Here is a 135295-nt window from a genome sequence, read left to right as displayed (position 1 = left end):
AGCAATCAGATAGAAGAGGGCACATGCAGGGTGCAGAGAGCCTCACATAAACCTGATTACAGATTCCTCCATGTCCCTCCTTGCCGTTGCTGCTTTAACCTCCAACTTGGAGGCTGCTTGGGATTCCAGCTGCTTGGTGAAGTGAATGAGCATGGGCACTCAGCAGAAAGGAAGGAGTAAAATTCAAGCTAACTAATCTAATTCAAGCTAACTAGATCTAATCCCATTGCATCAGGAGTGTCTGAATCGGCTCAGCCAGGTGGTTGTGGAGGATCCCGGGTTACTTCCTCATAGGAATCAAATTGGGCAAAAAGTAAAGGTAACAGCAGGATTTTAATCTTTCCCAGTGGGTGGATGAAGCCTGGACTAAGGCAGAGAGAACATTCAGATGCCTTCCTGGAGACTTCTACACACTGCCATTCCACTGCACGCATCTCTGCAAGACCTTTCACCCCCTCCAGCCTCTTCTCCTGCATCCTGTTTCAGTCCTGTTACGTTGTCTTGTTTGTAAGTAGGGAAATGAATCTGCTGCAATTGCTTACGTTTTGCCCATCACTAAAAAGAAGTGCCCTGGAACAAACCCCAGATGCTCAGCACTGACCTTAGAGCATGTGTGCCCAAGTGAAAGGGAAAGAAATCCCTCAATTAACACCCCTAAGCTGTAGGAGCTAGAAAAGGACTTGGGTCCCATTCCAGCTCTGCTGACTCCTTTGGTGTTGTACTGTGCTGCATCACCCCTAGGCTGGGATATGCAACTCCTCTCCTACTACACTCCTTCTACAACTGAGGCCCATGCTCTCCCCCTTCTCCCTCCCCTCCCATGTTGGACAGTGCTGTGTTTATTTTGGTATTAACTAAAAAAGCCTCTTTTCTGCTGGCTGCTTGGTTGAATGAGACAGAAAGAGATGAAGAGAGGAGAGCACCCGGGTTAAAGAGGGGGCAGTGGGTCTCCTAGCCCTAAGCATCATCCAGATATCCCGGGCTGCTGTGCCACACCGGCATCTTGAGAGATTTGAGGCAATCTCAAGGGGCAATCAGGCTTCTCCAGCTTTCACCAAAATCAGGAGGATTCTGCCCACTTCCTAGAACATTCCTGGAACTGAGGATTGCAGAGGTGCAGTTCTCCAAAGCCGTCACGTTCCATGTGGAAAGCTGCCACGGTGTTGAGCTCAGGCTGCGCTCCGCTCAGAGCCCAGGACTGCTTCCAAGCTCTTGGCACCTTCCCCACTCCACTCGTTTGAATCTGCTGGAGTCAGCCTAAGCACTTCTCCCTCAGTGCCGGGGAGAAAACACAGAACTCCTGCTCTATTTATTCCAATGGGCCACTGCAACATGGAAAACCGGCTGCAAGTGGTGCACAGCACAGCCCTGGGAAGCTCAGGTAGAGAAGAGCCTGTTGTGGGCTCAAGCCACAAGTAGTGCCACCTTCAGTCTCACTGCACAAGCTCTGCAGAGGTGCACACCATGCCCTGGCTCTTCCTGATCCATCCTGACTTCAGTTTAAGATAACCCTGGCTGTCATAATTCACAAGAGGAGAACACGTGCATTGGGAATTTGAGTAATGTGGCAAATGTAAATCTCAGCCTGACACACGGAGATGTGCTCTGCTCTTCAGCTGCTCTATCAACATACTTGTACATATGCAAGTGGTAGGAAATGGGTTCTGGGCCAGGCTGGGCTGCAGAAGGGCTCGTTGCATCTATCCAGTGTCACAAGCCACCAAAGAGATACTCCAGGGTCAACCTCTCACTTCCTTTGCCACTTCCACATCTCTCATATCACTGCATTGGATTCCAGCTTCCACTGGAGCAGGCCCTGGCAAGCGGTTCACACTCAGCCACAGCACTGTCTCCTTTTCTTTCCTTAAGCAGCTGATGGGAAAGTTCCAGCTCTGGCTCTAGGTACTGCTGCCAACCCTGCCTCTAAGGCAGCAAGAAGCTTTACCAGCCAGTGATAACAGAAGCACGGCCCTGGGCAGGAGCAGAGCGTACAACATAACCTGACAAGTGCAGCTACCCTTCGAGCAAAGGAGGCTTTAGAAGAACGTGAGGGAATAGGGGCCCATGAAAACCACCTGATGAAGCAGTTCAATTGCCTTCATTCACAGAGTAAAAGCTTAGAAGAGACAAAACACACTGGGATTCATATCTCTCTGCTTTATTAGAGTGTTTGATATGGTTCATAGCCTCGGAGAGAAACCAGAGACGTATCGAGCTGCTGTAAGACGGATGCTAAAGAAACGAAGAGTGAACACAGAGCAATTGTGAATGGGTCAGCGTGGTGCCAGGAGAGGGAGTGGGGACAATCAGCCTGCTGGAGGGATCAGAGGATCTCCAGAGGTTCAGGTTTATGTGTGATAGAACAAGCAAAACCCAGTTGGGTTTAGTGCCTGCCTTGGAAATGTCCCAGGAATCTCTGGTTTCCTGCAAGCTGCAAACCAAACAAACCACTCTCAGGGTATTTAGCCTCTGCCTTCAGACAGAACCAAGCCACAAGGGAGCTTGAATTTGCAGAGGGTTTCCATAGCCCAAGAAGCCGCATTTCTGCTCAAAGCTTAGGCCAGCTTTGGGACTATTTATTCTGATGGGAATTATCTATTCCTGCTGACAGACTCAGTGATTCCCTAGAAGGAAGGGCTGGAATCAAACTCAGGCTGACCCGTGGAGGCGGTACCAAGAACACAAGAAAAACACAACCTCCCCCTGCATCCAGCACAGCTGAGGCATGCCAGAGGAATGGATGATGCTGGAGTCCAGGAAAACCAGGCAGTCATGCCCAATGACCAGGAATCTCCCTAGAAAAATGAAATATGGAATCTTCCTCCTATAGAACAACCTACCAGCTGTGTGGCCAGGGCTATCAGAAACCACCAGGTGATAACCAGCCATGAGCACTGCTTGGCTCTTCATTTACCCTGGAATCTCTAAAACACTGTCTTAGAAGTCGCACTTGTGATCTCTTAACAGGACTGGTATTGTAGTGGTATGATTTGGGGAATGGGGATAAGATCATCTCTGTAAGGCTGGATTCCACTTGGTTATTCTGTGACTGTGGCCCTTCTAATCTCACAGGTTCTGGTGTCAGCTGGCTCACAATGCAGTGAACAGGCATTGGGTTTGCTCTCAAGCTGATGGTCCCTGCAGCTCCTGATGTTACGTTTTCCCTATGAAAAGTCACTTTTCCAAACTTCTCCTGCCTGTGATCCGAGCTGTGCACGTCTGCATATCCCAAAGGTATTTGAGCCACATGACATTGCACATCTGCAAATGTACTTTGTCTGGCACTGTCAGCCACAGCACAACCCATCTGCTATTGGCTTTGAGCCACCAATGGGGTTTTGGTGTCTCACGCCATGATACTGGCATTATCCATCATGTAAACCAGAGTGCTGTGCACCCTTCTGAATTCTTAATGTCCATTGGAGAGTTTCCTTTGCATCAATTCTAATGGCTTTGTTAAACACAGAGTCATAGAGTGGTTAGGGTTGGAAAGGACCTTAAGCAGTCACCGTGTCTAAGGTTCAAGCCATCACTTACTTTTCCTGCCATCATCCTTTAGAGTCTCCAGACTGCAGCTCTGGCCACTCTTCCATCCATTGCCTCTCCTGACCTCGAGCACTGCTCTAAGCTGCTTCTAATTGAACAGAGTTGTGTTTAATTCAGCAGTCTCTTAGCTCCTGACAGGGCTGCTGCAGTCAATATCCAGGCTGCAGCTCATCTTCATCACGTTACACGGGTCACTTCACCCCCTAACGACCTGTTTCCAGCCAGAAAGCATCCACCCGGCTCCAAGCCAGCTGCAGCGGGGGAGGCTGCAGGGTACCTTGTCCAGCCAAGCCTCTGAGATGAGGAAACGGTGCTCCCAAGAGGCTCGGCTGAGACACACCTTCAGGAATGTATGGGCAAGACTAAGTCATGGTGCATGATACCCCTTAGCAAAGGGCTCATGAAGGAGAGTCTTGGCTCACACTTAAGGCACTTTTCCAAAGCATTGGTCACTGACACTCCCATCAACACATATTCAGAGTGGAAAATCTGCCCAACACATAAACCACCGCTGCATCCCCTCTCTGTGTTTGTTGTTCTGTTGTTCTGCTTTGGCCTAAGCCTTAAATAACCTCCTGCAGTGAGAGAAGCTTTTATTCAGCTTCTCCTACACACGGAGACCCCCCTGGAGTGCAGATCTTTCAGGAGGGATAACTCACATTGGACAAACTTGTTTGGGAAAGAAAGGAAAAGCTCCACCAGGAAACTCTGAAAGGCAATTACAACCCACACACAGATGGACACACACTCTGAACCTCCAGGCTGGGGCGAAATAAAGCCATTCTGGGAGCAGCACTGGCACTTCCCTCGGTGTCTTCAGTGAAAGCACAGTTTTGTTTAAACCCAGTAAAAAAAGGGGGAAAGAACCCAAACCCAACCCCAAAAAGACCTAAAAACCCAAGAGTTACAGGGACACAAAAATGAGCACACCGAAATCCACCAAGATCCTCCTACTGATGGTGACTAGATGCCCCAGAGAAGGTGCAACGAGGGGCATGAAATGGGATGTCTCCTCAGTGCCTCACCCACTATAGCTCTAGAAAGAGTTAAATCCTCGCCCACTATAGCTCTAGGAAGAATTAAAACCATTCCTGACACTTGGAATCTGTAGGTTACACTATTTCCTTAGTAAAATGAGAAACAGCCACATCCCAGTCATGTTTTCAGAGCAGCCACCTCTAAATTCACTAACAGATGCAATCAAAAACTGCTCAGAAACTCTTCTCCACAGTCTCTGCTAAGGGATGGCTACCAACGGTGAAAAGGAACTCAACACAAATTCATCACTGGCACCACTCTGAATCCAACCAGATCCTCACTCACATATAGAAGGTTGCAGCAGCTTGTAACCACAAAGAACCACCCCAGCTCCACGACACTCTAAACTAAAGAGATTGAACGATGCCTCGTGCATGTCCCCACCGCAAGAAAAACATCTGGTTCCGATGCAGTGGGAGATATCCTACAATCTGATGGGCTTTGGAAGATTAGAAGGATAATAGAAGACATTTGCAGTTTGTGATTTTCCTGAAACTTTACAGTTTAGTTCCATGAAGCCCAAAAGGAAGGGGTTGAATGTAAGTATGAATGTGTGCTGTGTGCAAGAAAATTGGGCTGAGTAAAGAGCACTAAGGAAGCACAGAAAAGCAGGGATAATTGCCATATCCCTCATCAGCTGGAAAGCCCTGCGTAGTCTGGACCTTTCTGACACAGCCATCAGCTTTGTCCAAGGTTTCTGCCCAAGGAGAGGTGAGCTCGAATGTCACCCCATGGCTTGGAAATGGTAAGAGTTCATGGAACACAAAGTGAAGCACCAAAGGCTGGAGACTTGCCACCCATCTGTGCAAGTTGTCAGTCCCTAACCACAGCAGGAAACATGCAGCCTCTACTTGGAGAGGTCCTGGCAACCTCCACCCCGCTCATTCCCCAGCTGACTCTCGAGCACCCGCATCCCACATCTCCTGTCCTCCCAGATGTGATCACAGGCATCAAACCTAAGAAAACACGACTCCCCTTCTGAGAACTCTAGAAAGGGCTCCATAGGGAACCACTGACTCGCTAACTGCAAGGCATGATCACCCCAGATCCCTGCCCAAACCACAAGCTGGAGGAGGACACAGCTCACTGGATCCTGGATCGCAGTGATCCCACAGACCTGCAGTGCTTGTGGACAGGCAAAACTTGCCTGTGAGGGCTTCCAGCTCCCTTTGGAAGACGGGTGATGGCATACAGAGAGAAGATCCTTACCATCCTTAGGGCTCTTTGGACTCTTTGTGCACCTCACAATGATCTTAAGGGTCTTTTCCAACCTAAATGATTCTGTGAATCTCCTCATCTTAGAAGAGAAAGAAGCAGGAATAGAGGAGCTATCAATGAAGAGGTAGGTGGTGAAGAGAGAGCAGATCATGGACAGACACGTTCGAGCAGACAAAGCCCAGTTTTGAGGCCAGGCCACCCATAGCTGGACCTGGCTGGACTGAGCTGACGCACAGAGACACGTGAGAGGAGCAGAGCCAGTCCTGCAGCCATGCCCAACTGAGGCTCCATTAGAGAAGGGATCATACTTCAGCTCAGAGTATGTCCAGACTGAAGCTGGGTGTTGCCAGCTCTTCCTCTGCTGAACCACTTTCCAGTGACATCTGTGCAGGTGAAGTGGGTCCTAAACAGCCTTGCTCATTCTCTGGTGGAACATTCCATGTTCTTCCCATCCATTTTCCCTATTTTTCTGCCTTTTAATGAGTAGATGAGCTAATTTCTGCACAGGAAGGAAAAGCCTGGGTGGAAACCCTGCATCAGAGGCTGCTGAACAGAGCAGTGGCGTCATTCTGCTGGTGCTGGACACCAGTCTGACTTCATGGAGCTGTCCATGTGATGGAGAAGACGCTGGCAGTGCACTCGTAATTCCTGTTTCAGTATCAAAACCAGATTAAACAAGCCAAGTCTTGTGGCATCCATGAACTTAATCTTGGGAAGGCTGCAGAGTTCTCCCAGTGCCCCAGGCCAGGGAGAGTCTGAGGAGCCCAGTCTACAACCCCAAAAGGAGCAGAGCCCCAGGACATCCATCCCCCATCGAGGCTGGGGCAATGGGGCCTTCTGTTTCCACGTGCTGGGTTCAATTCCGAGAGGAAAGTATGCTCCTAAAGCCACACAGCCCTTCTGCTCCTTTTGGGCCTGGACCAAAAATGCACCTCCCTTCCCCCTGCATTTCCCCCCGACACACCTTTCCTTCCACTGGAACATAACCCCCAATAAGATGTTGGCCTGACATGAAAGGCAAATGTATAAATATTTTTAAAAAGAGCAGAATTCCTGCCTCTCTCACAGTTTGCTCCAGCTAATAGCTTTCAGATGTCTCACATACTTCATTCATTCAGCCCCATTCAGTCTCCTAGGAGCCCCCGCTGTATTTATTAAACACAGCAATTGTGGAATGTTCTGCACTTACAGAATAAAACACACCATTCCCCCCCCCATCATCACCCCCCCCCAAAAAAAAAAGGAAGTGTAATTAGAAAGCTTTGTGAGTGACCTAAAACTGTCATTCTGGTTCCCATCCCAGTGCCCACTCCAGCGTCCTGCCGGTCCCAAACGCTGTGCCACAGTTTAACCCTTCCTGGTCCATTCCAGCCCCCAAGGACACCCTCTTTTGTGGTTTTCCCCCTCAGCAGGACCACTTTCTGCCTCTCCAGAGCACCTCTGTTTCACTGTGTTATTATTAAGTGTGTACTTTTAGACCCTTGGCTCCCAACTACATCTTGTCTCTGCAGCCTCAGTAACTCTTCCCACTGCTCGATGTGAGAGTCAAGCCCTGAAATCCTGCAGGATGCCAGTGCTAATTTCAGCAGCAAAGAGCTGGAGAACACGAGATCTTTCCTAGAGGGATTCAAATGGAAGCAGACATAATACAAGAGCCATTTTTCATTACAATGCTGGCAGTAAGAGCAGAGGAGGATGTCTGGACTAGAAGCATTGTAGAGGCAATAGGTGGAGTTTGTTCCAGCAGAAGCAACCTGCCAGCATTGGGTGACTGGTCAGAACAATTTGCTGGAGTCTGGCGTGGTCCCAGCCCTTCTTTGGGGAGAGACACATGAAAAGCAGATCTTCCAGGGTATATGAGGCCCTGAGTCTGGGCTGGGAAGATCTGGCAGGAGCCAGTAGCACAGAAATGGCCTTTGCTTAAGGCCACGTCCAGCCTGTGTGATGGATGCATTTCTGTTGAGGTCTTGAGTGCACTAATAGGACTTAACAGCCCCCAACCAGCCCCACCTGGGGCCCCTGGGCCAGAAGCTTCATTTCAGCTCAGTCCTGCCTGAGTTATGTCCAAGATGAGCCTGTCCCCAGCAATGTTGCTGCTGCTCTGGACTCTGGCTACCACCTCCATGTGGGCCCCGGTGGGTGCAGACCCTGCCTGCAGAGCTGTGTCATCCTTCTCACCTACCAGCTCCCGGTCCCGTAGGGATTAACCAGCCCTCTCCCAGGCAATTTGGAAGTGCAGAGGAGGCAGCCTGAATGGGTAATGCAGGAACCAGGGCATGGAAAAGCTGGCGTCTAATAGGGAGCGTGCCTGGGAAGGAGCAAAGCACTGGGATGAGACTCACCAGACCTGGGAAGGCATCAGCAGAGACAAGGGGCTGCAGGCACAGCACTAGGAAAGACTCATGGCTACACAGCTTCTGGCTCTTGGTGTCTCCATACCCAAAGAGGACTTTGCCACGCCACCAGCAGGACCTGGGGAAGGCAACGTGTACAGCAGGGTTTAGGAGAGTTGTGATCTCCCTGGTCTGCAAGCTGCAGCCAGTGAATGTCCTTGCAGAACTGTCCCTCTTTGTGTGACCAGAGGAGACTTCTTCGCCCCCTTTGCCGTCGCTCAGACCACCACATGCTGTGCCACTGCTCTGGGCTTTTCCTTCCCTCCATGGCAGCAGTAACAGCCAAGCCCCAGGCAAACACATCATGGGAAAAGTGAGCTCTCCCAAAGGTGTCAGGGTTCATTTTTCACCCTGTTTTGGCTGAGGAGCCCCACACCCATGGAGGAACCCCCGCGGTTCATGGGAGCTGCACTGCTGTCACTGTTTCCACATTACGGGTCTCTGCCCGCTTCAAAGACCCCAGAGTAAGTCTTGTCCCAGACGCGTTCCCAAGGGAGTCGCTGGTTTAGAGTCAGGAGCTTTGGTTCTTAGTCCCACTGCAGGAGGTTACACAGGAATAGATGAATAGGGGTGTGCTGGAAAATGCACCAAGTGCCCTGAGAGTCGCTTCAGAGCAATCTTTATGCTTCGCTACAGCCCTGTGTGCAAAGCACATCTGCCACAGCTCTCGGCTTGGGCAGGGTAACTCCTTGCTCTGACCGCTTCCAGGCCATCCCCATCTTTGCCATTTTTTCTCGCCTTCCAATTGTACAGGAGGCAAAACAGCCCTGGGAGTCCTGGTGTCGGCAGTACTGCTAACGTTATGGCCTGCTTCCTGTCCTGGTGGCATCAGAGCAGCAAACCCCCGTTTCAACTCAGCCAGCCCCCTTCCCATCATCTTGGAGTGTTCCTTTCCCTACATTTCACATAACTGTAAGTCAGATCTCGTGTAGTCACCAACAAGGAAGGCTTGAAGAGCATAAGGAAGCCATGGAATGCAGCATCGCACTGAGATCCCTGTGTGACAAGGATGGAAATAGGCAGCTTGTTGCAGGGAAGCAGCAGCAGGAGTCAGGGAGACATTCTTGGGGCAAAGAGATGGCCTGGAGATGCACCAAGGCAGCATCGTGGGGCTCAGAAGTATTTTCCTCTGGAGAGTGGGTGAGGCAGGAGAGCAGAGGCTGGCTCTTTGCAGCTCAAACCAGAGCAGAGAAGATGCTGCAGACAGGGTCCTTTCTGAAGTCAGCTCCCCACGGACCCCCTTATTTAGCAGTCTCTCCTCCGACACTGAGACAACAACTGTGTGTAAGGAAAAGGGTTCCAAGAGGTTCTGAGCTTCCAAAAGCTTTAGGGATTGGAGCTGAGATTCAAGGATCCGGAACAGGAATCCATGGTCCATCTTGAATTGCTCACTAGTACTTCAGTGTCACTCATCTATGTGCTCATGGCATATATACAGATTTTCTGGAGAGGTGCCCAGCTCATGAGCTCAAACCAGTGCCCCAGTCCAAGCATCTGAACACGTACTGGAAAAAACCCTTCGGAAGATTCCTGCCCATTCCTGAAACTTGGTGCCTTTGGGACAGCAATACTCCCCATCCCACTGTGGGTTTCCAGCCTTTTCTGTGAGGCTGGGTAAGCATCTGCTGGTGATTAAGGGTTTGTCATTTGGAAAGAGCTGACAATTACCCCTAATTATTCCAAGTAGGTCAGGTTCTTCAGCACAAGTTTATGTGATGACTGTTGGCTGGAACTTGGGCTTCCAAACCCCAGTGGTCAGTGGAGAGCTGAGTCCACCTCTGCTCTCTCGCATCCAGGGAACGAATTCCTCCCATAAATAACAGGTCCCACAGGCCCTGACCTGCGCATCCCCGACCTCCTGAGCTGAGTTCGAGCCTGCTTTTGTACAAACCCTGTGGGTCCTTTGGAGTTTACCTGTAGTGAGACCAGATGCCAGGCGGTGGGACCTGACAGAGGAACAAGGAGCACACCCTTCCTCATCCGTGCCTAAATACCTGGGGAGCTAACACGGAGCCTGGGCAGTCAGGACAGCGGGTTTCCACCTGATTTGCTGAATGACTCCGTGTATTGGGTCTGGCTGGGATGGAGCTCCCACTCTGTGTTTGTAGAGGGTCCCCCCGGCTGTTTCAGTCCCGCAGGGTTTTCCTGGCAGGCTGTGCTTTGCTGACTGCTCAGCTTCCCTTTGCTTTCGAGGCAGTTTATGTGAGGCATTTCTGCTGTGCTTGACGAGTTACAAGAGAGGTGGTGTCTAAGGTGGTGTCTTCAGAAGCTCTGCACACTGCCCTGGTAACAGCAGAGCGGGTCATAGAATCATAGAATGGGTTGGGTTGGAAAGGACCTTAAGATCATCCAGTTCCAACCCCCTGCCATGGGCAGGGACACCTCACACTAAACCAGGGCACCCAAGGCTCTGTCCAACCTGGCCTTGAACACCGCCAGGGATGGAGCATTCACAACCTCCCTGGGCAACCCATTCCAGTGCCTCACCACCCTCTCAGTAAAGAATTTCTTCCTTAGATCCAATCTCAACTTCCCCTGTTTAAGTCTGAACCCATCACCCCTTGTCCTGTCACTACAGTCCCTGATGAAGAGTCCATCCCCAGCATCCTTGTAGCCCCCTTCAGATACTGGAAGCTGCTCTGAGGTCTCCACGCAGCTTCTCTTCTCCAGGCTGAACAGCCCCAACTTTCTCAGCCTGTCTCCATACAGGAGGTGCTCCAGCCCCTGATCATCCTCGTGGCCTCCTCTGGACTTGTTCCAACAGTTCCATGTCCTTTTTATGCTGAGGACACCAGAACTGCACACAATGCTCCAGGTGAGGTCTCACAAGAGCAGAGGGGCAAGATCACCTCCTTCGACCTGCTGCTCACGTTGCTCTTGATGCAGCCCAGGATACGGTTGCTTTCTGGGTCTGGGTCTCCAGAACCAGACCAGGCAGTGGAGGGAATTTCCAGGATGCTGGAGGAATTTCAAAGGCAGTTTTCTCGTCAAACTTTCCATGTCAAAATTCCCAGCTTGCTTGGAAATGTCCTTTGGGGCCTCCAGGGCAAGGTGAGGGTGTGAAGACTGCAGGTTTAACCCCATATGGGCAAAGGATACCTCATTCCTTTATCTCAGGGACTCCTGGTATCTGTTGTCCTGGATGGGCTCTAATTCCCCCTGAGCTGGGAACTTCTCTTTACATGAGCAGCCACCATCAACAGGGGTTGGACCAGGTGACCTTGAAAGGTCCCTTTCAAGCCAAACTATTCGATGATCCTATGAACAGTTCTACTTCACCAGTCCCACAGGGGCCTTGGCAAGCTGCGTGGGTGCCCCCCTTGTCCTGGGGAAAGAGCTGCACAGCAGGAGGAGGGAACGCTTGCTTGCGGAGTGTGATGAGTGTGATGCTGATTATCCTGCTTGACTGGAAAGCTTCTGCTCCATCTCCCTTCCAGACATGAGCAAAGTTCTTCCCAGAAGGGGTATGGCCATTGACTGACAACAGTGACCCTATGCCTATTCCCTTTGAGAGCTGTGGCAGCCCCAGGGAAGCACATAAGGAGCTCCTTAGCTACTTAATTCCCTCAAAAGTCCAGCCAGTGATGCCATCAGGCACAACCACATGAACCAGCCCAGCACAGGTATCTCCTATCCACATCCCGGGCAGCTTTCACACAGGTTTATGGCAGTGCTGTCTACAGAGAGGGCTCCTTTGAAGCCAGGAGCAAGTCACACAGACCCCACCACGGAGCACACAGTTAATGAGGCAGTTAAAATGGTACAAACACAACTGGAAAATATGCTGCACTGAAAGGCCAATATATTCAAATTCCTTCTCCCTAATTACATGTGATTGCTTTTTGGCAAGCGCTCAACCTGCCAGAGCAGTGAGGTTTTACAAACATTCACATAGGCATTAGATCATTGTTTGAATGAGTTATTGGCAGCCCAAATCTGAAGTAAAAACATAGTTTAAAGAAGACCATATTGAACAGGGTGAAGCTGTCTGCTTTCATGTCTCCTGATTGTCTCTGGACACCCAAGAGCCTCCCTAGCTTCATGTCACTCACATCACAACAGCATTCATGGGTATGGATGTCATGCTTTTGGGGTGTTCTGACACATACTTGTCACTTGTGCGAAAAACAGGCCACAGATGGGTTCCTTTGCCCTTATTGTAGAGTAGAAATCACAGAATCACAGCGTGGCTGAGGTTGGAAAACACCGCCTTGGTCATCCAGTGCAAGGTCCCTGCTCCAGCAGGGTCACCTGGAGCACACTGCTCGGGGGGCTACAGCGTTCAGCTCCCTAGTACTGCACTGGTAGGTCAAGCCCAGCCAGTTCTGGTGCCTGGGGTTATTCCTGCACTTGCCTTTGTAGCATCTCAAATGGCTCCTCTCTGCCCATCTCTCCAGGCAGTGCAAACCCTCCTGAATGCCAGCACAGCACCCAGGAGGATCAGCCACTCCTCCCCGTTTTGGATTGCCAGAAGGCAGGTTTGAAATGGATGTGGTGTTCGGGGAGGACACTGCGCACACCAGTACTTGCGGGGGCTCAAGGCAGAAGTGGCTGTGGGCAGTGGCTGTAGGCACACGCTGATCTCCACCAATCTGCCCATGAACGCTCGCATTACACCAGTGTACAACCACAGGAACACTGCAGGGCTCTCCCTAGTCCTAAATACAACACCACCCGTGTCCTCCAGCATCACTCTCCACTTAGAGGAGGAAGGGGATGCCTTATGGGAAACATCACTGAACATTTTGCCCCTGCACCGCTCAGGAGGCAAAAGCCTGTTTTGGGGGTGAATCTGTGCTCCACACACCCCAATGGTGCAGAGCTTGGCTGCTGGATGAAAACACCCTGAGCTCTGGCAGCCAACCAGCCCGGAGCACTGCACGGTGCGGCTTCCACCCCAGAGCCCGTGCAGGACACCCTTGCCTTACATGTGCTTCCTAAATTAGGTCTCCTGAGACCCACTTTGGCTTTTTAAGAGGGGCGTGAGGTTGTTAGTGACCAACAGTATCCATTAAACAGGAATCAGCAGCTTTTATTAGACTTGGAAGTGTTGTAAAAGGAAAAGGGGGGGATACAACATCAGGACCCCACTCACCTCCCCAGCAGAGCCCCTCTGCCTGGCACAGAGGGGTTTTCACTCGGGCGCTCTGGCAGGTTACTGGACTTGTTCAGTTACCCACTGCTGCTAAGTCACAGCGAGCCCCACACTAAACACAGGAGCCTTGTGAAGGTGCAAGAAGACAGAGACAAAGTTCGGAAGGGGCAGCTCCCCAGTAGGCCCCTTCTCCTGAGGCCAAAGGGAAAGCAAAGCCCAAGCTGGAAAGGATCTGTCTGAGGCCTGCCAAGCTCTCCACCCAGGAAAGTCAGGGTATGCAGGCTCCTTTCTTACCAAATCAGAGCTTGAGCTCCACACTCCCTGTCTGCCACCAGCTGGGCTGCTCGCAGGCAAAACCCCAGCTAAATCCCACTACAACACAGCAGCAAAACAGCCACGGTGACCCCAGTGAGTGCCACCATGCAGGTCCCCTCCACGACACACTCAGAGATAAGCTATACCTGTCGGAAAAGGATCTCGCAAGCTTTGGTCCATGGATTCATGGACCAAGAGGGCTGCTCCTGTAGTTGTGTGAGTTCTGGTGTTCGCAGAGTGCTACTGCTCCAGCCACGGAGGTGCCATAGCCAAGCACACCCCAACTGCCTCAGGTCACGGGCCTGTATTCCTGAAGCTCCAGTTCCATAAAGCAGCATATCTCAGTTGCAGAACATGTAAATGATGGAAAAGCATCTGTAAGAGTTTTGAGAGCTGCCAGGTGACAAGAAAACAGGCCCTGCCAAGGACATTTTGAAATCAAAATCCAAATTCAAAGATTTCTTATTAATAACGTATGAAAACAAGCAAAAAACTACACAGGAACCACCCTGTCAAAGCTCTGCTGCGTTTGCCACCGCATTTGAGCAAGCATGTCGAATTTATGTGTTTTGAACTGATTTTAGTGTGTTGCAAGCAATGGCTTTATTAAGAGCTGAATCAACAAAAAAGCTTCAAGATCTTTCTGAATATTAACTCGTGCCCCTCCAGCATCCTGCGAGTCATTATCATCATCCTACAGAGATGGAAAATGCAGCAGAGCTGGTTTCCTTCCTAAGGTCATACACTGCGATGGAGCCAAGGGGAAAAATAATTGGTCCTGGGTTTTCAGTATGAAGCAGCTCTGCCTCCCTGAAACAAGTAATACAATACCTTTGTTTTCTTCTCAAACAGCAGAATCCACAAAACGCAAAGAAAAGCAGGAGGTGGGCTTTTGTCCCCATATGTATAATCAATTCTTGCCATCTCAAGACCTTGTGAACACACATTCCAAACCCACCCACGTTACTGAGCCGTCAGCCGCTCTGAACTGCACCGATTTCCCACCCCAGCGACCCGCTTTGACTCCCAGCACCACAAAGGCCGCTTGGCTTCTACAACGGCACCAGGAAAGCCCAGGTGTCCAGCCCAGCCCGTTTGGGGTCTCTTTGAGCGCGCGTTGGATCACCAAATAGACACACAATGGCCGATTGTCAGCGTGAGGCCAAAGGGAGCTGACACTTTCCCAGGGAAAAATGCCTTTGCTGTGTGTTTGGAAGGTTACACAGCTGTAAGTCAGACCCAGAAGGAGCTGCAGCCCTGGAGGGATGCTCGCCTCAAACACACGTGTCCTATGGAAGGAAGCTCTCCTCCGGGCGGACGTACCATTAACTCCTGCTGCGGGGAGCCCATTCCTGCGGCTGGAAGTGTTTGACAGCCCCCACCTGCCGCTCGCTTGTCCTGCAGATAACTCCTGTCTCATTTCTGACCCAGGGCCTGGCCTGGCCCCTGTTTGTTTTCTCCTTTTATAAGGAACAGGCTCTCCTCCGCGCTCATCAGTGCTGGGAACAGCGGCGCCCAGACCCGCGCTGCGGGCAGCAGCCGCTCGAGCGGGAGAGCCGGGGCCGGGTCCAAGGCGCTGTCAGTATTCCCGGGAAAACTCCTCTCCACCCGCTCCCAACCGTGCCATCAGCTGGAGCGAGGTGGAATTGCACTGCATGCAACGGACGGGCTCCTGCCCGATCACCCTGTAAGGACACGGAAGGCTTTGGGGGGGCAGAAGGGCACTGCCCAGGTCCCTCCATAGGTGCCGTTCAAAGAGGGCAGCAGCGAAGGTTGCGGAGGGCAGCAGGGCTCTGTGCTGCCTCTGGCGAGCATGGAAAAGGATCCAGGGAATTCCGAAGGGAAGCCGGGCTCCTTGTCCCGCTCTGAGGGACGCGGGACCATGCCCGTGCCCTGGTCAAAGCCAGGCAGCAGCAGAACCGCTTGAGCATCCCGCGACAGGGCTGTGATGGGGCGGGTGTTTGAGGGGCTCTGTGCTTCCTCTGCCACCCCATCCTCATCCTCACCCTCACCCTCATCAGAGCCACCCGTTGGGCTCTACACGAGCACAGCCAAGACCAAATGGGCTTCAGCTGCCCCTCAGAGGAGGATGGAGCCAGGAGGGTCTCCGCTCCCGAGGAACAAGGGATGGGACAAGAGGAAACGGCCCCAAGCTGCACTAGGTTTAGATGGAGATTGGGAACACATCCGAGGGCAAGGGGCTGAGCAAAGGGCCCAGGTAAAACCGACGGGAACCTGAGGGAACAAGGGGCGAGACGGTGCTGGGGGGGCGCCCGGAGCAGCGCTGCGGTTGCGCCCTGAGGACAGCGGGGGGCGCTGTGCTGCGCACACGGCGCGGCGGGGCTGCCGCACTGGAGGGGGAAGGCGGAAGGGAGCGGCGGGCATCACGGCTCGCGTGTGCGAGCAGCGCCGCCTGCCGGTGGGAGGCCATCGAGACCGACGGGACCACGGTTCGAGACCGCGCTGCGCTCTCCAGAGACAGCCCCCCCCCCCTCCCCCCGGGGCCTTTTGGGGCCTCTCAGCGGCAAAGGGAGCGTGCCCAGGGGTGGAGAACATCACAGAGCAGGCTGGGGATCAGAGCTTCAGGTGTGTTTATTGCCTGGGTCTGGCTCGTCCTGGCGATGTCCACATCGATGAACCACAGACGTCGTGGTTCCGTTCCTGGTGCTTGCAGGCCAGGGCTGAGGCGCTGTTGGTGACAACTGCTTCGTGCTTCCTTTGGACCTGATTGAGACTGAGAAGACCAAAGAGACAAAAGAAACATCAAATAAGCAGGAACCCCCCCAAACGGATGGGGAAAAGGGGACAGAGCACGGCATGGGGTCCCTGGCGGGACGAGGGATGGGGACGCTGGCCCTGTCCCCCCGTCACGGCTCCATCCAGGGCATCCCTGAGGCGGGCGCGCTCCAGGCACTTTGCTCCCCGGAGTCGGTGAAGTCCTTGGCAGCCACTTGGATGTGGAGCAGGGCTCCGGGGCGCAGGCCCGACAGCGTGAGGGATGTCTGCTTGTACGGACCGACCTGGGGGTACCATGGAGTGAGGGGCACCAGGGTATGGCCTTGCTCAGGGGCAGCCCTCGGCTGTGCCTCAGTTTCCCCACCGGGAGGGCTGGGCAGTACCATTGCGGTGACGGAGCCGTCCTCCTGCGCGTAGCGGATGCGATACCTCAGCGGGAAGTACTCCGGGAAGGGCCAGGACCCCGGTGGGCTCCACTCCAGCAGCAGCTTCTGGGTCTCCCCAGGGATGGGTGAGACCCGCAGGTCCTCAGGGGGATCCGGCTTTACTGATGGAGCAGGGAGATAATGAAGGGGTGAGGGATCCGGCATGGAGGTGCTGAGTCCGTCAGCCCCATCGGCTGAGCTGTGAAATCATAGAACCATAAGATCATGGAATGGTTTGGGTTGGAAGGGACCTTAAAGCTCCTCCAGCTCCAACCCCTGCCACGGGCAGGGACCCCTTCCACTGGAGCAGCTTGCTCCAAGCCCCTGTGTCCAACCTGGCCTTGAACACCGCCAGGAATAGGACGTCTCCAATCTTGGCTGTGGAAGTGACCTGAGACCCAGCAAATCATTGCAGTGATGCTTCCCCATCCCAAGTAAAGGAGCAAACCAGAGGGGAAAGGCCCAAAGGAAGCCCCAGGGCTGAGTCAGACCCAGACGCCCTGCTCAGAGGCGGAGGGTGAAGCACAAGGGTCTGGTCGCAGCAGCACTCACTGATGCTCTCCAGCAGGAAGGGCAGGCTGGAGGAGGCAGCACCCAGGGCGTTCACGGCCGTCACGTTCACCACGTAGGGGATGAGGGAGAAAACCTGCACGTTCCCAAAGGAGCAGCTCCGTGGCCCCGTGCGGATGCACTCACCCACCTCTGTGTCCCCCCCAGTGCCGTGCCTGGGGGGCAAAGGGGGGCGCTGGGTGAGGCCCCATGTACAACACAGGCTATGGGGGGGCTTGTCCAGTGCTCGGAGCCTCCCACTCACCTGTACGTGGCCACGAAGTCGGTGTCGAGCAGCGGCTCAGGCGCCAGGGCCCAGGAGCAGTTCACTGCCTGCGGGTAGCTGATGGCCCAGCACTGGAGCGCAGGCGGAGCGGGGGGGTCTGCGGCAGGGGACAGCCACAGTCACCCCCTGCCACCCTCCCCAGCGGGGAGCAGGGGTGCAGTGGGGCCGGGGTCACTCACAGCCCAGCCGCAGGCACACGGTGCCCCAGGTCTCGCCGGTGCCGGGGTGGTGGCAGCTGTAGTGGCCCTCGTGGGCCAGGCTGGCATTGGGCAGCACCAGCCCCGGTGCAGGATGCGCTCCCAGGACAGTGTCCCCCCGGTGCCACTCAGCCGTGGCCCCCGCTGCAGCCAGGCACGGCAGCAGCACCTCGGAGCCCAGGGTGCTGTAGTGCACCCAGCAGCGGCCTAGGGACATGCAGTGGTCCCCATAAGGGGGCCAAGGGGATGTGCCACAGCGATGGGATGGGGTGATGCTGGGTCGGGAAGGGTCTATGCTCTGTTCCCAGCACACCAGTGCCCCTCCCTCCCCACTGCCCCCAGCCTCCTTGGTCCCCGTATCTCCCCAGACCCCCCAGTATCCCTGCTCCTCCACCAGCAGTCCCCCCCATGCCTCTGCCCTCAGTCCCCTCATGCCCTCAGTCCCTCCAGTGTTCCTATGGCTCTAGCCTTAGGTGCCCTGTAATCGTGTCCCCACGGCCCTCAGTGCCCCTGTACCTCCATCCCTGCTCCCTCCATCTCCATCCCCAGCCCTCCCGGTCTGCCCAGTGCTGTTGTCTCCAGTCCCCACACATCCTCCCATACCTCCATTCCAGACCCCTAGCCCCTCTATTGCCAGTCCCCGAGGTCCCCCATGCCTCCATCCCAGCTGCCCCAGCCCCTCCATCCCCTGTGCCCCCATACCTCTGTCCCCATTGTCCCCATCCCCAGTGCTGCCTGTTGTGCTGTTGTAGGGCATGGTGCAGGCGGGGGCCACAAGAGCCATCACCCAAAGCCACCTCATGTCAAGGAGACTCAGCAGAGCTGCCCAGTTCCAGCAGGGACCTGTGGGGACAGGCAGGACGGTCAAACCGCAGGGCAGGGGACAGCAGGGACACCACGGCCACAGAGACATTGCCCTAAAGCCAGGGGTTCAGACCCATCTCCAGGCCACCCCGCAGTGCCATGCCTCAGTTTGCCCTCTGGCCGTGCTGCATTCCCTGGGGACAGGGGATGGTTTCTCCCTGCAGTGGCTGGATCCCACTGCCGGGAAGGCAGAGATTGGAGCGACAGCCCCCGTGTGACCAGGGTGTCCTATAGGGTCCATCAGCCACCCCTGCAGCCCTATGCCCAGAATTGGGGGTTTGGGTCCCTCCATATCACAACCAGGGAAGGGGCCAGTGCACTCGGGTGGCCCCCAGCTCCCCAGGCCACTGGGGAGGGACTGTCCCTCACAGAGACCCCCAGACCCGGCCTGGGGACTGAGCTCCCCGCTGCGACCAGCCCAGCACCAAGGGACAGATCCTGCCCCTGTCACTGCCTCGCTTTCCCCTTATCATGGCCAAGGGGCTCCCCGCGGTGCCCCCAGCCAGGCGCTGTGGGGCCACCCCTATCCCCAGCCCCGGTCGCACTCACCGCAGCGGGACCAGGCACCCGGAGCAGAGGATCTGGCAGCGCCGCAGCGGGAAGCCGTGGTCCCGGCCGGCCTCAGCCCACTTCCTTGTGCAGGAAACCCTGTCCCCAAGGGGGGACCCGCTGCCAAGGGTGGCCCCACAGGAGCCCCCGTGCATGAGGCTGCTGCTCCTGGGGCCCAGACCCACAGGAAAGGGGTTTGGGTTCTGCTCAAGACAGCTTCAACCCTTCCCATTTCCCCACCCTGCTGCCTTCATGGGGACATGCGGGCTGGAGCAGATGATGGCACCCGTCCCCCACTGTCCCCCATAGCCCCCAGTACCCTCATCCCCCCCCGAGACAAGCTGTCCCATTGGTGTGAGTATAAATACTTTATTGCTGCTGTGCAGGGCTGTGTGTGGGGCCGCAGGGGGTGCACAGGGACCCAGGACTGGGGGGTGTGGGGGGTGTGGGTACCACGGTGCTGCCAGGAGAAGCAAAGGGGCACAGAGAGTGCTGTCATGAGCCTGTCCATGTCACTGGCTGTGCCACCATCCCCTCAGCAGCTCATCTGTCCTGCTCCTGCAGCCGCTGCATCCTCAGGATCTGGCACAGGAGTCTCTGCACGTCCTCGTCCATGTGGCCCTGGGGTGGAAGGGACATTGGTGAGGACATCAAGGAGTCCGTGAGGAATGAGCCTCACAGGGAAGAACTTCTTCCTTACCTCTAACCTGAACTTCCCCTGTTTCAGTCTGAACCCATCACCCCTTATCCTATCACTCCAGTCCCTGAGGAAGAGCCCCTCTCCAGCATCCTTGTAGCCCCCTTCAGACACTGGAAGCTGCTCTGAGGTCTCCACGCAGCTTCTCTTCTCCTGGGGCTGATCAGCCCCAATGTCCTCAGCCTCTCACGTCCCCAGTGCCCCCACAGCCACGTCCCCATCTCACCTGCACAGCGTAGAGCAGGTGGCTCCTGTACAGGGTCACCACTTTGCTGTGTCGCGTTTCTGTCTCCTGCAGGAGGGCAACGGGCTGTGAGCGTGGGGTTGGCAAAGCCCAGAACCCATCAAGCAATGGCCACAGGACCTCTGGTACCCACCAGCAGCTTCTCCTCCAGCGCACGGATCCTGGCCTGGAGTGCAGCAGCATTGGGGGGTGACTTTGGTGCTCCCTGGGACTCGGGGAGGACGTTGAGGGCTTCCTTCAGTCTGAAGACCTCTTTTGAGAGCTCTGTGATCTGCAGGACACACAGGGGTTGCAGGCAGCGCTCAGACCCAGCCCTGGGGGCCACCATAGCTGTGACCACAGCACCACCGGGTGGCCCCGGGCAGAGCCAGCGCCTTCCCAGCAGTTCCCTCTGCCCCTGTTTCAGTCTTGGCTTTGAGAGGAAAAAAGGGGAACAGCAGGGAAAGGGGCAAGTCCACACGGAGGGGTGTGTGTGCCCATGTGCGTGCTTATGTGTGCAAACATGCATCTACGTGCAGGCACAAGCGTGCAAGCATGTGCAGTTGTGTGAACACATGTATGCACACATAAGCACCTACATGCACGTGTGTGTACGTGCACACATCTGTGTGCGTGTGTGTGCATGTTTGTGAGTGCATTTCCCCTGCAACCTGAGCAGTTCCTGAGCCATGATTTGAATCACAGAATGAATCAGACTCGTTCAGGTTGAAAAGGACCTTAAAAGCTCCTCCAGCTCCAACCCCTGCCACGGGCAGGGACCCCTTCCACTGGAGCAGCTTGCTCCAAGCCCCTGTGTCCAACCTGGCCTTGAACACTGCCAGGGATGGGGCAGCCACAGCTTCTCTGGGCACCCTGGGCCAGCGCCTCAGCACCCTCACAGGGAAGAGCTTCTGCCTAAGAGCTCATCTCGGTCTCCCCTCTGGCAGGTTAAAGCCATTCCCCTTGGTCTGTCCCTACATCACTTGTCCAAATCCCCTCTCCAGTTCCCGTCCACCCATCCCTACCTTCCTATCCCTGTCCCTGACCAGCCGGGCTGAGTCCTCAGCGTGACCATGGAGCTCCCGCAGCTTCCGTGCCTCATCCTGCGCCTCCGCCAGCTGCTTCTGCGCGGTGCCCAGGCGCTCCTCGGCCGCCTGCCGCTCGCTCTTCATGAACAGCGCCTGCCGCTGCACCCGGAACACCTCCTCGCACGTCTTCTCGTGCCGCCGGCTCAGCTCCGCCAGGCGCTGCTCCAGCGCTGCCACCTCCGCCCGCAGCCCGGCCTGCGCCGCCTCGTGCTGTCCCCGCGGCACCGCGTCCGCCAGCTCGGCCTCCAGCCGCGCAGCCTCGCGCCCCTTGGCCTCGGCGGCTGCCTCCAGCTGGGCCGCGCGCTCCCGCAGCGCCCGCGCCTGCTCCTCCAGCGCGGCAGTGACCCGGGCGTGCTCGGCCCGCGGCACGGAGCCCTCCTCCTGCGCACGCCGCAGCCGTGCCAGCGCCTCCTCGTGCTCCCGACGCCCCACGGGCCGCGCGGCCAACTGCTCCCGCAGCGAGCCCAGCTCCACGTCCCGCTGGCCCAGCGTCTCCCGCAGCTGCCCCAGCTGAGCCGTCACCTCCTCGTGCTGCCGCACCAGCTCCACCACGCGCCGCTCCAGCGCCCCTGGCTCGGGGCCGCCCGCCGCCTGCCAGTCCCGTGCCTTGGCCTCCAGCTCCCGCCGCAGAGCCTCCGCCTCGGCCTCAGCGCGGCTGCAGCGCTCCAGCAGAGCCTCCTTCTCCCTCGATGCCTCCTCCAGCGAGGCTGTCACCTCCACGGCCTCTTTGCCGGCCTCCAGACGCGCCTGCAGCTCCTTCACCTGCTGCTCCCGCTCCTCCAGCGCCGCCTGCGCCTGTCGCAGGGCTGCCCGGGCCTCCACCAGCTCAGCACCAGCCAAGGAGGAAGAGGAGGAGGAGGAGGGCTGTGGGTCGCCCAGTGCCGCCTTGCACTTGCCACAGGTCCAGGCTGGCTCCTTGGCAGGGCGCTGTGCTGCTGCACTCCCTTCCATGACCTGTTCCGGGGCTCCGGGCTGCCCCTCCGGCTGCCCCCCAGCTTCATCCCTCGCAGACAAGCCCCCACACTGCGCCCGCACCCGCTCCAGCTCCCGCTGCAGGGCCCTGTATTGGCTGATGGGCACGAAGTCCCCCAGTGTGGACGTGTCGCTCTCGTCCCGCTCGTAGTTCTCCAGCACCTGCAAAGGAGATGGTGAGGCCACCAGGGCCCAGAGGACAGGCACAGGGAGGGACAGGCGGACAGACAGGAACTTGCCTGTATTTTCTCCCTCAGCTCCTTGTTCTGCACAGTGAGGGACTGGACCTGCCCCTGCAGCGTGGCCAGCAGCTCCTCGGCCGAGGGACTCAGTGTCTTCTTGGAGAGCAGCAGCTCTGCCCCTGCAGGGTACAGGGGCTCTGGTGCTGTTCCCACCATGGCCCCACGCCCCACTGCAGGGTGTCACCCTCCCAAGGGCCACCCCGTACCTGGGAATTCAAGCGGGTCTCCCTCCTCATCCTGCAGCGTCTCAATGTCGTAGCTTGTGTTCTCCTTCTCATTCTGCGGGTGCAGAGTGGTGGTCAGCCCCCAACACCCCAAGCTCCTGGTGCTGCCAGTGTCTACTCACACCCACCTCCAGCGAGGACAAGCGGCTCTGCAGAGCCTCCACCTCCTTGCCCAGCCGCTCCTTCTCACCATCCCGCGCCGCCAGCCGCTGCTCCAGCTCCTGGATCTGTGGGGCCAGGCACAGGGGTAGGGTCCCCTTCGCTCCCACCAGAGTCCCAAAAGCATCCACAGCACAAGGACCCCGTGGACAGCCATCTCTTCCATGGCCTCACCTGCTTCTCCATGGAGCGCAGGGAGCTCTCATCCAGCTCTGCCCGCTAGCAGGACACAGAGGGAAAACAGGAAGGCATTAATGCTGCCCCCATCCCTCCCATCCCCTCCAGTCCCTAGGGACACGCTGGTCTCTCCCCACAACCCTGCAGCTCGCTGGTACCTCCCGTCTCTGCTTTTCCTGCTGCTCCAGGCCCCGGATCTTCTGCAGGAACTGGGCCCGCTCCTGCCGCAGCCGCACAATCTCCTCGTAGGCGTCCCGGTCCTCCTGCAGGCACGTGGCTGCCGAGCCCCCATGCCCAGCCCTGACACCCCCTCCTGCCCATCCTCACCGGGATCCTCACCATGTGCACACCATGCTCCAAGGGGTGCAGGGAGCTTTTGGACACCAGAGGGAGAAGGAAAGGCTCTGGCACAGACCCCCCCAGTGCCAGCTCAGGCCCCCAGGTGAGGGGTGTTTTGGACCCATGGTGTGGATAGAAAGGGGCTGATAGACAAAACAGGGGACTGGGATCTGGGGTGCTGCACCCCAGGAGCAGGGATGAAGCCCCTGTTGCAGCTCAGGCCAACCCATGAGCATCACCTCCACTGCACAGGGGGGGTGAAGCTGGGGAACTTTACCCAAACTGGCCATGGTTTGGCTACCCTGCACTGGGGATGGCTGTGGAGCTAAGGGGGACCCCCCTCACCTGGCTGGGGGTGCTCAAGGGGGGCAGAGGGGCTTTCCTCTTCCTTGGGGTGCTGCTCTTCTCCCTCACGGATGACTGGCTGGGCGAAGACGCCTGTGGAGACACCAGGACAGAGGGGACATCACACTTCAAGTGACTCCCTCCTTCCTGACCCACTGCCACCTCGGAGAGCCCCAGGGCTCCAGGGGACCCCCACTCTAGAGGGGGGCAGCCGCGCAGGCCCTTACCTGGGATGTCTGCTCAGCTGACTCCTCCTCTGTGGGGCAGAGTGGGAGGAAAGGGAAATTGGGGCAGTTGAAGGGCAGGCAGAGCTTGTGTGGGTGCAGGGGCACCCCTGTGTGTGCTCATACAAGGGTGGGCACTTAGGGGACACACAGACGCGCACAGGGGAACACGTGTGCATACAAGGGGCACACACAAATATGGGATACATGGATGTGTAATTGCAGGGACGCACACACGTGCAGACACAGGGAGACACATGCACCCAGACATGCACATGCAGACACACATAGAAACACACATGCACTTACACCCCCATGCTTGCAAACACATGTGAACATGCATGTGGAAGCATGTGCAGACACCGAGACAGGCAACAGAGGCTCAGCACCACCTCGCTGCCCTGGGTTGGAGACAGCAAGGGGAAAGGCACCCCCAGAGTGTGGCAAAAGGGGACATGTGCCCCCCAGCCTTGCTCAGCCCTGGCAGTGTGGGTCAGACAGCCTGATCCCAAAGGGTAGGAGCATCCCATGGGTCCAGCCCTGCGGACAAGGAGCAGGGTGGCATGGCTGCCTTACCACTGGCCCAGGACCGGCGCTGAGCAGCCTCCTGCAGGAAGTGCTGGATGAGGGCATTGCCTGTGGCCAGGCTGTAGTGAGCAGCATCGTGACCTGTGGAGTCCACCACAGCCACCCAGGCACCAGCGTTCACCAGCACCTCCACGGTCTCCACACTGCCATTCTCACAGGCCAGCATCAAAGCTGTCCTGAGCACAGTGGTGAGAGCAGATGTGAGGGGACCATTCCCTCCATCTCCCCATCTGCTCCCAGTCCCACCAGTGCAGACTCACCTCCCCTGCAGGTCCCGGCTGTTGACGGCAGCGCCGCGGTGCAGCAGGTACCGACACAGCTCTGAGTGGCTCATCTTGGCTGCCAGGATCAGCGGTGTGGAGCCATCCTGGGTTCAGGAAGGATACACAGACAAGGTTCAGATCCCCCCATAGGGGGAAACTGTTATCTTCTGTCTTCCATGTGCCACTTCAGGGCGTGTTTTCATGCCAAGTACTGCTGCTGTTCCCCCTGCAGTTCAGAGGCAGCCCCAGCCTGGCCCCCTGCTGCTCTGCACAGCACTGCAGGGTGAGGAGCAGCGGGATCTCACCTTGTCCTTGATGTTCAAGGGAGCCTTGAAATCGCAGAGGATCTCGGAGCAGGAGATGCAGCCACTGAATGCTGGGGAGAGGACAGAGGCTGAGCACTCTGCCTGCACGGGGACAGGAGCAGGACAGGGCTGGTACTGTCCCCACTCACCTGCATGGTGCAGCGCTGTTCGGCCACTGCCATCAGCCACGTCCACAGGGCAGGAGGCCTGAGGGAGAGAGCCTGGGTTACAGGAGAACAGGGGACAGACAGACAGACTCCCTGGCATGGTGGAGGACCGGACAGAGCTGGGAACCACCATGCCAACCAGTAGCACTGGTGAGGGAAGGGAGCCCAAGGACATAAGGACACCACGCTGGCACAGCATCCTCTCTTGCAGCACCATGCTCCCAGCCCCGGTACCTGCAGGAGCTTGCTGACACACTGCGGGTGGCCATGCTTGGATGCCAGATGCAGGGCAGTGTGACCTGGGGAGAGGGACAGACAGACAGCTCAGGGAACAGACAATGGTAGAGAGGACTGACTGGGTGACAGAGAGATGGGCACACAGGAGGATCTGCTAGACTAGGGCTGAATAGGAAGGGAACATCCCGTGGGCACCATCGGTCAGCGCTTTGGTCCCCCAAAGAAAGATGGGACAATTTACAGGTGAAGCCATCACCTCTGTCCCCTCTGCTCTGCCAGCAGAGCAGGACCAACCAGGGAGCACTGGTGGCCCTGGGTGGAATGTGGCATTAGCCAGAGGCAGGTGGTGGCCATGCCCTCACCTGAGCTATCCTTGGTCATGGCATCCACGCCATGGGCCAGCATGGCCTCGAGGCAGTCCACGTTCCCCCGCATGGCAGCCAGGTGGAACCTGCAGCAAGAACAGCAGCTGTAGGACTCGTGTCCCTGGTACCAGCCATGTCCCCAGCCCCATGTCCCTGGTGTGCTGGGGATGAGGGTCAGCACTTACGCGGATTTACCCTCTGAGTCCAGCTTGGTGGGGACCAGGCCCTTGCGGACAAGGAGGGACGTCACCCTCCCGGCATCATTGTAGTCCACAGCTTGCAGGAGCTTCTCATCGTTCTTGGTCCAGTCCTGGCTCTGCAATGAAGCCCAGAGAAGGCTGTGATGGGTTGTGCCACCCCCAGGATGCTGGGCTGGGCTCAGGTGCCTGTCCCCATCCCCATCCCTGCTATCTTCCACCCATCCCTATCCCCTGGAGTGCTGTGGTGCCTGACCCCCAGGTTTAGCTGGGATGAGGATCTCCTTCAGCCTCTGCTCCAGTTCATAGCTCCTAGAACAGGACATTTACAGCCCTGGTTTAGCTGTGGCTGGAGCAGACTATGACCAGCAAGGGCTTGGGAAGGAGCCAACACTGCCTGCAGGTTTGCCCCTGCCATCCCAGCGATCCCGGTGCTAAACACAGCCAGCACCATGAGGCGCCTGAGCCCCATCCCTGCCTGGGTCTCCACACTGAGCCCATTCCCAGCCCTGCTTTGCTCCATGCTAAGAAGAGGACCAAGCTAGGGCAAGCGCAGTTGATAGCGAGAGCAGATCCCCTGGGATGGCTCCAGTCTGCCTGGGATATACAAGGCACAGCACTGTGTGCCCACTCGGGCAGGGATGGAGCTGCATGGGGGCTTGCTGACAGCGATCCCACGTATCCCAGTGCCAAGGGAGCGACCCAGGAAGCCCGGGATTCATCCCGCAGCCCATGACGACAAAGTGAGCTCGCTGCGGCCGCGGTAGCAGGAAATGGATGTCACCTTCGGGAGCTGCTTCCATCCTGCCCCTCACCAGCGTGATGCCAGCACCAGGCAGGGGACCTGCACCCCTGTGCACACCCGGAGGCCCTGCAAGCCCCTCCAGCCCTTCGGAGCCAGGGGACTCCGGCATAAACCAGCCTCCCAGGGTTACTGGACAAACTGGGAGGGTAGTGCCTGCCCTCATACATTGTCATACAAGGACAAAGCAGGTTGGAAAGGACGCAGCTGAGCTCCGGGACCGGGATGGAGGTGGAGGGAGCCCGGCGGGGTGGGGGTGACACGGCTTACCCGGGAGGACGTGACCGGAGGGGACAGGAGATGGAGGACGGGGACGTACCGCGAAGGAGGCGGCGGCACAGAGGCAGATCTGCTTCATGGTGCTGAGGAGCAGGCGGCGGGCGGCCATGCACCCCTTGCCCCCCGCCTGGGCGAGGGCAGGCTGCGGCTCCAGGCCGGGGCCCCCAGCGCCCAGCTCGGATCAGCATCGCTGCCCGGCAGGGGCCGGCTCCTGCCGCAGTGGGAGCCGGGATCCGCCTCCCTCCATCCCCCTGTCCCTCCTTCTTCCCCTCCTTCCTTCCCTCCCTCCCTTCTCGGCATCCAGAGCTCCAGCCATCACCGCATCCCTACAGGGAGCAGGTACCAAGGTCCCAGCCACGGACCAGCACCCATACTGGTCCCAGTTAAAGTGGGAAGGGTTTCGGGGGGGGGGAGGAGGGCACCTTTCCCACCCCATGCTCAAGCAGAGGCAGCAGTGCACCCCAAAACAAGGGCATAAGCATCCTCCTGACACCCAGATCCTGCTCCCCGAGGAGGGGGACACGGGACCCCCGGCCCGGGGGGGCACAGACCAACCTCCCACCACAGCCCCACGGCCACGGAGGGCAGGACCCTGCCTGTGTCTCAGGGGTTCAGCAAACTCCCCCCTCAAGGAGGGAAACCCAAGATGCAAAGGGTCCCTGGGCAATTGTCCTGGAGGAACCCCAGGGGCAGCAGGAGCCTCTCGACCCTTCCCACTTGCAGAAGTGTCCGGGGGAAACTGAGGCACAGAGCACCCCGAGCAGGACAGGCCCAACCTGCCTCTATGTGTCCTCAGTGTCCACCCAGCACGCTGGAGACAGCACTGTCCCCCTCTGCCCGGTGTGGAGGAAGGTGAGAGCCTGCGGCCCCAGGCCAGGTCCTGAATAATAGAGGAGCATGGACACACTGGTTCCAGGGGGTGAGGCACTGGAAAGCTGGCAGCGTCCCCAAGCAGGGGACAGGGAGGGGACCTGGGACCCGCTTCCCTCTCCCTGCTGCTGCCTTTGTCCCTTTGCTCCGCCCCTGGGTGCACCCTTGGGTACACGGGGAGCTCGATCCCACCACTCAAAGCGGCAGCGCCGACCTCCATGGGGCCGCTGTCCCCATGGCGAGCACCCGCCCCACATCCCAGAGCGGGTCAGCACGTCCCTGCTACGGGGGGCATCCCGAGGAAGGTCCCCGGGTCCTCACATCCCTGTGACCCCCAGGGGCAGGTCCCCGTGTCCCCAGGGGTGCCACTCACGTCCGCCTTCTTGAACCTGGCCTTCAGGCTCTTCATGGCAGCTCCAGCCCTGGGAACGGGTCCGGGCCGCGCTCGAGGCTCTCTCCTCTGCCGATCCCAGCCCAGGACCCCCCAGTCCCGTCCCCGCTGCTGTCACCCGGCAGCCGCAGCGCCCAGCGAGGGGGGGCCCCGGGCCCTGGGGTTGGGTTACAGCCCGGCTGCGGTTACAACCGGGCAGCGGGGGGGAACACGGGGAGGGGGCCAAGCCCCGTGTGAGCTCCATGAGCGCCTGAACACCCACAGACTGGGGGCGAGGGGCCATGGCTCGGCTGGGACAGGCCGGGAGGGACCCTGGGGGGGATGAGGGCAGCGGGGTCGGCCTCCACCGCCCTCTCAGGGGTCTGCGGGTGCAGGAAGGGGGGGCACGGCTGAGGCCATGGGGTGTCCACCCCCTGCCCGGCACCCCTGCCCTGGCACCCCCTGCCCTCGCCTGGCACCGCTTGCCCTCACCTTGCCTTGCCTTACAGACCCCCCCATCCCTGCCCTTGCAGCCCCATCCCGCTCCCCCCGCACTGGGGCTGGGATAAGGCTCGGGGGGACACAGCCAAGACCGGTCATAGCGAGGTGACCCCCTCCAACAACCCCGCGCCCTCCCTCTTGCCCGACACAAACATGGCGGCGGCGGCTCCTCCGCTTCGGCCGTGTCTCCGCATGCGCCGTGCCCCGCGCGGCCCTGCTGCGCGCTTCCGCTCGCGCTCGGTGCTGGCAACAATGGTCGGTGCGGCGGCGGCGCCGGGCCATGGCGGTGAACTACGCGGCCGGGCTCTCGCCTTACTCGGACAAGGGCAAGTGCGGGCTCCCCGAGGTGAGCGCCGAGCGGCGGCACCCCCCGGGGGACGCGGGGCCTGCAGCGGCCGCTGGCATTTCCATGGCAACCCTGGCCCCGGCCCCCTGTGGGGAGCCCAGAGCGAGGGACCCCTTTGTGTGTCCGCAGCCCCACGGCTCCCTCCGTGTTGGTCTCCAGCACCAGGGGCCTTGTCCCAAGCCCCTCTCCAGGTTTCCTGCAGCCCCTTTAGGCACTGGAGCTGCTCTAAGGGCTCCCCTTCAGGAGCCTTCTCTTCCCCAGGCTGAAGATGCTCTTTCTGCTTAAATGCTTTTGTCAGTAAGGTGGATAAGAAGGAATTGTGGCTTGCTCTGTGTGTGAAGGATCTGTCCCTGTTCTTTCCATTCCCGTGGTGTTTGTCTCCTCTGCTCAGATCTTTGACCCTCCGGAGGAGCTGGAGAGGAAGGTTCGGGAGCTGGCGGACTTGATCCGGAGCTCTTCCAATGTGGTGTTCCACACCGGGGCTGGAATCAGCACTGCCTCAGGGATCCCCGACTTCAGGTAAGGGCAGGAGGCGAGGGGTTGGGAGGCTCCTGTAAAGCTCTGGATGTTGCCCCAGCCGGAACAACTCCGGGTTTTAGCAACCCTTTGATGTTAGGCTGTGCCCATAGAATCATTGAATCCCAGCCTGCTTTGGGTTGAAGGGACCTTAAAGCTCATCCAGTTCCAACCACTGCACTGACAGGGACCCCTTCCACTGGAGCAGCTTGCTCCAAGCCCCTGTGTCCAACCTGGCCTTGAACACTGCCAGGGATGGGGCAGCCACAGCTCCTCTGGGCACCCTGTGCCAGCGCCTCAGCACCCTCATAGGAAGAGCTTCTGCCTTAGATCTAACCTGAACTTCCCCTGTTTCAGTGTGAACCCATCACCCCTTGTCCTGTCACTACAGTCCCTGATGAAGAGCCCCTCTCCAGCATCCTTGTAGCCCCCTTCAGACACTGGAAGCTGCTCTGAGGTCTCCACGCAGCTTCTCTTCTCCAGGCTGAACAGCCCCGATGTTCTCAGCCTGGCTCCATAGGGGAGGTGCCCCAGCCCCTGATCACCCCCATGGCCACCCTCCATGTGCTGTGCTTCCCTCAATAACCAAATCCCTGGTGACCACATTCATTCAGTAGTGCCTTCCTCCTCCATTAACTGGGCACATGGTGCATTTCCAGCTGTCCTCTCAGATCCCGAGCAATCCGTTCTCACTCTTTCTGTCCCCACTGCTGTAGGGGGCCCAATGGTGTCTGGACTATGGAAGAGAAGGGGCTCTCCCCAAAATTTGATACCACCTTTGAGAGTGCCAGACCCTCCAAGACTCACATGGCTCTGCTGGGGCTGCAGAGGGTCGGCATCCTGAAATTCCTGGTCAGCCAGAACGTGGATGGCCTTCACGTGCGCTCCGGATTCCCAAGGTATTGCCTCTCCCACCCTGTCTCCAGGTTCCTTATCCCTTTCCCTGAGCTGCCACGTGGCTGTTCTTTGCTGCCTGATAAGCAACAGCCTCATGTGCAAGTGTTTGGTGCTGGGGCTTGATTTCCAAGGCTGGCTTGGAAGCTGTGTCTGATGTGAGGAGCACATGGAAGAAGGACATAAACCAGCTTGAACTGAAGAGAGGTTATGGCAGTAATGCAGAGGGTGGTGAAATGAAACCAGCCTCGGCTGATGCTCTCTAGATGGACACCCAGAAGCCATTTGTTGGTCACAGTGTTGGGCTGCCGCATGTTGTCACCCACCAGCTGCCTGGCAGGAGCTGTCGGTGCCACTGGGAGCATGGCCTGGGGAAGGACACGTTGGCTTCAGGCAGGGCACATGCTCCTGGGAGGTGAGCTCAGAGCACAGGGGCCTTTCCACTGCCTCTGTACCCATCCAGAGGGGTGGAGGGACTGCAGGGAGGATGAAACTGCTGCTGCTGGTTGCAGAGCCACGTGGTGCCCTGTTTGACCAGCGCTGTCTCACACAGCACTGGATCTTGAGCTACTTTTACACTTAGCTTAGATTGAATTTCTTGAGAGAAAATAAAGACAGCGCCACCCCACAGATGAAACCAAGGCGCTTACAGAGCATTTTGCCTCTCAATACATTTGCAAAACTGCAAGGGCAGCAAGAAGCAGAGAGTCCCACAGTTGTGACCGGTCTGATGTACCTGTGGTGAGGTCAGGGACCCTGTGTGGCCCTGTTCCCTCTGCAGGGAGCTGCAGCATGTGGAGCGAGGGTACAGCGTCTGCTCCCCGTGTGGTGGGGACTGAGCTACGTTTAGTCATGGCTGTTTCAGAGGTGTCCTCAAAGGAACCCACCTCTCCGTTAGTGCTCATGGCAACAAAGGCTCTTCAGCCCGTTATAAAAGCCATTTCCAGCACTTAAGGCCAGCAAGCGATTGTCTTGTGAGGCAAAGTGCTTGGAGCTGCCTGGAAAGGGAAGGGAAGAGCAGCTGAATTCAAGTCATAAAATAAAATGGAGTTGGGATGAGAACAAGGAGTGTGAATGGAACCTTGGAGAGGATGCGTCTCATGATCATCTTCAGCCATCGATGGCTGAGCTGCTTCCCAGGGGGAAATTCCAGTTATTAAAAGCCCTCAGTCCTGGTCCCTGCTCCTTGCACCACATTTGGCTTTTGAAACTAAACAACCATGGGAAAAAGAATAGGAAATAAGAACTAGAACTCAGCCGTGCTCCCTGCAGCTCATTGCCGCTGGCGCCTGCTGGTTTAGCACAGCTCTTCCACACAAGTAGAGCATGTGCTTAAGTAAGTGCTGCTGAACTGAGGCCAAAATGGGAAATCAAGTCAGTCCTGTCTCCATCCACCCTGAAGGAGGTTCCCAGTCACCATGGGGCTCGCAGGAACACAGGGAGAGCGTGGCCTTGTTTTCCTCTGGCTTCTACATTGAGCTCAAGGGGAGTTTTAGTCAAAACAAGCAGCGAAAGAGCCATGCGAGGACAGGCAGGAACAGCAGGAGCTGGGAAGAGCAAAGCTCCAGGTTCCCACTGGGTGCAGAGATTTGGGGCTGGATCAGAACAGGGGCTGGAATTGGTGCTGCAGATGGAAGTATTTAAAATGAAAAGGCTGGGCCATGCTGTCCTTCCTCTCACTCCCAGTTGTGGTGGCCATGACACAGAACTGCTCCCAGGCCGTGGTGGAGGGAGCCCCAGAGGTGCAGGGTCTTGGGGAGGAGGGGCTTGGGCAGCTTGCCCTGTTGTCCCAGGGCTCTCCCAGCTCACCTCTGGTGTTTCTCCTGCAGGGACAAGCTGGCTGAGCTCCACGGGAACATGTTTGTGGAAGAGTGTGTGAAGTGTGGCAAGTACGTGAGCCCCGAGCCGGGCGGTGGGAGCTTTGTTGGTGTCCCCAGGGAATGATGGAGGCGCTGGACACATAATGGGGTTGTCGCCTGGCAGGTCTGAAGCTCAGTTTGGGGTGGGGGGGCATAGGCAGATCTGTCCATCTGAATCCTAAACCCCATCAGATGATGGGGAAATGAACACTCTGGGAATTCTCTGGTGCCTGGGACGCCTTTGGCAAATCCTGCTCCTTGTGGCAAGGCAGGCTGCCTGCAGCAGGGGCTGTGTCTGCCAGCAAGAGAGAGCAGAGCAGAGGAGGTTGCTGCAGGCTGGTTTGTAGCAGACTGGTGCTGTTGGTCGGACCTGCCGTCAGCAGCACCAGGATAGAGCCACGGGTGGAGATCAATGAAGGACTGAGGTGCTGCAGCCACTGCCTGTGGCTCTGAGCTGTCCTCACAGCGCATGGGGTGAGGTGTGAGCTGTGCCATGATGCTGGGTGAGTGTTTCACAGTGGGTGCCACCTATTCCTGACCAGCCCCTGTCTTGCAGGCAGTACGTGCGGGACGCCGTGGTGGGCAGCATGGGGCTGAAGCCTACGGGCAGGCTCTGCAGCGTCACCAAAGCCCGGGGGCTGCGGGCCTGCAGGTGCGTCTGTGGGGACATGGGACGGGGACAATGCCCTGCTGTGGGATGGCAGCTTGCGAGCCTCTTCCCATCCAGCAGCATGCACTGCCCTGGAGCTGCTTGCTTCCATAGGGAAATGGTTCCAGCTCTGCAGCTGGAGGTACCCTGAGGTGATCTGGCATCCAGACACGTTCCACGTGCCCCTTGTGCTTCCTCACCCAGGCTGGCCAGGCCCAGCACAGCTGCTTTTCCCATCCAGGGGTGGGTGCAGAGCTGGGGACTCAGGGCCATGGGGCAGAGCTCTGCTGGCTCCAGTCTGATACTGGGGAGTGAAAGGCTCATCCCAGCTCTCAACAGGACCTGGGCCGCTGTCCTGTCTCCCGGGGCACTTCTGCTGCTGTTCCTGCTTGGCAGGGCACACCACTAAGGCCACTGTGTGTGTTTTCTAGAGGGAAGTTAAGAGACACCATTCTGGACTGGGAAGATTCCCTGCCCGACCGTGACCTCACGCTGGCAGATGAAGCCTGCAGGTACCGTGCTGGGGCTCCCCACACTGCAGGAGGCTGCCTGGGCTCTGCCTGCAGCACTCTGTCCATGAGCTGACCAGTCTGGCTTTGCCCATCTGCACCTCACAGCCCTGAGGCTGCTCCCCACAGCACAGCAACACCCCGTCCTGCCCCAGAGAGTTGCCAAGAGAAACCACTGCAGACTCCTTGCACCATGGCTGGGAAGCTTGTAGAGTGCACACTGGAGCAGGGTAGGAGAAGCAGCCTGCAGACAGCCACGGCTCTCTCTGCCCTGGATGTTTTGTCTCCTCCCTGCAGGAAAGCTGATCTCTCCATCACTCTGGGGACCTCTCTGCAGATCAAACCGAGCGGCAACCTCCCACTGATCACGAAGAAGAGAGGAGGGAAGCTCGTCATTGTCAACCTACAGGCAACCAAACACGTGAGTGAGAGCGTCCTGGCCGCTGGCCGGCTCCTTTCCCCTCGAGTCACTTGTTCCAGTCCCGTCACAGGGTGCCTGGGCAGAAGAGTGGCCTCACTTAGCAGGCAAACAGGCTGAGCTTCCCTGGTTGGAGGGTTTAAACCTGCATTAAACCCATGGAAATGTGTAGAAATCCTGACATATCCTCTGGTGAATTCCAGCCTGATGAAATAACCTCACGCATGTGCCCATACCACAGGGCAGTTGGGTTCCTGTTCAGCCCTGGTTTGGTGCTCTAACTGTCCAAAGTGTTTGAATTCCCAGAGCTGGGAGTTTCTGGGGTGTTGCTGGAGCTCCCTTGTCCCTGTCCTCTGTCCTGGGCTCACAGCCAGGCTCTGTGTCCATATCCCCATCTCAGCTGCATTCTGAAGTGCACCCTGGTAATGTGGTTTAGGGAGCGGTGCCAGACGGGTCAGTTCATGTTCCACCAGGGATGATTCCTTGGGAACGGGAGCCCCGGAGCCTGCATGCAGCTGAGCTGTCACCAAGGCCCTGTCCCTGAGCACTCCCAGGGAGCTCCATCCCTGGCAGCATTCAAGGCCAGGTTGGACAGAGCCTTGGTCAACATGGTCTAGTGTGAGGCATCCCTGCCCATGACAGGGGATTGGAACTGGATGATCTTAAGGTCCTTTCCAACCCAACCCATTCTATGATGCTTCTGTTCTTGCCCATGGTATGGATTTTGGACTTGATGGTCTTTAAAGGTCTCTTCCAACCAAAACCATTCTGTGGTTCTAACGTCCCCTTGCTTGCCCCAGGACAAACAGGCCGACCTCCGCATCCACGCTTACGTCGATGATGTGATGACAAAGCTGATGAAACACTTGGGGCTGGAGGTGCCGGAGTGGACGGGGCCGGTGGTGGTGGAACATGCAGAGCTCTTCAAGCCCGAGCAGCTCTGCAGGTTTGAGGCCGGGGCTCAAGGGCTGTGCAAGGAGGAGCCGCTCTCCCAGCACAACGGCACGGGCAGGCTGAGCCCTGACCTTGGGACCACACTGGTAGAACGCCGCGACAGCCTGAAGCAGGAGTGTCCCAGCCCAGACATGGGGCCAACAAGGGTGAAGAAGATGAAGGTAGAGCCTCTTGTCACCTGACCCAGACTGTTCCTTGCCTGTCCAGACGCTCTGTGCCACTTTTCCTACCGACTTTTTTTAATACCCTGAAACACTGTCCCTTTTTTTATGTAAGTACATAAAGAACACTCAGATCATGACTCGGGGCAGCTGCGCCTGCGGGCCCAGGTAGGGCACTTGAGACATACCGAGCCCCTTGTTCCTCCTGTGCAAGGAGGTGGTTGTGGGGCACCCCTCAGACCTCAGGGGGTTGAGGGACAGGGTGCTAGGGCAGCTGATGCCACCCCGAATGAAGCCAGGGCTGGGCAGTGGGTGCCTGGTCCTGCTGCCTCTGGCCGTGCCCACAGCTCTGGTGCAGCATCTGGCACGGCCCGGCCGTAGGCCATGGCTCTGCTGTGCCCTATTGCCTCGTGGCAGCCAGGCTTGAGGTGTCCCCATCCCAGGGGTCCTGGAAACCTTGTGGCTCCTCCCATGTTCAGTTAAAGCAGGTGCATTTTTTTCCAAAATATCTTGTATTTAGAGATGAAAATAAAGCTTAAAAAAAACCAAACCAAAACCAACCAGTTGCAACATTGTCCAGCCCAGGGTCCCTGCAGCTCCTGCTGCATGGGAGGCTGGAGCCAACCCTCCCCTCCCAGTAAGGCCACTGGGAACCATCTCATTTTCCCAGTTCACAGATACAAGCAAAGCCAAGCATGTCCAGCATCCACCCGTGCCCAGGGGCAGATCCTAAAGGGGTCACCCCAAGGTGCCACCCTGCACCACCCCACTGTGTTCCCCATGGTCCCTGGGTGCTGCCTAAAGCTCCTCGGCCGGCTCCAGCACCGTGGGCCTGCTGTGCTCAGCCTGACTCCAAGCCAGCGGTGCCAGGCCATGGTGCACTGCGGTGCTATCCTCTGACACAGGGACACTTTGGTCCCCATCCCTGTGGCTCAGCCCCTCGGAGGGAAGTGGCTGTGTGTCGTTATGGGGAGGCACTTTGTCCAGGCGTGGGTTGAACGTGTGCCCACCAAAGACTTCGTGCAGGGTCTTGCCCAGGCGTTGTGACCACAGCGGCTCCGGAGGCTTCTCGTCCCCAGCCTGGGCCTGTGTATAAGCCACGCGGGAGGCGGCTGCATTGTGCAGGGACCTGGAGAACACTGAGTGTGCAGGAGGGTGAAGGAATGCTCCAGTGCGCTGGCACCCTGGCACAGCCTCAGCACAGCCCCGATGCAGCCCCAGCACTCACCTCGCACGGGTCTGAAGTCACCGTCTGCCTCAGCCCTATTGGGGGCAAAGGGGCTCATGGAGGGGAAGATGATGAGAGTGAAGGAAAGCAGCAGGACCTGGGGGTAGAAGGGGATGTCACCATGCACAGCCCTGGAAGGAGGCACTTTCTGCGGCATGGCTGCCAGGGACGGGCCAGGAAGCAGAACCAGGTCTGCATCCTGGTTCCTCCTGGTGTGTGTGCCCCTGCCAGTACATCCATCCATCTCTCCCTCCATGTGTTCTGTCCATCCATCCTTTCCTCCATCGGTCCCTCCTTCTATCCGTCCCTCCACCTCTTCCTCCACCTGTCCGTGCATCCATCCATCCCCATATGCCTCCATCCCTTCATCTATCCACCTGCCCTTGGAACACCCATCCCTCTGCCCTAGTCCATGTCCACCCCTCTCCATCCCCTTGGCTCTGAGTGTCCCTCCCTCCAAGTGAGGAGGCAGTGGGGGGTTTTGAGGGCTCCACACACCACAACGCAGGTTCCCGTCTGCGCTGCCTTGTTGCTCGACTGCACCACGAGGGCCTGGAGCTTCTTCAGCTGCTCCAGGAGCGACCTGGGGACAGATAGAGCCCATAAGCACCTCCCAGCCTCTCCTGCCCCCAGCAGGTCTGGCCGGGGGGTGGGGGGTGTCCAGCCCTGTCCCACCCCTCCTGCCCTAGGAACACCTACGAGTTCTGCTTCTCAAGGTGCAGGACCTTCCTCTGCAGCTCCTGGTTCTGGGCTGTGCACGCTGACATCCTGGGGGACAGGGAGAGGAGGACAGGGTCGGGGGGGGCTGGCAGCAGGCCCTTCACTGGGCAGCCAGGTGCACCCCCCCGGCCATTGGGGTGCCCAGAGCAGTTCGGGTCCGTACCGGCTCTCCAGCCCATCGATATATTCCTTCTTCTTCTTGCGGCTCTCCTGAGCCGACTGCTTGTTCCTGATCTTCCGACGGATCTTCTTCAGCACACGCTCCTCGTACTGGGGGAGGCAGAGGGGTCAGGAATGCTGGGGCTGGGACCCTCCACCCCGCACCTTTCCCAGGCACGGTGGGACCCACCTTGGTGAGGGGCAGCTGTGTGGGCAAGGACAACCCCTCCTTTGCCAGCAGCTTCTTCTCGTCCTCCGTCAGCACCAGCTCCTGGAACTGGCCCTGGTTCTGCCTCAGCAGGGAGCTGTGTGCCGGTGGCTGCTGCAGTGCCACAGATGAGTGACACCTTGGGTGGAGGTCCCACGCCTCACTCCAGGGACCACGGGGGGGGGACCATGGTGCAGGATCATGGTCCAGGAAGGCACAGGGATGGGACCATGGCGTGAGAAAGGGGACAAGTGTGGGGAAGGGGAGAGATGAGGACAGGACCAGGGAGGGGATTGTGGTCCAGTGAGGAACAAGGCCGGGGACAAGAGGGATGAGAACACAGTAGAGGGGACTCACGGCATCATTGCTGCTCGAGAGCAGCAGGTCCTTGACAGTGAGGGTGCAGGATGCAGGTGGGGAGACCACAGGCAGGTCCTGCTTCTCCTCCAGGAAGAAGCCAGGGTGCCACATGTCTGGTGAGGGGAGAGCAGAGGCTGTCAGCTGTCCTGTGTCCCCCTCTGTCTCGAGTGCAGGACTCATATCCCAGTCATGGCCCCACAGCTACCACGACTTGCTGTCACCTATCAATTCAGTGGCCCTGGCCTCTGTCCCCCCTCAGACTGTCCCTCTGGTCCTGCCCCAGCCCCCCCCAGACAACCAGCTCAGCTCAGCACCCCCAGCCCCCCAACCCTCCCTGTTCTCCCCAGTCTACCCATTTAATGCCAGTTCCCAAGCTCTCTCCACTCCCTCCAGTTCTCTCTCGCCTACCCAGTTCCCTCCAGTCTCCCCAGCTGCCCTAATTTCCTGATTATCCCCATGAAACCCCAGCTCCCTCACCCCCCTCAGGTCCCCAGTCTCCCCAGTGACTCCCAGTATCCCCAGCCCCTTTCGCCTGGTCTCTTCCCTGTGGCTCACCGAGGTCGATGGAGACTTCAGGCTGCAGGACCCCAGTCCCCCCCGGGATGGGCACAGCTCCACAGGGATTGGTGTAGGGGTACAGGACCTCATTGGGACCCCCGTCACAGCACCCAGGGGGGCTGTCGAGCTGGTCAGAGGGGGGGTCCTCGAAGACCCCGCTGTCACTGGTAGCTGGGGACCAGCTGGGAGAGCCGGATGCCGAGTCCCCGGAGCCCAGAATGGAGCTGAGGAAGTCCTCACTGTCCTGGGCACGCTGTGGGGACACAGCCACCCATCACCATGGGATGCCCATCACCATGGGGTGCCCACAGGAGCTGCCTGTGCCGTGGGGTGGTCCCAGCTCCCAGACAAGGTGTGGGGATGGGGCTTTCCTGCCAGACCCAGGGGTGAGGTGGGGATGGGCCCCCCAGGCCGGGGTCTCACCCTGTCCTCATGCCAGGTGCCTGGTGGTCTCCCAAGTTCCACACTGCGGAGGATCCCATCCTGGCGGTCGAAGAGGAGGTCCAGCAGGTCGAGGCTGCCCACGCCAGAGGCCATGGCTGCAGGGCGGCAGGGTCAGGTCCCTAACCCAGGCCCCATGATTGCCCCCCTGCCTTCCCTCTGCCCCCCAAGTTGCACAACCCCAGGGACACCCTGAATCGTGGTGCTGATGCGAGGGAGCAGGGAGCATGTTTGGGCATGGGAACACGTGTGTGGGACCATGGGGAGATCTATCTACATGTGTAACTCTGTGTGACCACCTGGATGCGTGCATGGCTAGATGTGCACGTGTGTGCAGAGCTATGTGTCTACGCAGCCACACGACCATGCAATGACATGAGCATGTGAACACACGTATGGGTGGGCACCTGTATGTGAGCACATGTGGGCACATCTGGCAAAGCCCTACATGCACGTGTGCACGAGGGACAGCACAGGTGTGCAGGAGCTCAAGGGTATGGCAGTGTCTCCCCATCACCGCCTTCCAGCAGCTGAAACTCCCAAATCCTGGGGGTTTTCCCCCAAGAGACCCACAGATCCAGGGGCTCCCCACAGGCACCCACCTGCCCCAGCCCCACTTAGCCCCCCAAGTGCAGGAACAGGATGAGCACCCATCCAGCCCAGTCTCATGTATGCTCTAAGATCAGGTTAATCATTCTTGGTGGCAAGTGGAGGGGGAGGAGACTGCTGCCATCACTCGCCCTGAGGAGGGGACTGGGCCCTGCTTTGCCATTGCGGCCCCAGGACTCAGAGAAACCCAAGAAGCCAACTCACCAGTTGCCCAACCCACAGATCAGTCAACTGACAACCCAAATAACCAAGCAACTGCCCAAACAGCTGCCCAACTGACCAACTGGCTGACCTGCCAAACCAATTAACCACTCAAGAAACAGGCCAAACGGTCAACTGTTGTTCAACTGACAGTCAACTGTCTGATCGGTCAACCAACCCACCACCCAACTACCTGACCCACCACTCAACCCAACTGCCCATCCCACTATACCCGACCGCCCAACTGCCCTCCCCAACCTACTAAGCACTGACTCAAGCATTCTTCAAGCCCAGTTTGGGGACAGTTGTCATTACCATGATGTTTGCTTGGTGAAGCTTTACTGCACCCTGCCTTTCATCCTCAGTCCTTCCAATGAGCCATGATGGCCCCATGGGACCATCAGGTAGGCAGACACCACTGAATGCTGTCAGATAGGACATACCTATGTGCGAGGTTCCGCTCCCACCGGCTCGTCCTGTCTTCTCAACACCCTCAGCGCACAGGGGAGCCAGCTACACCAAGGACGGATACCTCCACCTCCTCCTCCTCTGTGGTGCCGTGACCCAAGTGGCAAAGTTTAAACTCCAACAGCACAGAAATAACATCCCAGATTGCAAAATCCCCTGTCACTGATTGGGGACAAGGTGAGCAATGGCAGGGGACGGCCCTGCTGCGCTCCTGTCACTCATTAGCCAAATGTTTTTGTCCTCCTGCACAACACAGGGCAGCAGGGGTGGGCGAAGTCCGAGCGCTGGGATTGCCCATGAACTTTCACCCATTTTGGGGCTAATTTCCCTTTTTTCAGGCCAGTGTCCCAGTTAATCACATTTATAGGTGCTGGGAACAACATCCGGTGAAGACATTAACTTAGATTCTACCACTTGTGGCTTACACCACCACAAACCTTGGTCCCTGTGACCAGCACTAACCTGGGGCTCTGCTGCCTGTAACCCTCTGTGCCTCAGTTTCCCCTATCTGGGGCAGAATACACTGTGGTTCGTTGACCACTGCATTCATCCCCTGGTGAGGGCATCGGCCAAACGTGTGTCACCCACAGCACCCTCACACTGGATCCCATGGGATCCACAAGCAGGGAGGGGCCGGGTGAGTAACGCGGCCTGTGCCCGGGGACTATTGCCTCATGCCCTGCTATCACCTGCCCGGTGCCCTCTGCCCGGGGCGGCAGCGGGGAAGGCCGCTGCCCTCGCTGGCGGCCGCTCCCTGCTTTATGGCCCGGCAGCGGAGATCGGAACGCCTGGAACCGAGCAAAGGGCGCCCGCCCGGCCGGCGCCATGGTCCCGCGGGCCCTGCAGCATCAATGGGGCAGAAGGCAGCGGCTGGGCAGGGGAGGCAGGGGCTAGAGGGAGTCTCCCATTAATTACTAATTAGGCTGTTAATTACACAGAAGGCGATGACCGACCCCCGCCTCAGCACAGGAAGAACCGCGCCGCCTCGCACCGCCCTCCCTCCATGGCACCGCCCTCTCCCCTCAGCGAGCTCTCGCGAGACTTCGCAGCCCCTCCTCGTTCCCCGCGGGCTCTCAGGCCGCGCCCCCGATAGGCTCCGCCCACCGTGGCCACGCCCCCGCGCGCCCCCGGTAGGCCCCGCAGGCGCGGCGCGGCCCGGCCATGCTGGCCAAGAGGAAGCCGGTGCTGCCGGCCCTCAACATCGCCCCCAGCGCCGCCGAGGGCCCGAGCCCCGACGGCTCCGCAGAGTGAGTGAGTGGTGGTGGGGCCCGACCGGCCTGCGCTGAGATCGGGGCGGGGGACGGGCTGGGGGGGCAGGCACCGGGCCTGGGTGGCTGTGGGAGCCGGGACATGGTGGTCCCGGTGCTAGGGTGACTGTGAGGGCCTAGGGGGAGCGGGAAGGCCGGCACATGGCGGTCACTGGGGCTGGGGGCACTGGCTGGGGTAGGGAGGCTGGATGGGGCCAACCTCCTGTGTGCCTGAGGTGTGCTGGGGGGTCAGGCTGGGGGTTAGAGGGGTCGGGGGCAGGTAGGGCGGGATGGGCAGGGGTTGGAGGCTGGTCTGGTGCCCGGGTTTGGTGGGGGAAGGTCTGGGGGCTGTGGGGTCCGGGCCTTGGCACGCAGGCTGGAGCTGGGAGGAGGACCAAGGCTTATGGGTGTAAGATTTGGGCCAGTAATGAGGGCTCTATGAGCAGGACGTGTGGGGCAAACAGTGGTGGAGAGGGGGGCACAGGCAGTGCTAGGGAGAGGCAAAGCATCGCCTGGGGGTGCTGTGTGGAAAGGGTGGGTTGAGACCTCCCTCAAAATCACCCTGGGTGCAGGGGACAAAGGGGTGAGCAGCAAATGGGAGGGAGCAGCTGGAGCCTGGAGCTCAGCAGCAGGTGCTGGGGGAGCACAGATGCCCCTTTGTGCCCGGCAGCAGCGGGTTTGGGGGTGTAACGGAGCAGGGGCTTGCTGGGCACTCCTTGTGTTTCTCAGTGAAACCCAAGCTGCGCTGCCCGTGTCGGGAGAGGGAGAGGTTCCTGGTGCTGCCGTTCCCTCCAGGCTGAGCTCTGCTGCCTCTTTAAGGGTTGAAGGATTTTCCTGCTCCTTGGCTTTCCCAAAAGAGCTCCTCTCCAGAGGAGATGTGTGTGGTGGGCACCATGGGTCTTGCTGTCTGAGGGACCCTGCCAGCACCAGAGCTGAGTTCTGCCCCTCTCCAGAGCTTTGCTTTAATCTTGTTGCTGAGTATGCATCAGAGGATGGTTTTCAGTTATTTCCCTCCACTTCCCTAATAAAACCAATCCCTGTTTCTATGGCACTGCCCTCACTGTCCCCTGACCATTCCTCCTGTCTCCTCCTGCCCTCTCCAGGGCGAACCTGGTGGACCTTCAGAAGAAGCTCGAGGAATTGGAGCTGGATGAGCAGCAGAAGAAGCGCCTGGAAGCTTTCCTCACGCAGAAAGCCAAAGTGGGCGAGCTGAAGGACGATGACTTTGAGAGGATCTCTGAACTGGGGGCTGGCAATGGCGGTGTGGTCACCAAAGTGCAGCACAAACCCTCAGGGCTCATTATGGCACGGAAGGTAAGGAGGGAATGGGTGGAGTGGGCTGTGACATTCTGCTCAAGGGCATCCAGCTTCGATTGGGGTCTCTGGGCAGTGACCTGGCTGCATCCTAACACCTCCCTGCCCACCTCGCCTGGGTTGGGAATGTGGTCCTGGCTGCCTCCAACTGTATTCCACCACCCACTTAACACGGTCCCGAGGTAGTTCCAAGCAGCCCTGACAGTGGCTCCTCTCAGACATGGGTTTATATGTGACGACATCCACTGTGGTTCCCTGTACCAGAAGTCTAGGAGGTGCTTTGCCTGTTAGAAAAGGCAGAGCTGGGTGTGAACAGTCCAACTGCTCATCTGTGGGACAGCTTCCATGAAAGCCTTTGGTCTCTCCTGCTATTGGGGTGGTTTAGTGCATCTCTGTGAGCAAATCCACTTCTCTAGGTGGCTTCATTCGGAGCTGAGCTCTCGAAGCCTTCCAGGGTGGTTGATTTGGGAATGCTGGGTGTCACGGGGTGGTTTTGAGATTGTTGGGAGCTCCGTGTTCCTAACTGGAGCAAAGGCAGGCTGCAGCACTGCTGTCCTTCCTGCAGAGACCAACAGTGGTCGGTCTGTGGGAAGGACAGACATCCCTGGGTTAGGTGACCCAGAGCTCACAATAACAGTGGCTCCTTTTCTGACCTGCTTTGTATTTCCTAGCCTTTGGCTTCCCTACCCACAGCTGCATTAACTGACTTTGTATGTGGAGCCCGAAGAGTAAAGCAACTGCTCTTTCATGTGCATAATCTTCACAGGTTTTTGTACCCTCTGTGGTTTCCTTGATACTGGAGCACCTCTTCTTACACCATCTACAGAGCTGATGGAAATGCTCCTGTGTGCTGAGTCAGACCTACAACAGACTTGAGACTTGTCTTTCCGCTCGGTACCTGTCACTGTGTTACATGCTTGGCACTTGCTTCAGTCACTAAGAGACTGCCCAGGGCTCAGCCTCTCCCCTTACCCTTAGAGTTAGTCTGCAAGTGGTGTAAAGTCTATGCCAAAGCAGAGCTTCCCTTGAAGACTTTGTTTCATTCCAGTGCTCGGGACTTGCTCGTATGGTTCCTGGAAGTTTGGCTGTTCCACCTTGAGTGTTTTCTTCTTTCTTGGCAGCTGATTCATTTAGAAATCAAACCAGCCATCAGGAACCAGATCATCCGAGAGCTGCAGGTGCTGCATGAGTGCAATTCCCCGTACATCGTGGGTTTCTATGGAGCCTTCTACAGCGACGGAGAGATCTCCATCTGCATGGAGCACATGGTGAGTCCCTGTTCCTGCTCTGCAAACTGCTGCTCTCTGGTCTGGTGTGAATTGCATCTCCCCGAGACTTGAAATTGCAGACAGTTGGGTGAATTGCAGGTGAAGTGGGTTTAGGGTGCTGGCAGCTGCCATGGTCCTTCCTCTGGCCACAGCAAAGGGCACTGCTCCTGGTAGGAGCTGCACACGCCTGAGTAGGCATTAAACTGACAGAGATCCACCTTTGTGAAGCAGAAGCAAAGGTTTGGGGTTGGCCAAATGGAAATGTTGTAAACAAGAGCTTGCTGGGAAGCACAATGTGCATCTTCTGTTGTCTCTGGCCGAAAACAGTGGTGTTGCTCCTCCAGATCAGTGCTGACAGCATCGTCCTTAGCACTGATGGAAAAGAAGCTAAGAACTAATAGCAAGAAGTAAAGCTGATAGAAGGTAGCATTAAAATAGTTTTCAGTGAGAAGTTTGATCTCCGATCACCAGATATCTATCTTTTTGTTGTCAGAGGAGCATGCTCAATGCTGAGTCTTGATGCTGAGCTGGGATGCTCTGTCCTGCTTATACCCACTCACCCTCCCTGGGCATGCCTGCCTGTACCTCCAGGTGCTGTGTTTTACTGCCAGGGATTGGTGTGTTGGTAACTTTAATGTTCTTCATTTTAGGATGGTGGCTCTTTGGATCAAGTGTTGAAAGAAGCTAAAAGAATTCCCGAGGAGATCTTGGGGAAAGTCAGTATAGCGGTGAGTTCCAGTGGCTCTTCAGGCTTCCAGGAAGGATTTGCTGGGCATGGTTTGGGAATAATGCTTGTGTTGCCTTAGGAGGGTTTCTTCGTTTCCCCATATGCATGTTCCCATGTGATCTGGGGCAAGAGGCTGTGGTGTATGCGGGAGGGGAGGGGAAAGGCATATTCCCAACCACCCCCTGTAGCTCTGACTCCTTGTGTTGCACTGACTGGTGTTGACTTCTCCTGGAGAAGATCTGGGAGAAGCTTTTTTTGGGCTTTGGTTAACCTGAAGGGAGAGCCCTTCCCTTGCCAGCTCTGATCTCGTCCTGTCTTTGGTTTCCCTCTAGGTTCTAAGAGGCTTGGCATATCTGAGAGAGAAGCACCAAATCATGCACAGAGGTGAGAGGAGGAACCTAAAAATAACTGCCTGCAGTACAAGAGCCCTGTATTCTACCCAAAGTCGTGTTTACGCTCTTCTCTCTCGCTGTTGGCAGATGTGAAGCCTTCCAACATCCTGGTTAACTCTCGAGGAGAGATCAAGCTGTGTGATTTTGGGGTCAGCGGTCAGCTCATTGACTCTATGGCAAACTCTTTTGTGGGAACTCGGTCCTATATGTCTGTAAGTTCCTTCCAGCTTCTGGCTGGTTTTTTTTCCACAATCTGGGTTCAGCTCAGCTCTTACAGAATCACACTGAAGTGTCTCATTCACTCACGGTTTTACTCTACGTTTGCATCTGGACTGCCCTGTTCCTTGTTCATGTTAGGGTGCTTTGAGGCACTGTCCTGTGCTGAAGAATCATAGACTCATGGAATGGTTTGGGTTGGAAGGGACCTTAAAGCTCACCCAGCTCCAACCCCTGCCACAGGCAGGGACACCTTCCACTAGAGCAGCTTGGTCCAAGCCCCTGTGTCCAACCTGGCCTTGAACACTGCCAGGGATGGGGCAGCCACAGCTTCTCTGGGCACCCTGGGCCAGCGCCTCAGCACCCTCACAGGGAAGAGCTTCTGCCTAAGAGCTCATCTCAGTCTCCCCTCGGGCAGGTTAAAGCCATTCCCCTTGGCCTGTCCCTACAGGCCCTTGTCCCAAGCCCCTCCCCAGGTTTCCTGCAGCCCCTTTAGGCACTGGAGCTGCTCTCAGGTCTCCCCTTCAGGAGCCTTCTCTTCTCCAGGCTGACCCAGCCCAGCTCTCTCAGCCTGGCTCCAGAGCAGAGCTGCTCCAGCCCTCGCAGCATCTCCGTGGCCTCCTCTGGATTCACTCCAACAGCCACATTCCTCTTATGTCAGGGACTACAGAGCTGGACACAGGCCTGCAGAGGGGGGGGTGTCTCCCCAGAAACAAACACCTCCATGTTCTCTTGTCCTGTCAGCTCCAGGCGGTGCCCGCCTGGCAGTGGTGCCTGTGGAAATGCAGAGACTTGCAGGGAAAGGCATTTCAGATCCTACAAACACTTCTGTAGTTCATTTGGCAAGTGTTTGTGGGTTCACAACCATCTTTCCGTGCGCAAAGCTCTGCCCAAAACACTGAGTGTGGAGGGGACACAATGCTGGGACATTCCCACCACCTCATCCTACCTCCTCCCTGCACTGTGGCCAGGAAGGAGTAGTGGGTTATTAGGGAAGCCTTCAGACTCCTCTTCTGTGTCTAGGGCTGAGCTGCTCTCGTATTTTGGGAATGGTTATTCAAGTACAGTTATAGTTAGACAGTGGCTATTTAATATCTCCTTTGCACTCAGCCACTGGCTCTGCCCAGCTGACTTGAAGCTGCCACTATGGGTGGCTTGCATTGATTTATATATATATAATTTTTTATTTATATATATATAAATATATTTATATATATATATTTATATATATTTAATTCTTTAGTGGTAAGACCCTAGAGTGGATTTTCTGTTCCTCAAGTTCCTCCTGGGTATTAACTGGAATAAGCAGTGAAAAACCCATCTTGATAATAAATTGAAGGGCCTGTAGGGACAGGACAAGGGGGAATGGCTTTAACCTGCCAGAGGGGAGACTGGGATGAGCTCTTAGGCAGAAGCTCTTCCCTGGGAGGGTGCTGAGGCGCTGGCCCAGGGTGCCCAGAGAAGCTGTGGCTGCCCCATCCCTGGCAGTGTTCAAGGCCAGGTTGGACACAGGGGCTTGGAGCAAGCTGCTCCAGTGGAAGGGGTCCCTGCCCGTGGCAGGGGTTGGAACTGGATGAGCTTTAAGGTGCCTTCCAACCCAAACAGTCCCGTGATGCTATGATGCAGAGTTTCATCTATTTCATTCCAGTTCATGCTATTTATGACTTTGCACCTGGATGCTGTGAGTCAGTGTGTGTTTCTGTGGTCTTTCCTTCCAGCCCGAGCGGTTGCAGGGCACCCACTACTCGGTCCAGTCTGACATCTGGAGCATGGGACTGTCGTTAGTGGAGCTGTCTATCGGAAGGTACCCAATCCCCCCGCCAGACTCCAAGGAACTGGAAGCAATATTTGGCCGTCCTGTGGTGGACGGGGCAGAGGGAGACTCTCACAGCATCTCGCCGCGAGCCAGGCCCCCAGGACGCCCCGTCAGTGGTAGGGGCTGTCGTATGCATTGAACAACGCACAGACATGGGGGCAAATGGGTTGGGTGTTGTTTGGCGTGGTTGGGTTGGCCAAAGGCTGCTTTGGATGAGGTTGTGGTGGGGAGACGTATCCAGGGAGGCCCCTCTCTTCAGAGCAGATGGAGCCATGTTGATGCTCTACCAGCATCAATTCTACTACAGGGGGTTTCTAAGTCCTAACGAGTGCAGTTGAGAGTCTGGTCTTGCATCATGAGATGGAGATTGCTCTCAGGATGCTGTCAAGGAATGGATTTGAAGTGCCATCCAGGGTCTGTTAAGGTTCTGAAGAGCTCAGTTTATCTGCCTACCTTTAGAGGTCTGTGTCTTACAAAGAGGCTAAAGCCATACAGCAAAGCATCCTGTGCTGGGGATGGGAAGTGGAGCCCTGGGAGGCGATGCTGTGAGGGACACTGTCAGAACTTCTGCTGCTCCTCAGGCTTTGCCCATGCTGCCAACAGGTTCCTTTCAAGCTAGAGGCAGCTTTTGGGGAAGAGCTTTGCAGGGAGCTCTCACAGAGGTATCCAACCAGCATGGGAGCTGAGGGAGGCTGTTCTTGAGCCGTTTGCTTGGAAGCAGAAGGCTCTGGAAGCGCTGCCAGCCTGCTACAGCAGATGGTTTGGTGCTCTCCAAATGCTCCAAGCTGGGATGTAAATCTGGGCTATAGGAATGGGGAAGGAAATCGGAAATCTTGGAATGCAGTTTGGTTTTCTCTTCCACTACAAGTCTGTTCCCAAGTGGGTTGCCTCTGCCTCTCCCAATAGAAATCCCACTGCACACGTGTTTTTCACCCAAGATGAAGCCCTTGGCTGTCCCCAAGCAGCCTCTCACCACTGTTTTTGTCATCTTAACCACACAGGGCATGGGATGGACAGCCGGCCTGCCATGGCCATCTTTGAACTGCTGGATTATATAGTTAATGAGGTGGGTATTTCCTTACCATCAGCTCTGCTGGGCTTCCCTGAGGCACCTGGGTGTCATCTCCACTCTGCTGGGTCAGGCTGGGCTCCGAAGCCTTTGCTTGAACAGGGGCTTTTCAATAGGGAGCCCCTCTGAGCTGCACGGGTGTCACAGAATCGTAGAATGGTTTGGGTTGGAAAGGACCTTAAGATCATCCAGTTCCAACCCTCTGCCAGGGGCAGGGACACCTCACCCTCGACCCTGTCCTTTCCTTCTCTGTTCCCTCTTCCCATCTCTCTGTATTGCAAAAGCATCTCTGGGTGCTTTTGCAAGTGGGAAGAGCAGCTTCCCTTGTCAGGGTGATCGGAGTTAACCCCCAGTTACTGTTTCTGGATCAGCTTCATCCTCTGTAGGTGTTGCGAGAGCTGGGATTTGCGAGGTTGGATCTGGAATTGTGTCGCTGCAACTTGGGTTTTCCAGCTTTGGCAGGGATTCAGTGTGGGGTCCCCCCAGCTGCACACTGAGCTGGGGAGCAGTTTGCTGCTGGGGTAGGAAATGATGGGGAGCAGCGAGGAGGAGGAGAGCTGGAGAGCACAGCTTCCCTGCAGCTCCAGCAGAGCGAGGTGCCACTCTGGTTTTTGACCCATTAACACACTGAAGACCCTTCTCCTTTTCTCCTCAGCCACCTCCCAAGCTGCCCAATGGAGTTTTCACACAGGACTTCCAGGAGTTTGTAAATAAATGGTAAGGATTTCTCCTGGGGGCTGATGTGGCGACCCGTAGGTGCTGCCTGGCAGCTCTGCAGGCCACTGCTCCACCCAGAACTTAGGGGCAACACGATGTTCTCCTGCTCTGTAGGTGATCTGCCTGGCTGCAGTGATCCCGCATTGTGCTGGGAACTCCAGCCTTGGGAAGGGCTGGAATAAAAGCAGTTTATTTCTGGTGATGCTGAGCAGTATCCCAGCGCCTTCTAAATATGAGCCTGGCAGGGGGATGGGGGAACAGATTGACGGGGCTGAGTCACCCCACAGCCTTGCAGGCACCACGCTGTCACCTTCCAGCCCTTGTGATGTGGTGGGGGGACACCTGAGGATGCTGCTGCAGCTCCTGTTAAATCACAGAGCTTGGACATGGCAGAAATCTCATCCCCACCAAGTGCTGGGTCCTTTTCCCCATCTGCAGGTGCATCTTCTCCACACAGTCTAAAAGAGATGGATGCTGCAGCTCTCCCCAGGAGCTGGGCTGTTGGAGATGATGCTTTCGAAGCTGTTTCCGCACTGCCAGGATGCCAAAGTGGCTTTTGGTGATGCTGGAGACCTTCAGGGGACTGGTTTCCCACAAGCAGTGTCTTAACGTTGGTTTTGCTCTCTTGTCCTTCTCATTTCAGCTTAATTAAAAACCCAGCAGAGCGGGCAGATCTGAAGATGCTGATGGTAAGTGAGGAGAGCAGGTTCCTTTCTCCAGTGGGGTGGCACCAGATATGCCAGCTGCTGCCCCATCTCTCTGCACCTCTTGCTCAAAAGGCTGGAAATTCCTCAGCTGAGCTTAACAGGAGCCAAATGGAGCCTGGGAGAGGGAGTGTGACTCACCTGTAGTTCAAAGGCAGTGATGGTATCAAGCCTGTGTGGAGCCAGGGTGGGAACCACCCGCTGTCCTGTGCCTGAGAGCCAAACCTTTGCCTCCTGAACTGGGCAGATAAATGGGAACATGCATGGGCTGAGCACAGCCTGGCTTCAGTGAATGCTTGAGCCCAGAGAAGCTGTGGCTGCCCCATCCCTGGCAGTGTTCAAGGCCAGGTTGGACACAGGGGCTTGGAGCAACCTGCTCTAGTGGAAGGTGTCCCTGCCCGTGGCAGGGGTTGGAACTGGATGAGCTTTAAGGTCCCTTCCAACCCAAACCATTCCATGAGTGCAGTGTAACCACGCTGACCTCTGCACCAAGTTCAGTCCCTGAGCTCCCAGGGAGCCCTTGCAAAGGAGGTGGCCTGTGTGGCCCAATGCCCTTTACAAAGGTTGTCCTGTCCCACTTCAGCTTCTCCCTTACCTTCTGCCTTTGGGGAAGCAGCATTTGCCATCCAGGGGCAGTTGGGATTGTGGGGAGCTGCAGCACCTTGTCCTACCTGTACCGAGCAGGCAGGGGCCATCTGCGCTCTGTTCTCCTGTAGGTATTCCCCACTCCCATGCTGCGTGTTGACTCTGGGGCCAGCACGGATTAAAATCCCAGCAAGGAACAAACAGTTCCTCTAAATCACCTTTCCCTGCCTGAGTCATAGCACCGGGATCTTCCCCCCTGCCTGGGCTCTCTCCCACGGCGCAGGGCTGGGTTCGGGGCCACGCAGCCGGTGCCATTCCTAACCCTGTTCCCTTGGCTTCCAGAGTCACACCTTCATCAAGCGCTCCGAGGTGGAGGAGGTGGATTTCGCGGGCTGGCTGTGCCGAACGCTGCGGCTGAACCAGCCCAGCACTCCCACCCGTGCCGCCGTGTGAGGGGCAGCCCATCTGCCTCCGCCACCGTTTCCTCTCCTCCCACAGGCGACACAAGCGCCCTCTCTCCTTCTTCCTCTTCCTCCTCCTCCTCACATCCAAGCGGCAGAGGACCATCATCCCTTCGGAAGCATCTCTCAGCTGCCCCACAGCCGGAGTGGGGTTGGTTCCTATGGATGGTGGAGGGGGGGGTTCCAGGCCTCTGCTCCAGCTCCGGAGCTCCTGACACTTGGGAAATGCGGTGCTGCTTCTGTTCATTTTGGTTTGTTTTGGTTTTGAAACATGTTCACTTGGGTTAAAAAAAGAAAAGAATGGGGGGTGTGTGCACACGGGCATGTGTGTGAGACGTGGCCGGACCTCCACCTCCTCCTGGTGAGAAATGAGTGACAGGGATTGAGAAACCCTGCCTTGGGTGGCTGGGAATGGTGTTGCTTTCCCATCCCTTTCCAAGTGCTGGGATAGGCGGTAGTGGTTGAGCGGGAGCGGAGCCGTGAGCTCCCTCCTGGCCCTGCTGCGGGTGGAGGAGAGGAGAGAGTTGTGTTTTCATGTGAAAGGGTTGTGTTAAACCTGTTCTTGTCACACGCTGGATGTTAATGAAGGGTCTCCAGGTGTTGAGTGCGGGCAGAGCTCTTGGAATGGGAGGGAACTGGGGGGAGAGCTGCAGGTTGGGGGTGAGTGGATCCATGGTAAGCCCTAGCTTGGACCTTTGGGTGCTCCCCTGGCTCATTCCAGTGCAGGGGTGGGAGCAGAGTTGCTGGGGCCAGGGCAGGAGTGGGTTCCCCCCAGACCCACCATGTCCGAAGGATGGGAATGGGTGAACCCCATCCAGGCTCCTGGTTTTCCCCCTCCAGCCATGGAGGATGGAGGAGAGCCCCAGGGTCCCTGCTTGGACCCCCTTGAGCCACCCACTCCCCTGGGATGGGGCTGTAGGGAGCCAAGGCTGAGCCTGGCAGAGCAGGGATGACCCCCCCACAGTACGGCCACGTTGTCCCCAGGCCCCACTGGGTTATCACTGGGGGTCATGGTCCCTCCTGGCTATGGTCCCCCCCATGCCCAGGAAGGACCTCACGCACCTCATGGCTCTGGCTGAGCCCTGCTCTCACCTCATTTTCCATCCCATGTGTGCATTTTTGGGGGACTCATTTCCCCAGTGAGGCTCTGCGCTCCCCAAGGCCCCCCCAGGAGATGATTTTTGGGAAGTTTGGTCCGATTTTTACCTATTTTCCTTCTTTTCAGGCTGTTTTTCTTCCCAAAAGCAAGGGGGACTGCCAGGGCCCTTGGTAACCCCAAGTCCCTCATCTGCTTCCAGCACTGTCCTGCTGGGGACAACCATCGCCCCCCAAGGCAATCCCATGGGGAGACCCCACATTTGGCGGGGGGGTCTCTGCTCACTTGCTCAGCCTGGGTTGCTTGTAGCGGGTTTTGCCTCTGATTGAAGTGGGAGGTGGGGAAGGGGCAGGTCTGAAGCTTTGGGGTGATTTCAGGTGGTTTCAGGGCAGGTTTTGGAGGAGGGGGAGGCAAGGGGGGAGGTTGTGTTGGTGCAATTACTTTTTTAGACTCAATATTTTCATCCTGGGGTGGAAAAAGCCACCCAAATAAATGGCACTTTACAGCTCATGGGCCTTTTCTCTTCTTGGTTGTGCCCCAAAGTGGCTTTAACCCCTGTGAAGCTGGAATGCTGATGGATTGCTGGAATGCTGCTGGGTTCCTCCTGCATGGGAGCAATGGTGCTTGGAGACTGGGATGTGCTGCTGGCCACCTCCAGCAGAAGCAGGGGATAAGGGAATGATCTTGGCATACCCGGCCCGCATGGATGCGGGGTGTGAGGATGGGGCAATGCCCTAAATCCCACTGAGGGTGCTGGGAAGGGCTCTGGGCTGGAATATTTATGGCCGGAATCAGACCCAAAACTGGCCGAAAGCTTTGTGGAGCTCGTGGGCCTGTTCCAGTGCCCACAGTGGTGCTTGGGGGGGGGGGGATCCTGCTTTTGCTTCTTTGGGGTCCCCTGTTGGGGCGGGGGTGTCAGTGCCATCCTGCGGAGACCCAGATCAACTCACTGCATGCATGGGAGCTGCAGCAGGTTGTATGATGTTGGTTTGGAGTCCCTGGGGGGTCCCATGGGTGTGAGGTTTGGGGGCACATGGAGGATGGGGTACCCCAAACCCTGTTGCTGTTGCAGGGTGGGAGGGGGATGTTTGGGGTCCTACCCCCCCCAGCTATACAGGGGTGCTCTCTGTATGTGTTGGGGCTGGTGGGGCCATGCTGGGGCTCAGCTTGGGGCGGGGGGGGGCTGAGTGCATCCCTGTTGTGACGGGGGAAAGCGAAAGCAGACGTGAGCAGGAGGCTGTGGCGCATGGCCGGGCCCTGGGGTGCACCCGGTCCCCCCCTCCATGTTGGGGCCCCTCAGTCCCCACCTCCAGCCCTGTTTCCCGGTCCTGCCTCAGTTTCCCCACCTCTAAAATGGGGTCAATGATATTGAGCCCCCCTAAAAACCCCTCCTGGGGGGACACGTGGGGGGTGAATGCTCCATGTGAGAAGCCAAAAAGGGGAGAAATGGGGAATCCCGGGCGCTGTTGATCAAATCCGTCCTTGGCTTCCTCCTTCTTTAATTACTTTTTCCTTAAATTATTACTAATTCCAGCAGAACCTGACCCCCTGCAGGAACCTGGAGGAGCTGTTCACTCTGGAGCGGAATGGTGAGGAGCTATTACAGCCCTGCAGCTCCGGTCCTGCGGGGGGGGGGTGTGTGTGTGTGTGTCCATGACCCCCCAGCCTGGCTCTGGGGCAGGCTGGAGGTGGTGGCTGTCCCCTGTCCCCTCCCCTGTCCCCATAGCGCTGGCTTGGAGCCCACCACTGACCTTGGGCAGAGCTTCTCCATGTCCCCTGTGACACGAGGGTCGTCTGGAAGCGTCCCGTGGGGTGACATGAGGGGTGCAAGGTGCTCTATGGGGTGACAGGGGTGGGTTGGGGGTCCTGGGGCTGCCCCGTGTGGTGACACGCAGGGGGTGCCCTGGGCCACCTCGTGGGGTGACACCGGGGGGGGGGGTCTGGAGCGCTGTGGGGGCTGCTCGAGGGGTCCGCGGGGGGCTCTTAAAGGGCCCCGCACCCCAACGCCGCCGCCGCGCGCTGCAGGAGGCGCCCCCCGCCGGCTGCAAAGCTGCGCCCCGGGGCGGGGGGGGGCGGGCGCGGACGAGGGGGGGTGGGGGGGGGCGGTGCGCGGCCCCTTTAAGAGCGGGGCGGCCCCGGCCGGAGCAGGAAGAGAGCCGCATACGGGCCTCGGCGAGCAGCTCCCGCGGGGCGGCCAGAGCCTGCTCCGCCCGCACGGCTCGGCCCGGCCCGGCTCGGCACGGCGCGGCCCGCTCCGCTCGCTCGGACCGCACGGCCCGGTACGGGGGGGACCGGGGGGGAACGGCGGGGGTCAGGCCCGGGGCCGGGGAGGGGGTGGTTGAAGCCCGACCTCTCTCCTTCCCCCCCCCTCCGGGGGCAGCGTTGGGGCTGTGCGGGGTGGGGAGGGGGTGCGGGGGGTGCGTGCCGGGGGGGGTTCGTTCGGGGCCGGGCGCGCTGCCCCCCCCCCCCCCGCCTGCATACGTTGTACTTGGCCGGGCCGTGCTGGGGGGGGGGGGGGGGGGGGGGGGTCGTGGAGGAGGGGGGGGAGAGGGAAGGGCCCCACCGTCGGGGGGGTGGAGGGTGCGCGGCGCGGGGGCCGCTGGGAGTTGTAGTGCGGCGTGCGCGGCGCTGCGCAGGTGCCTGTGAGCGCGCGGACTACAGTTCCCGGCGTGCCCCGCGCGCGCGGCGAGTGGGAGGCGTGTTGATGGGCAGCGGGCGGGGCCAATTGGGGCGCGCCCTCCACCCCGCGCACCCCCCACCCCCCCGTACCCGTTGGCCCTGCCCAATGGCGGGCGGCTGCGCGCGGTGCGGGGTGGCCGAGGACAAGCGCGGCGGGGCCTGCGCTGCTCGGCGGGCGGGATCGCGGCCCTGACCCTGCACAGCGAGGAGGGGGCTCGGGCGGTGGCCGCGGGGCAGAGACCTCGGCGCCCCCCGCCCGGCCTCCATGGCCGCGGCCCGCCCGGGGGAAGGGGTGGGGTCGTGGCGCCCGGCCAAGGCTCCCTGTGGGCCCGCGGGGGGGGGCACCCGGCCCGGCCCGGCGGAGGAGGGGGGGCACCCGGGCTGCAGGGTGGGGTCCCTCGGGGCGTGTGGCCTGCGAGCGCGGCCGCTCCTCGCCCCCTCTCCCCGGCCCCGAGCACCCCAAGGTCGTCCCCCCCCTCCCGGCGGGGAGCCGGCCCCGCGGTGGGGGTGGGCCCGGCCGCGCTGCCCCGGCTCCGCTCCGCGCGGTTCGCGGTGGTTTTCTGCCGTTCCTTATCGGCCCCCGGCCGGCTCCGCACCCACCCCCAGCGCTGAGGGGGGGCTGGAGGCCGCGCGGTTCGCAGCGATAATCCCCCCCCGTCCCCTCTGTGGCTGCGGCCCTGGGAGCTGGAGGCCGGGCCCTGGGGGGGGGGGCTCTGCGGGGTAAAACCTCCCTCGGAGCTGCGCAGTGGCCCCGGCTGGCAGAGGGGGGCTTGAGGGGAGGCATCACCCACCCGCAGCCTGCGGGAGGCCTCGCCTTGGCCACGGCTGTGACAGGTCCCGGTGCCCTGGCTCTTGAGTTGGAGGTGACAGGCTGGGACTCGGGATCGTGCTTAAGGTACCCGCAGCTCTTGTGCTGAGCCCCCGCAGCAGAGCTGGAGGTTCCTGCTGGCTTCCCCCGGAGGGCTGCAGCTTGCGAGCAACCTGATAGTTGAAGATGTCCTTGCTCCTTGCAGGGGTTGGACTGGATGAGCCTTGAAGGTCCCTTCCAGCCCAAAGCATTCTATGAGGCTGGTGGCAGGAGGCAAAGGCACGGGCTGATGGTGTGGAAGCACAGTTAGGCTGCTTGCAGCGTGGGGAAAGGGCTGTGTGCAGGGAAAACCCTTGGACCTGAACATGGAACGGGACTCCTGGCACCTGGGACTTCCTCTTTACCAGTGCTTCTAAATCCCAGCGTTCCCATGCTGAAAGCAACAGCTTCTGGTGTGCGCCCACAGCCTCAGCTCCTGGAGCACCTCTTCCGTGCGGGGCAACAGCAGTTTCAGCTCAAGGACTCTTGGGAAGAGTTTGCTGCTGGTCTGAGCTCAAGATTAGCCCTGTGCTGTTAAACGTCTCTGCTATCGAAACCATAACTCCTATATAAGTGCTTTATAGACACGGGCAGAGGAGGTCTCTGCCTGGAAGAATTTACAGCCTAATGAGGACTGAAGCAGAGCGAAAAGGTCGTCCCATTGCTTTCTGAAGTTTCTTTTTGTTGAGGAAATGTTTTATTTCGCGTTCTTTCTACTGGTCCTGGTTGGAAGTGGCAGCTTGTGGCCCCTTCTGGAGGCTGGCTGGGGTGAGCTGGGCTGGTTTAGGTCTGGTGGGTTGCTGGAGATGTTGTGTTTAAACAGCTTTAAAAGCAGAAAGGGGAGAGAGAAACTGAGCAGTTTATTCGAGAGGAGCCATTCGTGTTTAATATTCATCCTGGCCCCTGTTTAGGCTTGTTCTGGTGAAAGAGGGAGTGAAGAGGCGCAACCAAAACACCGGGGAGATGGTGGGATTTTTCCACCAAGCCTTAATTGAGTTAGTAACTTGGGGAGGGGTTTGCAAGGCCTGAGCTCTTCAGAAACTCAGTGGTGAAGGAAAGGATTTCTTCACTTTCTGCTGACCCACAACTCTTGTTAAGACTTGGGTTTGTTGCTTGCTTGCTTTATTATTTGCTCATAGATGCACCTTGTGTTGTGGCGGTGGGTTTGATGCATGGCTTTAGCCGTGTCGTGGGCTTCACGAGGTGAAGAGAGGCGAGAGGTGCGGGGTGGAATTCCCTTGGCACGGTGAAGGCTTTGCTTTTGTGTTTTGGGGCTTTGAGAGCAGAATTGAAAGTTAAAGTTGTTTTCCCAGCGTGAGAACCTGGATGTCGGCTTGGGACGCAAATCAGGGAAGAAATTTATGCTGATCCCAAGGCTCTGTGATGGGTTGTGTGCGCTGCCTGGCTTACTCCAGACATTGTTTGGTGCCTGAATGCTTGGGTTTAACTCTTCAGAATTAGGTTCCCAACCTAAAAAGTCAGCTCCTCAAACCTAAAACTTGGGGCTGGGAAATGTCTGCACTTGAGATGGAGCCGAAACTCTGAGAACTTGGTTTAATGCTGATTAAAACTGACACTTGAGGGTTTTTTCCCGGTCTTGGGATGCTGCGTTTATGGAAAGAGAGGACTTTTGTGGCAAACAATTAGGATTCTGCTTGTTATCTTATATAGTCAGAGCAATAAATTGTTGCTCTTAACTATGCTCTCAACCAGCCTTAACCTCAAATTTGAAGAGTCTGGTTTCAGTCTGTAATTAAAAGCCTTTTGATGGGGAAAAACTCAGGGAAAGGGGGAAAGGCAGGCGGGCTCCGGGATGAAGGGAAGCGTTTGTACCCAGTCCTATGACCCTTTGATCCAAACTGGTGTGTGGCTGTGCTCGGTGCTGCCTCCCGGTCTGCGTGAGCCCGTTCCCATCTGTCTGTTCCAATACCTGTGCCTGGAGCATCCCGCCGGTCCCAGAGGAGCTCTGGCAGGACGTCAGAGTGGGAGTAAACGAGGTCAGACGAGCGTCGGGATCCTCTGCGAGTATCCAGGGACAATTGTTTCTCGCCCAGCTCAGTGGCCGGATCGTCTTCCCTCCGTGCACAGTTTCAGTTTCCCTGCCTCCCCGGTGTCGCTGCCGGCTCCTGTAGCAGAGCCTGGGCACGGCTGCCGTGCAGCACTCGGAGCTAAAGTGGGTTCATGCCTCAGATGGTGGTGGGGCTCCTTCCCCCTGGCACCCCGATTGCCTGAGGCACTTGTAAATGTCCTGTGAGCCTGCGGGCAGCAGCCAGGGGCTGCAGGTGGAGGGAAGCTCTCAAGAGCAGAGTCCCCTCTGAATGTGACAAGGTGTGAGAAACTGGAAACTGCTGCGAGCTGCCCCGCTGTGCAGGTGGGAGCCAAGGCCACAGGGGTGAGATGAGCCGCAGATCCCCTGGCAAGCACCGGCGCTCTGACGCCGACCCCTTCGAACATGCATCCAGGAGGAGTGTCCGGAGCGGGATCTCCCTGGAGACAGCCTTTGCTGTCTCAAATACTTTCCATCGAGCTCTTCGAAGCCACGCACGGAGCCACGTCCCCTCCTGGGGTGCAGAAGCACACGGCGCTGGCGCTTGCGGGTGGTTTCTTTGCACCTTCCAGACCATTTTCCACCCCCTTCCCACCCCTGCAGCTCTGTAATGCTCATCTGAAACCATGAAACCACGGGAGATCCTCTCCCCCCTTTTGGAAGCGCTGCTGCTCCGCTTAGCGTCACAGCAGAGGATGCTCCAAGCGTCCGTCCCAGTGCTTCGTTTTAACTCCTTGTTGCCTGCTGTTAAACTCCAGTTGTGCGCCCTATTTCCTTCCTGGTTCGTGCACCTCCTTAATTCCCACCAGCAAACTGGAAACCAGTCAGTAGATATCTCTGCTTCTTTCCTGTTTGCTTGACTGCCTGCCCAGCACAGAGCTGGGCAAGCATCGAGAGTAGGCTTGTAGCTACAGGTTGCTGCTCTCTGGTTACCCGGAGCCTCTTGCCCCAACAGGCAGAGTGCACGCGGTACCGGTTCAGCCTTCCCTCCCTGCATCCCGCTTGTGTGCTGAGGAGGGGAGGAAGAGAGCTCCATGGCAGGACAGCATTGGTGGGGATGAAGTGTGTGGCATGTTTGCTACTGGGATTCGCTTCTGCACGTCGTGTGGAGCCGAGAATGGCAAGCCGAGCTGTCTGTTTATCCACAAACTAGGAATTACCTAAGGGACTGCCCTGCCTGGTGCGCTCTGCTGCGTCAGGAAGCTCCAGTCTTGGTCTTCGTTTGTTTTGCCTTTTTTTCCTCACCCTTCCTGGTGTAGAAAAGAGGTTTTTGAGGTGCCATTTGAGGCAGTTGGGTTGGTGCTGGACCTCCAAAGCTGAGGGCAGGGGGAGCGAAGCAGGAAGCATGAGGGCTGTCAGAGGGGGAGGATGACGTGGAGGCTGCAAAGGGGAACCTGTGACATGGCTGTGAAGTGGGAGAGGGATGTGTGGGTTTGGGGCTCAGCTGGGGTGGAAAGCAGGGTGTGCAGGGAAGCGGATGGCTGCTGGGGCTGTTGGAATGGGGGTATTTGGGATTTGAGAGGTTCCCGTGGCTCCCTGTGCTTAGGAGATGGAGAGAAGCTGTACAGGGGAGGGGATCGTGGGGTGAAGGGGCAGTTACTGTCGGCCTTCATCAGGGAAAGGGCTGGTGGTGACTTTGGCTGGAGCGGTGAGCGCAGGATTTGGCCTCTCTGGCTGTGCCTGGCCTCTGAGGGTGTATAAATACCTGCAGAAGCTCTTGTTTTCATCCGGCCTTGGTGGCTGGGATGTGCTGGTGGCCCCGCAGCCCTCGTGCTTTGGGTCAATGCTGGTGGCAGCTTTGCTTCTTCAGGACAAGCCTCCAGTCGTTCCCTTTGGCAAAGGGGCCGAATTCTGCCTTTCTGAAGCGCTGGCAGCTTATTCCTGCGTGGATCTTGGGGCCTTCAGCGTTATGGGGCTTTTGAGTTGGAAAAGAAACCTTCCCTTTCCGTATGCACTGTGCTCCTAGGCAAGAGCAACACACGCTTTCGTACCTTATGTTCTCTTTTTCCCTCTGCATTTAACTTTTGGTGCTTTCTGCAGCATTCAGGAGAACCCGGGGCTGAACAGCGAAGGGCTTGGTGCTGTGCAGGATCTCCTGAGCCCCCCGCTGTGGGTTTGCAGGGAGCTGCTCTGTTGCTGTACGGCGGCAGCAGTGGAGCTATGTGGGAGAAAGCCGATCGGAGGGCTGCGGCATGAGGCGTGTGGGAACGCTTGGGCTTGGCTTTGGAAGACTTTGTTCCAGCAGCAAAACAAGCAGCTTCCATTAACACAGGGGTGGCCTTCCCGGCCTGGATGCTCTCAGCAGGCTGAGGGCTGCCTGTGTAGGCTGCAGTGGCTCAGCTGAGGAGAGGAGCAACTGGAGTGAAGGCAACTGCAAGCCTTGCTGAGGGAAGGTGGGTTTGGGCAGGGTCTGAGGGTCACTGGGTGGCTCGTGGCCTTCGCAGTGGATGGTGGCTTGTTTCTTCTTGGCATGGAGACATTCCTGTTCCCTGGTGGCTGTTGGTGACCATCCCGGCACACAGACCTCATTCAATGGACCCGGGACCATCGCGTTGAGAAACACCAAGGCAGATCGATGGTGCTGGTGCTAGCACGAAAGTAAAACCCGGCAAGGGAAGCACACGGGGTCCTTGGGCCCGTGACTGCACAGGCTCGAAGCAAGGCACATTCCTGCTGGCTTAACTGCGGTCTCTGATGACAAAGGAGCAAATTGGCACGGAGCTCTGGGTGGAGTAACCAGTTCAAGCTCACCTTGCAACATCGCTGAGGTCTGCGGACGGCCTGGTGGCTGCTGTCAGCCATGCAAAAGGGGTGGCTTTGGGGGGTGGCAGCTCGGGGGGGCTCTTTGGCTGTGCTGGGCCAGCTCTGGTGGCGTGGCAGCACCCCTGCTCTCTCAGGGTCTGAGGCTGCTTCTGGGGGTTGCCAGGAGTTGATGCTGCAGCGGAAACCCAACTTCGCCGTGTGCTGTGTGAGGCTGTGCGATGCCCTGGAAGGAAATCCCTGCCCAGCAGTGGGGATCTGCAGCGTTGCAGAGCCTGATGTTTGGTCATCCCTCGTCTGGCTTCTTCATTGTGGAAGTGAGCTACCAGCATCTTCGGAGACGGAGGCACGCTGTGACGCGTCTCTGTGTGGTGAATGGCAGTAGGTCTGAGTGAAGGCCATAGCCATTAGAGTCTTCCTTCATAAAGGAGACCTTCAGGCTGGATGTGAGGAAAGAAATCTTTACAGAGGGTGGTAGAACACTGGCACAGGTTGCCCAGAGAGGTGGTGCATGCTCCATCCCTGGCCAGGCTGGATGTGGTTCTGGGCAGCCTGGTCTAGTTGAAGATGTCCCTGCTCATTGCAGGTGGTTGGGCTGGATGAGCTTTGCAGGTCCTTTCCAACCCAAACCATTCTATGATTCCATAGCCTTCATCCCAAGAGGTGCCTCTCTCCAGGTATTCAGGACATGCAGGGAGCCCTGTGCACTGTGAAGGTGACTCTCCCTTTGCTGATTCTGGTTTAACTCTCTTCTTTAGCAGTAGTAATGCTCTCAGCATTGTGGTTGGGCTTAGAGGTTGGAGCCTGCGTCGGTTTAATGGGGAAGCAGGGAGAGAAACAGGGATGGGATTGCTGCAGGGGGGTGGTTGTTTGGTGGGTTTGGTGTTGAAGGCAATAGTCGTGAGCATTTCCCTCAGCAGCACTTGTCCTTTCGCTATCCATGCTGCCACGTCTGGCATTGTCCTCTCTTCTGGGCCATCATCTGTAAAGCACTTGAACTCAAGCAGTTTGAGAGCATGAAGAGCAAATAAACCCTTTCTTCCTGGTGCCTTCTGTAGCTGTGTCCCTCATGATTTCCTCTAGCGCACTGAGGAGTCCCAGACCTGTAGCATCTCCTTAAGCAGCACCACAGAGACCAGCTCCACCTTGGCAGCGGTTATCTCCCTGCTCCGGTGGGGCAGCACCATCTCTTCCACTGCTTGCTTTGCAGCCTGCCTCAGTGGCAGGGTTTAGGAGGCCAAATTCCAGGTTGTGGCTTGGCACAACCGGTCACTGTTCCACCACTGAGGTGCCTTGGTGAAGTTCTCTGCTTCTTCCCACTGCTGACACAGTGGTGAGGGCTGGGAGAGGGGCACATTTGAATACTGAAATGGTTATAAATGGGTTGAGGTGCAACATTTAAATTGGGCTCTTAGGGATGCCATGGTCTGCCTGAGGGAGCAAGGAGATGCTGAATTACCCCAGAACCTGTCTGTCCAGGAGATGTGTCACCTTGATGAGAGCCTTGGTGGTTGTCCCTTGGTAACCGAAACACTGGTGTAACGTGGGCTTGGGACTTCTTCATCCGAATTCTTCAATGCAGCTCTTCCAGCCCAATTTAGATTCTCTGCCAAATATATCAGACCTACGCAGACTGCTGTGAATGAGCACAGGATGCAGCCGTTCCCGAGCGAGGAAATGGCTGGCTGGCAGCTGGGGAAGGGCTCTCCTTGCTCCACCGGCTCTGCAGATCTGCCCCTCTTGGCCAGCCCCAGGAGAGAACACCAAGGCAAAGCCAGCTCTTGGCACCGCTCCTGCCTCCGAGGTGCTTTGCTGTGGGAGGGGATTAGTGTCATTACTGTGCTTTAAATACGAAGGAAAAATCAAGGTTCTTTATTGCTTGTGGTCATCAAAGTTCCCAGGATGCTCATTGAGGGTCTGAGGGGCGTTCGGTTCCAGCGCTCCATCCAGACTTCAATGGGAGCAATTACCAGATATTCTTCCTACCAGAGTTCCCTTGGCAGCAGTTGCAGGATGTGGGATTCTCCTTTCCTGCCTGAACTTCTGTGCTGCTAAATCCTTGTGCGTCCTGCCCTGGAGATTGTTGTTTCTGTCGTGCATTAGGTGTTTCTTCCTGGGTGACCTATGGCTCGTCAAGTGCTTTGGCTCTCCTAAGGTGAAGGATGTAGTGGTTGAAGGAAGGGCGGTTGATGGTACTGCAGGGTTTTGGGGTAGATTTGCTTTTACCTTGGGCAGCTGCTTGGGATGAAGCAGTCCTAGAACGCGGGTTCACTCTGCGCTGGAGCTTCCTGCGCTGCCCAGGCATTTATTTCTAGACAGTAGGGAGAGGCAAACCTCCCTAGCAGGTCTGAGCTGGCAGCAGCAGGGGAAGCCCCAGCTGGTTTGCTTACCTGATAGTGGTGCGAGTTCATCAGGTTGGACTGAAACGAAGGGTGGTTGCTGGGACTGAGGAGCCTGGGCTGCCTTCAGACTGTCACAGCATCCCGGTTGCTTCTCCTCTTCATGTTCAATGTGAGACATGGGAAAGTGGGATGCTCGGAGAGCTCTGAGCTTTGGGAGCATCAGAAGTAAATGCTTTGAGGAGCCAGTGGAGTGGTAGCTTGGGCTGGTTGTGTGCTCAGGAGCTGACTGAATCCTCGTGATGTGGCCAGTCTTGTTCCTTAGACCAGCCTTCACGCTGTGAATCCAGTGATTAGAGCTGTGGTAACAGAATAAAGGGAACATGGTGCTTCCCAGAGTCAGGGCCTTCAGACAAGGAGTTGTGGGAGCTGGAGGGGCTGGAAAACAGAGTCATATTGTGCACCAGGAGCCCACAGATAGTTGCAGGATGCTTGTTCTGCTCTGATCTCTTCACTTCAATAGCTGCATGATCTTGGTCATGCCATGTGTGTCCTCTGGTGTTTTACCCCACGTGCAATGTCCAGTCAAGACGTAAGGAAGTTGCAGTTCTCTCTTAGCTGTTGATGGCTCAGTTACCTCCTAAACGCAAACGAGATCTTCCCATTGCACTGTCAACATGTTAGATTTAATAAAAAAGACCAAACCAAATCATTTGCTTTTATTTGATGTTAATTTTGCCACCCGCTGCAATCGGCTTCTGTTGGTGTGCAGGGTCTTCCTCTCAGGACCACGCATCTTTTGCAGGTCCACGTAACTCAGCTGGTTTGGCACTAAGCTGCCAACAGCACATTCCTTTAGAGAGCAGTTGCATTGTAATAGCACCATAGAGTGGCTGAAACAGTGACTTCTCCCAAGCAGGCAAAACTCCCTCCTTCATTTCCTCCTGCCTACCACCTTCCCACCTTGTTGGCTTTGTGCTGCTGCGTGCTAGGTGTGTTTCCCCAGGCCTCTGCATAGTTTAGGGTGGATCCTGGGCAGAGGAAGACCTGCTGGGGCTTGTCCTTGAGCTGTTGCAGAGCTTGGTGTCAGCAGAGACGATGGCTCACGCTCCCAATGGCCTGAGAGCTGCCTTTTATCTCGAGGGATCCAGGCTTGCCGATGTGGCCGTGCAGCTGGGAGAAGGAAAGAGGGGAACTGGGATGATCGCTCCCTAAATATAAAGTGAAGAGACACAAGGGCTTGCGTTGTGTGGCCTATAATTGGGGTGAGCTATTCATAGGGAAAAAATGCCCATTTCTCCGGTCAGTGGTGAGTGAGGGCTGGGATAATGTTTGGGCCTAGGGCAGCAAACCACTGCCTTTTTTTTATACATATATATATATAGCAACATTATTTTAATAATCCTTTTCCAGCACATAGCAGGGTTTCTGCAGAGCCTGCCCTTGCTCTCGTATGCACATTTCCCCCAAGAAACTGGGCACAGCAGCTTGTGATCCCCGTTCCTTGGGTACCTTTGAGCTGCAAGAGGCCAAATAACGCCTGTACTGTACTGTCTAGTGTACAAATAACCACGTGCTGTAGCCCAAAAGGCAGTTACTCCCAGGAAGCCTCGTGCTGGGGATTGTAGAGGTGCCCTAAAGCCATTTTGCCTGATGCTCAGTGGAAAAGGTGAGGGCGATTTTGCCTTCCTGCCCCAAGCGGGTGCGCATCGTTGCTGCAGCTTCTCCTCTGCGCTGCTGGAGCGGGTGGCACCTGCGAGGAGAGGAGAGCTCTGCCCTTTGTAAAGGGCTTCGGGATCTCTTCCAGGTGAAGAGCACGTTGAAAACATTCCCTGTTCCCGGCTCAGCAGATGTGACTCAGCTCTTCACCCGATACCTGCGCGGTTCCGAGCTGCTCAGGTTCCCTGGTTTGCCCAGTGCAAAGAGAGAAAGAACAAACCCCAACCAAACCACTAAGGTTGCATGGAAACCTGGTAATTAAGCAGCGTTTTGTCAGCACTTTTGGTTGTGATCCCATCTTAATGTGGTCGTCTCATTTGAATGTAAATGTCACATTCCGCAGCTCCTGGAGGAAAGCGGTGGGGTGACATCCCGCTGGCTGCCACTGCAAGCGCGGGGGTTTCGGTTAACTCTGTTCTGCTCTGCTGCAGTTCCTCTGCTACGTTTGGAAGGAGCAAGTGGATAACTTGAGCTTAAGGAAAGAACCTTTTAGTGCTGAGGAGCAGCATCAAAGAGGAGGCGGCCTCAGTGCGGAACGGGTTGGATGCGGGACAGCCGGGGTTGCCGTGGAGCAGCATCCCGGGGTTCTGCACCACTGCTTGCACAGCACAATGACAGCTTTTCCTGCCTGGAATCTGGCTGAATTTGTGTCGAGCTGGGCTTCAGAGCCAGGAACAGCCAAAGCTCACTTGAGTTGGTGTCTTGGAAAGGCAGGGCGGGCTGAGCACTGCTGAAAGGCGAATCAGCTGAGCAGTTAGGCCAGGCTTGTAAATCAGGTTTATAAATACATTTGAGAGCTCTGGGGTTGCTGTAAACTCCCTCTTTCAACTGGGCTGTATTTTAAGTGGATGGTGCTCCCTCCGCTGCTGCGGGTGCTATGGGAGGGCGAGCTCCAGGCACCTCAAACATGGGCACTTTGGGGTGAAATGTGGCACCTTTGTGACCCTGCAGAGACACTCAGTCTGGGACAGTGAGTGTGTGATGCTGCTGGGCGATCAGAGGGGGTACAGAGAGAAAAGAGCTGCCTGTGAAATACAGGCCAGTAGTGGAAGCTCCCCGTTGGTGGCCCATTCAGACCTTACCCTTGCCAAGGTAAGGAGCTAGCTGGCTGTCGTGCCCATGGCTTTTCTCACTGTCACCCGGCCACTGGGACCTTTCCCAAGGGATTTTGCCCATCCTGTCATTGCACTGCTGCGTCCTGTGAACCTGTGCAGGTGGAAGGCTCCGTCTCATGTTAATCCCCAAGCTTTAACACTCCGTCCATTCAGCCCCTTGTCAAGTGATCCGGCTGTGATTTGAAGGGCCGAGCCTCTGTCTGTGCCTCAAGCATTCCAGGTGCTGAAGCCATTCCCGGGGGGCTCAGAGCAGCCCGTCCACCCCTCGCCGTCCGTCCCGGGCCGCCGCAGATGAGGGACACAAAGGCCGTGTTGTGCTTGGAGAATGAGCTGCAAACTTGTACAACTTCCCATGCCAGCCCCCGGCAGTCCCATGACCCCGCCGCCGTTCCCACACTGTCCGGCTGCTTCTGCCAGCCCCATGGCTGGGCTGGGGGTGACCTTGCTGCATGGCCTGACTTGCTCCCCCAGGTCCCATCAGTCCCTAGGGCCCGCCTGGGTGGGTGATGGAGCTTGGCTGCCCACAGGACTTTGTAAATCATCTCAATTCAGAGGGGGGAAGCAGAGGGAGGGAGGCTCCTGTGTTGTTTCCAGGGCCAGGAAGCATTTGGGGGGTGGGCAGAGGTGTCAGACCCATTGTTTAGGGGAGCGATGCGTGTGGTGGCTCAGATCAGGGGGGTTCAGGGAGCCCTGGGGCTGCCCTGGTGGGGAGGAGGCAGTGGGGGCTCCCCCCATGGTACCCCCAGCCACTTGAGAGGCCAGGAGGGGTCCCTTGGACCCCCTGTGGATGCAGAGGTGCAGTGACCTTGCCCAAGGTCACCCCTCAAGCCCATGCCCGAGTTTGGAGCTTTCCTGGTCCCCAGGCTGTGCTCAGCCATCAAACAGCCTTTTCCTCCCTAATGAGGGCTCCTTATCCTAAAACCCTGTGAGCTGCCAGCTCTGAATCCAATCCCTGCTGCCGCAGGAGCCTGGGAACCAGCTCTGGAGTCAGTGTCCTTGCTGTGGGCATCCCAGGAAGCTGCTTTGCTTCCATGCTTGGGCTTCGTGGCAGGACTTGTGCATCCCGCCCGGCTCCTCGGGCTCTGCCCACCCTGAACCCCTGGCACGTTTGCTGGTTTGTACATCACTGGTGTTTAATGTTAAGGGCTTTCCCTCGGAGCGGTGTCACGCAGGCTCAGAACTGCCCTCTCCCGTGTTCTCTTTGCATAAAGCAAGGTGCAGAAATCCCTTTCGTGTTTGGTTTTTTCCTCCTCTTGGATTAACGAAGCTTTCACAAAATGAGGAAACACAAAGAACTCCTGGGAAACGTGCTCGGGATGGGGGTGGCTGCGTGTGTTGGGAAGCCACTCTTGTTTTGTAACCTGGTTGCCAGCTCCGTAATGCGGCGCTGGGAGTCGCTTCCTGTGTAATTACTTGGGTTCTGGATGTGCTCCTGACTCATCCGTGTCCCCCCCCGTTGCATGGGGCAGCTGCTTCCCTCTGTGCCTCAGTTTCCCCATCTGTAAGCCGGGGACGTTGATGCTTGCACTGGCACCAAGGTGCTTTGTGAACCAGGTGACTTGTGCTTGGGGGCGGTGGTGGTAAAATACAGGGATGGAAAGGCAGACGGCATCTCTGCTGCAAGGAGTATGAGGGTTGACTGAGCTGGAAAGGAGGAGAACATCATTCCCAATAGTAGGAAGCAGTAGACTGGGCCTGAGCGAAGTTGAGGGTCTTGTTGTGGGCAGCAGAGTGGTGAAGCTGGGCAGGTTTCACTCTTGCCTGTGTTTGCCCCAGTGCCCTTCTCCCGGTGAAGGGGGATGCCTTTGGAATGGAACTGCTCAACTCACTCTGGCTTCTTCAGCCTTTGAAGAGAGGATGTGTTCAAAGCCACGTGGATCCGTTTCTGTTGTGCTGGCGTGTCAGGAGTGACTTGGTTGCCTTTTCCCAAGCAAACCCTTGGCATTGGAAAGACCTGCGGCTTCTGCTGGAGCCTTGCTGAGATGGGGGCTGGTGCTGGCCCTTGGTGAGACCTGCTCCTGGGGAAGGTGCAGCGGGTGCCAAGGGTTTAGGTGGCTAAGCTGGTCTCTGTAAAGCTCAGGCTTCCCAAAGGGTGCTCTTCACCAGCACCGTGCCTGCAGACAAGGGGATGCCGGGAACAAGTGATGGGAATGGTTTTCCTGGTGATGCCCCATCGCTGGCAGTGCTCAAGGCCAGGTTGGACACAGGGGCTTGGAGCAAGCTGCTCCAGTGGAAGAGGTCCCTGCCCGTGGCAGGGGTTGGAGCTGGATGAGCTTTAAGGTCACTTCCAACCCAAACCATTCCATGATGTGATTCTGTGACTGTCATGAGTTCAGCTGGGCAGAGCAGGGCTGAATGAGCAGGGAACCTTCCCAGTAGAAGGGGTGGGATTGGGAAGTACTCCTAGACTTGACCAGTGAGGCCCAAGGCCGGGCATGGCTGCCAGCTCGGTCCAGATGCAGCCTGGCTGTGTTAACCCTGGTCCTTGCCAAGGCTTGCTTGCTCTGACCCAGATCCGTGCTAATTCAGCTCTTCTCCCAGACTGTAGCTTGGGAGCATCTGGGCTGCATTTCTCCTCCTTCCCAGAGCGGAGGTGAGCATGGATCCATCCTCACCTGCTGATGGAGGCACGTCTTAGATGAAGATGTGGAGAGGAGCTGGTAGCTGGTGCTTGCTGCAGAGCACGCTGGCAACAGCAGCCAGGTCCCTGCTCTGCCTTGAGGACTTTGCCTGTGTGATGTGATGCCTCCTGTGACTCACTGAGCTTCCTTCTTCTCTCGTAGCCTTTTGCATCGAAGATGGCGGGTGGCGTGGACGGCCCCATAGGGATCCCGTTCCCCGATCACAGCAGCGACATCCTCAGCAGCCTGAATGAGCAGAGAAACAACGGGCTGTTGTGCGACGTGGTCATCTTGGTGGAAGGCCAGGAGTTCCCCACCCACCGCTCCGTCCTGGCGGCCTGCAGCCAGTACTTCAAGAAGCTCTTCACCTCAGGGTTAGTGGTGGACCAGCAAAACGTGTATGAGATAGACTTTGTGAGCGCAGATGCCTTGTCGGCTCTGCTGGAGTTCGCTTACACCGCGACCCTTACTGTCAGCACTTCAAATGTCAACGACATCCTCAACGCCGCCACACTGCTGGAGATCCCGGCGGTGAGGGATGTTTGCACGGATCTCCTGGACAGGAAGATTCTGGCCAAAAATGACCAGATGGATACAGTAGATCAAATTGATCAAAGGAACCATCTCAGAGCAAAAGAGTACCTGGAGTTCTTCCAGAGCAACCCCGTCAACGGCCATCAAGGCAGCTTTCCGTGGACCAACCCAGAGTTGAGAGACCTTCAGAGACTGAACTTCCGAGGCCAAGAGGAGGAGGAGGAGCCGGACTGCAATGGCATGGACTTGTACTCGCAAGCCCCCCTAAACGAACGACCAAAGGCGAATGACTGTGATCCTGACAGCAACCCAGCCATGTGGCTGGACAGAGAGGAGGAGGAGGCGGCTCCCGGCTCCATGTTTTCCCCTTCTCAGAATGGACATTACAGCAGCCGTGGCCTGGCCACACCGGGAGAAGAGGAGGGCACCCCGGGAGGCCCTCTGGACCAGCAGGAAGCCGGTGACTCCCCCAGCTTCGTTCCTGCTGGAGCGGAGACGGAGGATGATGCACGGGAGGTGGATGGGATGGCTGCGAGCGCCCTGCTGCAGCAGATGATGAATTCCGTGGGGAGGCAGCAGCTCGGGGAGGACGACCGAAAGGATGACGATGGGGTCATGGATTATTACTTGAAATACTTCGGCAGTTCGAGCGAGGGCGATGTCTACCCCTCCTGGTCCCAGAAGGTGGAGAAGAAGATCAGGGCGAAAGCATTCCAGAAGTGCCCCATCTGCGAGAAGGTGATCCAGGGTGCAGGCAAGCTGCCGCGCCACATCCGCACCCACACCGGCGAGAAGCCCTACGAGTGCAACATCTGCAAAGTCCGATTCACCAGGTAAGGAGCGGGCGGCCGCGGGGGCACCGGGGCTGCCCCAGGCACCACCGGCTCTTGGCTTCCCCCAGGTGCTCTCACAGCGCTGATCTGGGGCAGTTTTCCTTTGCCTGCTCAGCTCATTCCCATCTGAATGGGCAAGTGGGATGTGAAGGCCAGAGGAGCAATGTGGATGCCTGGCTCTTGAGGTATCTCAAGGGGCCTGGCTTGATGGCCAGTGCCACAGCATCCCAGGGTCCTGAATCGCTGAGCTCTGCTGGAAACCTGGCCAGACCTGGGCTTCTGCAAAGGCCCAATAATGGGGTTGATGAAACAGAACTGCAGCCCTTGGTGTTTCCATCGTGGCTGAGGTGCCCAGGGTTGAGGCAGGAGCTGTTTAGAAGTGGCTCCATGGGGTGGCTGAAGCCCTGGTGTCTGGCAGTTGGGTTGGGAAGAGGTTGGACCCCGGCACTGCTCGTGTCCAATCTCAGCCAACCGTGATGTTCAGAGCGATGGTGGCCCCCAGCAGCACAAACCCCTCTGGTTCAGCTCCCTGGGGGTGTTCTCCTCAGCCCTGTTTCTAATCAGGGTTCCTCCGCTCCTCCCCTCCATCCACCACGGGGACGCCGAAGAAAGGGGATATTGTTCAAATCCCTGCGGTTCACTCGAGTCCACGCGTCCCAGCGCCGCCTCCTCGCTGCTCTCTGTGGCTGTGGTGGCTGAGCCGGGGCTGGGGTCCCAGCCTGCGGAGGGGCTCTGTGGGGCTGCCTGGCTCCGGAGCTGGGCTGCTTGTCCTTGGGATATTCCTGCCCTTGGCAGCGCCGACTGCTTCACCGCCAGCACTGGGGTCCATGGGGCAGCCGATGGACACAGCGAGCGGCTCCAGCGTGAAGCCAACGGGGCTGAGCCATGGGCAGGAGGCCGTGTCCTGCCCCACGGCGCTGCCAGCCCCCTCCCCGGTGCACACCATGGGCACGGCCGCACCCAGCCCCACGCCGGAGAGCTGAGGAATGCAGATAATGGCGGGGGCAGGATGCCAGCACCCGGCCCTGCGCTGGGCCCTGCCACGCGGCACCTCCCTGCCCGGCGCTGAGCCCGAGCCCTCGGCCACACCTGAGCGGGACGGGGTCCTGCTGCGGGTGGAGGGGCTGGAGGATGTGGGGAAGGCTGGGGCTGCTGGGGACAGGGCAGTGCCAGCCTCACTGCCAAGGGGATGTGGTTCTGGGCAGCCTGATCTGGTTGAAGAGGTCCCTGCTCGTTGCAGGGGGTGGAAGTGGGTGAGCTTTGAAAGCCTCTTCCAACCCAAGCTATTGTGGGTACGGGATGGGGACCTGCTCCCATTGGCCTCCCTGTGAAGAGCAGGGTGGAAGCGCTGTCTCCAAGGCCCTTCCGTGCTATAGCAGGGCTGTGCCATTTTCCAGCCAAAATACCTCCCCCTGCTTCTCCCTGCAGCTGGCATTTGAGCACAGAGTGGATGGGGGGACCCAGCGACGTGAGCTGGGCTCAGGCGGTCACATCACTTGTGGAACACCCTCCGTGAGGCTGCAGCAGGTTTCGTGCTCCCTGTACCCCCAGGGCAGCCTTGCTGTGGGGCCAGCTCAGGCCGCTGGTCCAGATCTCCTCTGCTCAGCAGTGGTGCCCATGAGTTGCTTTTTGCTGCTTCTCCCCCAGCACTTAGGGCTTGAAGCCTTATCTGAGAGCCTCTAACATCAAAATGGGGGCAAACCTCACCCACGCCCTCCATCAGCCTTATTACATCCCTTTGCATTCCTTCTCTGTGCTCTCCATCCTGATCCCTTCGGATGACAGCTTGAAAACAAATCTCTTCCCTGTGCCGTGAAAAACGCTGCGTATCATAGAAACATGGGATGGTTTGGGGTGGAAGGGACCTTAAAGCTCATCCAGTTCCAACCCCTGCCATGGACAGGGACGCCTTCCACTGTCGCAGGGGGAACCTGCTGGGAGAAGCGCTCCCGGCTCCTGCAGGAGCGTTTGGGGTGAAGGCTGTTTGATTTGGGGTGCTCCCGGCCACCCCCTTGCTGGGTGAGGACCGGAGCCCGTCGGTTCACGCTGACTTCTGCTTCCTGGTTCCTCTCTGTTGGCAGGGGGAGGAGCGCCGATGGCGCTCTGATAACTGCTGATTTTATAACGACGATAACGATGTATATGGTTCCAGCGAGAACTAAAAGCCGGGCTGGTGTGTGCCGCGTTGCTTCCAGCCCCTTTGGCAGCGGTGTTAAGACCAGAGGTGAACACGTCCTGAGCGTTTTGATCCTTCCCTGCAGGTTTAGAGCTCCCTGGGGCCCTCGTGCTGCTGGGGTTGGCCCCCATGGCTGGAGGCGGCGGTGGCTCTGCCGCACCGGGGTCTGCCCCATAGCAGGGCGCTGGGTCCCCCGCGAAGGGGAGCGGTTCCCGTGCGGCACCGGTGGGGCCACGCGCTCCGGGCCTGATGGGATTTTCCTGCAGGAAGCAGTGGCTCACGTGGCTCCCTTGGCCTCCAGCCCGGCTGCTGCAAGTGCCCTCCCCTGGCTTGGGTGCGCTGCGGCAGCAAGGCCTGACCGGAGCCAGCCCCACTGCACGGGGCTCGCACCCATACCCATGCTTGGACATGGAGGTGCTGGATGGGGCCAGAGCAGGGCACTGGAGCTGGTGCAGGGCCTGGAGCACAGTGTGATGGGGAAGGGCTGAGGGACCTGGGGGGTTCAGTCTGGAGAAGAGAAGGCTCAGGGGGGACCTGATGGCTCCCTACAAGTACCTGAGAGGAGGATGGAGCCAGGAGGGGCTGGGCTCTGCTCCCAAGGAACAAGGGATGGGACAAGAGGAACCGGCCTCAAGCTGCACCAGGGCAGGTTTAGATGGAGCTGAGGAACAATTCCTGCCCCAGAGGGTGCTCAGGCATTGGAACAGGCTGCCCAGGGCAGGGCTGCAGGCACCGTCCCGCAAGGGTTCACACCCCGTGGAGACGAGGCCTCAGTGCCATGAATTGGGGTGGCCTTGGCAGGGCTGGGAATGGTTGGACTGGATGCTTGTAAAGGTCTTTTCCACGCTGGTTCCCTCTGACCCTGCACCAGGCGATGCTCAGCCCTGTCCCAGCGCTTGGGGATGAAGGCAGCCCCCCTGCAGCTGACCTGCCCTCCCCTTCCCTGTCCTTTCTGTCCCCCCCAGGCAGGACAAGCTGAAGGTTCACATGCGGAAGCACACGGGGGAGAAGCCGTACTTGTGCCAGCAGTGCGGCGCCGCCTTCGCTCACAACTACGACTTGAAGAACCACATGCGCGTCCACACCGGCCTGCGGCCCTACCAGTGCGACAGCTGCTTCAAGACTTTCGTCCGCTCCGACCACTTGCACAGGCACCTTAAAAAAGATGGATGCAACGGGATTCCATCCCGGAGGGGCCGTAAACCCCGGGTGAGGGATGCCGGGGGTCTCCCCAGCACCCCGCCGGGGAGCGCTGAAGACGGAAGCTTCCCGGCTGGTGGGGAGAGTCAGGAATCAGAGGACACCCAGCAGAGGAACGGCCCCGAGCAGCAGCACTTTGAGGAGCATTCGAATAATGAAGCGTCAGGATTGAATGTAGCAGGAGGGTCGGCTGAGGGTAACACGCAAGGACTCTCCTAAACCAAAAACATCACAGAAAGCATCACACACACACACACAAAAAAAAAGCAACCCTTATAGTTAGCGACTTTTCCTCCCGTTTTTTTTCTCTTTAGAGATGTTTCTCTTCCCTTTTTTTTAAGAAAAAACGAAAAAAAAAGGAAAAAAAAAAAAGAGGGGAAAAAAGAAAAAAAAAAAGAGAATAGATTTTATGTTTCCAATCTTCCCATCGTGAGCAGGGCTCCCCCGAGGATCCCTCAGTAGCCAAGGACCTGTACTTGGAAAGGCAGACGCTAGGCAGCACGGGGCGGGGATGGAAAGTGGCTCTGTCGCATGGAAAAGAGCTTCCATGTAAATCCAAAGCTTTATTTTGTGTCCAGACACACGTTAAAAAGAGAGAAGAAAAAGAAATAATAAAAAAAAAATTACTTATTTCAGAGAGATCTATTTAAGAAAAAAAAGCAAAAATAGCAAAAAAAAAAGAGGTGGTAAGAGAGGAAGGGCTCGGTCAGGGCCTGGAGCGGGGCCGTCCCCACTCTGCTCTATGGGAAGTCAGAGCCCCCTTGGTGGCTGCTGCATCCCAGGGCAGCATCCAGGGACATGGGGTCAGGGTTTTGGGGTGAGGGCTCAGGGTCCGTCCCGGCAGCCCCGCGTGAAGCTGGGATGGGCTCCGGGGAGAAAATTGCCTGAAATTGCCTGAAATTTGCCCAATCATGTGAGGGATGAGCGGGAGTTTGCAGGGTGGGACGTGGGGTGCGGGGACACCCTGTGGGGGGGACACCCATTGTTGAGGTGGGGGCACCCAAGGCTGGGGACACCTGGCATTGGGGACATCCAATGTTGGGGGTACCCAAGGTGAGGACGTCCCATGTTGGGGACACCTGGCATTGGGGACATCCAATGTTGGGGGTACCCAAGGTGAGGACGTCCCATGTTGGGGACACCTGGCATTGGGGACATCCAGTGTTGGGGGTACCCAAGGTGAGGACACCCCATGTTGGGGACACCTGGCATTGGGGACATCCAATGTTGGGGGTACCCAAGGTGAGGACATCCCATGTTGGGGACACCTGGCATTGGGGATATCCAGTGTTGGGGGTACCCAAGGTGAGGACACCGTCCCCATGCCAGTGCCACCACCGGGGGTGCACCCATCCCCATCCCAGGGGGTCCCTGTGCTCCCGGGAAGGAGCCGAGGTGGATCCGGATCCGGCACCGCATGGATCCCACCAGCCCCTTCCCAGCACCGATGGGGCTGGATTTGGGGGGGCTCCAGCTCTGCCCCCCCCCTCCAGTCTCTGCAGTGGATTTTGGGCACCGACCGGCGCAGCAAAGCCCCAAAAGCGCCTAAAAATGGGCAATTCCTCTTGGAAAAGGTTATTTGAGGTCTCCCTTGAGGGGGCAGGAGGCCTTTGGGCAGGGAGGGGGGTGAGGAGCTGCACCCCCCCGCTCCCCCAGCCCCCCCTTCCCAAAAAGTAAATATATATATATATATAGAGATGCTCTATGGCTCGAGAGGCGGGTAAATACCCCTTGGGGTTAGCGGAGGACGATGAGAAAAGGCACCTTTCAGCTGGTCACCTGTTTTCTAAATGCACATTTTTAAATGAAACGAAACAGAAAAAAAAAAAAAAAGAGATTTTTAAGCCCTTTTATTTTAAAAAAAAAAAAAAAGCACTTTTTAGATTCTCTTCCTTTTATTTTTTTGGTTTTATTTCCTCTTTTTTTTTGGTGTTTTTACTTTCAAAACAGCAAAGAGCAGGTTTTATTGGCCGAATGTATTTTGGAGAGGGAGTGAGACGGGAGCGTGTGCTGGGGGGGAGGGCTGAGTGGTGGGGCTGGGGGAGAGACGGATGTTTTATTTAATGCAGAAATAAAAACAAGACAAAACACAAAAAAAAAAGCAATAAAAAAGAATTAAAAAAAAAAAAAGAGAATTAAAAAAAAAAAAAACCATGCTAAAAACCACAATAAAACAGAAAAAAAAAAGAAAACATACAAAGAAGTCTTAGCACTTTGCGATGGAACGGGTACTTTGAGCTCACTTTATCTTAATTTAAAAAGCAAAAGCAAAAAGATGTTTACAAGTGAAAAAACAAAAAAAACACAAAAAAAAAAAAAACCAACTTCTACGGAAAAAAAAAAAATTATTAAAAAAAAAAAAAAGCCTAAATTTATTTTTGTAAGAAAAAAAAAATAATGTGTATATATATATATATATTTAACAAAGAAAGAGAAAAACCAACAAAAAAACCCCAGCGGCAGAATCCCAACGTCCAGTTCATGGAGCCCCAGTGGTGGGATGGGAGGAACGGGGCTCATTCCGACACCGGAAAGGCAGGAATCCCACGGAAGCTCGAATTCCGGGTGGGAATGCCGGGGTTTGCTGGGGGGCTCTGTGCTGTTCGTTCCTCCCCTTGGTGATGATTTGAAGTTGATTCTGTTTTCTTTCTTCCATGTTTTGTAGCCAGTGCTAGGCCAGACGCGGCTCCGGACACGGGGGGTTGGGACCTGCTGCTCCCGGGGCTTTGCATCCCCTCCAAATCCAGATCCCGGGCATCAAATCCCTTGGGAAGAGGCCCAGGTAACCCCCCCCCCCCCCCCCATGGGCTCCTCTGCTTAGCACTGGCTAAACCTGGCATATGCAAAGAGAAATCCCAGCGTGGCATTGTAAATAGACACTGACTTGAGGTTCTTTCTCGTCCTTGTTGTGGTATCTCTGCTCTAGTTTGTGTTGATTTGATTTTTCACACCCCCCCCCCAGCTCCTCGCTGCTGTTTCTCACCCCCCCCCCCCCCCCCATTCCCGGTCCTCAAAGGAGCCCTGGAAGTTTGTGGGGTTTGGGGCACTTGAGGGATAAACCTGCGGCTCCCTGGGGCTGGCAAAGCTTGGGCAGGAGGGGGAATGGGGGAGAGAAAAGAGGGGAAAAATGAATAAAGTGGGGGAAATAAGGGGAATAAAAAGGAAATCACGGACTCCATGGTTTAGGCTGGAAGGGGCCTTAAAGCTCATCTAAAGCCACGGGCAGGGACCCCTTCCACTGGAGCAGCTTGCTCCAAGCCCCTGTGTCCAACCTGGCCTTGAACACTGCCAGGGATGGGGCAGCCACAGCTTCTCTGGGCACCCTGTGCCAGCGCCTCAGCACCCTCACAGGGAAGAGCTTCTGCCTAAGAGCTCATCTCAGTCTCCCCTCGGGCAGGTTCAAGCCATTCCCCTTGTCCTGTCCCTACAGGCCCTTGTCCCAAGCCCCTCTCCAGGTTTCCTGCAGCCCCTTTAGGCACTGGAGCTGCTCTCAGGTCTCCCCTTCAGGCGCCTTCTCTTCACCAGGCTAAGAAAGGAATAAGGGGAAAAAAGAAGGGGAAAAACAAAGAGAAATTGGGGGGAGGGAAGGAAGAAATAAAGGGGAATAATAAAGGGGGTGGGATAAATAAAGTGGGCTGAAAATAAGGGAGAAAAAAGAAATAAGGGGAATAAAAAGAAATGAGGGCGCGGAAATAAAGGGGGAACAAAAAAAGGAGGGGAAGAAAAAAGGGGTAAAACCAGAGACAATGGCAAAAAAGAAAAGGAAAAGGAGAGGTTTATTCTCAGGATTCCCACAGCAAGAATGTCCCCAGGCCTGTGACAGCCCCATGGCCCCCCCCCCCGCCCCCCAGCCCGGCCCTTGCTGCAGCACTTGAGCACAGCTTCAGTTTGCACTAAAGTAGAGAAAACAGGCAAAACCCCCCCAAAACCGGCCCCAGAGCCGCAGGTTTGTCCCGTCCCATCGCCCTCGTTCATTGTCGTGGTTTCGTTTGGGTTGATTTCAGTTGAGTTTGGGTTGATTTCTGCAATTCAGGTTGTGATAAAAGTGTTGCCAAAGATCCTGCTGAGTTAGGCCAGGCCGGGAAAAGCCAGGAATAAACCAAAATGCGTTAGAAATTCCCAAGCCCTGGCTGACCCCCCCCCCTTTTCCCCCCACCCCGGGTCCCATTAATGAGGGAAAACAGAGGGAAAATGAAGCTTTTTGGTACAAAAGAGGTAAAAAACCCTCTGAAACCTCCCATTGCCCCAGTGTAAGGCTGGGGGGGGGGGGGGGGTGTCGTATCCATCACCCCCCCCCCCAAGTGATAGGTTTGGGGTGTATTGGTGGCAATGGGGAGGCTGGGGGGGGGGGGGCATCCCCTTCCTCCCCCCAGTGTAAAGATGCTGCATTGAGCCCCACTGGGGGCTTGTAACCCCCAAGATGGGGCTGGGGGGGGGGGTGAGGAAGGGGGGTGGGATTGGGGGGGGGGGCTGGTTCTGCAGGGTAAAGGGCTGCTCCCCCCCTTCAATCCCCATTCAGCACCCACCACTCAGTGCGTGCGTGTGTGTGTGTGGTTGTGTCTCCCCCCCCCCCAAAAAAAAAGCCCCCCACCTGATTTGGGTATTTAAAAGCAAATAAAGTTCTGTCGGAGCTCAGATTTATTTATATTTTCGATTATAAAGGTTTATTTAAATAAAGAGGAACCGTTTTGAATGGGGGGGGGCAAACTGTAGCAACCGTTGTGTTTTATAGTGATTATATATATATATATATATACACACACAGCGAGAGCTGGAAGGGCTCCTGGGGCAAGGAAGGGGGGGGGACACGTGTGAGCCCAAGCGAGGATGCTCGAGATGGGGCCACTTCTTGATTTCTTTCTTTCCCCCCCCTTTTTCTGTTTTTGGGTTTTTATTTCTCTGCGTCTTTCTATATATAAATATAATTATTCAAAGAGATTCTCTATCGAAAGCACTCGCAAGGTTGCAGCGGTTTTTATGTGTAAAAACTACTTTTTGTGGTCTATTTTGGGGACGGGGGGCGGGGGTTCAAAAGGCGTGAGGAGAAAGCGAGAGACGGAGAATGAAATCTATATCTATTCAAACAAGCACAGAAAAGACATTCCATAGATTGTAACTTTGATAGCTCTTTATAAAGTGTGGGAGGCGAGGAAAAAAAAAAAAACCAACAAAAAAAACCACAAAAAAAGATAAAAATTAAAATAATAAAAATTGCACTTTTTTTTTTTTTTGGGGGGGGGGGGGGCTTTAAAACCAGAAAAGAAAATAAACTATATATTAAAAACACCCGAGCGAGCGGTTGTGGTGGTGTTTGCGGGGGGGGGAGAAGCTTCTTGGGGGGGTTCATGGGGGTTATTTCTCTTTTTGGGGAGGGTTAGGCCCGATTTGGGATGGGGCATGGCAGGGGTCACTCCTGGTACTGTGCCTCCGTGCCCCCAATGGGAGCAACCCCCCCACGCTGTAAAGTGGTGGTGAAGGGTGTGGGGGGGTCCCCCCCTCCCCATCTCCCCCCATTAAGCTGCTGGTGGGGGGCCGAGGTGTGATGGGGGGGCACAGATTGGGCACAGATTAGGAGCAGGGCAAACACCCAGATGGCAGCGGGTTAAGGAGCCTTCGGGGATGGGGTTTGGGGTGCTCACCCCACACACACACCACCCCAAAGGGTGTTGGGACCGGCTGCAAGTGGGGAAACTGAGGCAGGCAAAGGGGACCCCAAGATCCAACCCCCCCCCCCATCCTGCTGCCGCCCCATCATCCCGGACCCCCCCCCTCTGCCCCCCAACCCGGGCCCATCCAGCGTTAGGGATTACCGTGTGTCATAAGCTTCCTAGTTCTCGGAGCACGAAGGGCTTTGGGGTTTTATCTCCCGGGATTTAGTGGCCAAGTCGCCTTCCCCAGCGAGACGCCCTAATGCCACTTAACACCTGGGAGCCGCGAGGCTCATTAGGGGCGTCAGGGACAATTAGCGAGGAAATAATTAGGGCAGGGGCCTGGTGGGTCTAAGCCCCATATGTGCCTCTGCTGGCGGGGGGGGGTGGTGGTGGTGGTAGGGACCCCTGTCCTCTCTCATGGAGGTCCATTTGTGGGGGGGGGGGGGGGGGTGTTCCTCTTTGGGATGTGAACCCAAGACTCAGGACTCATCCCAGCAGGGGATCCAAGGGGGGGCCCTGGAGACCCCTTGGGGTGATGGGGGACAAACACATGGGGCAGGCGATGTCCAGAGCATCCCTGAGCTGATCCTGCCATGGTTTGGGGGGGGCCCATCAGGGCTTCCCTTGCCCCCGGGCCCCAAGCAGGGTGAGGGCTACAGGAAGGGGGCCCGGGGCAGGAGGGGACCCCAGGGAGCAGGAACCCGTCCCCATGGCCAGCGGGTGCGTTGGGGAGCAGCCGGCAGCGCCAGGGGCGGTGCGCGGGGTGCCGGAGGGCACCAGGGGCAGCAGCAGCCGTACAGGGCATAGGGGTGGTAGAAGCCGACGTTCACCCTGTGAGGGGGAAGCAGAGAGCACCCAGGTCAGCCCTGAGCCCCCAGAACACCCCCCCCAGGCCCCCGCGGCCCCGCTGACCTGCGGACGCGGCGCCGGGCGTGCCGGCGGTGGTAGTCCCCTTTGGCGAAGTCCTCCAGGTTGGCCGGGTGGATGGCCCAGAAGTGGCCTTTGCCGTTGTCGCTGCGCCCGGCCTTGACGAAGCACTCGTTAAGGGAGAGGTTGTGGCGGACGCTGTTGCGCCAGCTCTTCTCCTGGGCCGAGAGGGGCCGTCAGCCGCCGCCGCCGCCACCCCGTGCACGTCAGTAGGCACCAGAGTGAACAGCGTCCGACCCGCGCGCAGGAACCAGCCCAAGATGTGGATGCTGGATCGGGCTCATCGGAGATGGGGTGAGTCAAACCCAGCCCAACACCAGCGCTGTGGGCTCAGCCCCCTGGTTTGCCCACCCTGAACCATCAAAACCACGTCAAACCCCAGGAAAAGAGGTCTGGCAGCCGCTCACCTTGTTCTTGAAGTAGGGGTAATTGTCCATGATCCACTGGTAGATGTCGGAGAGCAGCAGCTTCTTCTCGGGCGAGGAGAGGATGGCGGTGGAGATGAGGGCGATGTAGGACTGCGCTGGTTTGTCCTCACGCTCCACCGGCGGCCGCGGAGGTGCCGGGGGGCTGCGGCCGGGGGGCTCAGGGCTGAGCCCCGGGTCCCCCTGCGCTGACAGCAGGTACTCGATGGTGAAGGAGGCCCCAGGCGGGCGCTGCTGCCCGGGCCCCGCGTCCCCCATGGTCCCGGTGGCGCGTGGGGAGCGCTGCGGGCCCGGGCGGTAATTAGTGCAGATTAGAGCCTTTGCTAATTGTGTTTTCACAAACGGGCTGCCTCCAAAGCGGGTGTTTATCTGGCAAAGCCGCGGCTTTAGCGGGATTTGGACCTTTAAGCCTCATCAATAAAATGATTAATCCAATGGAGGTGGAGGAATTCAAAGTGGCACCGAGGTGCCCGTGGGGCCACCGCGGTCCTCCTGCACCCACTGCATCCAGAAACCCCCCATGGAGCTGGTTTTGGGGTGAGGAGAAAGCCCATTGAGCCAAAGGCAACACCGCGTTAAATGTAAATCTTTCTTTTTATTTAACAAACACTATAATTTGAACTTTGAAGAATGTGTACTGAGGGAAAGAAAAATAATTTTCTTTTTGTATTTTTTCTTTTTTTTTCTTTTTTTTTCTTTTTTTTCTCTTCTCTTTAAAAAAAAAAAACAAAACAACAAAACCAAAACACCAAAAAAAAGGAAAGAAACGGGATATAAGCAAACAAACATATGTACAGGAAGAGCTGGCCAACTCAAACAGAAAAAGCAGTAACACAACCATGATGTTTCCAAACAGTGGCTTGGCCTGGCAAATGTAAAAAGCAATTAAATTAGAACACAAATATTAGGAACAAAAAGTGGACTCCAAAGCTACTGTGTAGCCAGGGACCGAGCCACTGAACTCCAGACAGCGAACCCCAACGCTTTGAGCTCTACCCACGCTTGCTTTAACCCCCTGCCCACCCCGCTGAACCCTGACAACGTATTGCTCCAGACACAAACAGAAGAAACAGAGAGAAGGAAAAGGAAAGCCCACGTCGACCAAGCGAGAGCATCGCTGGGGGGGGCTCGTGGTGTGGCTGCCCCCGGCCACGACGCGCCCGAGGATGCTGAGGGGACATCGGGGGGGTTCAACACCCCCCAACCCCCTTTTGCCTTCAAGTTTTTGTTTGAGGAGACGAAATGGAGCTGGGCAGGAAGGGCCAGGAGCAAGGATGAGCCCTGGGAGAGAGCGGGAGAGGAAGCTCCCAAACCCCCCAGTGGAAGCTTCCTGCTCGGCAGCATCTAGAGAATCAATTCCGTACTTTTGGGCATCACTACAAGGAATCCACATCGCTCTGGGTGGACCTCGGTGGCTTTTCTGGTGAGGTGACATTGGCCGTGCTTTGCTTTCCCCCAAGCGCAGGGTTGGGTTTGGTGCTGCTTCGGCTCAAGGGGAGGCAGGAGGGTTGGGACCGTGCCAGCAGCCGGGAACAGCAGCTCCCCATGACACCTCTCACCCAGAGGTCTCCATGCAACACAAGAAGATGATGTGCTGACAGCCCTGGTGCTGGGCATGGGGACATGGTTGCTGCATGCCACCCGTCCTGCGGGCAGGGGCACAGAACAACCTGCTTCCACTGTTTGTTTCTCCCTCTACAGCCGAGAAGAGCCAGCGAGGTCCAAAGCAAAAGAGAGTTCAGAGGCGTCAAGTTAATTACAAAAATTCCCTAAGATAAGTCAGAAAGGTTCCCCGTTTGCAAACTCAAAAGTAACGACGTTTTGCCACCAAGAGCATAGCAGTAGCTTTGGGTCTGGGACCAAAGTCTTGAACAGAGAAATGGAAAGTCCAGAGGCTGTTAACGCGTGGTCGCAGGGCTCCACGCATCGTCCCTCGGCTCTGTCCTCAACACCCTGCGCCAAGAGTGCCGCCAGCAGCGCCGGTGCCGGGCCGTGCACTGGGTCGTGACTGAAAGAAACCTGAATTGGAGTTTACCGAGGTAGTTGGCTAGAAACTGAGATTCCCCCACCTGGCACCTTGTTGAAGGCCCTCGCCCCCCTGCCCTGCTCCTCCTCACGTGCCAGGCGTCCGGCTGTCCTGCAGGTCACTGCCACCACCTCCAGAAACGAAGCCGCCTCAACGAAAAGGGAATGTGCAGCCCTTTTTAAGTCTTCAAAAACACCAAGTTATTGCACTTCAAAAATACAACAGATTTGTGGTTCGAGCCCCTCCCCACCCCTCCCCATGGCTTCTGCTCAACTAAAGTGATGCACTACGCACAATTTCTACGTTTACCTTCGGATTAGCTTAAAAGGATTCAAACCGTGTCTCTTTACATGAGGTGCAGAGCTGCTGGAGCTCCTATCTAGAACAGTGCGATTCCAATTGTACGTCTCTCCCCTTTCACCCCATGCCCCCCATCCCCAACCCCTAAAAATCCCTTCTAAGCCTCCTGGGTTATACAAACCTCCCTCGCCCACCCGCCCTGGCTCCCCCCCTCCCACCCCACCCCGGACTCACACGTCCAGCAAACCCCTTTAGATTAATTAAGGAATGGTTATTTAACAAGACATTAAAATGCACACAGCTTTGGAGATGCACGGAGTTGGGTGTCCTGGCGACGTGCAGGTGGAGCTGTGCATTCCGACTGCCTGGCTGAAGACACTTTCCTTCCTTGCTTCCGACTCCAGTTCAGGATCAGGCTTTGAGTGGGGTGTTTTCCAACCAAGCAGCAGCTCAATGGTTTGTTTTTTGTTTTCTTTTTTCTTTTTTTTTTTTTTTTGTTTGTAGGTTGCTTTTTGTTTTCTTTTTCTCTCGTTTTAATGATTAATTTGGAATAGGAAGGTCAAAGGAGATGAGAGAGGAAGGGAGATGAGATGGGAAAGGATGCTATCCCCCTCCTCCAGTTTAATAAGCACCAGAGTATTCAAGTCTGTCCATTCTGAGATCTAGAGCTGCTTCCGCAGTCAGCAGGCAGAAACTAAACCTTTCTCATAAGAGCAGCGTCGTTTTGGTTGGGGTCCCTCATCATCGTCATCCTCTTCCTCATCTTCCTCCTCCTCTTCCTCCGATGAGGAGCTGTCCAGTGTTAAATCCACAACGTCTGCAGTGGCCTTACCGTTCTCACCGTTAGTGTTGGGAGTGGGCAAAAGCCCGTTCACATCAGAGGAACCTGAAGAGGGGGAAGAGAGGGCACATTGGGACACCTCACATCAGCTGAGGGTCTGCTCCCACACCCTCCATCTCCCACAGCCATGCAGTGACTCTGTCAGCTGGGAGATACGACCATCACCCAGTCCAAGTGCCTGACCAAAAGCTAAATCATGTTATTAAAGGCATTGTCTGAATGTCTCAAACATGGAGAGGCTTGAGGATCGAGCTCCTTTCGAGGAAGCCTGTTCAAGGTTCGACCACCCTCTCAGCCAGCTGGGGAACTCCAGTTTTGCAGTGCACGTTTCCTACAGTAATTTCAAGTCTTTACCCCTAGAGATACTCACCTAGAACTAATATGGGACACTGAGGGCTGCAGCTCCGCTCCTTCTCAGCTCTGATGGGACACCAGGAGCCATCCACCAGGTATTCGATTTCATCTGCATCTTCACATTCTGTCAGGATCTTTGAGAGGAGCCTGGACAACAGAAAAGATGCCATTTAGTAAGCTTGAGGCAATCAGAATGCATTTAGTGATGGGCCTTAAACTGGGTCTTCACCTTCAGCAGCCCTAAATTGAATAGAAATGCGGTGTTAGCACAAGGCTGCCCAGCAGATGGATCTTGAGTCAAGCGCTTGATTTATTCCCATAATCCACCCCAGTCCTTTCTGACAATGAACCTGACCCAGGAACTAACAGTTTCATTACATGCCATTAAGAAGATAGTTTTGCCTCTTCACTCAGTTTTCCAGAAGATTCCAGGCTTCTTGATGCCCCATCTAGAGCTGGGTGAGGGCTGGTGCAGGCACCTTCACACGGAGGCATTAGCAAAGACAAAATACCCTACGACATTAGGAACTAAGCACTCCAGTACTTCACTTCCTTTTGTTTCCCAAAGCCTCCACAGCAGCCACCAAGACAATATATGCAGCCTCCCGCAAGAGCAAAAAACCCCATGTCCCCCACTGAAAACACCTCAATGACAAAGACACTGACCAGAAAGAGTGAGCCTCCACCCACTGTGCCTCCAAAACTGGGTCCTTGCTTCATTCTGACCTGTCCCAAGGCCTTATGCACTCCTGGGCTTGAGCATTTCCCTTTGGTATGAAGGAGAACTAGTAGCAAAAATCTTACAAGCTCCAGGGAACTATTTGCAGCACAGTGGTGGGAGAAAGTTGCTGCTTTCTCCCAGCTCAAGTAGGAAACATGTTTCCACAGATGGTCCTGTCATCACCCAGCTGAGCAACCACCAAGGCTGCAATTCCAAACAGGCTGGCAAGGCCCAGAGGAGCTTAGACTCGACCAACCAGTCACCTCCTCTGGAGCCTGTGCCCCTTTTTTGACTACCAGCCCTCCAGCTGAGACTGCCAGGTTCCCTTCCAGCGTACTTTCAAGGGAGGTCCTTCATCCAGCAGAACCACACTGAAGTCCAGCCTTGAGCACAAAGAAATCCACTGAGCCTTCACCAGTGACAACCTCCTCCTCAGCCAGGAGGGACACGTGCATTGCTGACCTGTAGAGGTTCCACAATCCAGCCCCTCACACCTTCCCCTTCAGTCTCAGCAGCCTTGTTAGAGACCTCAAAGGAACTGGATTTTCCTGTCGGTGTTGGCCAGAGGACAAAGCAAACAGGTTATCTATGCCTAAGCTGCTTCACACAGTCTAAAAAGCCACAAGTCCTGGATCAAATCAGTACCTACAAACACAGCAATGCCCAGAATACCAGCTCGGCCCTGGGAATATGCCACCCAGGCGGAGACTCATCTGCTCCTGTGTGCCAAGGGAGCTGGGTGCACCTGAACAATTCCTCTAAACTCTTCCTACTTTTGAGGGAGCCTGGATTAGAGACCAATCATCCAAGCCAGGAGGGTGGAGCTCATTTTCCGGAAGCCAAGAACCATGCAGCTTGCTCCACCAGTCCTCAGGGTTGCTCTCTGCTTGGCTGCACCACTGTGGATGTTAGTGGTCCCAGCCTGGAAACCAGGCTCGCTGAGTTCCGAGGCAAAGCAGCTTCTTCTGGGGGGTGGGTGGAGATTTCTGTTGGCATTAATTCACTCCTTGTTCCTTCCTTTCCTCTTGGACAAAAGCCAGGCAATTTATTGTGCTCTTCTCTAGAGAACCCATATTTCTGGAGCTGACAAGCATTGTTGCCAGCTTTCTGGCTTGCCTCAGGTGGCCCCTATTGCCAGCCCAGCTCGCTCTGCAGTCTGTATCTAGGACTCCATCCGCCAGGTCTGCACCAAGGAGAGGGAAATCTCCTGGTTTTTAGAGTAATCCTCTTGGCACACACCTGCATTTTTAAGCTTTTCCAGTATCAAACCTCACTCAGACACAGGAGCATCATGTCCAAAGTGTTCCTGCAGTGCTGAACTGTAAGCATTCCAGCTCTCCAAGCTTATGGTGAGCCCTCTGCTCTTCTCTCTGGTAAAGAGACAGAGCAAACTAAATCTAGTCCAGAGATACGAGAGGCAGCATTCCCATATGGACAGCAAATCAGATTACCAATTGAGTGCCTAGTCCAAAGCAACCTTTCCCCAGTTCAAGTCCAGAGACCTCAGCAAGGCTTAGGACATACATCTCCCACCTCACCCTTCCCAAAAGCTGTTTGGAAAAGATTTGTTTCAATTCCTACCTGTGCTTTTACAGCACTACTCTAACTATGTTCAAAATGAGACAGCAGAAAGAGAAGATCCCTCATGCAGAGAGAGGGACTGCCTCACTGGAACATTGAGAATGGGGATGCTGGGGGGATTCTGTGCTGCTGCCCAATGCAGGGAGGCAGCGGGCCCAAAAGCATGGCTGGGGCAAAATTTCATTCTCTGCCCTTCACTCGGGGAGTCTCGTACCAAAAGCCTGTTCCCTCCCAGCGCACCCCACTTGCCTGACAAGAGCATCGGTGTGTGGGATGGTGACCCCAAGCAGGGAGCCCCCGGGCTCCCCTGAACACCCCAAGGTCCTGCTGCACAGGCTCAGCCACTGGGTGGCCCCAGAGGGAGGCCCAGGGAGCCAGGGTGGATCCACAGAACCTCCACCCGGGACAATATATCCAAAGCATTTCAATTCTGTCCCTCCAGTGTATCTGAGCCTCCTGCTTTTTTGCCCTACAGGTGTACAAACTGCAGAATTAGTTCCTTCTGAGGCATCCTTCCCGTCTCTGGCACTAAAATATCCACAATGTCCACAGAAATTGTACTGGAACAGATTGCACAAAAACCTTTCCAAATCCTGAATTTGTACCTCCCTCTCCAGAGCAGGACGTTCTGTTTAACAGCTGCCAGAGAAGATCCCCCATCAAATATACAGCATGCCAAGAACTGCTGGTGAGCTGATGAGCACCTCACACCAACAAGAGAACAGGAAAATGTTTCCTATCAAAAATCATCTTATTGGGTGCTTATGAAGTGGTTTATTCCATGCATCTCAGTACCTGTCAACCAAGATGGCTGGTTGTGAGGGTTCATCGGCCTGACGAAGAGTGAGGCAGTAAATGCTTAATACCCAACATAATGTAATCCAAAAATTACAAGCAGCAGGCAGTCAAGCCTTGCTCTAACACATCGAGACAATTAAGGCAGAGTATTATAGCCAGCACAATAAGCTTCCAACTCTGTTTTGAGGTGAACTCAATCAGCTGCATAGACCACAAGACATGGTGCTGCACCCAGTGGAGACAAGAAAGGGGTTAAGGGCTAGAGAAGGGAGTGCACTCACCCATCAATTATTAGCTGGTCATAGGGTGCTGGTTTGTCACACACAGGGCACATCCACGTGGGTTTTTTCTCATTCATCTGTAGGTAGAAGACTGCATCAAAGCACTGCAGATGTGCACAGGTCTCTGCCCGGCACGGCACAGACAGCCGCATCTTCACCAACTGTTGGAGCAAAGAGGAGATCACCAATGAAACCCACCCAAGCCATCACCAGATAGGTCTCAGTATCAAGCACAAAGGGTTCAGTAGTTTGCAAAGCTGGTCTGGCAACAGAGAGGGTTTCATGACAAAACCAAACTAAACATATTGCAAAGACTCACCGGGCAGATAAGCGAGACACGAACACCTGTAGTGGCAATTTCGCTGTCTGGGTCCAAGCGTAGCTTCTCTTTTACTGCAGGAAGAGTAGAGGGCACAGAATTTAATAGATGCAAACTTAAACCCTTGGAAACAACATGTAGCACAGGTTGAGCAGCTCACCAACAGCCCTTGGCTGTGCAGGAGGCATTTTCCCCATGGATGACAACCTCACAGAAAAGAGACATGGGAGACTGAAAGCTGCTGTGTTGGACCAGGCTTGTGCAACCTGCAGGGCTCAGCACAGACACTGCTTGGCTAGCTGAAAACCTCAAGTGTGATGAGGCAAGGTCATGGAGCACTTCTGGGTCAGCCAGGAAGCTCAGGTTTTCCTGCAGACCCTCCTACCCCAATGACACAGCTCTCCTAGCATGTTCTGCCTCTTATCCAGGCAGAGCAAATGAAGGACTTCAGTGCTGGGATGAGGCTGCTTACTATCAGCTGGCTACATAGTTAATGCCCTCTCAGCAGCCTTTCTACCTCTTACTTACAAACTCCAGGCTGGGTAAGCAGGGCACACCTCCACTAGAGCAGCTTGCTCCAAGCCCCTGTGTCCAACCTGGCCTTGAACACTGCCAGGGATGGGACAGCCACAGCTTCTCTGTGCACCCTGTGCAGGGGCCTCATAGTGAAGAATTTCTTTCTAATATCTAATCTAAGTCTCTGTAGGTTTTTAAGCCTTTACAGGAAACCACATCCCATCATTTCGCCATCAAACAAACAAGCCTCCTCTTAGCACTACCAGGCTGTAACTCTTCAATTTACACACTGGCCAGCTCATTTATTCCAGCAGACTGTTTCACAGGAACCACAAACAGACCCAAAGGTACCAGAGCAGAGAGCTCAAAGAGCAAGGCAGCCACACAAAACCAGTCACAAGCACTGAGCCAGCCTATGTTTGCAAAGAATCAGATGTTAGGAAAGGAGGTAGAGAGAATCCTGTCCCCACTGCTGCATCCTGAAAGGAAAACCCAGAGGAGCTGCAGGCAAATCAAGAAGAGCAGCAGACGTGCAGGTCCCACATCACGGTGAGGAATGAACACAGAAAATTAGCTTTAAACTGCTGCACAACACCTGAAGAGCAGCTGTTGCTGCCACCACTTCGGGGAGGGCCTCTGACACTTCCATCACTATTTTTCTTTGGAACAAGTCAACCATTTCTTTCGACCTTTTCAGATCATAACAAGATGTCTCCAGACAATGAGGCTACATGCAGCTCTGCTACACACAGCTCTAATTAGAGAGTGACTTCTCAGATGTGAGAGTCCCATGAGACTACAAGATTTGGTGGGGTTTTCTTCACATTAGGAGAGTTTTCATCCAAGCTTTATTTTTTGTCAAGTTCTTTGCAAGAGCGTTCTCTGTGCATCAATTACTATGATACATGGGAAGGAGAAATGGGATTTTCTAGGACTTCCTGAGCAGAATCAAGCTGGCTTAAGACTGCTTTGGGATCCACAGCCACGGACTTAACATCTCTGCTGTCAGACAATGTTTCCTATATACTAAAGTCGACAGAAGCATATGCAGAAGATGAGTCAGCCCCGAGATACAATTGAAGTCAAAGGGCAGCTTCAGTGAGTACTGAGGGCTATTACAAGGAACATGAGACAGAATTGTTTGCAGAACAGACCTGAGCCATAAAAGCAAAGTTTACAGCTACTTGTTCTTGCCAGTTTCAGATGTCCAAACAACCGCCAAGCAGTAACAGGCCAAAGCAACTGAAACAAGATGTTTCTATCTGCTCAGCAAATGCAACTTGTCTCTGCCCCACAGTCCAGCCAAAGCTGTTACCTAAGGCAGCAGGACCAGGAGCACACACTTGTTACTGAGTGTGAAGCTGCTTTCAGGCCTGTCTGCCACACTCAGAGAGGCCATCCTGCAAGTGCTCACTTTAAAGGGAACAGCACATACTACTGAGCCTGGTTTCAAGAAGTGCCAGAAGAAAGTGAGAGGATCCTCTGCAGTTTAGGACAACTCAAAAGCCAGCCTCTGCTCAGTGCCTTAGGCTTTGGAGGATGGTAGGTATTTAACACGTGGAAATGTTCATTTCTTATGTCTTAAGTGCTGTCAGAGTGGTTGAACATGATCAAAACTGCCACACACACTGTTTGGTGTGGCACATGGGTATAGAAGCATTCAGCATCTACTACAAAAATGCTGCACTGCACATGAAGATCAAAAGCCTGGCTGAAGCAGCAATGTGTGCCACAATGCGTGTTAGGTGTCTGAAGACTGGACATGCCCAAAATCATCTCCTGCCCAATGAACTAATGTTTATCTTCAAGACTATATTTCTTATTCTCAGTAAGAGTTGGCCACGATCTAAAGAGGATGTTTCAAAGACCACCACGATCCAGATCTAAATAGTAAAAATGCTCTCACCGGTACCACGAAGTAACTAGAACGCCTCCAGACCCCCATGAGCTGCAAATCAGATTCTACCTTAGGAAGATAATTTCCCCTCATTTTCAGTCATGTTTTGCATTTGCCTCATACCACAATGATTTACCTGGGTGATTTAGGATAAGCATCTCTCGAGATCATCTCTTCTCTGAAGCTCTCAAGGCATATGAAAGTGCTGGTGGTGAAATTCCACTGCCAGCCCCAAGGATTCACAGGGGCTTGAGGCAGCAGATTTTCACCAGGATCCCTTGCTCCAGAAACCTCCTTTGGAAATAGTGTAGCTGAGGTGCTCTGGTAGCATTTGTCAGCTCATAATTGCTCAGGTGAAGGCGTGAAGCCACTCGTGTCACGACAACACAGGCTCTCAGCAGCACTCACCACGATACAACCTGAGGACAAATTCTAAATCCAGCTCCCGTGATTCAGAGCTTCTGCAGAGCCATGAGCTGCAGGAGCACTGTGCTCACACACAGATCTGGGGTTATTTCATGTGACTGACATACAGCTTAGCAAGCTGCTCAACTCAGAAGTGTTTTAGACAACTGGAGGAAAGAAACTGTAGAAAACTTGGCAGCTGTTCCCAAGCAGGTTTCTAGCAGGTTTCCTGGCTGCCAGGAGTGCTGCAGTGTGACAGGCAGCCAGCTGAGCCCTCATGCCACCTCAGAGCAGTCATACTCACCAAGGGCTTTGCAGAGCTCTGGGTGTTTGATTCCGATGGTTTTCAACCTCTGCAGCAGCTCTGCTGAGGTCATCTGCCGCACCAAGTACAGCCCCACAGAATAGCTCTAATGAGACAGGAAGAGAAAGAGTGAGTGAGGCTGCTCTCCTGCACTTGGAAGTTCTGTGACACCTCCTTCCACACGTACCTTCCCGTAATTCCCCCAGGTAACAGTGATGCGGTTGGTGGCTGCAGACAAGTACATGAGATGGGTGAGGTTGATAGGACGACAGGGCCTTTTAGGTTCCACTCCAGGCTTGTTTGATGGATAGTAGCCCTAAGGAAGAAAGATTAAATACATACATAGACACACACACATTTCTTTTTTTACTCAAGATGCTTCTATATGGATCCATCTATTCACCAGCATCACTAAATTCTATTCACCAACACTTTTCAAGGAAGGGGGTAGAGGGGGACCGAACAATCAGACCAAGCACAAAGTAAAAAGGACCGAGTCTTTTTGCCAGAACAGTTTATTAACACCACATCTATTCATGAGAAAATTAGCTTTAAACTAAGCAGTGCACTTTATACTCTGGCTTCTTGTCTGCATTCATCAGTAAAGCAATTTTCTTCTAAATGACACGAGTCCTTCCACAGTTGCAGTGTCACAGCTCCCAGCTGAGCTGACTTACCGGCACTGAGCAGTAGCTGTGGTTCACTTTCACGGCGATGTTTGGGGGGTACTGATCCTCCTGAGGAGAACTAGTGTCTGTGTAACAGATTCTGGAAAGAAACAACACGTCTCTGAATATCCCCACACTGTTTGCATGTTCAAAGCCCTCTGCACATCACCACACCAACCCATGCTCCCTCATCTGGCCAAAGCAAAGCCAATTCCACTCTTTCAGATCAGATGCAGGCTTCCAACCTGGGTAGCAAACCCTTGGACACTGCTGGTTTCTACCACAGCACTGACTCAAGCAGTACATGTAGGAAGAGGTTAGAAAGGCGAGTTTAAGAAGCTTGTGTCAGGCATGTGAACAAGCAGCTTATTTTAAGTTATCTTTGCTACTAAAGCCACACTGAAAGTTCCTGTCTATAGGCAGTGCATTCTCTCCCCCCTGGTCTGCATCTCATGTTAAATCAGCCCCATGCTCAGACATACCTTAGGACAACCTGAACTGATTTCACACCAGGTTGCAACTCCCTAATAAATTAGAGAAGAAACAGAAACTTCAGATTCATTATGTAAAGAGCCAAAATCCCCCAAAATAAAACAACACCCACAAAAAACCAGAACAACCAAACTCAGCTGTCAATTCTGCCAGACTCAAGAGTTTTAGGCTGTTGTGGGTTTTTTACAGGCCTTTAAAGAATTACTTTACAGAATTTCATTTAAATAGTACAATTCCTCTGCAAATATCAGTGTTTCTGTAATGATTTTTTTCCCCCTAATGCACAATCCTGCAGTCTATTTCTGGGGTTTCAAACCTGGAATGGTGTTAGGTGAAAGCCATCAATTTGCCTGGCATCCTTTTGGTGACTTGGAAGCATTTACACAGCTAGGATTTAAGATCAGGACTACCTGAGTGTTCTTTCAAGACTCTCTTTGTTCAATTATTCAGCTAAAGCTGCTCATGCAAACAAAGGAATCAGTGGCACAAGCAGAACAACCTCAGTATCACTGAGTTCAGTGGTGCTGATCATAACAGGATTTCAGCTGGTACCAGGAAAGCAAAAGACCCCAGAACAAGGGTATTTTATCAGGTCTTTGTACACAGGTGAAACCATACACTCATTTCTGCCAGGACACAAAGTGTAAGATCCCCAAATGAGTCTTGAGTTGCCTCTGACAGCATTTCACATTCCAACTCAGAGTTTTAATATGAATGTTTAGACATTGGGGGTGGAGGGATAGAACCTCCATTCAGCTGACAGACAGGAGCTGACAGGGCACTTTCAGAGCTAGGGGGCACACATGTGGATACCACCCACAAGCAGGGGAAGACGATGCTGAGTGGTCTTTTGAGACAAGCAAAGACCCACTGAAAGCCCTTCTGTGAAATATTTGTGTCACTGGCTCTGAGTTTTCTCACAAATCTGAATATATGGAGAACAGAGCACCAAGAATCAGCTATGACAAAAGGGTGTAGTCTTTTATCACCCTTAAAGACTTCTGTGGTTTATCATTTCCCTTCTGTCAAGTCTTCAAGCAGCTTCCCCTGCACTGCTTCTGTTTACCTACTGGATCGCAACAGTAATCAAGCACTGAATAGCCAAGAAACATCATATTTCACCCACTCCATGAAAACAGTGTGATATTACTGTGAAGAAAAATACCTAAGGGTTTTCTGCTTAGTTTTGAGGACCTCTTCTGTGTCATTGTCCTCTCCCCACAGCAAGAGCCAGGGGACAGGTCAGGGAAAGAGGAAGCCTCACTGCCTGCACTGAAATCTCTGAGGCACTTCATTGTTTGAATCAAAAGTTGTATCGTGACAGAGGTCAGGGTAAATCCTAACCGGTGCAAGATGTTTTCTTACACAGTTACTATAGCAGCCTTTACAACAAGGAAGCTTTCTTTCAGGGGCAGTGTTATATGGGTAGCTTTTGAACATTTGATGCAAAGAAAAATGTGCAAATACTCACAACACAAGCTCAGCAGACAACCTGGGTCACCAACCATTTCATAGCACTTTTCCTGCCCAAATGTACTATTCAAAGGCAAGATTAGAGGAGCAGAAGTGAAACGTCAGGACCTAGATAGCTGAAATTGGACCTCCCACCTCCCCCAAAGCTATTTGCTTTACATGAGAAGTGGCCTGTCTGCTCATGTCCTCAAACAGTGTTTCCTTGCACAGAACAAAAGCTTCCACAGAGGGAACACTGTGGAATCACACAGCAATGTTTTCCTGCACTGTTAATACCCAATGAGAAGTACCTGGAATTTCTGATCAACTCCACTTGTCTTGGTGTTAATGCAAAAATACATGGACTTTCCTGAAGCTTCTCATTATTCTGTGGAACTGGAGAAGAAAAAAAGAGACGGTACATCAAACTGATAACATCCAGCTCTTCCCACACTGTGAAGCACACTTATGTTCTGAGCTATGCTTATTCCCAAGTTTTGTTTTCTCCCATAGAGCTGAACGCTGGTCATTGTGCGTTTGGGTAACTCTACCACTGATTACAGCTTTGCTCATTCATTCTTTGCCTGCTTTGCCAGTTTGCACATTAATACACAGTGGGGTCTGGAGCTGCTTTTTCTTTATTTTTCCTCCCCTCAAATAATCCATGAGCACAAACCATGAGTGGCATCGCTAGAGCTCAAAGCAGCAAAAGAAGAGACCTATGCATGACATGAAAACATGAACTCACCTGACTCATTCTGGAAAAGAAAGAAAACAGCAACAAAAATAACAACAAGATCAGCTTAGTATTATAAAAAGCATCAAAAAAAACAGCCGTAAGAGAAAAAAACATGACTTAAACGCACAACTTTCAGTGTGTGTTTGCAGCAGGGTGTTAAGCCGCGGCTTTTGGACATGCTCCTCTGAGAACCCAGTGTTAACTGTAGCCCCTTTCAGCCACTGATGATTTTAAGATCAAACGAATTTAACGTGGTTACAATGAAGCTTGAGAGGTGCGAAACTCATGTTACAACTTCTACTTAGTACCTTGTATTCAATTTAGACACATTTAGTTATATTCTCAGAGCATGTGTCCAGCTGAAGCCAGGCCCTGAGCGGGTGAAAGTCACAGGGTAAACACAACCAATGGGAAGTGATAAAATAGCTCTTTTTTTTTTGAACAAGAATTGGGTGTTTTTCTTTGCATCACCTCAACTGTGAGTTTATTCAAGGCCAATATACCAAAATTTGCAAAGTATGGAAATGCACTTTACTGTGTATGAATAAGATGAGATGGAGCTCAGAGGACACGGTGACAAAATCATTCACTGACTACAGACACCTCTTCTTGGTAATTCAGCTTTAAACTGACAAAAGGGCTTTCAGAACAAAAACTAAGGTATTGTTATGCACTTTTAATTTAATTCCAGTTTCCATCAAAATGTCTTCTTGACCAAAACAGCAGCGAGGAGTAAAGCATTTCACAGGGACTCTCATGTTAATGTTGTTGCTTAAATAACTGCCCATGAACACGCTCTTCTCTGTTCAGCTACACAAAGACAAAGCAAACCTGATTAGAAAAACTGTGAAGCTGGTTGTGTTTTATTTTGCATCTCTATCAGCTCACTCTTCCTTTATGAAAACAGAAACAGTGCCTGGCTTCTGAGCACAGCACCAACATGAACCAGGGGGGGATGCTGATGGAAGTCAAAGCCCATGAAGTATCCAATACATTGTCACCTCTTCAGCAAAGTTGTCCAGCATCAAAACTAGCCCACTCCTGAATTGCAAATCAGGCAATTTGGTCACTATTGCGATGCATCAAACAGAATCCTAGACTGGTTTGGGTCAGAAAGGACCTTAAACCCTGCCATGGACAGAGACATCTTCCACTGACTTCTAGTGTTGTCAGCAGTTACTTGGTGACAGGGAAAGCAGGAATGGCTTTAACCTGCCCGAGGGGAGACTGAGATGAGCTCTTAGGCAGAAGCTCTTCCCTGTGAGGGTGCTGAGGCGCTGGCCCAGGGTGCCCAGAGAAGCTGTGGCTGCCCCATCCCTGGCAGTGCTCAAGGCCAGGTTGGACACAGGGGCTTGGAGCAAGCTGCTCCAGTGGAAGGTGTCCCTGCCCGTGGCAGAGGGTTGAAGCTGGACGAGCTTTAAGCTCCCTTCCAACTCAAACTGGGATTCTGTAAGTTGACTGTACAGCATCTTTTATATTTGTAAGCAGGGGAAGGACTCATTTAACACATACCATGATCATCAGCACAAGCATGTGCTAGGGCTGGGATTTGCTGGAGCTCTCTCATGGCAGCGGCGTTTGCCCCTGCAGCAGGGGAAGGCAGTTGTCTTTGCCACAAAATCAGTGGCTCTGTTTATAGCAGCTGAAGTCCAGCTTCAGAGGAGGAGAGGTGGGGAGCTGAAGCAGCAGTTTTAGGACTTAGACATGAGAGAAGAGCAACACCACTGCAGGTATTACCAGAGGCAGAAACCCAAACAAGGCTGTGTACAGAGACAGCAGCAGGCCCCTGCAGACTACATGGCCTTGTGCTCCTGCAGCTGCACCCCAAGGTCTTCTCTGGCATGCCTCCAGGAGAAGAGCAGAAGCCTCAGTATCTACAGTGAACATGGGCTGTAGCAGCTCATGTGCAGAACAAAAACCCCTTTCAGAAGCCCTCACAGCACGCTGTGACTGTCAAAAACTCTGTTCACACTGCTTCAGCCCAAAAAGGTGCCAGAGCACACGTACACTTATCAGCGAGGTGCTCAGACACCAGGGAGCTCACACAAACACTTCCCTTGTCAGCTACTTAACATACAGCGCAGGAGGGATGTGAGGATTCATTCCCTCTAAGAAGGTATCTGATCAATCTTCATTTTAAGCCTTATCCACCCCAGAGAATTTCAGCGATTTCAGTAAATTAGAACAAATTCTTTCATGTCAGAGCCCTCAGACCTGACCAGAAAGCTGCAGCAGAAGCTGTTTCATGTAGATAACTCAGATGCTAAACTCAATGCTTCCACTGACTGAAACTGTGTCTGCAGTTACCAAATATGAGGTATTAGCTGGCTTGCAAGGGCCCTAATTTATCTGCTTTTAGCTGAAGCCATCGTTGTCTACAAGTCTAATAGTAATTTGATAGTTCTTCAGGGAACCTGCTCTGCCTACAGGCCAAATCAGGCATCACCCACCTCACCTTTCATCTCAAGGCAATCGTCTTGGAGAGGCAAGAGAGCTTTGTCATTACAAAAGATGCTTCTAATTGAAGTCTGGAACATATAAATTAAGCTTCCCCTACTCCCACCATGGTTATCTGCTTAAAATAGCTCTTTTTGTGGCCTAGGGTACTACAACAGCAGCTGGGTGTCTCCAAGTGGATCTGAAATCTTAAATCTCTTTCAGATAGTTCCACATTACCAGTTTCTGAGGTTGACAAAGAGTTTATGCCTGGTCCAGACACAGAATAGGAAACCTGGGCAATGAAGCATGAACTGCTGCAGCTTCCATATGGAAAAATGCTTCATTTTCCTCAGAGCACTTTGTTTTATCACCTTTCCACACTAACCAGAGCCCCACACAAGCATAACTCCTCAGGTAGAAGTTATTCCAGCAGCTGGCTGTTACAGGTAGCTTCTTCATTCCGTTGGCTCTGGCAGAAGGGATTGCAGGTCACCAGGCAAGAAAAACGAAAGTGTCTGGACGACGCTGTTAGGTTCTGAACATTGACTGGGACAAAGACTAAAGCTCTGCTCATGCCCAGCTCCTCACCAGCAATCCCCCAACGTTACATAGAAACCACTCTCATCAGAAGGGAAAAATCAGTCAAATGTGCTGCAGGGAACAAGCTGACCCGAGGAAGGTGTCAGCTACTCAATATAATGAGACCTTGCTTCTAATCTGATGCAGAAGATTTAATGTCAATGTTTAACAAAATCTGTTAATCACAGTAAGTACATCCAGGCTCTCCTCCTGCCTCTGGATGGTTCTGCCTCTTGAGAGAATTGAGAGAAAGAAAGTTTGCCTTTCAAACGCTACATTTGTGTTTCTGACTAACAAATACCACCCCATGTTTAAGGCTGAACTAACTCCTTCCCCAAAGAGCATTTAAACTATTTTAGCAATCACCCTCAACTGTTTTATCAGTCATAGCACTAACATATTTAAAGCTATCAAATGAAGATGAAAACTACATATAGTCTTGATGAACGGAGATGAAAACTACCTAAGTCTGATGACTTGGTCCTTCTTTTGTACCTGCACAATCACACCATCTATCCTTTTTTCCCCTCCAATCCACATGCACAGCAAACCGTTTTTTTTTTAGCAAAGAGAGCAGCTTCCCAAGTGCCAGCTTCATTTAGAAGTGAAGCCTGATATCACCACATGGGCTTTGTGAGATGCTGAGGTGCAACCGACAATGATACTTCTTCATGTACACTGTCTTTGCTACAAGAACATGCTGTGGAACACTGGTGACAATCCTCTTTGTTTCTCAGGACTAAAATGATGAAAAATCAGTCTCCTGCCCCCACGGTGGGTAAAAAAGCACTTCTTCCAGTTTTTCTAGCTCAAAAGACACACAGCATCAGACACAAATAGCTACAAGCAGCACAAAATGAGTCAGAAATACCCTTTTCTGTGCGTGCCACCCTCTTTCATCCATAGGAGGCTTTAGGTCAGGTATTTTAAGCACTGGAAAACAGCATGAGTGTAGCATGTGCCAGCAGACTGGCTTAGCACAGGTGTGATACCAACATGGAATGATTTTCATCAATCCACTGCCCTGTTACAGAGATGGAATACAGATTCTGATTCAGAGGGAAAGACCACACCATGCAACACAGCAGCATTTGCAACGAAGGCTGGGAAAGCTACAGCCAAACAAGACAGGATTGCAAATTACATCTCAAAGCAACCACAGACCTGTTCTAAGGCAAAGGGAGGAAAACCAGACAGAAATATTCTTCTCTAACTTTGAGGGGCGAGCGCAAGGAGAGGAGGGCACCCACCACCCCCTTAATCAGCCTCTCCTCTTGCCACAGATCCTTGAGAACACTGTCACCTTTCTGATACTTAATCCAGAACCATTTTTCTCTCCCAGACCGAGCCCAACATGGATGCAGCAGCATGTTGAAAACTCACCTAATTCTGTTGGCTTCAACAGCTCATCCAGGGTCGTGTAGAAGGGAAGTTTCACCAGGCGAACTTCTGGCTTTGCAACTTTGGGCGGCAACCTCCCCAGTCCGTTAAGGTATTTCCCATAGAGAGCAGGATAGTCAATGTTAGTGGTGGGGATAGTAGTCCGGGGAATGGTGCTTCCACGGTCGTAGTTGGTGTGTATGGAGAGTGCCTCGGCGGAGCGGTGCTGCTGGGGCTGGGGCTGAGCAGCTTCAGAGCTCCTCTTGCTATAGCGAGTCTCATAGAGCTCCTTAATTTTCTTGAAAACCTCAGGGCTGCAGTCAAATTGCACCAATTGCAATGCTCTGGTGACTAGTTCATGTTTAAGTCCGCTTTTACTCCTGCCAACGAAACCCAGCAACATCTGAAGATCTGAGACTCGGAAACTCATCACCATGTTCTAGGGGAGAAAAAAAGTAAAAACATCCTTACAGTTATAAGAATGCAGAGTGTCCGTTCTCATTACATACTACAACTAGAAGCCAAAATACTACAAAACTCCCTCACAAGGCACTAAGTCTTCTGTTCAGATCAGCTCTTATTCACCCGAGTATCACCCCATTTCTTAGGTGCTTCTTTGAGTAAAGTGAATATAGAGGAGACCATTAACTGAAATACCAGCAAGAGTCAGAGAGATGCCACAACAGCCCTCCAATGACTCAAAAATCATTTGTGATAAATGCTACAGATAAATCCTCAAGATGGGTCAACTGGAAGCAAGAGTGAGCACAAAGGAAAACACTTCAAAGAGCAGTTCCCACACAGTGAAACAGCACCTTAACTCCTTGGGCATGGAAGCTCCAAGCATCCAGACTTCCCAGGCACCTTCTGGTGAGAACTACATTAAAAACTGCATCTAAACTGATATTAATGGAAGGCAAAGGAAGAAAATGAATGTGAAGTGGATGGCAGGTGACATTTAAGTGAGTTGGAGCTGCCAATCCTCTTGTCCTGTGTTTCAGTGCACCTGTACGTTACCTGTATGGGCAAAACCCCTTCAGAATCATTCCTACAAGATCTTTAAAAAAAAAATAATCACATATTTTAGAGCATGGAAAGCTATTAGAAGACTATTAAAGAGAGCAGCATGTTCCCATGAGAACAATGCCTCCAAACCCTATTTGGGTGCTTTGCCAAGCACTCCCCCATGGCCACAGCCAGCTGCCTCCGCTGTTGCACCGAGATGAATCGATTGCAGTGCTTTGATGAGCAATAAAAAACAACCTCTGTCTCCAAAACTTTACTCTGCTGCTCCTGTGGAAACTCAGGTGCTGGGTCACAGGTGACTCTACCAGGTAATTTTCCATCAGGGTAAGAAGTAGGAATTATTTGTGCTAGAGCCCGCTCATGCTGATGTTTCAGTTCTCTCTTACGCCAAAGCAGCTTTACAAATGCACAAGACAAGCTTATCAAGTACATGCTTTTGAAAACACAAGCTGCCCTAAAAATACATTTGATAGGTATCCATGTGGATTCACTCAATATCCTCGTTGGTTTGTGGGAAGGATGGGAATTCAAGAAGAAATCCCAGCTGTCTTGCAGTAAAAAACTAAAACCAAAGCAGAAGCAGAGATCCAGCCTATGCTCCATTCTTGTTTGGGGGTTAAAGTTAAAAAAGCATGCATAAAAATCAGATTTCTGTGGAAGTTAATAGGAGCCTTGTAATTTTCTGGACTAAAACAGAAACAAATGGTTTTGATGGGGTTTTTGGGGTTTAAATTTTAACTTAAGAAAGCTACTACTGACTCCAGCAACATTGAACAGCCGCTTCTTTTACATGTGTGGGAATTAGGCTACAGGGAAAAAGCCATTTTATTTTCTCCTTTCTCATGAAATCTGTCATTTAATCTGGAAGCCCAAAAGATGCTACAAAAACGTCACTGCCTGTAGTTAAAATCTTTGGCAGTCATGATGTGTCCCAAAATACCTTTGATGAGAGGGTTTTTTTCCCCTCTCAGACAACTTTAAAGAGGAAAGAAAGGATTTTCAAATAGCAGACAGTCAGGATTCAGGAGATCTGGATCATCCTGCTGCTTCGCCACATCCCACCTGAGTGATCCTGGGAGAAACCTAGTTTCTGTGTCTCAGTTTTCTTCAACTACAAAATGGAGAGCGTGTTGTCCTCTCTGAGGCACTTGGAGGCTAAACAGTGCATTTGCAAAGGTAAATACACCAAAGCAGCACCAAGGAAGCCACTGAAGCACAGCAGACAGGTATTCCCACACTCATGCTCCTATTCCACTGGCCACTTGGGACTGTTAGTGCATAAAGGGGGGTTTCAAGCTGATGGTCTTCTGCAGTTTCTATTTTGAAGGATGGCCAGATTTGAGCAGTAACCAAAGGGATTTCAAATAAAAACTGTCACTAAGGCTTGGACCTACACGATAGCATGAGTAAGAGACATCCCGCTAACTACTGAGATCCTTAATGCTAAAGGCTATTCCTTCCCCCAGGAATTCTTGCATGTGAGTGGCACAGAGGCCATTAAACACCCGCTGTGGGGACAACCTAACACCGTAGAAGCACATTCCCTTCTCTGCAGCATTGGGCACAATTCACCACACCGAGAGTAGCTCAAGAACAGGGAGAAGGCAATGGCTCCTAAAACAAGCCTCTCCAAATCCTATCCCCACAGGCATCTGACCACATCCTCACTGATGGGCTGATCCTGCAGGTGTGAAACACTTTCAACCCGCTGCTATTGCTCTGTAAGCACCCTCAGCACCAGCTTCCCTGCCAGGCTGTGGGGTGAAACCCACTTCAGTGCCACCAACCAAGTCTCTGTGGCACCAATAGGACACGGACAAGTCCTGGCTCCTGGATAGGGACCCCGAGGGAAAAGGGGAAACACATGGCAGAGCGGGGTGCCCCACAGGGCGGGGGGGGGGGGCCAGAACAGGAGAAAGCACAACGCAACTTCAGGCCCGTCTGCTGTGAAGACGCTTTCCTTCACCCCCCAGGAGCCGCCCCCACCACGCAGCGCTCGGCCTGGGGCACTGCTCGCCCCATCGCCACCCCCCTCGAGGCCGCTACAACAGCTGCCGAGCGCTCCATGCGCGGGGCCCGGCTGGACAGCTCCGCACCCCGCCCCCGAACCGGCCGCAAGGAGCCCGGGGCAGGCCGCGGTGAGGCGGCAGAGCACAGGGCACGCCTGGCCTGGGGTGAAAGCGAGGTGTGAGGGGAGCGGGGACCGGAGCCCGCCGGTCGGCGGGGGAAAGCCACCTGCGCTAATTAATCACTGGGAATTACCCGCGGGAAACACCGAGGCCCGGCCCAGGAGCGAGCCCACCGGCGGGCGACTCTGCAGCCGGGCCGGACGGGCCTGGGGTCCAGCGGGAGCTGCTGCCGGACCTCACTGCTGGGGCGGGGCAGCCCCTGAGGTAAACTGGGGGGGGGGGAGGCGGTCCCAGGGCGCCGCCCCCTCGGCTCTCACTGCCGGCGCCGGGGACGAGGCCGGAGCTGTGCCGCCCGCCCGCCCGCAGTGACCCCGCCGGGCGCCGCCCGGCCCTGCCCTGCCAGGCCCAGCGCCCCCGGCCCCGGGGCCCGGGTCTCTCCTCACTCACTCACTTTCGCCTCCACCAGCTCCGCCGCCATCTTGGCCTCCAGCGTCCAACCGCGCCGGGAGCCGCCGCCGAGTCACGTGACGCCACGGAGCGGTGGGAGGGGCGCGGAAGGCGCGCACCGCCTCCGAATCCAGCCGCGCGCGCGCGCGCGCGCAGGCTCTTACCCCTCCCCGGGAAGCCCTCCCACAGCGCAGGCGCAGCGGCCACGCCCCCTGCTCTTCCCGGCCCCGCCTATTCCGGGTGGCTTAAAGGGACCGCGGACCCTTTTTAACCGGAAAGTGGATGTCCGGTTCTTCTCGCGCTGGAGGGTCGCGGTCCCGGTGCTGACTCCTCCGCCAGCCCGGAGAAGCTCCCCATGACCTAACCCAGGTCCCCGCCGTGTGCTGGGCTGCATAAGCAGCAGGTCAAGGGAGGGGATCCTGCTCCTCTGCTGCGCTCTGGGAAACCCCCCTGCAGTCCTGGTCCAACTCTGGGGCAGCAGCACAAGAGGGACGTGGAGCTGCTGGAGCGAGGCCAGAGGAGGCCATGGAGATGCTGCGAGGGCTGGAGCAGCTCTGCTCTGGAGCCAGGCTGAGAGAGCTGGGCTGGGGCAGCCTGGAGAAGAGAAGGCTCCTGAAGGGGAGACCTGAGAGCAGCTCCAGTGCCTAAAGGGGCTGCAGGAAACCTGGAGAGGGGCTTGGGACAAGGGCCTGTAGGGACAGGCCAAGGGGAATGGCTTGAACCTGCCCGAGGGGAGACTGAGATGAGCTCTTAGGCAGAAGCTCTTCCCTGTGAGGGTGCTGAGGTGCTGGCACAGGGTGCCCAGAGAAGCTGTGGCTGCCCCATCCCTGGCAGTGTTCAAGGCCAGGTTGGACACAGGGGCTTGGAGCAAGCTGCTCCAGTGGAAGGTGCCATGCTGTCCCTTTGGTCACGCTCCCCTGTGGCATCTTGTGTCAACACCCACCCCAGTTGGTGGTGACTGCAGCCCTGAGATCCTGCAGCCCTCCTGTCCTGGTCAGTGTTTGTTACCCCCACAGAAAGCTCTCTCCAATAGCCATCACTTATTAAAAACATCTTTTATGTAGAAATTATTTCTTCTAAGTTTTTTATTTTCTGCCTGGGCTCCATTTGCTCCATTTCTATGTGCACACAGCATCCTCTTCAGGAGGGAACCCTGGGAGCAAGGTGACACACTGCACCAGGAAAGCTTTTCCAGCACTTTCTCCTCCTTATCAACCCCACACCTAATTAAGCAGAAAGGCAATTAACCAGCCTCCCAGGCAGGCCGGTCAGGCTCTCCAGCGTTCTCTTCCAGTCCGGCACAAACCAGTATGGGTGCTAAAGCTTCAAGCGATCACTATGGAAACCCCATCAGGCGGTAACTCATTCTGTCACCTCAGCGGGAGCTCCGCCGTCGCCCTGCCGGTCCCTGCCTGCGACAGACACGTGCGGGAATCAGGCAGGAGCTGGCAGCGGCGGCACGGCGACGGGGTCCCCCAGGGTCCCATCCGGAGCCCGGTGCGGGACCGCGCTCCTCCCTGCCCGCAGGGGGCGCTGGAGCTTCGCCGCTACAGGCCCTCTGCAAGCTGGGCATGGGAGGGAAGCGCCGGGACGGGACTGACGCCGGGCTCTGCTGCACCGCCGCTTTGGAGGACTCGGAGCCCCGGGCTCACCCGCCGGTCCGGTGGCTGCTTCCCCCGCTGCAGGCCCCCGCGCAGTCCCGGTGCCCGGCCGCGAAGTCTCCAATCCCCCCCCAACCATAGAGCCGCTGCGGGCCAGACAGCCGCCTTCACGCCTGCGCAGAACGCGCCGGGTGCGCAGGTGCCGCCCCCCGGCCGGCGCCGCCCTATAAGAAGGGTGCTGTTGACGTCAGCGCTCTCTTCCGCCCGCTCTGCGCTCGCCAGCGAGACAGGGCCATTGCCGCCGCCATTGCTGTGACCCCCCCGCCCCAGAGAATCCGCCGCCATCCGCCACCATGGTGAGCCCCCGCGCCCCGTTGCCGCCCCGGCGAGCTCAGCGGGCACCGCGCTCTTCGTGTCACCGGCGATGGCCGCCCCGTTGGGGAACCCTGCGGCGGCAGGGCCTGCCGTGCCGGGCTGGGCCGCTGCTGAGGGGAGAGGGGTGGGGCTGGCCCCGGCGGGGGGGGGTGGCTCGGCGGCCGCAGCGTGGTCCTTGTCCCCGGTGGTAGCGGGGCCCTGCGCCCGGCCCGCGGGGAGGGCGGGAGCGGCAGTGATGTGGCACCGCGGCGGTGTTGACGTCGGGGACGGGCCTTTGCGGCGGCTGGCGGCTGCCTTATGTAACGCTGCGGCCCGGGCGGGGGCAGCGCTCCGGGCTGTCACCCCCCCCACAGCCGCGGAGCAGCGCCCAAGGGAGAGCTTGCGTTTAGCTGGGGGGCCCCTCATGGTGCTGCAGTTGGGAGGACATTGAGCTGGGTGCTCACACTGCAGGCCTGGGCCCTGCTGCCTGTGATGCCAGTGTCTGCGGTGCCCTTGCTGTGGGCTGGCGTGTAATGCAGGCAGAGCCGCTGTCAGTGCGGCCATGGCAGTTGATTGGGCTCCCTGGAGCTGCCAGAGCTGCTTCTATACATCCCATGTTATTCTCTTCCCCACCTTCTCTCGTCAAGGTGAACTTCACAGTAGACCAGATACGGGCCATCATGGACAAAAAGGCCAACATCAGAAACATGTCTGTGATTGCCCACGTTGATCACGGCAAATCAACCTTGACTGATTCTCTGGTATGTAAAGCTGGAATCATCGCTTCTGCCCGCGCGGGGGAGACCCGGTTCACCGACACAAGAAAGGATGAGCAGGAACGGTGCATCACCATCAAGTCAACGTGAGTGCCCTCCCACCAGGCTCCTAGGTGCTCCTGCAGCATGGCCTGAGCTCAGGGTGGGCTCTGAGTGCTTCACTGATCATGAGAGGGGAGAAGACAGCGGCAGGCTAATTCAGAAGCTCATCTCTTGAGGATTGCTTAATTGAGAGAGCAAGTATTGAGTAGCTTCTGGTGAATCATAGAGCTTCACCTTAGTGGCCTCTGGGAAGTAGATGTACAGCAGGATCTTCAGCCTTCCATGTTAGCCCTGGAACTGCTGGATGTGGCTGGTGCCTGCTGAAGTCCTGTGGAATGCAGTGCAGAGACTGTCTTTGGAGCACCTCTGGTGATGTACCTTGTGGCTGTGTCACCACAGGCAGTTTGATGACCCTGAGGGACATGGAGAGGGCTCAAAAAGGTGGTTGGGCCTTGTAGGAAAAGTGTAATTCCTTGATTGGAAGAAATGGAATCCTCTTTGGGCATTTCAGGTTGTAGAGAGTCACAAGAGGTTATGGTTTCAGAAGAGGTCCTGGTTTCAAAGGACCATGGGAAGGGCAGATTTTAGTTTGTGCTCCTGGTTATCTCCCACGCTGGGAGAGATCCTTAGACTGAGACGCAGCTGTCTGCCTAGAGTAAAAGCCTGTTTCTAAACTGTGAGGAGGGGTAATGTGTAGATAACAATTTGAATAGTTTTTCTTTAATTTCAGAGCAATTTCCCTATTTTATGAGCTCTCTGAAAACGACTTGGCCTTCATCAAGCAGAGCAAAGATGGTTCTGGCTTCTTGATCAACCTGATTGACTCTCCTGGGCACGTGGACTTCTCTTCAGAGGTTACTGCTGCTCTTCGTGTCACTGATGGTGCCCTGGTTGTTGTAGACTGCGTCTCTGGTAAGGGCTTCTGCAGCCATGTGCAGCTGGAGTGTGTGTTGGGCGAGTTTGAAGCCGGGGATAACTGATTCCCCCGTGTTTGGCAGGCGTGTGCGTGCAGACAGAGACTGTGCTGCGTCAGGCCATTGCAGAGAGGATCAAGCCTGTCCTGATGATGAACAAGATGGACCGAGCGCTGCTGGAGCTGCAGCTGGAGCCAGAAGAGCTGTACCAGACCTTCCAGCGCATCGTGGAGAACGTGAACGTCATCATCTCCACGTATGGAGAAGGGGAAAGCGGCCCCATGGGAAACATCATGGTAAGTGGGAGCTGCGAGTGCTGTGTTTGAGCTTGTCTCCTGCAGTGGGAGGGAGCTGGTTGTCTCCTTGGTCCTTCTTTGCTGTCCCAAGTGGAGAAGCAAGAGTAGAGTAATGAAGATGCTATCCTACCCAGACGTGTGCTGGTTTGGAGCTCTGTTGTACTTTCATCTGACATTGCCTGCTAGTTCAGAGCTTAAACAAATAAAGACTATAAACACAAGGGAGCATTTCCTCCCTTTCCAAAGGGGCACTGTTGCTTTGGAGGCCACCTTCTTGCTCACATCATATCTGTGATGGTGGGTGATGTGAGATCCGACGTTCCTGTCCCGCTCTCATCCCACCCCCAGCTCTCTTCCAAAATGGGAGGCCAGTAGGTGTTTGCCATTTCCTGCAACCCAAGCCCTGCTCCTGGGTGGGTTCCTCAGAGCAAACTGGGCTGTGGACTGGAGGCTCTGAGGAAAGGCTCCTGCTTTGTCCCCATTGAGCACTCACCACGTGCTGCAGGTTTTCCTGTACTGCTCATCCTTCCTCTGAAGGACAGGAGTGTTCCCTGCATCCACATCAGGGCAGCTGGTGAGCCTGTTGAAGAAAACCCAGCCTGGTTGCATGGTACAAAGCTGAAATGGTGGAGGTGGGCCGGGCTGTAATTGCGTCCTCAGAGATGGCTGCTCTCATAGAATGGCTCATTAGCCCATTAGTCCTGAAGCTCCACCTTGAACCTTTGTACTCAGTGCTGTTTGGGATGGAATGGGCTGACTGCTGTCACGTGCTGTGGCTGTTCCTCGGTAACCCAGCTCTGCTGTTGGTTCTCTCCCAGATTGACCCAGTGCTGGGCACAGTGGGCTTTGGCTCTGGCCTGCATGGCTGGGCGTTCACTCTGAAGCAGTTTGCTGAAATGTACGTTGCAAAGTTCGCTGCCAAGGGGGATGCCCAGCTGAACGCATCTGAGCGTGCCAAGAAGGTCGAAGACATGATGAAGAAGCTGTGGGGAGACAGGTGAAGATTGATCTAATTCTGAATCAGCTTCGTGTGGCTGCAGCGTGGTAGTGGGAGAGATGGGGAAGGAGGGGCGATGTGACTGTGCCTGCTTAGAGCCCTGGCTCAGTCACTTGACGTGTGTGTCAGCAAAGGAGCTGTTACCCATGAGCAGGAAACCCAGATAATGGGGAGGGGATGGTGATTGGCAACATGAGTTAAGTGTTGCTCTGAAAATGGAGTGATGGGGGAAAGTATGAAAATGGTTTTTAGCAGATCTTTCCTCTGGCCTCAGCAGCCAGAACAAGCCACATATCTGTAGCTGAGCTCTGCATTGATACTTGTCTGACTTGATTCTTTCTCCAGATACTTTGATCCTGCTACTGGCAAATTCAGTAAATCTGCTACCAGCCCGGATGGAAAGAAACTGCCCAGGACCTTCTGCCAGCTCATCCTTGACCCCATCTTCAAGGTGAGTTCCTCGGTGTTTGGCCCAGGCTAGGGCTGTGCATGATGATGGAAAATTTCTTCACTTTGACCTGACTTGTCTGCTTGAAGAAATTGAAACCTCTGACACGTCTCGTTACTCCCTGTGGGCAGGGAAACGGGTGGTGGGTGTTATGTAGGCAGGTCTGTGCCTCTGGGTGGGTTCAACTGGGTGATGAGCAAGGACAGAAATTCTCCTCAGAGAGACATGGTGCTGCTGCAAACTGGGTCAAGGGCAGCATTCATAACTACTGCTGCTGCTGTTCCAGGTCTTCAGTGCAATCATGAACTTCAAGAAGGAGGAGGCGGCTAAACTGATTGAGAAGCTGGACATCAAGCTTGACAGTGAAGATAAGGACAAAGAGGGCAAACCCCTGCTGAAGGTGAGACTGTGGGGAGATGAGCAGTTGTGCTGTTCCAGCTGTGTTAAGTTACTAAGCAGCTCCAAACCCTGCTTGTGTTGGGAGGTGCTGCTGGAGTTGGAAGGTGAACTGCAGGTTGTGAACAGCCTGACCAGCTCTTGCTCCTCCGATCTCTGCTCAGGCCGTGATGAGGCGGTGGCTGCCTGCTGGAGATGCCCTGCTGCAGATGATCACCATTCACCTGCCTTCTCCTGTCACAGCCCAGAAGTACCGCTGTGAGCTGCTCTACGAGGGACCCCCTGATGATGAGGCTGCCATAGGTAGGACGAGCTGCTGCTTTGCTGCTAGATGTCTCTTCACATAAGTGCGCAGTGTTCCACCACCCCTGTGGCCATCTCATTTTCCAGGCACACAGCTTGGTAGCTACTGGAATTCCTGAGTCTGTTCTAGTACGGATCAAACATGCTTAACTAGCTCACAGATTTACTCTGAAGGGCTGAGCTAGCTGACTGGAGAGTAGATAGGGTGTATGCCAAAGGCTCAAGGTGAGCTTTGTATTAATATAAAACATCTCTTGGTGATGTAATGGCTTTAAACTGGCAGGGAAGATTGAGATGAGCTCTTAGGCAGAAGCTCTTCCCTGTGAGGGTGCTGAGGCACTGGCAGAGGGTGCCCAGAGAAGCTGTGGCTGCCCCATCCCTGACAGTGTTCAAGGTCAGGTTGGACACAGGGGCTTGGAGCAACCTGCTCTAGTGGAAGGTGTCCCTGCCTGTGGCAGGGCGTTGGAACTGGATGAGCTTGAAAGTCCCTTCCAGCCCAAACCATTCTGTGAGATCTTTCTCTCTGCTTTGGCTGGCCAGAAGTCAGCAGCCTGGGACACAATAGTGGGCGCAGGTCTTGTGTTGATATTTGGGGGGGGGGAGGGTACAGGGGATGTGTGCCCAATACTACAGATAATACTGAACCAGGCTGACCTCTGCTTTTCCCAGGTATTAAGAACTGTGACCCCAAAGGCCCCCTGATGATGTACATCTCTAAAATGGTGCCAACCTCTGACAAGGGACGTTTCTACGCTTTTGGTCGTGTCTTTTCTGGTCTCGTCTCAACTGGCTTGAAAGTCAGGATCATGGGACCAAACTACACACCTGGCAAGAAGGAGGATCTGTACCTGAAGCCAATTCAGAGGTCAGTCCTGGCTGGGATGTGTTTGGTGCTTCAGATTTATGGTTCTAGTGCTATTTTGAGTCTTTTCTTGCCTCTGAGGTGCTTGGCCCTGGCTTCAAGTCCGATGCTGAGCTCCTGCCTGATGGGACCTTTTCTGTCAGACTTCATTAAAACAGCCTTCTGTCTCACCAGGACCATTCTCATGATGGGCCGTTATGTTGAACCCATTGAGGACGTGCCTTGTGGAAACATTGTTGGTCTGGTTGGTGTTGACCAGTTCCTTGTGAAGACTGGAACCATCACCACTTTTGAGCACGCTCACAACATGAGAGTGATGAAGTTCAGCGTCAGCCCCGTTGTGCGTGTGGCTGTGGAGGCCAAGAACCCAGCTGACCTGCCCAAGCTGGTGGAGGGACTGAAGCGTCTGGCCAAGTCTGACCCTATGGTGCAGGTGAATGTCCAGAATGGTTTTGGGGCCAGGAGGAATCCTGGTGCTGCTGGCACAGGAGGCTTGGCTTTCAGTGGTGATTGTGCTGGTGGAGGTCTTGAATTGAGCATTGGTCCCAGCCCACTGGAGTGGGAGGGAATGCTGTGTCCCACCTTGGAGCGGGACCAGATCATACTCAGGTCAGCAGAAAGAGCATCTAAAAGCAGACCTGAGAGTCAAAAATCAGAGACAATCACTAATGTTTTAGGAGCAAGAGATTTTGTTGCATTGCAGCCAGAAGCTTCACCTGCTGCATTAATGGTCTTTTCAGTGCATCATCGAGGAGTCCGGGGAGCACATCATCGCTGGCGCAGGGGAGCTGCACTTGGAGATCTGCCTGAAGGACCTGGAGGAAGACCATGCCTGCATCCCCATCAAGGTAGAGGGGCTGTGGTGGGCAGAGCCCTTGGCGATCTGCGGTTTGCTTGGTGTGGCTCACGGCTGTTCCCTGCTCTCTGTCACTGCAGAAATCGGATCCTGTTGTGTCCTACCGTGAGACAGTCAGTGAGGAGTCCAATGTGATGTGCCTTTCCAAGTCCCCCAATAAGCACAACAGGCTCTATATGAAGGCCCGGCCCTTCCCTGATGGCCTGGCTGAGGACATCGACAAGGGGGAGGTCTCTGCCCGTCAGGAGCTGAAGCAACGAGCTCGTTACCTGGCTGAGAAGTACGAGTGGGATGTCACCGAGGCCAGGAAGATCTGGTGCTTTGGTCCTGATGGCACCGGCCCCAACATCCTGACTGACATCACCAAGGGGGTGCAGTACCTGAATGAGATCAAGGACAGCGTGGTGGCTGGCTTCCAGTGGGCAACAAAGGAGGTGAGGGAAATCCATCACACATGGGGCAGTATATGTGTAATTCAGAAGTGTATCTTAGGATAAATGGACCGGGGTGCCTGGGTTGAAGGTCTCTTCAGACACACACAACCTCCAGACAAAAACCTTTCTCCCAGCACCGGAGAAATTCCATCACAACAGCATGTACTTCAAATCTGAAAGAGCTTTTCAGAGCAAAGTGGAGCAGCTGGGATAGAAGCTCCTGAGATGAACAACAGAGCTGGCATCCAGAGGAAATGAAGGGTGTGCTGGGAGAGGCTCCATAGGGATCTGGCCTGCCTTACCAATTACTTTCTTGGGACTAGGCAAGAGATGACTCTGAAACTAGGTGGGAACAGCAACAGGAGCAGGTTTTTTCCAGTTTACATGCCAACAACTTGGTGGGTTTTTTCCCATTTATGTGAAAAAATGACTTTTCCTGACCAAATACTTGGGTTGCAGCATCAGAAATGTATGTTGGTGTTTTTGCTGCCAACGTGAGCCATGGAAATGAGGGATGAGGTGCTGGTGGGAACTATTCTGGTGCTTGAAGGCTTCTCTAAGGGGCTGTGACTGTGCCTCAGGCCAGATAGAGCTGGTTTGGAGCTCTTGGGTGAGGAAGACCACTTGATAAGTGGTTCTGGCACTTCCTGCCCTTATTGCTGCTTCCAGGGAATGCCCATAAGCTGAGGCCCTGGATCATCTCCCTGGTTGGGAGCACAACTGTCCCCAGAATGGTGATGGTTGAGCCCTTGCTCTGCTTTTCCAGGGTGTCCTGTGTGAGGAGAACATGCGTGGTGTGCGCTTCGACGTGCATGATGTAACCCTGCACGCCGATGCCATCCACCGTGGAGGTGGGCAGATCATTCCCACTGCCAGGAGGTGCCTGTACGCCTGCGTGCTCACCGCCCAGCCCCGGCTGATGGAGCCCATCTACCTTGTGGAAATCCAGGTGAGGAGCATCTCCTCAGGCCAGAAGATATTGGAGAAGGATGTGGCAGCGGGGTGGCCTGTGGTCCTGACCCATCTCTCTCTGTTGCAGTGTCCGGAGCAGGTGGTTGGTGGCATCTATGGGGTGCTAAACAGGAAGCGTGGCCATGTGTTTGAGGAGACCCAGGTTGCTGGCACCCCCATGTTCGTGGTCAAGGCCTACCTGCCTGTCAATGAGTCCTTTGGTGAGTGGTGCTTCTGGGGGCTTGATCCCAGCCTGGGATGGGGGGATCCTGCAGGTCACTGTCTGACCACAGCCATCATTGGGTCATTTCAGTTAGAAAATACCTTTAAGATCGTCAAGTCCAGCTGTTAATGCAGCACTGCCAAGTTCATCACTAAACTGTGTCCCTGAGCAACACATCTACATGTGTCTTTAATCAATCCAGGGATGGTGACTCCACTGGGCAGCTGTTGGAGTGAGTCCAGAGGAGGTCACGGGGATGCTACACAGGGGCTGGAGCAGCTCTACTCTGGAGCTAGCCTGAGAGAGCTGGAATATGATGATAAGGTCTCCTTGGAGCCACCTATCTCCAGGTTGAACAAGCCCAGCTCTCAGCCGGTCTTCACATGGCTGCCTAGTCTGTCTATGATATTTTTGGCCCTTCTCCTGACCCTCTCCACAGCTTGTTTGTAGAGCATGGACCAAAAGTAGACACAGGTTAGATAGAAACATTAAAGGCAAGGTTGGATGTGGCATGGAGCAACCTGCTCTAGTGGAAGGCATCCCTGCCTGTGGCAGGGGGTTGGAACTGGATGAGCTGTAAGGTCCCTTCCAGCCCAAACCGTTCCATCCCCATCTTGAAGCCCCCTGGAGCGTTGACCCCATCTCCTCCAGCTTTTCCTGTGGGTGTTGTGTTGGTGTCTCTGTGGGTCCCATCTCCTGAGGGTGCAGGTTCTCACTCTGTCCTCTCCCTGCAGGTTTCACAGCCGATCTCCGGTCCAACACTGGGGGCCAGGCCTTCCCCCAGTGCGTCTTCGACCACTGGCAGATCCTCCCCGGGGACCCCTTTGACAGCACCAGCCGCCCCGGCCAAGTGGTGGCCGAGACCCGCAAGCGCAAGGGCCTGAAGGAAGGAATTCCAGCGCTGGATAACTTCCTTGACAAGCTCTAATCAAACTCCTTGGACTCCGGGAACAGGGAAGGGAGGGAATGAATGAAATTAGCAAAGGGGTTTAAACGCTCGTCACCGCCATCTCTTTGCATTAATGAATGGGTTTCATAATGATTTTAAGACTTGAAATGAGGAGGAAAAGGATTAAAAAACAGCCTTATAGGTTTCGGTGTTGCACATGCCTCATCTCCGCCATGGGAACTAAACCATTTCCACTCGGATTTGCCCAATTCTGTATTTATTTGACTCAAAAACGATACAAAGCTGGTTTGGGGGGTAAGGGGGTGTGAATCCATGTAAAATGGGGGGGGGGAAAGAGTTGCAGTGTGATTGTCGGTCGTTACTATCGCCGCCTGTATTAGTGCCACTGGAATTAATAAAATTGGATCATGATTAAAATTGATAAGGGGATATTTGGGGGGGGGGGGGGGATTTTCCGCATTAATAGGGCGCCCCCTTGCGGCCGGGAGGACCAGGGTGGGCTGAGCACGGCGCTTTACATGGTGGGCGGGACGATGTTACCGCGCTCAGCCAATCAGCTCCGTCCATCCTCTGAGCGACGGCCCGCCCCGCCAATGGGATGGGCGGAGCCAAGCGGCTGTGGTGGAATGTGGCGGCGGCGGCGCGGGCGGCGGCGGCCCAGGTTTGGGGTGTGGGGAGGGAAGGATTATGAGGGCTGTGGGGCTGAGGTCGCGGGGCGGGAAGGGGGGGTTGAGGGCTTGTGGGGATGGGAGAGAGGGCGGGGGTTGGATTTGGGGGGTTGGAAGTGTGGGGATGGGGCTGTGAGGGATGTGGCGGCAGGGGGAGGGTTAGGCCTGTGGGGTTTGGGATACGGGGGGTTGTGGGGCTGGAGGAGGTTGTGAGGGATGGGGGGGGCTGTGGGGCAGGAAAAGGCTGTGGGGGATCGGGATGAGAGGGTTGTAGGGCTGGAAGGGGCGGGGGGGTTCGGGATGTGGGGCTGTGGGGTTGGCTGTGGCAAGGGGGGGCAGCTGGGGCGTCCCTCCTCCACAGCGGGGTGTCAGTGCCTGCAGTGACAGGCTTGGGATCGAGCATGGCCGTGGGGTCACAGCCACCGCCCCTGCTCCTTCCTCTCCCCCCAGGACGTCCCCGCAGGGGCCAGGGGCATGATGACACCGGGGGGTGTCCCCAGGGCTAACCCGCAGTGCGGCCACAGCCACCCCGCCATGCCCACAACACAACATTGGGGCTGCGCTGCTTCAGGGCTCCTTCCCCTCGGTCCCCCTATGCCAGGCCCTGCCCCGAGCTCTCCCCAGCACTGCTGCTGGTGTTGGTGTGAAACCCCCCTGTCCTGGTGCCGCAGGTGCTGATCCCCGGCTGCTCCCGGTGCCCAGCTCCGCTCGCAGGGTCGGGGAGCTTCAGCTCCGCAGCCATGTCCACCTTCCGGCAGGAGAATGTGGAGGACTTCTATGAGATGGGGGAAGAGCTGGGCAGGTGAGTGATGTCCTGTGCTCCGGGGGTTTCCATGGCTGCAGCCCTCCCTGCCCGAGCATCCTCACCGCCTGCTGCAGCCCTCCTGGTGTCCCTGTGCCACCTCTGTGCTATGCAGGCAGTGGGGCTGTGGGCAGAGCCAGGCACCTCTAGCAGCTGTACATTAACAAAGGAAGGTGTTAATTCTAAACTCACTTCTATATGTGAGCAGGCCCAGCAGAGCTCCTGTCCTACCCGGGTTTGGCCAGAGCCCTCGCTGCTGCCTGGCTCTGCGCCCGTGGGACAGATCCGGGGTGAATCACTGCCTGAAAATGGGATTTAATCATCGGGATGCGGAGGCTGCGGTGGGGGGGGGGGGGTGTGGGCTGGGTTTGGATCCTCCAGCGCTGCCTCAGCCGCAGCAGGACTCAGGGTCTGCTACAGCCGTGGCCCCAGGGCTCCCTTGGATGCTGCTTCTCAGGCCCTGGGAAGGAATTGAGCAGCGGGAACATTTTGGGTGGCTTTAGTGTTTGTTCCTTTAAAAGGGGGGAGCTTCTTGGGCCTTGCTCCAGGTCCCTTTCTCTTGGGGCTGTGCTGGAGCTGCATCCATCGGGAGCCCTGGGGATGGATGTGATGCCTGGGGGCTGGATCCCAGCTGGATAAGGCTGGTCCCTGCCCTGGGGGGACTGCGGGTGGCCCTGGTGTGATGTAGGGATGTATAGAGTAGTCTGTGCTGGTGGGGATGGCCAATGGCCGGGCAGCGGGGAGGGGACAGGGCAGCCCTGGGAAGTGGGATGGATCCGTCCTGGGAAGAAGTCATTGAGGGATCCTTGTGCGTCCTAGCAGAGGGACCATGGGGGGCTCAGCTGGGGCAGAAGGGACAAGGGTAAACTCCTGCACAGTGCCTCCCATCCTCATACTGGTGCTGACCCCGCTGCCTAGCACACACGAGCACAATGATCCTCTCCTCACCTCCTCCCTGCATCCCGCAGCGGGCAGTTTGCCATCGTACGGAAGTGCCGGGAGAGGAAAACGGGTCTGGAATATGCAGCCAAGTTCATCAAGAAGCGTCGGCTGTCGTCCAGCCGCCGTGGCGTGAGCCGGGAGGAGATCGAGAGGGAGGTGGACATCCTGCGGGAGATCCAGCACCCCAACATCATCACCCTGCACGACATCTTCGAGAACAAGACGGACGTGGTGCTCATCCTGGAGCTGGTCTCGGGTGGCGAGCTCTTTGATTTCCTGGCTGAGAAGGAGTCCCTCACAGAGGAGGAGGCCACCCAGTTCCTGAAGCAGATCCTGGACGGGGTGCACTATCTGCACTCCAAGCGCATCGCCCACTTTGACTTGAAGGTGAGGGCTGGGACATGCAGGCACCTCGTGCTTGGCAGCTGGGGAGCAGCGATGAGGATGCAGGCTCCTGTGGAGCTGGCTCTGGGATTGCTCCCTGCCTGAGGCATGTGGGGTAACTGCCGGCTCCTCTCCCCACTGCAGCCAGAGAACATTATGCTGCTGGATAAGAATGTGCCAAACCCCCGGATCAAACTCATCGACTTTGGGATTGCCCACAAGATTGAAGCTGGGAATGAATTCAAGAATATATTTGGGACCCCGGAGTTTGTAGGTGAGCTCTGGCTGGTGGCGTTCCTGTGGGGCTCCAAAAGCTTTGGCTTAATCCCAGAGAGACGCCCAAAGCCATGGTGTGTGTGCCAGGGTGAGGTCATGGGAAAAGGCTTCTTTCCCCCGGAATAATCCTGTTTTCTTCCCTCTTTCCTTCTAAAGCCCCAGAAATCGTCAACTACGAACCCCTGGGGCTGGAGGCTGACATGTGGTGAGTGAATCCTCTCCCTGTGGGTCTCCCCTCCTGCTGAACATGCAGAGAGCTCTGCGGAGCTTCAGCCTCATTTTCCTCTCTCTTCCAGGAGCATCGGGGTCATCACTTACATCCTGTGAGTATAGGGGGAGTCTGGGGGAGAGGGGCTCTGCAGGGCAAGTCCCCTACTCGGGCTGTCACCTCTCTGGGGTGTCACAACCTGCTCTCACCGCAGGCTGAGTGGAGCCTCCCCCTTCCTGGGGGAAACGAAGCAGGAGACGCTGACCAACATATCTGCTGTCAACTATGACTTCGACGAGGAGTATTTCAGCAACACCAGTGAGCTGGCCAAGGACTTCATCCGTCGCCTGCTCGTCAAGGACCCCAAGTGAGAGGCAGGGAGCAGAGCTGGGGGTTACCTTGGGAGGGGGATGGTCCCTCCTGCCCCACTCTCTGTGTACGGGCAGCTCCCACATCTCCTGTCCACGTGGAGTTTAGCTCTGAGCCTGCCTTTGCCCATGCCTGTGTGCTGCTTGTTTATAAATCCTGTTTATCCCCCCGACTTCCCTGTTGCTGGTAGGATTTGGAAACAAAAGTCTCTTCTCTGTGTCAGGCACGGGATGAATTCTGGGATCACCCTGGGGATGCAGCAGCTTAGCTGAAAAGGAGGGAAAAGGCTATGGAAGGGGTGAAGGGCTCACCTGAGCACCCAGGAGCAGCGATGCTGCATGATCAGACATCAGTCAGGAGGTTCCTGCAGGCTCTTTGGGGTGTGTTTGCCAGGGGGAGGCTGCATGACGGCAGGAAGCTGACAGCGAGTTCCTCTGGGCCCATCCGTGCCCCAGAGGTGATTGGATCTGAGCTGCTTTTCCAGGACTTTGACAGGGAAAGAGGCAGCGAAGCCTCTGCCCCTTGGTCGCAGCCTGGCTGTCTTTGCAGGAAGCGGATGACCATCGCTCAAAGCCTGGAGCACCCTTGGATTAAGGTGAGAACTGAAAGAATCGGCACTTTTTGGGTATCAGACACCCAACGGTCTGGGTTGGGTGTTGCAGACCATGGGTGGGTGCTGCACCTTACGCCTGCGGCCGTCCCTTTCCACAGGTGATCAAGAGGAGGAATGTCCGCAACGAAGACAACAGCAAGAAGCCCGAGCGCCGCCGGCTGAAGACCACACGCCTGAAGGAGTACACCATCAAGTCCCACTCCAGCATGCCACCAAACAACACCTACATCAACTTCGAGCGCTTCTCCAAGGTCATGGAGGAGGTGGCTGCAGCTGAGGAGAGCCTCCGAGAGCTGGAGAGGAACAAGAAGTCCTTCCAGGAGGACATCGAGGCCCTGCTGTCCATCTATGAGGAGAAGGAGTCATGGTACAAAGAGGAGAACGAGAGCATCAGCCAGGACCTCCGCCAGATCCGGCAGGAGCTGCAGAAGACGGAGGCCCTGAAGAAGCAGGCACAGGAGGAGACCAAGAGTGTAGTGCAGGTGGCCAACGGCCTCAAGAGGCGTTACCGGAAGCTGGAGAACCACTATGAGGCACTGGCCAAGCAGGTGGCCTCGGAGATGAAGTTTGTCCAGGAGCTGGTGTGGTCCATTGAGCGCGAGAAGCTGCAGAGCAGCGAGGGTGACGGCAGCATCCGTTAGCTGGGCCGGGGCTGGCTGCCTGCGGGATGAGGTGGGATCATCCTTCCCAAGCCCCCTGCTCACCCCAGGAGCCACTCCACCGACAGTCTTTGGGCTCGCAGTGGAGGGGGGGGGCTTGTGCCTCCCTCGAGACCCCCCTCAGGGAGCTGCAGTTGTGCTCGCCTGGGTTTTGGCTTCCTGCGTGTGGCTCTTGCTTGGCTTCACGTCCCTGTGCTCCCCTCGCTGCTCCCTGCTCCTGGCCACAGTGCTCAGGGACCAGTTCTCGCCATCCTGCCCAGGGCCTGGCTCTTGGAGCTGCCTGTGGGGCTCTTGGTGAGGGGACCCCTCTCTGTACCCTGGCAGCAGCTCAGTGCCTGCCTCACATGGTCCCCAACACGCTGCAGCCCCGTGGGTGACCCCGGCTGTTCCCTGTCCCCCCGGGTGCATTGTCCCCCCCTGCCCCAGCCCTCGGTCCCACGGGCACTCCCCCCTTTAACAGAATAAAGGTTTCCATGCACCGGGGCGGCTGCCTTGGCTCCTGCCATGGGAGGATGGTGATGGGATGTCCTGTGCAGTAACAGCTCCTCTGCTGTGCCCACACGTGGTGTTGGTGCTCCCGTCCCAGGAGGGATTCCTTAATCTGGGAGGAGAAGGGATTTCTTTTGGGGCAGGCGAGTTCCCTGTGGGATTGGAGGGAGCTGTGAACAGGTTGCAGGGTGCTCCCAGGCTGGAGGAGCACTCAGCTCTTCTTGCCTCAGACCATGGAGGAGTCCTGTGGACTCCGATTGAAGCATGGTTCTGGGAGCAGGAGAAGGTCTATGGGATTTGGGGAGGCCCCTGGGGCTCAGGGAGGGTCCCAGGGTTTCTGGGGGTTCCCTGCCCTTTTCCCCTGGGATCTCCCGTAGGCAGGGGACCTGCCAGATCCCAGTTTGGATGGGAACAGGGTTGATAAGGAATTGGCACCAATATATTTGGGGCCAGGAAGAGTCGATAAGCACAGGGCGCACCTGGTGGCTGGTGCGAGGGGAGCCGCAGCCTCCCTGGGACAGGGGGACAAGATCCCAAATTGCCATTTCCTCTGGAAGCACAGCAGGGTTTCCGGCTGCCCTCAGCCCTCTGCTGATGGAGCCAAGATTCAGCTGAACTTGATCTGGGGGAATCACCAGCCAAATCCCAGCGGATGCGCAGCATCCCTCCAGCTTGCCAGCACCCGTGCAGGGAGGCAGCAGCGGGTTTCCCTCCGGCTGAGCTCCAAAACTGGGGGAATTGCCCAATTTAGGTTTTATTTGTTGCTCCAGTGCTTCCCCCCCCGGCTCCTTGGGGTGGAGGGGACATGTCCCGTGTCCCGTGTCCCTGTCCACACCATTCCTTGGGCAGCCCCGTGTGCCGCTGACGTCCCACCGGGTGTAGGTTTCATCCCAACCTGTGGGGCACATGGGGCCAGGGATAATTTTAGTCTGACCCCATTTTTCCAGGCCAAGCCTCTTGGCACCCAGGGGTGCTGCATGGCGTGACCGCCTGGCTGGTGGCAGCTCCTGGCATGGAGCAGGATCTGTGCCATGGCATTTGATCTGGAGTCCTGGCTATTTGATCTGCTCTTACAGAACCAATTCGTCACCAGAGCTGGCGTGTGAAGGGATGTATGGAAATCCTATAGCAACAGTTGGTCCCAAGCTGTGCGAAGTTCACATAGTGCTGAGGCTTCCCAGCTGCTCCTCGTGCCACAGATTCCTGTTTCATGCTCCCAAAGGCTCTTGGAAGTCAGTCACCATTCACCCCAGCCGGCACAGGCTTCTCTCTGCAGGTGTGCTGCTCCAGAGGGATGCTGGAGGTGATCCTATCCTGGGGAATGGCCAAAGATAAAACCGGAATGTTTAAAAAGCAGGATTCGGGGGGGTTTTGGTGAGGGTTTTAAATTGCAGAGGGAGCTCAGATGGCTCTGATGCACCAGGGACCAGTGCTGGCGGGGAAATACTGACTGCTCAGCTTGGAGGAAGAATTATGTGGGAGACCACTTCCAGGAGGCAAATCCAACGGGGATACCAGATTTCACCCACGTGACATACCAGCATGTGCTGCCTCAGTTCCCCTTTCGGAGTTGGGGCTGGCACTGCCCTGGCATGCTTTATGTTCACTGGGGACAGGGAATATGAAAGTGCCTTTTTCAGGCTTCAGTTTTTGCCTCCTCGCTGCAGCTTGAGGTGAGGGAAAGGGCTTTTCCCTTACATATCCTCGTGGAAGCAGACTGGTTTTGCACAGCTCATCAGGTGGGAGCTAAACCCATCTGGGGAAACCTGAGGGAAACCACACCAGAACTCATTGCAGAATGGAGCCAGGGCTTTGGGGTTTTCCTACTGGGAAACCAGCAATGTAATGATGTCAAATTGACTTACAAGGTACCAGTGACGGGTCACAGCTTTGCCACTGACAAACACCCGGCCCTGTAATGGTGTAATGAGTATGTTGTGGGTGTCTCCAGGCACATGCAGTGTCACACATGAGGAAATTTGCTTCTTTATAGCTTGTGGAAGTGTGGGTGATGCCATCACTATTCCTGTTTTGTTCTGGCTGCGGTGTTCCTGTTCTGGCCAGACAATTGGAAAAATCTCAGTGTTAACACAAGGATGAGGTGGTTGGATCCTTCTGGTGGCTTAAAGCACCCCTTGAAACTGGCTTGGTGGGAGTTTCAGGGTGACTGCTCTCTAATCTGTGGCAGCTGCTTTTCTGGAGCACTGTTTCTAATTAAGGCATGCCCAAAACTCTTCCAAAGTGATCCATGCTGATGCCACAGCCAAGTTATTTCAGTGCCCAAAAGATCCCTGTGCTCACCCCACGTGAGAGGTTTTATACTTTAACCCAGAAACCTTTGGTGCGTGGTGCAATGCACATGCTCGGGCACAGCAGTTCAATGGCACTTCCTATCTTTAGCCGGCCCATGTCGACAGCAGATTGGCACATCCCACCCATCTCATCATGGTATTCCAGCCCAGTTCCAGGCACAGTAGAGTGGGGAGGTTATTATTAGCTTGAAGCAAGGACAGTATTGGTTCCAGGTTGGTCTTGGTGCTCTTCAGCCACAACATCCCCTTTTCTGAAGCTCATTATGGTCTGTGGTGTGAGTTATTGCAATGTTGTGTTTGCCCAGTTACTGCCCTGCTGCTCACTCACAGTGGGAGGCTTCTTTAGCTCACTGAAACAGTGACAGGAAGCCCATCACCAGAAACATCAGGAAAACTATTGCCACTATTATTTTACTGACAATTTTGCTAGGAAGGGAGGACATGGAGGAGTAAGGAAGCTGTGGGCTTCCCATAAACTTAGCCAAAGCATTTGTAACATCAGAACCTCCTGTACTTAGGTTTTACAGTTGCAGTTTGCCATCTGGCACTGTAATACAGGGTTTTGCCCCAAATGTCTCCCACTTGGACACATCCACCTCTACAGGACCCCTCTGCAGGCACATCACCACCTGAAGTTCAGCGAGGCAGGAATCTGGGACCAAATAACATACTCATTTGGGTGGTGAGAGGCAGAAAGAGGCTTCTGTCCAAACTTCTCACCCAGGGAGCACTCAGCTGCTGGCTGAAACAAGGCTGCAGTATCTTTATGTGCTAATTTGAGTGTGAAGTGAGAAACGCCATGAAGCAGAGGCTGACATTAAACTGATTTCATACTAGCACATTATAAATAGCTTCAGTGCTGTTCCCCTCCCACCATTGCATGGAGAATCCCGCTCTCACTGGGACTCCTGAACCAGGCTTCCCAGTCAGGGTTACCACTGAAAACAAGACAGTGACAGAGTAGGGCTGACACCTCGAGTGTTGTGTTTGAGGAGTTTTGTGCCTGTTCCTCTCACAGGAAAGGTGACTGACATTAAACAGGACCTCCAATAAAGATTTAAAATGGGTTTTTACTGAATTGAGATGTTACAAACAAGCTGTTACAGACAGACTCCATGTCTGCAGAAGCACATGAGCAGAAGAGTCAGTTTTTCTCCCAGTGTAGCTCTACTTGTTCATTATAAAAATGCACTTTCAACTTTGGGATAAGCCAGAGGAATACAAAATAAGAAAGTTAAAAAACCAAAACCACCAAACCAATCCTGTCCATCAAGAGGTGTGAATAAGTTACTTTCATTCTTCAATTATATACAAAAGATACTTTCCAAAGGACAGTATAGGATGAGTTTACACAAATAAACCCTCCTGCCGACTGCAGTACTATTTACATCGCGCTGTACACGGGTCTTCCAGGTCTTTAGATCCTAAAAAGCAAAAGAGGGGGAAGTGTGAGCACTGGGGAGCAGGAGTGGGTTATTCACCAGTCAGCACCTCTTGTCCCACCCCATCTATGGTGGGACCACATTTACCTGTCAGCAGTTCAAAAGCTTGTTGTGAATATCCTCAAAGACTTGGTTGTACAGTTCATCTCGGGACTTGAGCCCATCTAAATAAACTGGAGGAAGAAGATGTACATTTCTGATCAGAATGAATTCCTCTAGATCAGTTTTAAACTATTTCAGACTGACCAAAAGGAGTAAAATTTTCCAATTGGAAACCCAGAACCATCCTTAAAAACTTATGCCCCACAAAGTCTCTTATCCCACTATAAAGAATGTGGTTTGTCTCTTTTAATATGAAACAAAGGGAAGAAGTTCTGAGCTGTAAAACTGCATGTGTTTATCTGCACAGAGAGTAGGCCAGGATTAGAGCTTCCCAGTACAAACAGAACCTTTGTCTCACTGCAGTTCAAGTTCCCATGAATTAAATTACTGACTTCCTTAAAACCCAAAGCCCAGGGCCAGGGTGCTTGGGGAGGGACTCACCAACATCAACACCACAGTCCTCCATTGCTTTCCTGTGTTTCAAGTACATGGGCCAGACGTGTCCATCAAAGAGACCCGGTGGGTCAGGAACAGTGTAGTTACGTGTACTGCAAACAGCAAAACAGGCAAAGAACATCAGGATGTGTTATCCATGCCCAGGACACCAAGATGTCTTTAAGGTCCTGTCCAACCCAACCCATTCTGTGATGTGTGACCATGAGGACAGCACTGCCTCATGCACACTGTGAGAGCCTGAAGCTGATTTGACAGCTCTCGCTTGGATTGATGTAAGTCAATTGTCACAGTCCAGTTTCTCATCAATAGTTGTCTGTTTTGCACCAAGTTTATTTAGTGAATACAGAAGCTGCAAGTGGCCAATGAAGGTGAAACGGTCTGCAAGGGTTTACTGATGTTCATAGGGGAAGAGCTGGGCTTGCTGAGCCTGGAGAAGGCTTCTTGAGGGGACACCTTAAGAGCAGCTCCCAGAGCCTAAAGGGGCTACAAGAAACCTGGAGAGGGGCTTTGGACAAGGAATGTAGGGACTTACGAAAGAGTCTTCTTACCTTCTCCTCCTTTTGCACTCATCATATGGAACTGCCAGGTAGTAGCGTAAGTCAAAGAGATCTATCAGTGGTCTGGGGTAGGGTAGAAAGAAAGAAGGTGTCTATTTTTTTTTTTTGTCAGAGAAAAGCATTAAGTCACCCCTGAAAGCCAAAAAAATCTTTGCCTCTCCCATATTTGCATCTGTTAAAGACAACAGAAGTAAGTGTCCTCAGTAAGACATAAGCTAATGTACAGTAGAGGCTTATTCACCATAGAACACAGAGAACACAGGGTTTGGAGGTCAGAATGGTGCACCACATAGTCTTCCCATCCAAACGCCGCCTGCTGTGGGGGGGCTCAGACACTGGACTGGGAAGCCCTGGGTTGTGAACTGTGCCTCTTCTTGATCATTTGCCTTGGCAGGAGATTGGACTTACATGATCACCAGAGGTCTCTTCCAACCCTAATGATTCTGTGATATCCAGCTCTAACAGTAGACTAAAGCCGTGGTCAATCTGATCTGCACTGACTTATCAAACCACCCGGCCTGCTGTGCTGCAGCACATGTGGGCACACAAGTTTGGCAAAGGCAGCTCATCAGCTTCCGTTCTTTTCCAGAGCTGGCTCTACTGCAGCTTTCTGCGTCATGCTGCTATTAGGCTGAAGAAACTAAACCCAGAAAAATCCTTGAAGCAAACCTAGTTTGAACCTGCTGGGACTCACAGACTTCTAAAAGCCTGGGAAGGTTGCACAAATGCTTAATATGTCATGAACTGAGCAAGATCCAGGTCCAGGACTATGGAAAAGCTCCCATTAACAAGACAGAGCTTCAGAGGTGTTTGTCACCTTCAGGAGATACCAAGAGTCACCTCACTGGGGACAGGCCAAGAACACCCAGCAGTGTGCCAGCACATTCCTCAGTTGGCCATGACAGCTGGTCCACGATTGCCATTTTACGTTCAGTTTGGAAAGCTGGGATGGTGCTGCCTGTCTGATGGCTCAGAAACAACTCTGGGTTTCTAAGTGTCACAGCTTGTTCTCTTGAAAGAGTTTTGTAAACAAAATTGGAGTTTGGAGCCAAGAATCTTTTGCTGGTCACATTCATAGCACGCGATTTCTGCAGGGTATATATTTAGCTATTGGGAGTTTTCTCTCTTCACTGGAGTCTCCTCTCTTCCTGCCAGGCATTTTTCACCCCCATGTAAAAAAGCAAAAAGGTTGATTTGTGCTCCAATTTACAATTAATTCCTAAGCTCAATTTAATGTCAACCACATTTATCACACAAGGGAACTATTTCTAAATTCCAGGGGAGATTGCATGCAGAGTGGATTATCTCCTTGTTCTCATCAATGACCTTTGCAGATCAAGGTTTAGGCCTTGTGGAGGGAGGCCAGAAGGGAAGCCTGTGCCAGCGCTGCTGGCTCAGTACTGATCTACAGCTCCCCATGCCTGGAGTTCAAGGGCATGCCCTAAATGAGCTTCCTGCATTACCTTGAGAAAGTCACCTCATGCACCTCGCTTTTCCCAGCATTTACTGGGAAATTTTCCATTGGACATGAGAAAAATTGTTGTGCATGATACCTCAGGACAAGACATGAGGGGTATATTAGTAAAAAGGAGGGTTTAGCCCCGGCAGCAAGGATCTAGTGTTCTTCCCTGGCAAACTGTTAATAGTTCCCCAAACCTTACTTGTAATTATAAAGCAGGAAGCCTTCAATGACCAATATATGGGTATCTTTGGAGGCTGGCTCTTTAGAGCCAGGCGTAACATTCACCCCATGGGAACGGGCAAACTTCACTGGGTTCTCAATCCAGGCACGCACAGTGCTCACCATTGCCTCCATATCCAAGGAGTCCAACACTAGTTAGAAGAAAGGGGGTGGGTGGGAAAAAGGTACATAATCAAACATCATAGAGCACATAGCTTGAAAGTATAAAATAGAATGAACTTGTTAAATCGAAATTACAGAAATTTACTGTTAAATCTTTAATAATTAAAAAGAAATACTTAGGAAAAATATACATTACTGCATCCTATAGCGAACACTGCTCTTACCATCCCATTGTTTAAAGCCGTCTTCCCCGACTTCTATTTGATCTTGTGGCTGAAATATAGTGAGCAATAAAACATTGCTGCAAACTCAGCGTGATCAGTTACCTAAGATCCGATCACAACCTGGACATTACTGCAATACACAACAAAGCAAGTGTTCACTTAACAACAGTTACAGACCCTGCTTGGGCTACATTCAAATACAAGTTCCCATTTTCAGCAACCCCAGGAACTGTGAAGAGTTCCCTTAGCTTGGTCAAGCCATTTGGGGCAAAGTTCTAGGTTAATAATTCGATATGGTGCTATTAACCAAAACAAGCCTGCTTATAAGTCAACACATTATAGAACTTAAAATGCAAATACAGCAATAAGTAACGGCTAAAATTTACACGTTCAAGAACAGCTATTTTAACTCCTAATAAAAATGCAGGTCAGCAAAGCAAGACACTCGGTCACTAGTTATAGCTTTACTAGCTACTTACTAGCCTAGCGACTATAGCTTTACTGGCATTTGCCAACTAAGAACGCTAATGAAAAGCTATAGATCTTTATGGAGACTCCAACAGAAATCCTTCACTTTCAGGGCCCGTGTATGACCAAATCTACACATGAGGCTTGTGGCACAGAAGCTTTTCAAATGAGTGTCTCCATTTCACATGCTCCTGCACAGACAGGACAAACTGGGGCCACCTCACACACCAGGGGACAACAGAGGGATGCTTCAAGCGTGTGGCCATATCGCTTGGACTCCCACATACGGTGGAGTCCAGCTCTGTCCTTCCTGGGAACCCTGCAGGGATCAGTGATGTGGTCCCTGCTGCTCTCCCAACCCACCACAAGGGCACACAGCTTCTGTGCATTCATCTTTAGCAATCTCTTAGCTGGGTTCCTGACACAGAGCTGGCAAAGCTCCTCAGTACAACTGTATTTAAAGCAGCAGGGGAGTGATTAAATCCTGAAGTATTATTTAGAAGCAACATATTCAAATAAGAAGGAAAACCCAACATGGAGGAAGTGGTTTGTGCACAGCACAGCAAATGACCCATAACAGAAAGCAGCAGTTTGACCCAGTTAGATCTGTTGTTAAAAGGAATCTTTGGCCACAGCCATTCTGGGGCTGCAGACACTGACACTTGTGTCAGCATCTCCTTCCTTGCCCAAAAGTCATATAGAGGAGCAGAAAACTAACACCAGAAGGTTGCTGCTCCTAAGCCATCAAACCTGACCTGGAAAACACGCACAAGTACATAAAAACCGGTGTGTTGGGGCCTGCTACAGCTGTCACCGCACATACAAGCAGCAGCTAACGCTTTAACTGGCGGCTCAGCGTACCTTGAAGAAGTCATCCTGGTGCACCACGCAGCAGTTGGGCAGCGCCTTGATGAGCCTGTTGGTCAGGGTGGTTTTGCCACCGTTGGTGACCCTGCGGGGAGAGGGAAAACAGAAGCGGGAGAACCGGGATCCCTCCGGGGACACCCTGAGGGGAAGGATCCCCGGTGGCCCCCGGTTTAAATTTCCCGCCTACCGGAGCTCTGGCCGCCGATTGGCTGCGGCCGCCCCTTCCTTTTCCCGCCGGCAACCACCGGCTCGTAACGGCGCTTCCCGCCCCGCTCAACGGCCGCGCTGAGGGAGCCGCCATCTCCGCCCCCGAGCCGGGGGAAGCCGCCTCAAGATGGAGGAAGCGGCGCGGCCCCCGGGGCAGGTGGAACACGGGCCCCCGCCAGTGTTCGCCGCTCTCCACCGCCCATGCTGGCCTGGAGGGCTCAACCCTCGCCGGCTGAAGCCGGGTGAGCTCTAGGAGCGTCTCCAATGAATCCTCACTGAGGGAGGCTCGCTCTTTCCTCAATGACTCAGTTTTATACCCGCGAACCAGTTTTAATACAAAAGGCCTGAATAATCTTCCTCTCCAGAGATCTCAAGTCTGTGCTTATCCAAAGGCGATAAACCCCTCACGCTGCCTTTAACCCAGGGTCCTGCAGCCCCTTGTGCAGCCGCAGGGATGCCCCTGCCCCGGCTCATACACAGGATTCCTTCCAAATCCTGCTTTTTTTGGAGAAAATAAAAGCTTTTCCTACCCCCTCCATCCTATATGAAGCAGTTCCAGAGAAGCTTTAAGAAGCTAAACTCAACATCTTTTGCCATAGTTGAGGCACATTGCTCCGTCTGACCTAGAAGCTATCTGTTGTCTATTTCAAGCCTTTATAGACCTGCCTATAAACCTTAGGCATGCACCACCCTGCAGAGCTCTCTGTATTTAAGAGGCGCAAATAGTCACATCATTGCTAGAACGCTATAACATCCCTTCATAGCCAGATTTATCACCTCCAACTGCCGGCTCAACTCATCCACAGCAATTAAGCAACAAGACAAAGCAACATCTAGACACCATAAACCAGGAACTCACCCTCCGATGCCTATGATGTATTTCATCTCCTCAGCAGGAATGCGGTCAGAAAAGAACTAACTTAGAAACACTAAGATTACTTTCAATGGACCAGATCTACACCTAAACCTTTCCTCTCCGTATCCCCGCACTCAACCCGGCCTCTCCTCCCGCTTTCATTGAGGTAGATGCCGCTTTGCCCCTCATTTATAGGGTCCGCCCTCAGCACCCGCCCCTCCGACCGCCTCTCCCCGCCCCGGCTGCCGATGGAGCCCTGTGACCATCATGAGCCCGTCACGTCGCGCTCGGAGCCGCGCTCCGCCGCCGGGGTCAGGCGCGCTGCCGGGGCACCTGTTCCATCCACCACCCCCTGGGCCCCCCCCGGCTGCCCCCGCTATAAATAACCCTTCGGCGAGCTCTTCCTTTGCCTAACTTAGTCATTGAGGCGGGTGGAAATGTCAGCGCGGTGCCTTTGGGGGGTGCGAGAGGGTGTAAAGGGTTGGGGTTCCTTTGCCTTGAAGCCTTCCTCTTCGTTCCCCCTCCTCCTCTCTGCTATCCCAATTTCATTGTTTAAAATGCGTCCAGGGAGTTTTTTGCTTCCTTAAACTTATGGTAGGAAAAGTAAAGGAACTAAATGATCTTTTTTTGCCTTGAAGCCTTTTTCTTCATCACCCCTCCTCCTCCTCCTCTCTCCCATCCCAATTTCATTGTTTAAAATGCGTCCAGGGAGTTTTTTGCTTCCCTAAACTTACGGTAGGAAAAGTAAGGGAACTAAATGATCTTTTTTACTCCTTTCAGGGAAGCTCTTCAGAGAAATGAATATGCAGAGGCCGAGGAGTGAATCCATTTAGACCAATAACTTCTGAACGTTTAGGAGGGGCTTCTTAAATGCTGTGTTCTCTGGCCATAGGCACAAATAAGTAATATAAAATGCCAGTAGCTTTCTGGAGGGCCTCCTGCTCTACAGTTCACTCGTGTAAGGTAGTGCTTTTTAAGGTACCTTAACTACACTGGACTGCTTCCTCAAATGAAAACCTCTCACCACATGTACACCTCGTGGAAAATGGGCTTTAATTGTTTCAGGTGCTTCTAAAACCAGGGCTGGCTTGAGAGGTGTTAGGGGAAGGCAGAGTTGGCCATGGCTCTGAATGGCTTTTCAGCTCAATGTGAAGGGTATAGTATATGTTTTTAAATAATAGCTTGTCTAATAGGGCTTAAACCATCCAGACCATTGTGTGCTTTTGTTCTTCCTTCTTATAAAATCAGTCTATGGAAGCATTAAAAGACACACGCAAGGATTCCTTGTCCTACGCTGGTTTGTAAAGCAATTGTAAAAGCCTTAGTAACACAAATACCTTGGTGTGTGGTGTCCTGTTCCTCCTCTTTGCTGCTTTGGAGTTTACAGAGCTGATTCTTGCACTGTGATCTGATGCTGATAGCTGTGTGTGCAGCACATAGGTGCTGTGCAGGGCTTGCCCCTGGCTGAAGGGGCATCCTGGCAGCAGGTGTGCTGAGAAGCTGTCCCATACAGTTCTATCAGGCAGGACATTCCCTAAATAACACAATGACCATAGAAGCCTATAGAATGTTTTAAATTTGGCAGTTAATATTATCTCTTTCCTCCTATGTAGTATCCTATGGCTTAATCATCCCACACCTTATTTGGATGCCTAGTATTTTGTGGATACCTTTTTCTCAAACTGACATCATTAACTTTTATTCAGAACAACTGTTCCTTAACTGTATTTAACTTGATTTTTTTCTGCCTCTATTTCAGGCCTGCAGAAGTGTTTTGTGGTCTAAACTCTTGTTTGTCTTGCTGCAGCTATGTCAGTTGATCTAATAAAAGATGTTACTTTTGCCCACAAAGCTATTTCATGCTTATCAGCTGTAAGGTCATGGCCAGTGCTTTGATAAAATGAGCTGATCATGAATAACCATAGAACCATAGCATGGTTTGGGCTGGAAGGGACCTTAAAACTCATCCAGTTCCAACCCCTCCACTGGCAGGGCCACCTTCCACTGGAGCAGCTTGCTCCAAGCCCCTGTGTCCAACCTGGCCTTGAACACTGCCAGGGATGGGGCAGCCACAGCTTCTCTGGGCACCCTGTGCCAGCGCCTCAGCACCCTCACAGGGAAGAGCTTCTGCCTCAGAGCTCATCTCAGTGTCCCCTCTGGCAGGTTAAAGCCATTGTACTGCAAATGAAAAGGTTATTAATCCTCAGAGGTGTAAGATTCTGGAATTCTTGCAGTGAAGATATTGAAGGCAAGAAAAGACTTTTTTTTAAGATATAGCCTGATAAATTCATAATGGGATTATAACAAGTTTGTTTCCAGCCTAATGTGTTGTCTTAATTCTGTCTGTTTAAGGCATAGACCAGAGCCAGTGTTTCCACTGTTACTGTTTATGGTCAACATTAGAACTCTATCTGCTTGTTCCTGGAGATGTCACTTGCAAATTGTACTTTCAGCTTAATTCCCAAGGTAGCCACATAAAATACTTGTTCCAGAGAGATTTGGAGCTTGGATCTTTGATTCTTATGGAGATGAGACTCGGGGAAGTCAGACATCCAGCAGCTGCCCATCACTTTAAGCTCAGCATTCCCAGGGGAGAGACACCACGTCAGACTCTCAGCTGATGCAAATCATCATTGAGCACTGAAGCGGAGTGATGCATGTTTATACCAACTGAAAATCTGAGCTCAGCTTAGCTCCCTGCTCAGGTTTGTCATGCCCTTCACTGTGTTTCTCTTCTGTCCATGAGCTAGGAAGGCGTCTTGGCTCAGAAAGCAAAAGGTGTGTTACCTCAGTGTTCATTTTACCACGTTTGACCTTACCTGCCAGCCAAAAATCAGGAGACTCTGAAGTTAAAGTCAGGAGGAACCACTGGTCTTGGCTGCTCCTAATCTGAACATCAGAGTTGTGCTGATCCAAATGTTTTTGGAACATGCCATCCTCAAAGGGAGTGAAAACTGTGTTCTGTCCTGTTGGGATTTACTGATATCAACGTGCTTCGGAAACACAGGCTGGGCTTTTGCATTGGAAAAAGGAGGTTTTGGCCTAAGATGTGTCAAAAGAAACATTTTTAGTGCAGATAGCAAACAAAGAAGGGTTGTGGTGGTAGCAGCAGCAGGGTTTAGTACTTGGCTGAGCGGTTTGGGATCAGTGAATTCTGGAACAGTGAAGACCCACTATCTCTATAAAGAATGTTCAAACTTTGTTGCTTCTAAAAAGCAGAGGAATGAAGGACAGGAGGCACATTTTGTTGTTGTGGTTGGTTTGGGGTTTAGTTTTTAAGCTCCGAGTCACAAATCTCATTTCTGTAGCCCTCAGTGTAAAAGTTCATTATTTAAACCTTTTCTTCATGGTCCCTCAGTGCTCCTGTGCCTGAGCTTGTTTTTAAGCCACTGCCATGGTTTTCCTCTCACCCCTGTTCATACTCACACACCACCATAGTAAAACAGTGTTCACCCACATAGCAAACATTCCCAAATGGTCTCAGACTCGGTGGTGGCGTGTCCCTGCCTGTATTTGGAGAGTACCAGCACTTCAGCTGTCTGCTGCCCCAGGAGCAAAAACTATCTGAAATGAGCAGTGACAGTTACCAGCTACAACAGACTTCACCCAACCTGTGAAAATATGGCTATGCAAATGCCAAGTGTTCATAAATGCTTTTTTTAGCCACAGTTCTCCGTGAGTTATGCTTGGGGCATTTGAAACTTCCTTGTTTTGGGGCTTGTTTATCCTGCAGATACGTTATCTACTTGACACGTCACTGGCACAAATACCATTCAACAGTGTGCTTCGATCAGGGAGAGAAGATGTGCCCTCTCTTTATTTTTAGAATACTAATGTTTACTAAAGGTTTAATATTCATCTTTGTTAAGACTAAGATAAATCGGGCAGAAGCCAGCTCAAGTATACACTTAAACACTGCCAGGGATGGGGCAGCCACAGCTTCTCTGGGCACCCTGGGCCAGCGCCTCAGCACCCTCACAGGAAGAGCTTCTGCCTAAGAGCTCATCTCAGTCTCCCCTCTGGCAGGTTCAAGCCATTCCCCTTGGCCTGTCCCTACAGGCCCTTGTCCAAGCCCCTTTCCAGGTTTCCTGCAGCCCCTTTAGGCACTGGAGCTGCTCTCAGGTCTCCCCTTCAGGAGCCTTCTCTTCTCCAGGCTGACCCAGCCCAGCTCTCTCAGCCTGGCTCCAGAGCAGAGCTGCTCCAGCCCTCGCAGCATCTCCGTGGCCTCCTCTGGCCTTGCTCCAGCAGCTCCACATCCCTCTTGTGCTGCTGCCCCAGAGCTGGATCAGGACTGCAGGGGGGTCTCCCCAGAGCGCAGCAGAGGGGCAGAATCACCTCCTTCAACCTGCTGCTCGTGCTCTGGGGGTGCAGTGACACAGGAAGGGAAAGTCTTTATGTTCAAGCCCAGTCAGTCTTAGCTCAAGTGCTCTCATAGCTAGTTTTTCCCAAAGCTGTGTTCTGTGTGGGTAATACTGTCCAATCCCTATCCATTCCAGGTATGAAATCTTACAGCTCACTTTTGGGCAATATTAACTTCTATCTAGAGGCTGAGTTTTCCGTTGTGGCTGTTCTCTTTGACTAAAAAAACGCCAACCAATCTAAACTGCATTTGAACTGGAATGGATTAGCTTTCTTTCCTGCTTCAAACCTCTTCTCAAAGCTCAGCTCTTCAGAATTCCCTTCGTAATTTCCAGTAGTGTGTTACGCAGGGGAACAGACTGCTTTTGGTCATGTTAGATACTTACACAAAAAATCTCAAACATCCGGAAGAGTTAACTCAAGGCGACGAAACACTGAACTGTGCTAAAAAAAGAAGGAATGTTCTATCCCTTTCCCTCTTTTCCCCTGCATTATCACTTCTTTCCCTCCCCTGGGCTGTGATTCATTCAGCTGGCAGCCCGAAGGACATGTGCACAGTGTGCAGCTGGATATTTAGACACATCTCTTAGCAGTGGGGAGTGAGAGGCCTCACCACGGGGTGATTCATCCCATCCTAAGACAGGTGAAATCATCTCCTGTCATCTACTGGAGAGAGAACCTACAGACTGATAAAATTAGGGGTGATGAATCTCACCCCTAGTACTGAGCTGAACCCTTCGGAGAAGATTCTCATTGTTTTAAGCTAGGAATCTTGGTTTCTATCAGTGGCATATCGTGATTAGCAATGGTGGCAAACGCCTTGGAAAAGCCTGTGCTGTAATTAGCATGTTCTTGACTATTGCTCCATTCAGGAGCCACAGTCATTTTAAAGGGAAGAATGGGAGCATAGTGCACGTGGTGGAAGAGATTTCCCCTGGGGTGACAGTTTCGTTCACAACTCAGGTTTCAGTACTGAGGAGTAGGGAAATACTGACTTTTCATTCCAACTGCAGAAGAGAGGTCTGGGTAGAAAGGGGTTGTATGTTTTGGGGGGAACACAAGCTTTTTCTTTAATGTTTTGAAATCGCACAAAATGGGGATGTTCTGGGTGTTTTTCTGCCTTGAAATTAGAGCTGATGGTGAAGTAAATGTGAGATTCCTAAAAGCAATGTGCCGTTTAGGTGGGTTTCAGGCACCTAATTCAAAGAAAGTGAGTCATGAAAACTATGTCCTTGATGGAGAATTTATAGTGTCTAGACTTCCACTAGAAAACTTGTCAGAGATTTTACCTCTTGTTCTGATCTTGATCTTCATCACAGGTGCCACCACCTTGGCTAAAAGAAATCTCAATCTAAATATCCCTGGATCCCATGTCCAATTGAGAAAACTGAAGTGTCCCAACTCCTTCATCCACCAAAGACCTTCTCTGGTACCTTCAGAGCAGACCTGGTGCACAGGGCCACACATCCAACAGCACAGCAGCAGAGGTTGGCACATGCACACTGCAGGACACTGCAGCACAGGGGAGTTAAGCAGTGGCAAGAGCAGTAAACTATTTAAGGTTTAACTTTTCCATCCCATTGCACCAAAACTCCTTGAACCAACAATGGAATCTCAATATATTGACAAGATTCTGGGGTTTTTCAGTGCCTATCTTTGAAAGGGCAGCCAGCTTGCTGCAGAGGTCTTTTAGAATGTCTCTTCCAGGGAATATTCTTTCAAGATTGCTAAATGAAAGTAATAACAAAGAACTTCAATCAGTCAGATAGAGGAATGTAACGTGGCTAATGGAAAACTACAGTGAAGGATGATGGAAGGGCATGTTTGCTGTTGAGGAAGGACATCATGTCTTCTGACTGGGAAACTGTTGCTTTGGTAGGGTAGCAGCTAATCCCATTCCATGTGGCATGGCCTAGTCATCACACCATGAGCTTCTGAAATCTGTCAGCTCTACTGGTTGCACTGTCTGTGCTTCGTGCCAGCTTTTGGCATTCCTCAACCAAGATTCCCTGCCTCCTGTTTTGTCAGCGTTGACCAGATTCCTTCATGACACACCACTGATGCTGATGGCCTTTTGATGCAATGTGTGGTGAAAGAAATGTTATTGATACTGCTATGATTTTGCATTTTGCAGCAGCACAAGTGCCAAGGAGGACTTGGACTTGCTTTATTCAAGGGAATAGCATCCAAACACAGAAATCCATCGTATTTTCCATATGGAACCAAAATCAAAATAAAAGATCTGGACAAAAAGAGGGAGATGCATTTTTGCTTAAGGATTAGTCTCATTTTAATTGTATATCCACAGATTCAGATGGAATAATACAAAGCAAAAAGAATACATACTGAACAGCAATCTATGTCTTCTAGCATAAACCACCTAGTTACAAACACTTTAGAAAAATGACAGGTCACACGTTTTTACATGGAGGTTTGGGCTAAAAGGACCCACTACAAAGGAGAAAAAACTGAGATGGATCAATGTGATACTGTCATGGTGACTTTTAAACTCCACTTTACCAGTAGCATGCTGTGTTTCTGACTGCCAGTAAATATGGAAATACAAAAGAGAAAACATGTGCTTTTGGAGATAGAGCAATTTTGCCTGGTCATTTCACCTGCTGTCAGGCCAAACTGAGCTTATTGCCACCGGCATTTCATGAGCTCTTCTGTTTTTTCATGTCAAACAGAGGATGTGCTGCTTTTAAAACCTTTCCCACGGAGGTTTTCTCCCATGTGGGTTTGCACATCTGTAAGCAAATCATCTTTGGAAAAAATAGACGGATAAATTTGCAATGAGGTATGCTCTAAACATCCACTCACATTTACACAGCACTGTACAGAGGAGATGGGATTCATTATCCAACTGAATATACAGCAGCATCTCAGTTTTATTTCCTGGGTCTTGTGATTCAAAAGGATGATTCCTAAACGAAGTATTTTCACTGTATAAATCTGACACTTGCTGGTCAAGTCCCGTGGCTGCCTCAAGGAGCTGGGAAGTTATTTCCTACTCTGTTCTCAGGATGTGATTTTTCAGGCTGACGCTGGGTGCATGTTGAAGTTTGACATCAATTAGACAGTGAGTCGATGCCGTGATTGTTCTGAATGTTATGGGGGTAAAATAATTCTGTCTGCAGCTAAAATGTGGCTATTTATGCATTCACCATCAGAAAAGCTCTTGAGAGGTAAAATCCAAGCCCAGAAAAATGCTGTTGATAATTCCTGCTGTTTGATAGGATACGGTGCATTCATAAATCAAAGTATTGATCCTCTCGAGATGTTTTTCTGAGGCAAGATCTGCTGTACACTGGGAACACTGACCAGTACAGCAGTATTGCTACAAGGATGGAGTTTATTTCATTTTAGTTTTTAACCATATGGATATATACATGGCAAAAGTTCTATTGTCAATGGGCTTTTAAGAGCAAGATTTTGTATTTCTTTGCTGGTACAGCACAATTCTCAGCTGCATCTCCAATGGAAGCATAGAGCTTGGCTGATAGACCCCTCTGCAGATAGGCTTTGAGAGCAGCTCCCTGAGGAACTGGGAACTTTTGCTTCAGCAAAATGGCTTCAGTCACCTCAGATCTCTGTTCTATTGGCACAGCTCAGCTTCTATGCAAGGTGAGTCCTGCCACCCAGTTGACAACTCCCTCCTAGTACAATTACATCTGTTTGCAGGCTGGGAAACCTTGATCCGCTGCCCCTGAGCGGCTGGCGGTCTCCCACAGGTGGATCTGAGGTTGCAATGATCTTCTGAAGATGAATGCAATATTTTGGTGGTGTGTTTGTTACAGCACCTAGATCTGATCTTGCTTGAAGCCTGTGTGGGTCAATCAACACCAAACTTAGATTTGTTGCTCCACAGCTGGTAAAGGAACTCTGCCAATTTGCTTGTTTCTGTGTTTCTGTCAAAGAATTTGGAGCTACTTTGGCTTCCAGTAGCATCTAAAAGCACTGAAAGAAGTCAATGACCCTTTCTTTTTGTTGCTGTAAAAACCCACTTTTTACATTTAGCTAGAGCTGCAGGTTCTTTTCTACATTGAAAAGAGTAATAGCCACCCATCCAGTCAGGAGCATAACGTCTACACACTCATATCATTGTATTTACGATTCAAATATAGTGCATACTACTTACAGTGCTCTGTCAGAAAGTGCTCTTCTGCAAGATGGTTCCAAAGAACTTCCAAACTGACTCTGGTGTTCCACCAACCAACCTCCTTCGTGTCTGGAAATGAAGCTGCTGTCTGCCCTTTTCCCAGCTGAACTTTTAGCCTTGCCCTGAAGGAATGACTTGAAAAAACGTGAAGTTTCACCTTCAGGATTGCTCATTCTGGAGTTGTTTTTCTGCATATGCAGACACAGTGTCTTTTCTTTGGGAAAAACCAAACCTCCACATTCCTCTGGCGTGGTGGCTGCTGGGCATCGAGCAGTTGGTTTCTTCAGGTCTCAAGACTAAACAAATTGAGGTTTCTTATCTTCCATGCCCATGTGTTCTGTAATAGCAGGATTTTTCCATGACGTTGGGAACATTTTTTTCCTGTGTAGTAATTACAGATGCATAAAAGGTTTCTGGAATTGTA

The 135295-nt window shown here is 54.4% G+C and overlaps 10 protein-coding genes across 23 annotated transcripts; 5 read left to right on the top strand and 5 right to left on the bottom strand.

The window, feature by feature from the left end:
* Window positions 1–16472: 16472 nt before the first annotated feature.
* Window positions 16473–18600, bottom strand: EBI3 (Epstein-Barr virus induced 3; the record flags this gene model as incomplete). Its single annotated transcript, XM_080634219.1, has 6 exons — window positions 16473–16625; window positions 16725–16888; window positions 17319–17491; window positions 17581–17698; window positions 17781–18005; window positions 18501–18600. 6 exons carry the CDS (start codon window positions 18598–18600, stop codon window positions 16473–16475), a joined length of 933 nt encoding a protein of 310 aa, XP_080490345.1.
* A 1010-nt stretch (window positions 18601–19610) lies between these two features.
* Window positions 19611–28814, bottom strand: ANKRD24 (ankyrin repeat domain 24). 4 transcript variants are annotated; one of them, XM_080634150.1, is made up of 19 exons: window positions 28348–28814; window positions 26012–26142; window positions 25824–25912; window positions 25459–25523; window positions 25207–25264; window positions 25058–25128; window positions 24750–24856; window positions 24478–24665; window positions 23905–23933; window positions 23678–23770; window positions 23152–23256; window positions 22991–23035; window positions 22786–22884; window positions 22640–22712; window positions 22431–22552; window positions 21157–22353; window positions 20286–20423; window positions 20135–20200; window positions 19611–19832 (listed from the first exon to the last, which is right to left on the bottom strand). In XM_080634150.1, the coding sequence occupies exons 1-19, from the start codon at window positions 28381–28383 to the stop codon at window positions 19755–19757; spliced, it is 2790 nt and encodes a 929-aa protein (XP_080490276.1). In that variant the 5' UTR covers window positions 28384–28814; the 3' UTR covers window positions 19611–19754. The 4 variants fall into 4 exon arrangements, with proteins under 4 accessions (XP_080490276.1, XP_080490275.1, XP_080490277.1 ...); XM_080634149.1 differs by lacking the exon at window positions 28348–28814 and adding an exon at window positions 27145–27411; XM_080634151.1 differs by lacking the exons at window positions 23152–23256; window positions 28348–28814 and adding an exon at window positions 27145–27411.
* A 250-nt stretch (window positions 28815–29064) lies between these two features.
* On the top strand, window positions 29065–35695 carry SIRT6 (sirtuin 6). The gene is made up of 8 exons (XM_080634120.1): window positions 29065–29191; window positions 29583–29710; window positions 30424–30606; window positions 32431–32490; window positions 33017–33112; window positions 33541–33621; window positions 33916–34039; window positions 34837–35695. The coding sequence occupies exons 1-8, from the start codon at window positions 29126–29128 to the stop codon at window positions 35170–35172; spliced, it is 1074 nt and encodes a 357-aa protein (XP_080490246.1). The 5' UTR covers window positions 29065–29125; the 3' UTR covers window positions 35173–35695.
* Window positions 35696–35906: 211 nt separating this feature from the next.
* Window positions 35907–41109, bottom strand: CREB3L3 (cAMP responsive element binding protein 3 like 3). Of its 2 annotated transcripts, none has more exons than XM_080634010.1 (11): window positions 41038–41109; window positions 40079–40184; window positions 38808–38923; window positions 38382–38637; window positions 37824–37939; window positions 37449–37629; window positions 37263–37369; window positions 37079–37147; window positions 36878–36962; window positions 36380–36476; window positions 35907–36290 (listed from the first exon to the last, which is right to left on the bottom strand). In XM_080634010.1, the coding sequence occupies exons 3-11, from the start codon at window positions 38864–38866 to the stop codon at window positions 35950–35952; spliced, it is 1311 nt and encodes a 436-aa protein (XP_080490136.1). In that variant the 5' UTR covers window positions 38867–38923; window positions 40079–40184; window positions 41038–41109; the 3' UTR covers window positions 35907–35949. The 2 variants fall into 2 exon arrangements, with proteins under 2 accessions (XP_080490136.1, XP_080490137.1); XM_080634011.1 differs by having other exon boundaries at window positions 37449–37625.
* A 101-nt stretch (window positions 41110–41210) lies between these two features.
* Window positions 41211–52092, top strand: MAP2K2 (mitogen-activated protein kinase kinase 2). 3 transcript variants are annotated; one of them, XM_080633971.1, is made up of 11 exons: window positions 41211–41350; window positions 42454–42664; window positions 43786–43932; window positions 44583–44660; window positions 44992–45043; window positions 45139–45263; window positions 46986–47199; window positions 48085–48149; window positions 48808–48869; window positions 49513–49558; window positions 50657–52092. In XM_080633971.1, the coding sequence occupies exons 1-11, from the start codon at window positions 41265–41267 to the stop codon at window positions 50885–50887; spliced, it is 1317 nt and encodes a 438-aa protein (XP_080490097.1). In that variant the 5' UTR covers window positions 41211–41264; the 3' UTR covers window positions 50888–52092. The 3 variants fall into 3 exon arrangements, with proteins under 3 accessions (XP_080490097.1, XP_080490099.1, XP_080490098.1); XM_080633973.1 differs by having other exon boundaries at window positions 50501–50787; XM_080633972.1 differs by lacking the exon at window positions 50657–52092 and having other exon boundaries at window positions 49513–50494.
* Window positions 52093–53454: 1362 nt separating this feature from the next.
* ZBTB7A (zinc finger and BTB domain containing 7A) lies at window positions 53455–74777 on the top strand. Of its 6 annotated transcripts, XM_080633946.1 has the most exons (4): window positions 54975–55289; window positions 55408–55893; window positions 68005–69209; window positions 72351–74777. In XM_080633946.1, exons 3-4 carry the CDS (start codon window positions 68020–68022, stop codon window positions 72802–72804), a joined length of 1644 nt encoding a protein of 547 aa, XP_080490072.1. In that variant the 5' UTR covers window positions 54975–55289; window positions 55408–55893; window positions 68005–68019; the 3' UTR covers window positions 72805–74777. The 6 variants fall into 6 exon arrangements, with proteins under 6 accessions (XP_080490071.1, XP_080490069.1, XP_080490072.1 ...); XM_080633945.1 differs by lacking the exons at window positions 54975–55289; window positions 55408–55893 and adding an exon at window positions 53455–53546; XM_080633943.1 differs by lacking the exons at window positions 54975–55289; window positions 55408–55893 and adding an exon at window positions 53859–53994.
* A 7369-nt stretch (window positions 74778–82146) lies between these two features.
* Window positions 82147–101408, bottom strand: PIAS4 (protein inhibitor of activated STAT 4). 3 transcript variants are annotated; one of them, XM_080633967.1, is made up of 11 exons: window positions 101287–101408; window positions 97684–98119; window positions 92855–92939; window positions 91082–91123; window positions 90609–90699; window positions 90119–90247; window positions 89932–90037; window positions 86810–86883; window positions 86491–86651; window positions 83126–83256; window positions 82147–82800 (listed from the first exon to the last, which is right to left on the bottom strand). In XM_080633967.1, the coding sequence occupies exons 1-11, from the start codon at window positions 101311–101313 to the stop codon at window positions 82595–82597; spliced, it is 1488 nt and encodes a 495-aa protein (XP_080490093.1). In that variant the 5' UTR covers window positions 101314–101408; the 3' UTR covers window positions 82147–82594. The 3 variants fall into 3 exon arrangements, with proteins under 3 accessions (XP_080490093.1, XP_080490094.1, XP_080490095.1); XM_080633968.1 differs by having other exon boundaries at window positions 101283–101320; XM_080633969.1 differs by lacking the exon at window positions 91082–91123.
* A 1696-nt stretch (window positions 101409–103104) lies between these two features.
* Window positions 103105–111884, top strand: EEF2 (eukaryotic translation elongation factor 2). Its single transcript, XM_080633819.1, has 15 exons — window positions 103105–103239; window positions 103885–104099; window positions 104786–104967; window positions 105054–105265; window positions 106084–106262; window positions 106608–106713; window positions 106997–107110; window positions 107271–107409; window positions 108079–108274; window positions 108446–108704; window positions 109012–109119; window positions 109208–109561; window positions 110328–110510; window positions 110601–110733; window positions 111470–111884. Exons 1-15 carry the CDS (start codon window positions 103237–103239, stop codon window positions 111661–111663), a joined length of 2577 nt encoding a protein of 858 aa, XP_080489945.1. The 5' UTR covers window positions 103105–103236; the 3' UTR covers window positions 111664–111884.
* A 257-nt stretch (window positions 111885–112141) lies between these two features.
* On the top strand, window positions 112142–117043 carry DAPK3 (death associated protein kinase 3). Its single transcript, XM_080634073.1, has 9 exons — window positions 112142–112306; window positions 112985–113115; window positions 114084–114444; window positions 114586–114715; window positions 114874–114922; window positions 115014–115040; window positions 115140–115292; window positions 115844–115889; window positions 116006–117043. Exons 1-9 carry the CDS (start codon window positions 112244–112246, stop codon window positions 116546–116548), a joined length of 1503 nt encoding a protein of 500 aa, XP_080490199.1. The 5' UTR covers window positions 112142–112243; the 3' UTR covers window positions 116549–117043.
* A 3812-nt stretch (window positions 117044–120855) lies between these two features.
* NMRK2 (nicotinamide riboside kinase 2) lies at window positions 120856–126379 on the bottom strand (the record flags this gene model as incomplete). The annotated part of the gene is made up of 7 exons (XM_080633837.1): window positions 120856–120982; window positions 121353–121459; window positions 121916–121987; window positions 123586–123757; window positions 123953–124001; window positions 125282–125372; window positions 126354–126379. 7 exons carry the CDS (start codon window positions 126377–126379, stop codon window positions 120900–120902), a joined length of 600 nt encoding a protein of 199 aa, XP_080489963.1. The 3' UTR covers window positions 120856–120899.
* Between the last annotated feature and the right edge of the window lie 8916 nt (window positions 126380–135295).

This window comes from Psittacula echo (genome assembly GCF_963264785.1).
Source record: "Psittacula echo genome assembly, chromosome: 24".
NCBI classification, from domain to species: Eukaryota; Metazoa; Chordata; class Aves; order Psittaciformes; family Psittacidae; genus Psittacula; species Psittacula echo.
Note: the sequence above shows the minus strand (reverse complement) of the source record. Positions and strands in the feature narration are given on the sequence as shown.

Coding starts and splice junctions, on each gene's coding strand:
- ANKRD24 (XM_080634149.1), bottom strand. CDS start 27,213: ATGGCCGCCCGCCGCCTGCTCCTCAGCACCATGAAGCAGATCTGCCTC. Junction 25,129..25,206: donor AACAGCGCTGCACCATGCAG/GTGAGTGGGGAC, acceptor TCCTCTCCCCAG/CATTCAGTGGCTGCATCTCC. Junction 23,771..23,904: donor CAGCTGAGCAGACATCCCAG/GTAAGGGCCTGC, acceptor GTGTCTCCACAG/GCGTCTTCGCCCAGCCAGTC.
- SIRT6 (XM_080634120.1), top strand. CDS start 29,126: ATGGCGGTGAACTACGCGGCCGGGCTCTCGCCTTACTCGGACAAGGGC. Junction 29,192..29,582: donor GCAAGTGCGGGCTCCCCGAG/GTGAGCGCCGAG, acceptor TCCTCTGCTCAG/ATCTTTGACCCTCCGGAGGA. Junction 30,607..32,430: donor GTGCGCTCCGGATTCCCAAG/GTATTGCCTCTC, acceptor TTTCTCCTGCAG/GGACAAGCTGGCTGAGCTCC.
- CREB3L3 (XM_080634011.1), bottom strand. CDS start 38,921: ATGGCCTCTGGCGTGGGCAGCCTCGACCTGCTGGACCTCCTCTTCGAC. Junction 36,963..37,078: donor CACCTTGAGAAGCAGAACTC/GTAGGTGTTCCT, acceptor ATCTGTCCCCAG/GTCGCTCCTGGAGCAGCTGA. Junction 36,291..36,379: donor TGACTTCAGACCCGTGCGAG/GTGAGTGCTGGG, acceptor CTGCACACTCAG/TGTTCTCCAGGTCCCTGCAC.
- MAP2K2 (XM_080633971.1), top strand. CDS start 41,265: ATGCTGGCCAAGAGGAAGCCGGTGCTGCCGGCCCTCAACATCGCCCCC. Junction 48,150..48,807: donor TGGATTATATAGTTAATGAG/GTGGGTATTTCC, acceptor TTTTCTCCTCAG/CCACCTCCCAAGCTGCCCAA. Junction 48,870..49,512: donor CAGGAGTTTGTAAATAAATG/GTAAGGATTTCT, acceptor TTCTCATTTCAG/CTTAATTAAAAACCCAGCAG.
- ZBTB7A (XM_080633942.1), top strand. CDS start 60,270: ATGCCCTGGAAGGAAATCCCTGCCCAGCAGTGGGGATCTGCAGCGTTG. Junction 60,366..68,004: donor CTGGCTTCTTCATTGTGGAA/GTGAGCTACCAG, acceptor CTTCTCTCGTAG/CCTTTTGCATCGAAGATGGC. Junction 69,210..72,350: donor TGCAAAGTCCGATTCACCAG/GTAAGGAGCGGG, acceptor TGTCCCCCCCAG/GCAGGACAAGCTGAAGGTTC.
- PIAS4 (XM_080633967.1), bottom strand. CDS start 101,313: ATGGCGGCGGAGCTGGTGGAGGCGAAA. Junction 92,940..97,683: donor GTTGAAGCCAACAGAATTAG/GTGAGTTTTCAA, acceptor TTTCTTCTCCAG/TTCCACAGAATAATGAGAAG. Junction 90,038..90,118: donor CCTGGGGGAATTACGGGAAG/GTACGTGTGGAA, acceptor CTGTCTCATTAG/AGCTATTCTGTGGGGCTGTA.
- EEF2 (XM_080633819.1), top strand. Junction 106,714..106,996: donor TCCTTGACCCCATCTTCAAG/GTGAGTTCCTCG, acceptor CTGCTGTTCCAG/GTCTTCAGTGCAATCATGAA. Junction 110,511..110,600: donor TCTACCTTGTGGAAATCCAG/GTGAGGAGCATC, acceptor TCTCTGTTGCAG/TGTCCGGAGCAGGTGGTTGG.
- DAPK3 (XM_080634073.1), top strand. CDS start 112,244: ATGGGCGGAGCCAAGCGGCTGTGGTGGAATGTGGCGGCGGCGGCGCGG. Junction 112,307..112,984: donor CGCGGGCGGCGGCGGCCCAG/GTTTGGGGTGTG, acceptor CTGGTGCCGCAG/GTGCTGATCCCCGGCTGCTC. Junction 115,041..115,139: donor GGGGTCATCACTTACATCCT/GTGAGTATAGGG, acceptor CTCTCACCGCAG/GCTGAGTGGAGCCTCCCCCT.